Source organism: Ascaphus truei, chromosome 1, assembly GCF_040206685.1.
Source record: "Ascaphus truei isolate aAscTru1 chromosome 1, aAscTru1.hap1, whole genome shotgun sequence".
In the NCBI taxonomy this organism is placed as follows: domain Eukaryota; kingdom Metazoa; phylum Chordata; class Amphibia; order Anura; family Ascaphidae; genus Ascaphus; species Ascaphus truei.
Window position 1 is genome coordinate 551,170,126 of NC_134483.1, and position 144,179 is coordinate 551,314,304.

At 41.8% G+C, this 144,179-nt stretch overlaps 1 protein-coding gene and 1 long non-coding RNA gene across 3 annotated transcripts; both read right to left on the reverse strand.

The window, feature by feature from the left end:
* Positions 1 to 2,719: 2,719 nt before the first annotated feature.
* LOC142467914 (uncharacterized) lies at positions 2,720 to 117,720 on the reverse strand. 2 transcript variants are annotated; one of them, XM_075573888.1, is made up of 2 exons: positions 117,651 to 117,720; positions 2,720 to 5,889 (listed from the first exon to the last, which is right to left on the reverse strand). In XM_075573888.1, exon 2 carries the CDS (start codon positions 5,866 to 5,868, stop codon positions 4,561 to 4,563), a length of 1,308 nt encoding a protein of 435 aa, XP_075430003.1. In that variant the 5' UTR covers positions 5,869 to 5,889; positions 117,651 to 117,720; the 3' UTR covers positions 2,720 to 4,560. The 2 variants fall into 2 exon arrangements, with proteins under 2 accessions (XP_075430003.1, XP_075430013.1); XM_075573898.1 differs by lacking the exon at positions 117,651 to 117,720 and adding an exon at positions 69,334 to 69,593.
* Positions 117,721 to 124,435: 6,715 nt separating this feature from the next.
* On the reverse strand, positions 124,436 to 129,872 carry LOC142467924 (uncharacterized). The gene is made up of 2 exons (XR_012788522.1): positions 129,789 to 129,872; positions 124,436 to 126,820 (listed from the first exon to the last, which is right to left on the reverse strand). It is a non-coding gene; the product is annotated as an uncharacterized LOC142467924 (long non-coding RNA).
* Between the last annotated feature and the right edge of the window lie 14,307 nt (positions 129,873 to 144,179).

Genomic DNA, 144,179 nt, shown 5'->3' on the forward strand with positions numbered 1-144,179 from the left:
CCATGTCTCTCTCACCCCCCTCCCCATGTAGTTCTTTCACCCCTCCTCATGTGGCACTTTTACCCCCCCTCCCCATGTCACACTCACTCTCACCCCCCTCCCCATCTCACTCTCACCCCCCCTTCTCACTCTCACCGCCATCTCACTCTCACCCCCCCTCATGTCACTCTCACCCCCCCTCATGTCATGCACACCCCTCCCCATGTCCCAGTCTCACACTCACTCCCCCATGTCACAGTCTCACACTCCCTCCCCATGTCCCAGTCTCACACTCACTCCCCCATGTCCCAGTCTCACACTCCCTCCCCATGTCCTAGTCTCACACTCACTCCCCCATGTCCCAGTCTCACACTCCCTCCCCATGTACCAGTCTCACCCCCCATGCCCCACTCTCACACTCCCTCCCCATGCCCCACTCTCACACTCCCTCCCCATGTCCCACTCTCCCCCCCCCCTACACATGTCTCAGTCTCACCCCCCCATGTCTCAGTCTCACTCCCCCCCATGTCCCAGTCTCACTCCCCCCCAATGTCCCAGTCTCACTCACCCCCCCAATGTCCCAGTCTCACTCACCCCCCCCCATGTCCAGTCTCACTCACCGCCCCCCCATGTCCAGTCTCACTCACCCCCTCTCCCCATGTCACACACGCTGATGCAGGAAGCAAGAAGGAGATGCTGCTGTGTAGCTGTGTAGCACAGCACCACCTAATGGCCAAAAGAAAAATTGCAGCTACAGACGGTGCGCCCCCTGTTTGCGCGCCCTCCTGTTTGCGCGCGCCCTCCTGTTTGCGCGCCCCCCAGTTTGCGCGCCCCCCAGTTTGCGCACCCCCCAGTTTGCGCACCCCCCAGTTTGCGCGCCCCCCAGTTTGCGCGCCCCCCTGTTTGCGCACCGCTGCTGTATATGACACACACACGTAATATTATATTATAATGCTTTATTTATATAGCGCTAAAAGTGTACTCAGCGCTTCACAAAGAATACAGTACAGGGAATTATAATAATAGCAGTTTAATAAACAGTTTATTTTAGAGAATTTTTGTGACCTACTGTAACAAATTGTTGTGTTTCCCTTTACACTGTAGGGCGACAACGCTTCTGGTTGACCAAATAAGTGAAGAGAATGATGAGAGGCGCGCCACACGGGTCAAGAACGCTCTGGAGAAAAGTCACAATTAAACCGCATCTGAGACCAGCATCAGGCAGATGAGACGCAAATTGGGATGGAAATATGGACGTGTAAGGTTAGTACTGGACAGTACAGGAGGTAAAAGTGTGGTTTCACTGTACAGTACCTCTAAAATTATTCCTTGTCATTACAGACCTTATCCTATGATAAGGGAAGCCAACAAGATCAAAAGAGTAGACCGGGCATGGATCGAAAGTGGCGAGACTTTTCAAGGATGTCGTCTTTACTGACGAGTCAACTGTATCGCTTGAGAGATTTGCCACCTTTGCATTCCAGAAAAAAGGGCGCCTATCTCTGAAGCCGCGTCCCAAGCACCCAGTGAAGCTGCATGTGTGGGGTGCCATCTCTAGACAAGGACCAGGATGCATCATTATCTTTGACGGTAAATTAATGCACAAAGTCACATGCTGTAGCCTTATGCACTGTACAAGTGTTCAGTATTTGTAGCACTTTTCGTTTCTTGTTACAAGAATCATGAATAAAGTATTTTTCCAAGAACAAATTGTGCCCGAGATTGTTGAATACATTACACGTGAATTCCCAGCTGGTCACCGGTTCTTCCAGGACAATGACCCGAAACACACCGCGTCTTCTGTGCATATTCTTGCCAGCGGTATCAACTGGGTTAAGACGCCACCGGAGTAAGTATGGTAATGGTTTCACATTGTTTTACACTGTTTATATCTCTTTAACTAATTCACCTTCTTTTCCCCCCTCCAATTCCAGATCGTCAGATTTGAATCCCATCGAATTGCTATGGCATCAGCTCAAGGATCGTATCAGAAAAGTGGTGAAACCGTCAAAAAAAGGATGAATTGGCAAAAGGCATACTGACCGTAGAGAGATGTAATAAATATATCTACTATATATTTCTGAAAGCATTGTATGTATGTATGTATGTTTCCCTGGTGTGTTCCCTGTCCCTAGCGGCAATCTCATTGGTCCCTTGCCCCGCCCGCCCCCGCCTGCCCCCACACACCTCTCATTGGCCTCACACACTCACACCACCCCCTTGGCCCGCCCCCCATACCTCTCATTGGCCTCACACACTCACACCACCCCCTTGGCCCGCCCCCTCACACACTAACACCACCCCCTCACACACTGAAACCACCCCCTTGGCCCGCCCCCCACACCTCTCATTGGCCTGACACACTCACACCACTGTTTCAAGGCCCCCTTGGCCCGCCCCCGCACACCTCACCACTGCCTCACTCTCCCAGCCCTTACTGAGCTTTGGGAACGCACCTAACTCTCACTGCTCTGGGAGACGACGCTTCACAGCTCTCATCTCTGAACACACTTAAACCCTCTCACCTCTCAACGCACTAAACCCTCACCGGCTGCTACCACCAAAAGGAATCAGGTACAGACTCTCTATATATATTGTGTAAGTACCTGAAAACCGCAGGACACAACACAACTCACCTTCAGCCTCATGCGACACACTGCTTCACCGGACAAACAAAGCCCTCCTGTCGGCACCAAATTAATTCATATACCGTGCAACACAACACTCCAAAAACACTCCGGTTACTTAGATTTTTATTGATCATTTTATATACATAAAGAAATATGGAAAACAAAACAGAAAACGGAAAAAAAAGGTGGGGGGAGTGCAATAATACAGATAAACTAGTTGGGGCACAATAAAGGGGAGGGAGATCAGGGAAGGGAGGGAAGGGACAGCATTTGTAACAATATTACACAGTAAACAACAATTTGAATACCATATGTATCACTCTGTTCCAAGTATTCTAATCTATGTATGGGGATATACCTGCATGATGGAACCAAGGAGCCCAAATCTCCGAGAATTGTGAGGTGGAACCGTTTAAATAGGCTGAGAGTTTTTCCATATTAATTGCTTTGCTTTTAAAAATTTTTTAAATACACGCATGCGCCTAAATGTGATGACACGCATATGCGTTTCAACAAGGTTCCAATGAGACATACACGCATGCGCCTAAATGTGATGACACGCATATGCGTTTCAACAAGGTTCCAATGAGACATACACGCATGCGCCTAAATGTGATGACACGCATATCCGTTTCAACAAGGTTCCAATGAGACATACACGCATGCGCTTTAAATAAAAACAGTATGAAAAGAAGAGCAGGCCTTTCAAAAGTATTGATTAATAAATAATACATAGAAATATGATGACACGCATATGCATTTCAACAAGGTTCCAATTAGAAATACTGTACACGCATGAGCGGAAAAAATATTTTACATTTGGAGAAGACGCGACATTGTATTTTTGTATGACTTATTTTCCCTTTATTATCCTGTATATAGTATGTGTCCTCATATTTTTAATCTGTGTATGGCTAAGGAACCTCAGACTATACAGTATGAACTCGGAACGTTAATCTCTGCTTCAAATATAAATCTTCAAATTACAATTACTGTACAGCACACACACACACACCGGGCGAAGTTTTAAAATAACGTCCGCTGCAGCTGTTTAGACTCTCTTCACAGTACTTAATTTGAATTGGATTATTCTAAAATCCTGACGTTTTATGTTTTACACATGTGCTTGGACTTACATCTTTATAAGAGGATCCCAGCAATTACACAGGGTCTTTGCTTAAAGAATGCACTGGAGTCCAACTCAACTCAGGCAATATATACAATACCGCAGGCATAAAGCCATTATGTTTATTAACCTATTATATGCAACTCATTTCTAATCTTTTAGAGACATTTAGCCCTAACGGGTGATTAACTCTCTGTGATTAGGTAGCCATTATCTTATAATGATTATTTAGTCTTATCGCTTATTTTTAACTTTAGTTAATAGTTTGTCCACTATATGTACCACCTTATTTTATTATTATTCCGTATTAAAGATTTGATTTTAGCATTTACAACCTATCATTGCTTACACAGGGCCTTTTGAATCTATCATACCGGGTTCTTTTTCTTGAGTTTAAAAATCTTTATGGTGATACATCTCTCGCATTATCTTTGCGCCAATAAAGATCTCCCATCAGGCCCTGGGTTATTATAAGAATCTGCAGAGCAGTCGTTGCTTTATTTAGAAAACACAATTTGCACCAGTTTTGCCCCGCATTGAATTCTCATCTGATTTAGGAAAGTTGTATATTAAAAGTGATGATTTAATAGATAACCCCTCATATATATAAATAAATGTGTCCTGCCATTTCTCAGAGTGAAGAGAAACACATTGTGATCAACCCAACAACAAGCTGAACTGATCCCTACAGAGTGAAGAGAAACACATTGTGATCAACCCAACAACAAGCTGAACTGATCCCTACAGAGTGAAGAGAAACACATTGTGATCAACCCAACAACAAGCTGAACTGATCCCTACAGAGTGAAGAGAAACACATTGTGATCAACCCAACAACAACCTGAACTGATCCCTACAAAGTGAAGCGGGATCTGGGCAAATGTTCCGAGCCACATGATCCACACTCCGAGCTAAGGACACATTGTATCGCAGGATTGTTTGGTCTTCAATGAGAGCCTCCTGGGTAAGTTCTGGCCGAGTGGCTTTCTTACAGTGGAAGAGAATAGCAGCATCGGGGGGTAGGTTTGTAGATTGTCCGTCCGCCTTTAAAGCAGAATGGACCGATGACTGAAACACCTTTCTGGGATCTACTATCATTTTGCGGTTATTGAAGGCATTTGGATCGTTAGGTTCTCTGTAGGTGTTATGCAAGATATTAACCCCGGAAATATTACTCCACATGTTCAATTCAGACCCTTTAATCGATGTTGGGAAAACATGATTTTCAACAAGGAAGATGCTGGTCTGTGGATATTGCTCTTGAAGACTGTTCATCAGGGATTTCCAGTCCCGGTGTTTCACTGGGAGAATAATTTCATCGATGTCATTGAGGAGAACAAACTTACTTCTGTACATGTTTCTATAGATACAATCATTTAAAGTTGCTGTTTGTGCATAATAGCCAATTTCACTGTTGGGATCTAAGGAATAATGCCATTTATCAGATGTCCGCAGGTATCGGTCTATTGGCCATGATATGACTTCCATGAATCCTTCTTTAACGTAATATTGTAAGACTTTATCCACAGTCTCGTGGCAGCTGTTCCTGTAGATGGTGACTCTGTGTGCTCCGAGCAGTTTATACATCTCAATGCTTTGGATCAGCTGTAAAACATTCTTATAATTTCCATAGAGAGTAGAAATACAGACCGTGAAATTTGCCGAGAACGACTCGGGAGCTCGGTTTCTGATTTCAAACACTGGACTCTGCTCAACATCTCCGGAACTGGACCAATGGACCGACACATAATTATAATCACAGTCAGCCGGTTCTGTGCACAGGAGATCCGCTGTCCCATAAGGAAACCCAAATCGGTCTGAATGAAGTTCTATTGCTGCTCTAACAGGAACATGCTCCTTATGTTCACAGTGAAACCGGCAGTAAAGCTCCCCCACTTCATGGTGAATTATTGCAAGTACTCGGATCACTTTGGTTCCCCTGGAGTCATAATACGGGGACAGGATTAAGGTTCTGTTATCTCCCAGGGGTGTTAAGGAACCCTCAGCAATGTAACTTATATCCCTTCTGCTTTCAGTTTCTTTTCCTTTGAATTCATGGAAATAGAATGATGTCAGAAAAGAGGAAACAATTGCAAAACACAGGAAGAAGATGTATCTTACGCAGGACAGCATGTTTCCATCAGATGCACAGATCTGCAAAGAGAAAAGAAAGTATTAGGGCTGAGATATATCAATCGGTGATTCGGCACAATTTCGTTATTACCGCCATAACGTGCAATGTATTTTGCACGGGATACATAAAACGGTTACCTCAAAACAATCATTTATTTATCATTTGACATTGAAAATTACTGGACACAATTAATGACGGGAAAGTTTGTATACGTGGGATAAATAAAAATGCGAGGGCGGTGATAACTCAATTCTGCAAATTATTATCACCTGCTTCAGACAGGCGTTACCTGTAAGGAATCAGGGACCGCATCCTCCGAGGCACACTCCCTTCTTACCTGATGCCTCGCGCAACTCCGCTGTCCTTACAGCGCGCGCGCGCTCACGCAGGAGCTTTGTGGACATCACAGAGTCTGGCCCTGCCCCCTGATTGCAGCGCGCATCAGCGTTGCGCGGTGCACACATGTGACGCGTGTGAACCTCTCCCCAGCTGCGTGTCAACTACCCTCATCATGCCCACCTGTCTCCTGCATCTCTCCACCTATCCTTGCCTCCGCTGAGGCCGCCCCTCCACTCCGCCCTTCTCTCTCATTGGTCCTGCTCACCCATATATGCTCAGCTGTGCCACTTGCACTTTGGCTGAGCACAGTTCTAGTAGCGTTGTTCTCCCACTTCCTGGTGTCTTGCCTTGCCTTGTTCCCATTGCCTTGCTTTCAGATTGATCTCCTGTGTACCGACCCGGCTTGTTCTTGGACTCCGCACTTCCTGCTTACCGACCCTGGCTTACCTCTGACCTTCCGCACCTCTCCAATCCTGACCACGGCTTACGGACTTCTACGATCCCACTGGCTCCAACCCCTGACCATGGCTATCGGACACTGACCATTCTACTGGCTCCTACCTCTGACCTCCGCAAGGATCAAGACTACTCTGCTCTCTCCAATCCTGACCTGGCTGCCTGACCATCCGCACTCCAGATGTGCTCCCGTGGCTGTGAGTGGCATTTATATCCATTCCCACCTCAGTACCGGGGTCCCGCTTTGTGTCCCGTCTTGTTTGTGGTGAGCACAGTGTTACAGTAAGCTCAGCCCCACAAACATGACCCACTAAGGTGGGTTGGGCCTTGTCCTCAGTTGGTGACAGATGCTCCCAACTAGAGACTCATGTTGCATCCCTTGCGCAATCCTTTGGGGCCCTTACTTTGCAACACCAATGGGCCAGTCCTCTGAGACCCACAACCCCTTTTTTGCCTTCACCAGACACCCATTTTTTGGCTGAACCCCATCTGCCTACTCCTAATCGTTACTCTGGTGACCCCCATGGGTTTCGGGGCTTCTGAATGTGCAATTCAATTTGAGTTAACCCATTCACGCTTCCTCTCTGCAAGATCTAAGGTGGTATACATTATGGCTCTACTTACCGGAGACGCCCTGGCATGGGCTTCCCCCATCTGGGAACAGAGACCAGAGCTGACACAGAACCTCGACCACTTCACTATGGAATTCAGACATGTTTTTGACACTCCAGGCCGTAAGTTGACTGCTGCATCTTCTCTATTTCACCTTTCCCAGTGTTCTCGCCCAGTTGCTGGTTACGCCCTGGAATTTCATACCATAGCAGCTGAAACAGGCTGGAACAATGAGGCTCTGTCGGCTGCCTTTTGGCAAGGTTTATCTGACTCTCTTAAAGATGAACTAGCTGCTCAAGAGCGCCCTGCTGACCTGGAGGAAATTATTGCTGTCTGCATTAGAGTGGACCAATGTCTTTAGAAGAGGAAGGCCGAACATTCTCGCTCTTGGCCGCTTCTGGCCAGATCACCGGCTTTTCATTTTTCCCTACAGATCCGTCGCCTCTTGATGGTCCGGAACCCATGCAGCTGGGAAGGCACCGGTTATCCTTCTCGGAGAGGCAGCGCAGACGTACCAAGTCACTCCGACCACCAAGTCCTTTCCTGCCCGCTCAAACCGGGAACGCCAACGCTCAATGAGTTATCGGGGAATCTCATTGGGCACTATCTCTCCTTCCCCTACATCCCCATCAGTCCGTCCTACTCGGATCATGCTTCCCATCGCCCTCAAAGGGGCCAACTTCCAGGTCACTACCTCCGCCTTTATTGATTTGGGTTCTGGGGGCAACTTTATTGACCATAGCTTTGCTCTAAAACATTCTAATCCTCTCATTCGTTGGATTGGAAGCCATACACGGACGTCCGCTTCAACCGTCCATCTCTCTGGAAACCAGGGTTTTTACCCTTCTTACTACGGATGGCCATCAGGAGGAGATTTCCCTGGATGTCATCCATACACCATCCGTTAAGGTCATTCTAGGACTGCCATGGTTACAACAACATAATCCGCAACTTGATTGGACTGATAAAGAACCCATCCAATGGAGTCTCAAATGCATCAAGACTTGCTTAAACCCTACTCAGCAGATCTGCAGTCTAACCACTCCCAAGGAGGATAAGAGTGGTCTACCCGAAGTTTATGCTGAATTCAAGGATGTGTTCGATAAGGACCGATCCGAAGTTCTTCCCCTTCATCGCCCTTTTCGACTGACCTATTGATTTCTTGCCAGTTTCCGTCTTACCCAGAGATAAATCTTACCCCCTGTCTCTGCCTGAGACGAAAGCCATGTCGGAGTATATTCAAGAGAATTTAAAGAAAGGTTTCATTCGCAGGGTTTTTGTTTGTTAAGAAAAAGGATGGTTCTAAATATTCAGGGCGTACTAATTGGCGAAATAAATGATAAAATCTCGCTGTTTGCCGATGATGTCATCCTAACTCTAACTCACCCCCAGACATCCCTTCCCAATCTACATAAAGAATTATCCGAATTCGGCAATATTTCAGGCTACAACATCAACAATGATAAATCTGAAGCCCTAACCCTAAATTTATCAGAGCCAGAAGCTAAGCTGCTCAAACTAAATTTTAACTATAGGTGGAGCTCTTCATACATTAAATACCTGGGAGTAAATGTATCTGGAAATTACCACTCATTATACCGATATAACTACCCAACCCTGCTTGGCAAAATTAAAAAAGATCTGGATAAATGGGAAGGTTACCAGATCTCATGGATTGGGAGAATAATTTCGGTAAAGATGAATGTACTCCCTAGATTGTTCTACTACTTCCAGACACTCCCGATCCATGTACCTGGCTCTGAACTAAAAAAACATCCAAAACAGAATGTTTAATTTTATTTGGCAAGGAAAAAGACCAGGGGTCAATAGGCCAGTCCTTTTGTCATCTAGAGGAAGAGGAGGCCTAGGAGTGCTGGACATTTTAAAATACTACCAAGTGGCTCAGCTGCGACAAGCAGTAGTGTGGAACGCAGACCCGGGCCAACATTGTTGGGTAGATATCGAATCCCAATACGCCAAGACGCCCTCTCTGCCAGCCTGCCTCTGGTCTATGGATAGAAGTGATACACTACCGACACACTTTATTAAAGTGTGGCCGGTTCCGCAAGCCGGGAGATTTCCCGGCTTGCTAGTGGCCGCCCCTCGGCATGCCGCGCGTCACCGACGCGCGGTCACGCGTCATCGGGAGCCTGCGCCCCCTGCACGCGCGTCCAGGGCTCCCCGAGGGAGCCCTGGTGTCCCGCGATCGCGGGACGGCGGCAGGGTTTCCGGGGGACCCGGCGGACCCGGCAGCGGTAGGGAGAGCTGCTTCGGCGCGCGCCCGTCACCCTCCGGCGCGCGCCAGGCTACTGCTGCGGCCAAGAACGGGCAAATGCTCGAATAAACTTGGCCGCAGCAGTATGACAGCGCATAAATTTGAGTTAGGTGCAATGAGACAAACTTGGGAAGTCTGGTCGAGATGTAAAACTAAGTTTAAACTCTCGTCCACTGGTTCACAGCTTACCCCGATTATAAACAACCCAAAATTTCCCCCAGGATGTGAACCAAAGCAGTTTGAACAATTCAGATTAAAGGGGATCAGGGTGGTCGCCGACCTTCTGAGCAATGGAAGATTGCTGAGCTTCCAAAATCTATGCACCAAATACGAGGCACTAGAACTGGGTACATTCAAATATCTCCAAATTCGGCACTTCCTTCAAAAAATGTCCGCAAAATTCGAATTTCCCCCTCTCACAAGCTTTGAGATGTTGTGCCAAGTTGGCACTCATCAAAAAGGTCTAATAACTAAAATATATGCTGCAATGGAGATAGCAGCGGGCCCCTCAGCACACGATTATATGCTCAAGTGAGCTGCGGAATTGAATATTGAAATAGATAGAGTTGATTGGGAAGATATTTGGGACGCTGCCTCAGGAACTTCCATATGTACCACAACAAAGGAAAAAATTTATAAAATCCAGTTCCACTTGTATTTTACCCAGCGAGATTAAAACAAATCTACTCCCTGGCCTCTGATCTATGCTGGAGAGGTTGTGGACAGAGAGGGGACATGGCCCACATCTGGTGGTCATGCCCAAGAATTCAGAATGATTGGCTCACAGTACAAAATTTAATAAAAGAGGTAACCGACCTCACCATTCCTCCTGACCCATTGACCTATCTACTCGGCAGGCCAATAGAGGAAATTGCCCGCCCAGTTAGGAAATTGATCTCCTTTATTTTAACAGCGACGAGATGTGCGGTGGTGTTCTCCTGGAGAAAGGTACTACCCCCTTCCAAGCAGATGATTAAAAGAAGGGTGAACGAGGTCATGTTGATGGAGAGATTAACAGCGTTCCTTTAGCGTAAGACTGAGGGCTACTATAAGGTCTGGGAGCCTTGGATTTGCCACTAACCCAACCTAAATACCCAATGAACTGGGAATCAAAGGAGAATATTAGAGTCCTCAGCTTGGTTAGACGGATTTCGACAACTGGGGGAGAAGTTCCTCCCCCCCCCTCCCCTACCCCCCACCCTGCCACCCCCCTTTTTCTCTCTCCCCTCTCTTTTTCTGACCTTATACTCACTGGCCCACGGTGTGTTCCAGAGGTCTTGCCTCTTTTGGCAATGCTTTATTTTGTATTAGGCTGCCACTGTTTATTATATGTCTGTAATCTTGAATCTTGCCAAATAAAAATGATGGGGGAAAAAAAAAAAAATGACGGTTCTCTTCGCTCTTGCGTAGACTATAGGGGGTTAAACAAGATCACCTTAAAGAACCGCTACCCACTTCCCCTTATCTCCAAGGTTTTTGATCGCCTTAAGGGAGCCACCATCTTTTCTAAGTTAGATTTGCGTGGTGCTTTTAATCTGGTACGGATAAGACAGGGCGACGAGTGGAAGACGGCCTTTAATACCAGAGACGGCCATTACGAGTATTTAGTCATGCTCTTTGGGCTGTGTAATGCCCCGGCCGTTTTTCAAGAATTTGTTAAGGAGATTTTCCGGGACCTCCTGAACCTTTTTGTTATCATCTACCTTGACGACATTCTAATCTTTTGTAAATCTCTTTCTGAACATATCAAACACACTAAACTGGTCTTATCTCGCCTTCGTGAAAGTCACCTTTATGCCAAATTGGAGAAATGCCAGCTTCATCAGACTTCTTCCACATTCCTAGGATACATTATCTCGGACTCTGGTTTTGCTATGGATCCTGCCAAGCTTAAGGCAGTTCTGGACTGGCCACAACCTACTTCTCTCAAAGCAATCCAGTGTTTTTTAGGATTCGCGAACTACTTTCGTAGATTCAGTCGAAATTTCTCCACCATGGTAGCCCCAATCACAGCCTTAATCAAGAAAGGGGCAGACGCTGCTTCCTGGTCACCTGCTGCGGTCCAGGCGTTCGACCTTCTCAAAAAGACTTTAGTCTCTGCACCTATCTTGGTCCATCCTGACCCCAAACTTCCCTTCACCTTGGAAGTAGATGCTTCCGATATTGGGGCCGGCGCCATATTATCTCAGAGACAGTCACCCCAAAGCAAGCTACATCCGTGTGCTTTTTTTTCTAAAAAAAATTCGTCAGCAGACGTCCCGCCACAAAAAGTTGGCAAGAGGCTGGGGAGAAGCGGCGAGGAGTCATTTTCCTGCCTGGGATTGATGCCGGGGGTCTCCGGAGCTGATAACCATTAATACCAGCACCGGAGACCCCCGGCATGCATCCGAGGCAGGAAAAAATGCATTTACAGCCACTTCATTACCTTAGCAGCTAACCGCTAAGGCAATGAAGGGGTTAACCACCCTTGCCAGGCTTGTAACGGGGCCTGTAACACTATTACTAAAAATACATTAAAGCAGCTTCATTACCTTAGCGGCTGTTAGATAAGGCAAAGAAGGGGTTAAAGCATAATAGCATGTTTATTGGGGACATCACCCGCACACTATTAATAAAAATGACATTAATAAAGCTTCCTTACCAAACTGTGTCACGCGAAACCTCTGAGCGGTGTGCAAACTGGGGCCCTGGGGGGATTATTCAGGGGGGGCACGGGCGGTCAGGGCCGCCAACAGTGGGTTGGCCGGGCCGTGCGCCACCCTCTCGACAAAACTGGTCACCACAGGGTGACAGGCGCGCGCTGGGGGAAAAAAAATAAATAAAAATCCCCCCACCTGATTGGTTGGCGTGCAGCCAATCTCTATCCGAGCTGCACAGTGAGGAGGGGCCTTTTCCTGCATGGAGCGAGTAAGGTAAGTGCAGCTCCATGCCCCCCCTAGCTCCGATTTGCCCCCCCCGGGTCCAATTGCCCCCCCCCTGGTCTGATTTGCCCCCGGTCTGATTTCACCCCCACTCTGATTTTTTGTGTGTGTGTGTCTGTGTCTGTGAGAGTGTAAAAGTGCGTGTGAGAGAGTGTATAAGTGTGTGTGTGTGTGTGTGTGTGTGTGTGTGTGTGTGTGTGTGTGTGTGTGTGTGTGTGTGTGTGTGTGTGTGTGTGTGTGTGTAAGAGTGTGTGTGATAGAGAGTGTAAGAGTTTGTGTGTGTGAGAGTGTGTAAGTGTGTGAGAGTGTGTAAGAGTGTGTGAGTGTAAGATTGTGTGAATGTGTGAATGAATACAGACACCAATCCACAGTCAGTCATAGTCACCCACCCACGCACCCCAGTGTCTGTCACCCACCCTCTCTCTCTCTCTGTCACCCTGTGTGTGTGTGTGTCTCTCTCTCTCTCTGTCACCCTCTCTCTCTGACACACTCTCTCTCTCTGTCACCCTCTCTCTCTCTGTCACTATCTCTCTCTGTCATCCCCTCTCTCTCTGTCACCCTCTCTCTGTCACCCACGCTCTCTCTCTGTCACCCACCCTCTCTCTCTGTCACCCTATCTCTCTCTCTGTCACTATTTCTCTCTGTCACCCTCTCTCTCTGTCACCCACCCTCTCTTTCTGTCACCCACCCTCTCTCTCTGTCACCCACACTCTCTCTCTGTCACCCACCCTCTCTCTCTGTCACCCTATCTCTCTCTCTGTCACTATCTCTCTCTCTCTCGCTGTCACTGTCTCTCTCTGTCACCCCCTCTCTCTCTCTCTCTGTCACCCTCTCTCTCTGTCACCCTCTCTCTCGCTCTCTCTCTCTCTCTCTCTCTCTCTCTCTCTCTCTCTCTCTCTCTCTCTCTCTCTCTCTGTCTCTCTCTCTCTTTCACCCTCTCTCTCTCTCTCCCCCCCCTCTCCTCTCTCCCCCCCTCTCTTTCTTTTTTCAAAAATGCATCCAAACATAAGTAAAAAAGCGTTAAAAATTCCTCTGCAGTTTTCTACTACATACATTTGTGAAGTATCGTTTTCAACGATGACAAACTTAAAGACACTGAAACGTGGAAGCTTAAAAATGCTTGATGACGAAATGCGAGTGTCTTTATCTAATATTCCACCAAATATTCAAAAGCTGTGTTCATCCCAACCTCATACATCTCATTAAAATGGTAAGTTGTTATTGACGTTATTCAATTTTTTTTTAATTCTTGCACATATTTACATATTGTTACTCATAAATGGCAACAATCTTGGAAATGTATGTTATTATCTTACAAATCATATATTTTTAAAAATATAAATGAAAGGTTTCCATGAGATATGTTGTGTCCCCATACATTTAGTTATTACAATTTATGTTTGTGTCCGTATCTCTTATTAGGGGTCAGTTTAACCTCCAGTTTGCTAGTAAAACTGAATTACTGTACTGTGTCGCAAAATGATGCATGTTTAAAAAGTGTGTCACCAACATGAAAAGTTTAGAAAGCTCTGCTATAGCGGCTATCCGCTACAGTAATGAATTATTGTTTATTGATATGTGTGTTTTGACACTGGTGTAGATGTGCGGGGGGTCTCCGGAGCAGAACCGTGTTGGTTTGAGGTCCGGGCACCCCCTGCTTCCCGAGATACAGGCCCCTTTATGTTTGTTTACATCCCACAGTCACGTGATCGGGACATTTAAAAGCAGAGGGATACTGGCACCTCATAACGGGGCCTGTATATATCGGGAAGCAGTGGGTCCTCGGACCTGAAACCAACGTGGTTCTGCTCCGGAAACCCCTGCACATCTACACTATGAATAAAATTTTAATTAAAAATATATTTTTTTACGGCGAGATTTGCGAAGAGAGATAGGCGGATCTCTCTCTGCTGCAGACAGATCTCGCCAGGGGATCCCTTCTCGGCAGGCAGACTGTCTCGCCACGGCTACTCGCCATGTTTGGAAATGTTGCTCTTGCAGGTATTCGGGCCTTCCTGCATACAGTGAGAGCAACTCACCAAAAACAAGTTAAAACTCCTGCCGAAAGTGCTTATTCGCTGTTTGCTGCATAGACCCCATAGTATCCGATCGAGGCTAACAATTCGTTTCCAAGTTTTGGCGATCTTTTTCCCAGGGGATGGGCATCTCTCTAAATTTTTCGTCCTGGTACCACCCTCAGCCCAACGGTCAGACAGAGAGGACAAATCAAACCCTGAAGCAGTACTTCAGGTGCTTTATTTCCGACGCCCAAGACAACTGGGTGGACCTTCTTCCCTGGCCGAATTCGCGCACAACTCTCCAAGGAATGAGTCAACTCAGGAATCCCCATTCTTTATTAACTATGAATTCCATCCTGCATGCCTTCCCATCACTTCCTCTTCATCTGGGGTCCCAGCGACCGACAACAGGATCAATTTTTTACAAGAATCCTGGAAAAGAATACAAAAGACTCTTGGAGAGGCGACTTGCAGACAAAAATCTCAGGTGGATCGTCATCGTCGCAAGGTACCAGAGTTTAAACCAGGAGACAGAGTGTGGCTTTCCTTGAGGAACATCAGGTTCAAGACACCCACTCTCAAATTGGCCCCAAGAATTTTGGGCCCATACACCATCCTGGAGAAAATTAATCCGGTTGCGTACCGTCTTCAGCTCCCCTCTTCTATGAGGATACCTTCTGTGTTTCATATATGAAAATATGGTCTGCTTTCCGCCTACGGTAGCAGGTCTACCCTGTGGACTAGACTGCCTCCCAGGAGCTGGACAGGATAGCTGGACAGGCGACTGGAGACAAGTGAATAATTCAGACACAAGATATCGTTCTCACTCACTGGTCTGCTTTAATGGGCATATGCATCAGTTCTTATAGCCCTTTTGGGTTGTTGTCACATAGTTACAATTCATTCAGGTTGCCAAGTTGCCATGTACACTTAACAGAAGTCAGTTGTCCTTAACAATGCCATATTCCTTTCAGTTATCCCCCAGCCCAGCTGTCGTTGCTATAGTTATCCTTAACAAAGCTATTTTCTGTCAGCTAACCCCCAGTTGCCGTGGCTATCGTACATTGCTGATAGGACAGTTTGAATATTTCAGGATTCTGGTCAAACAGGATATATGGGGCTTGATCTCAGCAGGGAGCAACTGTATTAGAAGTGACTTCTGGTCTGTGTTAAAACAGAGTTCCCATACTTTTTCCCTACAGCTATACACATTGTACCTGAGATGAAAAAAATTGAGCATATATTCTTAAACATATAAACATAGGACCCCTACCAAAATATACATTAACAATATCTCTTTTCTTAAGCATGTTTTTCAAAGTTCTCACTTCCCAGACACCTCTTCTACTCCTGCTCCAGTCATTGTACAAGGACAAGAAGAATACGAGGTACAATCTATTATTGATTCAAGAATTTCTAGAGGAGCGGTAGAGTATTTGGTGCATTTGTCGGCCCAGAAGAACGATCTTGGATACCCCATCACCAAATACATGCTCCCAACCTCATAAGGTGGTTTCATGCAAAGTACCCTCTCATGACTACCTGATTCAGGCCTGGACCGGATATTTTGATCTGGACTCTTTTCCTGAGGGGGTCTGATAGCGGATGGTGTAAAGGAGGCTGCTAGTTTGGTGGCTGCAGGCCACATCAGGGTTAGGCCTCTCCCTCTCTCGAGCGTACGAAACGAGATTGAGGGTAGCTCAGAATGCTGTCCGGTGTTGGCCTGTTGGGGCGTAGATGTGACCGGTGGGCCGGGTACAGTATGTCTGAGTATACCAAGGAGCAACTGGCACCGGATGGCTCAGGTAAGTTTATTACTGGGGGTACAGTTTCTGGGCATATTTCTTGCCCAGTGGCCAAGAGGACCTTACGCCAACAGTAGTCTATCATCATAGGCGTGGGCTATGATCTGGGCTGTGGCTAGACCCGGGGAGGTTCTCACTTGTTCCCGTACTGTGATCAATGACGTAAGGGCAGGCACATTTCCCACAGCTATGGCACATTGAGGGGGCATTTCGTGTTGTAAGGCCCACTCACGTACCTCTGTCTTGGATGGCACAAACATAGCGAAATTGGATGATACAATTTAAGTACTGGCAAGGGCACCCCAGGTCTGAGATCTCAGCAGCGCCTCCAAATGTAGCCCTCTTTGCCTCTGACTAGACGGGTCTACTGGTGCTATCTTTACCTTCTGGCTCACAGAGATCTGAGCCTCCGCTACTGGGAGCCTGGGGCAACAATATAAGGACGGGCAGCGCCTCCACTTACCCAGGATCCCCAATATGTGAGATTCCCCTGAACAAGAACAACAATAACAGCTCGCATATATATAACGAAATACTTTACTATATAGAATACCTGCACACACACACACACACACACACATATATATATATTTATATATATATATACAGTGGTTGACAAATCACCAAAAAATCTACTCGCCACACAAAAAAATCTACTCGCCACCTAGTACCAAACGTGTGCTGCTTGGGCCAATATTTACTCGCCCGGGGGTTAAATCCACTCGCCCGGGGCGAGCAAATGTATAGGTTTGTCGAACACTGTATATATATATTATACTATATTAGTGAAAGCACTGTATGCCTGTCTGGATGTCCTGCGTCCCTAGGGCAAATATCATTGGTCCCTTGGGCCGCCCGCCCCCGCACACCTCTCATTGGCCTGAGGTGGAGTGACGGGCCAAAGGGGAGACACACACACACACCTCCCCCCCAAAAAATAAGTACAACACTCCCCCCCCCTCTCACCCCTGTGGACTTGCCCCCCCCCCCCAACTGTCACCCCTCTGGCCCTCCTCAACGGCTGGCCGCCCTTGACCACCCACCCTCTCACCCCTTCTCCCTTCCCGGCGCTGGCCTGCAACAACAGAGCCACCCCCTAACGCCATTACGGCCCCTTTGCTACGCCCTTACCCCACGCGGCACTTTCCGCCGCGGGTCCTCTAAAAGGAGCACGCTGCCGGTGGGGAGGGGTGGTTTCGGGGAGCAGAGGTGTCTGGGGGCCAGAAGGGGTCTAGCAGTCACGTTCCCCGCTTCGGGTCCGGCGGCCACGCACGGTAGGCGGAGGTACAGCCACTGGTGTGCCACGTGGTGCTCCCGCAGGGGGAGCACAGGCACTTGCGTGCTCCGAGCGTTAGGCCCGCCCGGTCCCGAGGCGGGAAGTGGAGCGGCCAGCCATGCGGCACCCCCCCCCCCAACAACACCCTCTATCAGCACACGTACCCCACATCGCCACCGCCAGACAGCACAAACAGAACTCTATCACCACCCCCCCTGCCACCACTCTGCGGGACCTCACAAACAGCCCGCTCACCCCCCCCCCCCCTCTCTTTCTCCACCCCTCCCCTCTCTTTCTCCCCCCCTCCCCTCTCTTTCTCCCCCCCTCCCCTCTCTTTCTCCCCCCCTCCCCTCTCTTTCTCCCCCCCTCCCCTCTCTTTCTCCCCCCCTCCCCTCTCTTTCTCCCCCCCTCCCCTCTTTCTCCCCCCCTCCCCTCTTTCTCCCCCCCCTCCCCTCTTTCTCCCCCCCTCCCCTCTCTTTCTCCCCCCCCTCCCCTCTCTTTCTCCCCCCCTCTCTTTCCCCCCCTCCCCTCTCTTTCCCCCCCTCCCCTCTCTTCCCCCCTCTCTTTTCCCCCCACACCTCTTTTCCCCCCACACCAACCCACCTCTTTCCCCCCCACACCAACCCACCACTTTTCCCCCCACACCAACCCACCTCTTTTCCCCCCACACCAACCCACCTCTTCCCCCCCACACCACCCCACCTCTTCTCCCTCACCTCTTCCCCCCCCCCCACACCACCCCACCTAATTCCCCCCCCCATACCACCCCACCTCTTTTCCCTCCCCACACCACCCCACCTCTTTCCCACACCACCTCTTTCCCACACCACACCACCTCTTTCCCACACCACCCCACCCCACCTCTTCTCCCCCCCACACCACCCCACCTCTTCTCCCCCCCACACCACACCACACCACACCATCTCTTCTCCCCCCACACCACCCCACCTCACAATTTTTGAACAACAACTACATCATATCATTTCACGCATTTACATCCCGGGCAACGCCGGGTATATCAGCTAGTATATATATATATATATATATATATATATATATATATATATATATATACAGTATATACAGACGAGTATTCTAAAGCTTGCCTTAAACTTACCTTAAACTAGCCAGTTTGCATGCTGGGTACATGCTGGGTACATTTCAGTGACATTTCTGCAGACAGACTAATGACCCATCGGATTAACACATCGGGTCCCTGGCAGTCCCATTCAGTTTGAAAGGGACTGCCAGGGACAACCACTGTTAATCCGATGGGCCATTAGTCTGACTGCAGAAATGTCAGGGAAATGTTGCAGCATGTACCCAGCATGTACTCAGCATGTACCCAGCATGTACCCAGCATGTACCTGGGTCTTTTTGGAGATTGCCCCAGGTTTGTTTTAGAATAATCGTTGGCACTACAGTATAACCTTGATAAACCAGTGGCCCCTGCCACACATCATCTTGAGAAGTGTCCTCCCACCACCGTATATATCCCACACCGTGTCCAGTGTAACCGACCTGTCCCTTGGCCAATTAACCTCCCAAGTGTCCCCAAGGAACCCACCAGCCCCCAAGGCGGGATCAGCGCCTGTAAGGTACCGGTTTGTTGGTGCGCGTTAGAAATACCTGCCGGGCGTTCCAACATCTGGTCGCTGATTCTTCACAAAGGATCCGCAGATCCAGGGTGTCTCTCACGAGAAGTCCCACACCTCAGGAGATGCTTCCACGCACCGGGACTTCCAACAGCCTGAGCCCATCACTTATGATGACATGCTCCTCACCGTAGCGCTGAGTCCCTGACTAGCTCTACTCACTAATCAGGCAAAGTCCCTGTAAAATGGCTGTTCCCTGCAGCAACCACAAGATAGGGATGTCTCAGGGCCTGTACTGGGGCCTAGGGGGATACTGGCCTATGCAGTAGGTCACTGACGCCTGCACTCACACACCTCCTCTCCCCTTGCTCTCCAGCCTCCTCTCACTAGCGTGGTCCCAGCTGCACACTTCCCTATCCTGTAAGCCACAACCTCTCAACCCTATTGGCTCTCCAGGGACAGGTGACTACCCAGAGGCGCATGGGGATCGTAGTCCCAGCTGAGAGCCTCTTCCTCATTGGTCCGCTTCGTGCTCTTTCTACTGCGCATGCCCCAGTTCTCTGCAAGGACCGCCGCAGCTCTCGGGCCCCTGCGCATGCGCAAACCGAACAAACATGGCGGCGCCCTGCATCTGCAGTCACTGGGTGCCCCAGGCGACACGGCTGCCCACACAGCCCTCCCTGGCGCACGCAGAGTTGAGAAAGGGTCACCGGAACCTCAGGGCAACACATGTAATGTGTAATCATTATACCCTACCCCCTGTTATTCATGTACTGTGTAACCATTATACCATACCCCTGTTATTCATGTACTGTGTAACCATTATACCCTACCCCTGTTATTCATGTACTGTGTAATCATTATACCCTACCCCCTGTTATTCATGTACTGTGTAATCATTATACCCTACCCCCTGTTATACATGTACTGTGTAATCATTATACCTACCCCCTGTTATTCATGTACTGTGTAATCATTATACCTACCCCCTGTTATTCATGTACTGTGTAATCATTATACCCTACCCCCTGTTATAAATGTACTGTGTAATCATTATACACTACCCCCTGTTATTCATGTACTGTGTAATCATTATACCTACCCCCTGTTATTCATATACTGTGTAATCATTATACCATACCCCCTGTTATACATGTACTGTGTAATCATTATACCCTACCCCCTGTTATTCATGTACTGTGTGATCATTATACCCTACCCCCTGTTATACATGTACTGTGTAATCATTATACCTACCCCCTGTTATTCATGTACTGTGTAATCATTATACCCTACCCACTGTTATTCATGTACTGTGTAATCATTATACCCTACCCCCTGTTATTCATGTACTGTGTAATCATTATACCCTACCCCCTGTTATTCATGTACTGTGTAATCATTATACCTACCCCCTGTTATTCATGTACTGTGTAATCATTATACCTACCCCCTGTTATTCATGTACTGTGTAATCATTATACCCTACCCCCTGTTATACATGTACTGTGTAATCATTATACCCTACCCCCTGTTATTCATGTACTGTGTAACCATTATACCCTACCCCTGTTATTCATGTACTGTGTAATCATTATACCCTACCCCCTGTTATTCATGTACTGTGTAATCATTATACCTACCCCTGTTATTCATGTACTGTGTAATCATTATACCCTACCCCCTGTTATTCATGTACTGTGTAATCATTATCCCTACCTCTGTTATACATGTACTGTGTAATCATTATACCCTACCCCCTGTTATTCATGTACTGTGTAATCATTATACCCTACCCCCTGTTATTCATGTAATGTGTAATCATTATACCTACCCCCTGTTTTTCATGTACTGTGTAATCATTATACCCTACCCCCTGTTATTCATGTACTGTGCAATCATTATACCCTACCCCCTGTTATACATGTACTGTGTAATCATTATACCCTACCCCTGTTATTCATGTACTGTGTAATCATTATAACCTAACCCCTGTTATACATGTACTGTGTAATCATTATACCCTACCCCCTGTTATTCATGTACTGTGTAATCATTATACCCTACCCCCTGTTATACATGTGCTGTGTAATCATTACACCCTACCCCCTGTTATTCATGTGCTGTGTAATCATTATACCCTACCCCCTGTTATTCATGTACTGTGTAATCATTATACCCTACCCCCTGTTATTCATGTACCGTGCAATCATTAGACCCTACTCCCTGGTATTCATGTACTGTGTAATCATTAGACCCTACCCCCTGATATTCATGTACTGTGTAATCATTATACCCTACCCCCTGTTATTCATGTACTGTGTAATCATTATACCCTACCCCCTGTTATTCATATACCGTGTAATTATTATACCCTACCCCCTGTTATTCATGTACGTGTAATCATAATACCCTACCCCCTGTTATTCATGTACTGTGTAATCATTATACCCTACTCCCTGGTATTCATGTACTGTGTAATCATTAGACCCTACCCCCTGATATTCATGTACTGTGTAATCATTATACCCTACCCCCTGTTATTCATGTACTGTGTAATCATTATACCCTACCCCCTGTTATTCATATACCGTGTAATTATTATACCCTACCCCATGTTATTCATGTACCGTGTAATCATTATACCTACCCCCTGTTATACATGTACTGTGTAATCATTATACCCTACCCCCTGTTATTCATGTACCAAGTAATGAGTATACCCTACCCCCTATTATTCATGTACTGTGTAATCATTATACCTACCCCTGTTATTCATGTACTGTGTAATCATTATACCCTACCCCCTGTTATTCATGTACTGTGTAATCATTATACCCTACCCCCTGTTATTCATGTACTGTGTAATCATTATACCCTACCCCCCGTTATTCATGTAAAGTGTAATCATTATACCCTACCCCCTGTTATACATGTACTGTGTAATTATTATACCTACCCCCTGTTATACATGTACTGTGTAATCATTATAGCCTACCCTCAGTTATTCATGTACTGTGTAATCATTATACCCTACCCCCTGTTATACATGTACTGTGTAATCATTATACCCTACCCCCTGTTATACATGTACTGTGTAATCATTATACCCTACCCCCTGTTATTCATGTACTGTGTAATCATTATACCCTACCCCCTGTAATTCATGTACTGTGTAATCATTATACCCTGCCCCCTGTTTTTCATGTACCGTGTAATCATTATACCCTGCCCCCTGTTTTTCATGTACCGTGTAATCATTATACCTACCCCCTGTTATACATGTAGTGTGTAATCATTATACCCTACCCCCTGTTATTCATGTACCATGTAATGAGTATACCCTACCCCCTATTATTCATGTACTGTGTAATCATTATACCTACCCCTGTTATTCATGTACTGTGTAATCATTATACCCTACCCCCTGTTATTCATGTACTGTGTAATCATTATACCCTACCCCCTGTTATTCATGTACTGTGTAATCATTATACCCTACCCCCCGTTATTCATGTAAAGTGTAATCATTATACCCTACCCCCTGTTATACATGTACTGTGTAATTATTATACCTACCCCCTGTTATACATGTACTGTGTAATCATTATACCCTACCCTCAGTTATTCATGTACTGTGTAATCATTATACCCTACCCCCTGTTATACATGTACTGTGTAATCATTATACCCTACCCCCTGTTATACATGTACTGTGTAATCATTATACCCTACCCCCTGTTATTCATGTACTGTGTAATCATTATACCCTACCCCCTGTAATTCATGTACTGTGTAATCATTATACCCTGCCCCCTGTTTTTCATGTACCGTGTAATCATTATACCCTAACCCGTGTTATACATGTACAGTGTAATCATTATACCCTACCCTTGTCATACATGTACTGTGTAATCATTATACCCTACTCCCTGTTATACATGTACTGTGTAATCATTATACCCTACCTCCTGTTATTCATGTACTGTGTAAATATTATACCCTACCCCCTGTTATACATGTACTGTGTAATCATTATCCCTACCCCCTGATATACATGTACCGTGCAATCATTATACCCTACCCCCTGTTATTCATGTACTGTGTAATCATTATACCCTACCCCGTTATTCATGTACCGTGCAATCATTAGACCCTACCCCCTGTTATTCATGTACTGTGTAATCATTATACCCTACCCCCTGATATTCATGTACCGTGTAATCATTATACCCTACCCCCTGTTATTCATGTACCGTGTAATCATTATACCCTACCCCCTGTTATTCATGTACTGTGTAATCATTATACCCTACCTCCTGTTATACATGTACTGTGTAGTCATTATACCTACCCCCTGTTATTCATGTACTGTGTAATCATTATACCCTACCCCCTGTTATTCATGTACTGTGTAATCATTATACCCTATCCCCTTTTCTTCATATACCGTGTAATCATTATACCCTACCCCCTGTTATTCATGTACTGTGTAATCATTATACCCTACCCCCTGTTATTCATGTACCGTGTAATTATTATACCCTACTCCCTGTTATTCATGTACCGTGTAATCATTATACCCTACCCCCTGTTATTCATATACTGTGTAATCATTATACCCTACCCCCTGTTATTCATATACTGTGTAATCATTATACCCTACCCCCTGTTATTCATATACTGTGTAATCTTTATACCATACCCCCTGTTATTCATATACTGTGTAATCATTATACCTACCCCCTGTTATTCATATACTGTGTAATCTTTATACCCTACCCCCTGTTATTCATGTACCGTGTAATCATTATACTCTACCCCCTGTTATTCATGTACCGTGTAATCATTATACCCTACCCCCTGTTATTCATGTACTGTGTAATCATTATACCCTACCCCCTGTAATTCATGTACTGTGTTATCATTATACCCTACACCCTGTTATTCATGTACTGTGTAATCATTATACCCTACCCCCTGTTATTCATGTACTGTGTAATCATTATACCCTACCCCCTGTTATTCATGTACTGTGTAATCATTATACCCTACCCCCTGTTATTCATGTACTGTGTAATCATTATACCTACCCCTGTTATACATGTACCGTGTAATCATTAAACCCTACCCCCTGTTATTCATGTACCGTGTAATTATTATACCTACCCCTGTTATTCATGTACCGTGTAATCATTATACCCTACCCCCTGTAATACATGTACTGTGTAATTATTATACACTACCCCCTGTTATTCATGTACCGTGTAATCATTATACCTACTCCCTGTTATTCATGTACTGTGTAATCATTATACCTACCCCCTGTTATTCATGTACCGTGTAATCATTATACCTACCCCTGTTATTCATGTACCGTGTAATCATTATACCCTACCCCCTGTTATTCATGTACCGTGTAATCATTATACCTTACCCCGTTATTCATGTACTGTGTAATAATTATACCCTACCCCCTGTTATTCATGTACTGTGTAACCATTATACCCTACCCCTGTTATTCATGTACTGTGTAACCATTATAACCTACCCCTGTTATTCATATACTGTGTAATCATTATACCCTACCCCCTGTTATTCATGTACTGTGTAATCATTATACCTACCCCTGTTATTCATGTACTGTGTAATCATTATACCCTACCCCCTGTTATTCATGTACTGTGTAACCATTATACCCTACCCCCTGTTATTCATGTACTGTGTAATCATTATCCCTACCTCTGTTATACATGTACTGTGTAATCATTATACCCTACCCCCTGTTATTCATGTAATGTGTAATCATTATACCTACCCCCTGTTTTTCATGTACTGTGTAATCATTATACCCTACCCCCTGTTATTCATGTACTGTGCAATCATTATACCCTACCCCCTGTTATACATGTACTGTGTAATCATTATACCCTACCCCTGTTATTCATGTACTGTGTAATCATTATACCCTACCCCCTGTTATACATGTACTGTGTAATCATTATACCCTACCCCCTGTTATTCATGTACTGTGTAATCATTATACCCTACCCCCTGTTATTCATGTACCGTGTAATTATTATACCTTCCCCTGTTATTCATGTACCGTGTAATCATTATACCCTACCCCCTGTAATACATGTACTGTGTAATTATTATACACTACCCCCTGTTATTCATGTACCGTGTAATCATTATACCTACTCCCTGTTATTCATGTACTGTGTAATCATTATACCTACCCCCTGTTATTCATGTACCGTGTAATCATTATACCTACCCCTGTTATTCATGTACCGTGTAATCATTATACCCTACCCCCTGTTATTCATGTACCGTGTAATCATTATACCCTACCCCGTTATTCATGTACTGTGTAATAATTATACCCTACCCCCTGTTATTCATGTACTGTGTAACCATTATACCCTACCCCTGTTATTCATGTACTGTGTAATCATTATACCCTACCCCCTGTTATTCATGTACTGTGTAATCATTATACCTACCCCTGTTATTCATGTACTGTGTAATCATTATACCCTACCCCCTGTTATTCATGTACTGTGTAACCATTATACCCTACCCCCTGTTATTCATGTACTGTGTAATCATTATCCCTACCTCTGTTATACATGTACTGTGTAATCATTATACCCTACCCCCTGTTATTCATGTAATGTGTAATCATTATACCTACCCCCTGTTTTTCATGTACTGTGTAATCATTATACCCTACCCCCTGTTATTCATGTACTGTGCAATCATTATACCCTACCCCCTGTTATACATGTACTGTGTAATCATTATACCCTACCCCTGTTATTCATGTACTGTGTAATCATTATACCCTACCCCCTGTTATACATGTACTGTGTAATCATTATACCCCTACCCAATGTTATTCATGTACTGTGTAATCATTATAACCTACCCCCTGTTATACATGTACTGTGTAATCATTATACCCTACCCCTGTTATTCATGTACTGTGTAATCATTATACCTACCCCCTGTTATTCATGTACTGTGCAATCATTATACCCTACCCCCTGTTATTCATGTACTGTGTAATCATTATACCCTACCCCCTGTTATTCATGTGCTGTGTAATCATTATACCCTACCCCCTGTTATTCATGTACTGTGTAATCATTATACCCTACCCCCTGTTATTCATGTACTGTGTAATCATTATACCTACCACTGTTATAAATATACCGTGTAATCATTGTACCCTACCCCCTGTTATTCATATACTGTGTAATCATTATACCCTACCCTCTGTTATTCATGTACTGTGTAATCATTATACCCTACCCCCTGTTATTCATATACTGTGTAATCATTATACCCTACCCCCTGTTATTCATGTACCGTGTAATTATTATACCCTACCCCCTGTAATACATGTACTGTGTAATTATTATACACTACCCCCTGTTATTCATGTACCGTGTAATCATTATACCTACTCCCTGTTATTCATGTACTGTGTAATCATTATACCTACCCCCTGTTATTCATGTACCGTGTAATCATTATACCTACCCCTGTTATTCATGTACCGTGTAATCATTATACCCTACCCCGTTATTCATGTACTGTGTAATAATTATACCCTACCCCCTGTTATTCATGTACTGTGTAACCATTATACCCTACCCCTGTTATTCAAGTACTGTGTAATCATTATACCCTACCCCCTGTTATTCATGTACTGTGTAATCATTATACCTACCCCTGTTATTCATATACTGTGTAATCATTATACCCTACCCCCTGTTATTCATGTACTGTGTAACCATTATACCCTAACCCCTGTTATTCATGTACTGTGTAATCATTATCCCTACCTCTGTTATACATGTACTGTGTAATCATTATACCCTACCCCCTGTTATACATGTAATGTGTAATCATTATACCTACCCCCTGTTTTTCATATACTGTGTAATCATTATACCCTACCCCCTGTTATTCATGTACTGTGCAATCATTATACCCTACCCCCTGTTATACATGTACTGTGTAATCATTATACCCTACCCCTGTTATTCATGTACTGTGTAATCATTATACCCTACCCCCTGTTATACATGTACTGTGTAATCATTATACCCTACCCCCTGTTATTCATGTACTGTGCAATCATTATACCCTACCCCCTGTTATTCATGTACTGTGTAATCATTATACCCTACCCCCTGTTATACATGTACTGTGTAATCATTACACCCTACCCCCTGTTATTCATGTGCTGTGTAATCATTATACCCTACCCACTGTTATTCATGTACTGTGTAATCATTATACCCTACCCCCTGTTATACATGTACCGTGTAATCATTATACCCTACCCCCTGTTATACATGTACTGTGTAATCATTATACCCTACCCCCTGTTAATCATGTACCGTGCAATCATTAGACCCTACCCCCTGTTATTCATGTACTGTGTAATCATTATACCCTACTTCCTGTTATTCATGTACTGTGTAATAATTATACCCTACCCCCTGTTATTCATGTACTGTGTAACCATTATACCCTACCCCTGTTATTCATGTACTGTGTAACCATTATAACCTACCCCTGTTATTCATATACTGTGTAATCATTATACCCTACCCCCTGTTATTCATGTACTGTGTAATCATTATACCTACCCCTGTTATTCATGTACTGTGTAATCATTATACCCTACCCCCTGTTATTCATGTACTGTGTAACCATTATACCCTACCCCCTGTTATTCATGTACTGTGTAATCATTATCCCTACCTCTGTTATACATGTACTGTGTAATCATTATACCCTACCCCCTGTTATTCATGTAATGTGTAATCATTATACCTACCCCCTGTTTTTCATGTACTGTGTAATCATTATACCCTACCCCCTGTTATTCATGTACTGTGCAATCATTATACCCTACCCCCTGTTATACATGTACTGTGTAATCATTATACCCTACCCCTGTTATTCATGTACTGTGTAATCATTATACCCTACCCCCTGTTATACATGTACTGTGTAATCATTATACCCTACCCCCTGTTATTCATGTACTGTGTAATCATTATACCCTACCCCCTGTTATTCATGTACCGTGTAATTATTATACCTACCCCTGTTATTCATGTACCGTGTAATCATTATACCCTACCCCCTGTAATACATGTACTGTGTAATTATTATACACTACCCCCTGTTATTCATGTACCGTGTAATCATTATACCTACTCCCTGTTATTCATGTACTGTGTAATCATTATACCTACCCCCTGTTATTCATGTACCGTGTAATCATTATACCTACCCCTGTTATTCATGTACCGTGTAATCATTATACCCTACCCCCTGTTATTCATGTACCGTGTAATCATTATACCCTACCCCGTTATTCATGTACTGTGTAATAATTATACCCTACCCCCTGTTATTCATGTACTGTGTAACCATTATACCCTACCCCTGTTATTCATGTACTGTGTAATCATTATACCCTACCCCCTGTTATTCATGTACTGTGTAATCATTATACCTACCCCTGTTATTCATGTACTGTGTAATCATTATACCCTACCCCCTGTTATTCATGTACTGTGTAACCATTATACCCTACCCCCTGTTATTCATGTACTGTGTAATCATTATCCCTACCTCTGTTATACATGTACTGTGTAATCATTATACCCTACCCCCTGTTATTCATGTAATGTGTAATCATTATACCTACCCCCTGTTTTTCATGTACTGTGTAATCATTATACCCTACCCCCTGTTATTCATGTACTGTGCAATCATTATACCCTACCCCCTGTTATACATGTACTGTGTAATCATTATACCCTACCCCTGTTATTCATGTACTGTGTAATCATTATACCCTACCCCCTGTTATACATGTACTGTGTAATCATTATACCCCTACCCAATGTTATTCATGTACTGTGTAATCATTATAACCTACCCCCTGTTATACATGTACTGTGTAATCATTATACCCTACCCCTGTTATTCATGTACTGTGTAATCATTATACCTACCCCCTGTTATTCATGTACTGTGCAATCATTATACCCTACCCCCTGTTATTCATGTACTGTGTAATCATTATACCCTACCCCCTGTTATTCATGTGCTGTGTAATCATTATACCCTACCCCCTGTTATTCATGTACTGTGTAATCATTATACCTACCACTGTTATAAATATACCGTGTAATCATTGTACCCTACCCCCTGTTATTCATATACTGTGTAATCATTATACCCTACCCTCTGTTATTCATGTACTGTGTAATCATTATACCCTACCCCCTGTTATTCATATACTGTGTAATCATTATACCCTACCCCCTGTTATTCATGTACTGTGTAATCATTATACCCTACCCCCTGTTATACATGTACTGTGTAATCATTATACCCTACCCCCTGTTATTCATGTACTGTGCAATCATTATACCCTACCCCCTGTTATTCATGTACTGTGTAATCATTATACCCTACCCCCTGTTATACATGTACTGTGTAATCATTACACCCTACCCCCTGTTATTCATGTGCTGTGTAAGCATTATACCCTACCCACTGTTATTCATGTACTGTGTAATCATTATACCCTACCCCCTGTTATACATGTACCGTGTAATCATTATACCCTACCCCCTGTTATACATGTACTGTGTAATCATTATACCCTACCCCCTGTTATTCATGTACCGTGCAATCATTAGACCCTACCCCCTGTTATTCATGTACTGTGTAATCATTATACCCTACTTCCTGTTATTCATGTACTGTGTAATCATTAGACCCTACCCCCTGATATTCATGTACTGTGTAATCATTATACCCTACCCCCTGTTATTCATGTACTGTGTAATCATTATACCCTACCCCCTGTTATTCATATACCGTGTAATTATTATACCCTACCCCCTGTTATTCATGTACCGTGTAATCATTATACCTACCCCCTGTTATACATGTACTGTGTAATCATTATACCCTACCCCCTGTTATTCATGTACCGTGTAATGATTATACCCTACCCCCTATTATTCATGTACTGTGTAATCATTATACCTACCCCTGTTATTCATGTACTGTGTAATCATTATACCCTACCCCCTGTTATTCATGTACTGTGTAATCATTATACCCTACCCCCTGTTATTCATGTACTGTGTAATCATTATACCCTACCCCCCGTTATTCATGTAAAGTGTAATCATTATACCCTACCCCCTGTTATACATGTACTGTGTAATTAATATACCTACCCCCTGTTATACATGTACTGTGTAATCATTATACCCTACCCTCAGTTATTCATGTACTGTGTAATCATTATACCCTACCCCCTGTTATACATGTACTGTGTAATCATTATACCCTACCCCCTGTTATACATGTACTGTGTAATCATTATACCCTACCCCCTGTTATTCATGTACTGTGTAATCATTATACCCTACCCCCTGTAATTCATGTACTGTGTAATCATTATACCCTGCCCCCTGTTATTCATGTACCGTGTAATCATTATACCCTAACCCGTGTTATACATGTACAGTGTAATCATTATACCCTACCCTTGTCATACATGTACTGTGTAATCATTATACCCTACTCCCTGTTATACATGTACTGTGTAATCATTATACCCTACCCCCTGTTATTCATGTACTGTGTAAATATTATACCCTACCCCCTGTTATACATGTACTGTGTAATCATTATCCCTACCCCCTGATATACATGTACCGTGCAATCATTATACCCTACCCCCTGTTATTCATGTACTGTGTAATCATTATACCCTACCCCGTTATTCATGTACCGTGCAATCATTAGACCCTACCCCCTGTTATTCATGTACTGTGTAATCATTATACCCTACCCCCTGATATTCATGTACTGTGTAATCATTATACCCTACCCCCTGTTATTCATGTACCGTGTAATCATTATACCCTACCCCCTGTTATTCATGTACTGTGTAATCATTATACCCTACCTCCTTTTATACATGTACTGTGTAGTCATTATACCTACCCCCTGTTATTCATGTACTGTGTAATCATTATACCCTACCCCCTGTTATTCATGTACTGTGTAATCATTATACCCTATCCCCTTTTCTTCATATACCGTGTAATCATTATACCCTACCCCCTGTTATTCATGTACTGTGTAATCATTATACCCTACCCCCTGTTATTCATGTACCGTGTAATCATTATACCCTACCCCCTGTTATTCATGTACCGTGTAATCATTATACCCTACCCCCTGTTATTCATATACTGTGTAATCATTATACCCTACCCCCTGTTATTCTTATACTGTGTAATCATTATACCCTACCCCCTGTTATTCATATACTGTGTAATCTTTATACCCTACCCCCTGTTATTCATATACTGTGTAATCATTATACCCTACCCCCTGTTATTCATATACTGTGTAATCTTTATACCCTACCCCCTGTTATTCATGTACCGTGTAATCATTATACTCTACCCCCTGTTATTCATGTACCGTGTATTCATTATACCCTACCCCCTGTTATTCATGTACTGTGTAATCATTATACCCTACCCCCTGTAATTCATGTACTGTGTTATCATTATACCCTACCCCCTGTTATTCATGTACTGTGTAATCATTATACCCTACCCCCTGTTATTCATGTACTCTGTAATCATTATACCCTACCCCCTGTTATTCATGTAATGTGTAATCATTATACCCTACCCCCTGTTATACATGTACTGTGTAATCATTATACCCTACCCCTGTTATTCATGTACTGTGTAATCATTATACCTACCCCCTGTTATTCATGTACTGTGCAATCATTATACCCTACCCCCTGTTATTCATGTACTGTGTAATCATTATACCCTACCCCCTGTTATTCATGTGCTGTGTAATCATTATACCCTACCCCCTGTTATTCATGTACTGTGTAATCATTATACCTACCACTGTTATAAATATACCGTGTAATCATTGTACCCTACCCCCTGTTATTCATATACTGTGTAATCATTATACCCTACCCTCTGTTATTCATGTACTGTGTAATCATTATACCCTACCCCCTGTTATTCATATACTGTGTAATCATTATACCCTACCCCCTGTTATTCATGTACTGTGTAATCATTATACCCTACCCCCTGTTATACATGTACTGTGTAATCATTATACCCTACCCCCTGTTATTCATGTACTGTGCAATCATTATACCCTACCCCCTGTTATTCATGTACTGTGTAATCATTATACCCTACCCCCTGTTATACATGTACTGTGTAATCATTACACCCTACCCCCTGTTATTCATGTGCTGTGTAAGCATTATACCCTACCCACTGTTATTCATGTACTGTGTAATCATTATACCCTACCCCCTGTTATACATGTACCGTGTAATCATTATACCCTACCCCCTGTTATACATGTACTGTGTAATCATTATACCCTACCCCCTGTTATTCATGTACCGTGCAATCATTAGACCCTACCCCCTGTTATTCATGTACTGTGTAATCATTATACCCTACTTCCTGTTATTCATGTACTGTGTAATCATTAGACCCTACCCCCTGATATTCATGTACTGTGTAATCATTATACCCTACCCCCTGTTATTCATGTACTGTGTAATCATTATACCCTACCCCCTGTTATTCATATACCGTGTAATTATTATACCCTACCCCCTGTTATTCATGTACCGTGTAATCATTATACCTACCCCCTGTTATACATGTACTGTGTAATCATTATACCCTACCCCCTGTTATTCATGTACCGTGTAATGATTATACCCTACCCCCTATTATTCATGTACTGTGTAATCATTATACCTACCCCTGTTATTCATGTACTGTGTAATCATTATACCCTACCCCCTGTTATTCATGTACTGTGTAATCATTATACCCTACCCCCTTTTATTCATGTACTGTGTAATCATTATACCCTACCCCCCGTTATTCATGTAAAGTGTAATCATTATACCCTACCCCCTGTTATACATGTACTGTGTAATTAATATACCTACCCCCTGTTATACATGTACTGTGTAATCATTATACCCTACCCTCAGTTATTCATGTACTGTGTAATCATTATACCCTACCCCCTGTTATACATGTACTGTGTAATCATTATACCCTACCCCCTGTTATACATGTACTGTGTAATCATTATACCCTACCCCCTGTTATTCATGTACTGTGTAATCATTATACCCTACCCCCTGTAATTCATGTACTGTGTAATCATTATACCCTGCCCCCTGTTATTCATGTACCGTGTAATCATTATACCCTAACCCGTGTTATACATGTACAGTGTAATCATTATACCCTACCCTTGTCATACATGTACTGTGTAATCATTATACCCTACTCCCTGTTATACATGTACTGTGTAATCATTATACCCTACCCCCTGTTATTCATGTACTGTGTAAATATTATACCCTACCCCCTGTTATACATGTACTGTGTAATCATTATCCCTACCCCCTGATATACATGTACCGTGCAATCATTATACCCTACCCCCTGTTATTCATGTACTGTGTAATCATTATACCCTACCCCGTTATTCATGTACCGTGCAATCATTAGACCCTACCCCCTGTTATTCATGTACTGTGTAATCATTATACCCTACCCCCTGATATTCATGTACTGTGTAATCATTATACCCTACCCCCTGTTATTCATGTACCGTGTAATCATTATACCCTACCCCCTGTTATTCATGTACTGTGTAATCATTATACCCTACCTCCTTTTATACATGTACTGTGTAGTCATTATACCTACCCCCTGTTATTCATGTACTGTGTAATCATTATACCCTACCCCCTGTTATTCATGTACTGTGTAATCATTATACCCTATCCCCTTTTCTTCATATACCGTGTAATCATTATACCCTACCCCCTGTTATTCATGTACTGTGTAATCATTATACCCTACCCCCTGTTATTCATGTACCGTGTAATCATTATACCCTACCCCCTGTTATTCATGTACCGTGTAATCATTATACCCTACCCCCTGTTATTCATATACTGTGTAATCATTATACCCTACCCCCTGTTATTCTTATACTGTGTAATCATTATACCCTACCCCCTGTTATTCATATACTGTGTAATCTTTATACCCTACCCCCTGTTATTCATATACTGTGTAATCATTATACCCTACCCCCTGTTATTCATATACTGTGTAATCTTTATACCCTACCCCCTGTTATTCATGTACCGTGTAATCATTATACTCTACCCCCTGTTATTCATGTACCGTGTATTCATTATACCCTACCCCCTGTTATTCATGTACTGTGTAATCATTATACCCTACCCCCTGTAATTCATGTACTGTGTTATCATTATACCCTACCCCCTGTTATTCATGTACTGTGTAATCATTATACCCTACCCCCTGTTATTCATGTACTCTGTAATCATTATACCCTACCCCCTGTTATTCATGTAATGTGTAATCATTATACCCTACCCCCTGTTATTCATGTACTGTGTAATCATTATACCTACCACTGTTATAAATATACCGTGTAATCATTGTACCCTACCCCCTGTTATTCATATACTGTGTAATCATTATACCCTACCCTCTGTTATTCATGTACTGTGTAATCATTATACCCTACCCCCTGTTATTCATATACTGTGTAATCATTATACCCTACCCCCTGTTATTCATGTACCGTGTAATCATTAAACCCTACCCCCTGTTATTCATGTACCGTGTAATTATTATACCTACCCCTGTTATTCATGTACCGTGTAATCATTACACCCTACCCCCTGTTATTCATGTACTGAGTAATCATTATACCCTATCCCCTTTTCTTCATATACCGTGTAATCATTATACCCTACCCCCTGTTATTCATGTACTGTGTAATCATTATACCCTACCCCCTGTTATTCATGTACCGTGTAATCATTATACCCTACCCCCTGTTATTCATGTACCGTGTAATCATTATACCCTACCCCCTGTTATTCATATACTGTGTAATCATTATACCCTACCCCCTGTTATTCATATACTGTGTAATCATTATACCCTACCCCCTGTTATTCATATACTGTGTAATCATTATACCCTACCCCCTGTTATTCATATACTGTGTAATCTTTATACCATACCCCCTGTTATTCATATACTGTGTAATCATTATACCCTACCCCCTGTTATTCATATACTGTGTAATCTTTATACCCTACCCCCTGTTATTCATGTACCGTGTAATCATTATACTCTACCCCCTGTTATTCATGTACCGTGTAATCATTATACCCTACCCCCTGTTATTCATGTACTGTGTAATCATTATACCCTACCCCCTGTAATTCATGTACTGTGTTATCATTATACCCTACCCCCTGTTATTCATGTACTCTGTAATCATTATACCCTACCCCCTGTTATTCATGTACTGTGTAATCATTATACCCTACCCCCTGTTATTCATGTACTGTGTAATCATTATACCCTACCCCCTGTTATTCATGTACTGTGTAATCATTATACCTACCACTGTTATAAATATACCGTGTAATCATTGTACCCTACCCTCTGTTATTCATGTACTGTGTAATCATTATACCCTACCCCCTGTTATTCATATACTGTGTAATCATTAAACCCTACCCCCTGTTATTCATGTACCGTGTAATTATTATACCTACCCCTGTTATTCATGTACCGTGTAATCATTATACCCTACCCCCTGTAATACATGTACTGTGTAATTATTATACACTACCCCCTGTTATTCATGTACCGTGTAATCATTATACCTACTCCCTGTTATTCATGTACCGTGTAATCATTATACCTACCCCTGTTATTCATGTACCGTGTAATCATTATACCCTACCCCCTGTTATTCGTGTACCGTGTAATCATTATACCCTACCCCGTTATTCATGTACTGTGCAATAATTATACCCTACCCCCTGTTATACATGTACTGTGTAATTATTATACCCTACCCCCTGTTATTCATGTACCGTGTAATCATTATACCTACTCCCTGTTATTCATGTACTGTGTAATTATTATACCTACCCCCTGTTATTCATGTACCGTGTAATCATGATACCCTACCCCTGTTATTCATGTACCAAATAATCATTATACCCTACCCCCTGTTATTCATGTACTGTGTAATCATTATACCCTACCCCCTGTTATTCATATACTGTGTAATCATTATACCCTACCCCCTGTTATTCACGTACTGTGTAACCATTATACCCTACCCCCTGTTTTTCATGTACTGTGTAATCATTATACCCTACCCCCTGTTATTCATGTACCATGTAATCATTATACCCTACCCCCTGTTATACATGTACCGTGTAATCATTATACCCTACCCCTGTTATACATGTACTGTGTAACCATTATACCTACCCCCTGTTATTCATGTACTGTGTAATCATTATACCCTACCCCCTGTTATTCAAGTACTGTGCAATCATTATACCTACCCCCTGTTATTCATGTACTGTGTAATCATTATACACTACCCCCCGTTATTCATGTACTGTGTAGTCATTATACCCTACCCCCTGTTATTTATGTACTGTGTAATCATTATACCCTACCCCCTGTTATTCATGTACTGTGTAACCATTATACCCCTACCCCCTGTTATTCATGTACTGTGTTATCATTATACCCTAGCCCCTGTTATTCATGTACTGTGTAATCATTATACCCTACCCCCCGTTATTCATGTACCGTGTAATCATTATACCTACCCCTGTTATTCATGTACCTTGTAATCATTATACCCTACCCCCTGTTATACATGTACTGTGTAATCATTATACCCTACCCCCTGTTATTCATGTACCGTGTAATCATTATACTCTACCCCCTGTTATTCATGTACCGTGTAATCATTATACCCTACCCCCTGTTATTCATGTACTGTGTAATCATTATACCCTACCCCCTGTAATTCATGTACTGTGTTATCATTATACCCTACCCCCTGTTATTCATGTACTCTGTAATCATTATACCCTACCCCCTGTTATTCATGTACTGTGTAATCATTATACCCTACCCCCTGTTATTCATGTACTGTGTAATCATTATACCCTACCCCCTATTATTCATGTACTGTGTAATCATTATACCTACCACTGTTATAAATATACCGTGTAATCATTGTACCCTACCCCCTGTTATTCATATACTGTGTAATCATTATACCCTACCCTCTGTTATTCATGTACTGTGTAATCATTATACCCTACCCCCTGTTATTCATATACTGTGTAATCATTATACCCTACCCCCTGTTATTCATGTACCGTGTAATCATTAAACCCTACCCCCTGTTATTCATGTACCGTGTAATTATTATACCTACCCCTGTTATTCATGTACCGTGTAATCATTATACCCTACCCCCTGTAATACATGTACTGTGTAATTATTATACACTACCCCCTGTTATTCATGTACCGTGTAATCATTATACCTACTCCCTGTTATTCATGTACCGTGTAATCATTATACCTACCCCTGTTATTCATGTACCGTGTAATCATTATACCCTACCCCCTGTTATTCGTGTACCGTGTAATCATTATACCTACTCCCCGTTATTCATGTACTGTGCAATAATTATACCCTACCCCCTGTTATACATGTACTGTGTAATTATTATACCCTACCCCCTGTTATTCATGTACCGTGTAATCATTATACCTACTCCCTGTTATTCATGTACTGTGTAATTATTATACCTACCCCCTGTTATTCATGTACCGTGTAATCATGATACCCTACCCCTGTTATTCATGTACCAAATAATCATTATACCCTACCCCCTGTTATTCATGTACTGTGTAATCATTATACCCTACCCCCTGTTATTCATATACTGTGTAATCATTATACCCTACCCCCTGTTATTCACGTACTGTGTAACCATTATACCCTACCCCCTGTTTTTCATGTACTGTGTAATCATTATACCCTACCCCCTGTTATTCATGTACCGTGTAATCATTATACCCTACCCCCTGTTATACATGTACCGTGTAATCATTATACCCTACCCCTGTTATACATGTACTGTGTAACCATTATACCTACCCCCTGTTATTCATGTACTGTGTAATCATTATACCCTACCCCCTGTTATTCAAGTACTGTGCAATCATTATACCTACCCCCTGTTATTCATGTACTGTGTAATCATTATACCCTACCCCCCGTTATTCATGTACTGTGTAGTCATTATACCCTACCCCCTGTTATTTATTTACTGTGTAATCATTATACCCTACCCCCTGTTATTCATGTACTGTGTAACCATTATACCCCTACCCCCTGTTATTCATGTACTGTGTTATCATTATACCCTAGCCCCTGTTATTCATGTACTGTGTAATCATTATACCCTACCCCCCGTTATTCATGTACCGTGTAATCATTATACCTACCCCTGTTATTCATGTACCTTGTAATCATTATACCCTACCCCCTGTTATACATGTACTGTGTAATCATTATACCCTACCCCCTGTTATTCATGTACCGTGTAATCATTATACCCTACCCCCTGTTATACATGTACTGTGTAATCATTATACCCTACCCCGTTATACATGTACTATGTAATCATTATAACCTACCCCCTGTTTTTCATGTACCGTGTAATCATTATACTCTACCCCCTGTTATTCATGTACCGTGTAATCATTATACCCTACCCCCTGTTATTCATGTACTGTGTAATCATTATACCCTACCCCCTGTAATTCATGTACTGTGTTATCATTATACCCTTCCCCCTGTTATTCATGTACTCTGTAATCATTATACCCTACCCCCTGTTATTCATGTACTGTGTAATCATTATACCCTACCCCCTGTTATTCATGTACTGTGTAATCATTATACCCTACCCCCTGTTATTCATGTACTGTGTAATCATTATACCTACCACTGTTATAAATATACCGTGTAATCATTGTACCCTACCCTCTGTTATTCATGTACTGTGTAATCATTATACCCTACTCCCTGTTATTCATATACTGTGTAATCATTAAACCCTACCCCCTGTTATTCATGTACCGTGTAATTATTATACCTACCCCTGTTATTCATGTACCGTGTAATCATTATACCCTACCCCCTGTAATACATGTACTGTGTAATTATTATACACTACCCCCTGTTATTCATGTACCGTGTAATCATTATACCTACTCCCTGTTATTCATGTACCGTGTAATCATTATACCTACCCCTGTTATTCATGTACCGTGTAATCATTATACCCTACCCCCTGTTATTCGTGTACCGTGTAATCATTATACCCTACCCCGTTATTCATGTACTGTGCAATAATTATACCCTACCCCCTGTTATACATGTACTGTGTAATTATTATACCCTACCCCCTGTTATTCATGTACCGTGTAATCATTATACCTACTCCCTGTTATTCATGTACTGTGTAATTATTATACCTACCCCCTGTTATTCATGTACCGTGTAATCATGATACCCTACCCCTGTTATTCATGTACCAAATAATCATTATACCCTACCCCCTGTTATTCATGTACTGTGTAATCATTATACCCTACCCCCTGTTATTCATATACTGTGTAATCATTATACCCTACCCCCTGTTATTCACGTACTGTGTAACCATTATACCCTACCCCCTGTTTTTCATGTACTGTGTAATCATTATACCCTACCCCCTGTTATTCATGTACCGTGTAATCATTATACCCTACCCCCTGTTATACATGTACCGTGTAATCATTATACCCTACCCCTGTTATACATGTACTGTGTAACCATTATACCTACCCCCTGTTATTCATGTACTGTGTAATCATTATACCCTACCCCCTGTTATTCAAGTACTGTGCAATCATTATACCTACCCCCTGTTATTCATGTACTGTGTAATCATTATACACTACCCCCCGTTATTCATGTACTGTGTAGTCATTATACCCTACCCCCTGTTATTTATGTACTGTGTAATCATTATACCCTACCCCCTGTTATTCATGTACTGTGTAACCATTATACCCCTACCCCCTGTTATTCATGTACTGTGTTATCATTATACCCTAGCCCCTGTTATTCATGTACTGTGTAATCATTATACCCTACCCCCCGTTATTCATGTACCGTGTAATCATTATACCTACCCCTGTTATTCATGTACCTTGTAATCATTATACCCTACCCCCTGTTATACATGTACTGTGTAATCATTATACCCTACCCCCTGTTATTCATGTACCGTGTAATCATTATACCTACCCCTGTTATTCATGTACCTTGTAATCATTATACCCTACCCCCTGTTATACATGTACTGTGTAATCATTATACCCTACCCCCTGTTATTCATGTACCGTGTAATCATTATACCCTACCCCCTGTTATACATGTACTGTGTAATCATTATACCCTACCCCGTTATACATGTACTATGTAATCATTATAACCTACCCCCTGTTTTTCATGTACCGTGTAATCATTATACTCTACCCCCTGTTATTCATGTACCGTGTAATCATTATACCCTACCCCCTGTTATTCATGTACTGTGTAATCATTATACCCTACCCCCTGTAATTCATGTACTGTGTTATCATTATACCCTACCCCCTGTTATTCATGTACTCTGTAATCATTATACCCTACCCCCTGTTATTCATGTACTGTGTAATCATTATACCCTACCCCCTGTTATTCATGTACTGTGTAATCATTATACCCTACCCCCTGTTATTCATGTACTGTGTAATCATTATACCTACCACTGTTATAAATATACCGTGTAATCATTGTACCCTACCCTCTGTTATTCATGTACTGTGTAATCATTATACCCTACCCCCTGTTATTCATATACTGTGTAATCATTAAACCCTACCCCCTGTTATTCATGTACCGTGTAATTATTATACCTACCCCTGTTATTCATGTACCGTGTAATCATTATACCCTACCCCCTGTAATACATGTACTGTGTAATTATTATACACTACCCCCTGTTATTCATGTACCGTGTAATCATTATACCTACTCCCTGTTATTCATGTACCGTGTAATCATTATACCTACCCCTGTTATTCATGTACCGTGTAATCATTATACCCTACCCCCTGTTATTCGTGTACCGTGTAATCATTATACCCTACCCCGTTATTCATGTACTGTGCAATAATTATACCCTACCCCCTGTTATACATGTACTGTGTAATTATTATACCCTACCCCCTGTTATTCATGTACCGTGTAATCATTATACCTACTCCCTGTTATTCATGTACTGTGTAATTATTATACCTACCCCCTGTTATTCATGTACCGTGTAATCATGATACCCTACCCCTGTTATTCATGTACCAAATAATCATTATACCCTACCCCCTGTTATTCATGTACTGTGTAATCATTATACCCTACCCCCTGTTATTCATATACTGTGTAATCATTATACCCTACCCCCTGTTATTCACGTACTGTGTAACCATTATACCCTACCCCCTGTTTTTCATGTACTGTGTAATCATTATACCCTACCCCCTGTTATTCATGTACCGTGTAATCATTATACCCTACCCCCTGTTATACATGTACCGTGTAATCATTATACCCTACCCCTGTTATACATGTACTGTGTAACCATTATACCTACCCCCTGTTATTCATGTACTGTGTAATCATTATACCCTACCCCCTGTTATTCAAGTACTGTGCAATCATTATACCTACCCCCTGTTATTCATGTACTGTGTAATCATTATACACTACCCCCCGTTATTCATGTACTGTGTAGTCATTATACCCTACCCCCTGTTATTTATGTACTGTGTAATCATTATACCCTACCCCCTGTTATTCATGTACTGTGTAACCATTATACCCCTACCCCCTGTTATTCATGTACTGTGTTATCATTATACCCTAGCCCCTGTTATTCATGTACTGTGTAATCATTATACCCTACCCCCCGTTATTCATGTACCGTGTAATCATTATACCTACCCCTGTTATTCATGTACCTTGTAATCATTATACCCTACCCCCTGTTATACATGTACTGTGTAATCATTATACCCTACCCCCTGTTATTCATGTACCGTGTAATCATTATACTCTACCCCCTGTTATTCATGTACCGTGTAATCATTATACCCTACCCCCTGTTATTCATGTACTGTGTAATCATTATACCCTACCCCATGTAATTCATGTACTGTGTTATCATTATACCCTACCCCCTGTTATTCATGTACTCTGTAATCATTATACCCTACCCCCTGTTATTCATGTACTGTGTAATCATTATACCCTACCCCCTGTTATTCATGTACTGTGTAATCATTATACCCTACCCCCTATTATTCATGTACTGTGTAATCATTATACCTACCACTGTTATAAATATACCGTGTAATCATTGTACCCTACCCCCTGTTATTCATATACTGTGTAATCATTATACCCTACCCTCTGTTATTCATGTACTGTGTAATCATTATACCCTACCCCCTGTTATTCATATACTGTGTAATCATTATACCCTACCCCCTGTTATTCATGTACCGTGTAATCATTAAACCCTACCCCCTGTTATTCATGTACCGTGTAATTATTATACCTACCCCTGTTATTCATGTACCGTGTAATCATTATACCCTACCCCCTGTAATACATGTACTGTGTAATTATTATACACTACCCCCTGTTATTCATGTACCGTGTAATCATTATACCTACCCCTGTTATTCATGTACCTTGTAATCATTATACCCTACCCCCTGTTATACATGTACTGTGTAATCATTATACCCTACCCCCTGTTATTCATGTACCGTGTAATCATTATACTCTACCCCCTGTTATTCATGTACCGTGTAATCATTATACCCTACCCCCTGTTATTCATGTACTGTGTAATCATTATACCCTACCCCCTGTAATTCATGTACTGTGTTATCATTATACCCTACCCCCTGTTATTCATGTACTCTGTAATCATTATACCCTACCCCCTGTTATTCATGTACTGTGTAATCATTATACCCTACCCCCTGTTATTCATGTACTGTGTAATCATTATACCCTACCCCCTATTATTCATGTACTGTGTAATCATTATACCTACCACTGTTATAAATATACCGTGTAATCATTGTACCCTACCCCCTGTTATTCATATACTGTGTAATCATTATACCCTACCCTCTGTTATTCATGTACTGTGTAATCATTATACCCTACCCCCTGTTATTCATATACTGTGTAATCATTATACCCTACCCCCTGTTATTCATGTACCGTGTAATCATTAAACCCTACCCCCTGTTATTCATGTACCGTGTAATTATTATACCTACCCCTGTTATTCATGTACCGTGTAATCATTATACCCTACCCCCTGTAATACATGTACTGTGTAATTATTATACACTACCCCCTGTTATTCATGTACCGTGTAATCATTATACCTACTCCCTGTTATTCATGTACCGTGTAATCATTATACCTACCCCTGTTATTCATGTACCGTGTAATCATTATACCCTACCCCCTGTTATTCGTGTACCGTGTAATCATTATACCCTACCCCGTTATTCATGTACTGTGCAATAATTATACCCTACCCCCTGTTATACATGTACTGTGTAATTATTATACCCTACCCCCTGTTATTCATGTACCGTGTAATCATTATACCTACTCCCTGTTATTCATGTACTGTGTAATCATTATACCCTACTCCCTGTTATTCATGTACTGTGTAATCATTATACCCTACTCCCTGTTATTCATGTACTGTGTAATTATTATACCTACCCCCTGTTATTCATGTACCGTGTAATCATGATACCCTACCCCTGTTATTCATGTACCAAATAATCATTATACCCTACCCCCTGTTATTCATGTACTGTGTAATCATTATACCCTACCCCCTGTTATTCATATACTGTGTAATCATTATACCCTACCCCCTGTTATTCACGTACTGTGTAACCATTATACCCTACCCCCTGTTTTTCATGTACTGTGTAATCATTATACCCTACCCCCTGTTATTCATGTACCGTGTAATCATTATACCCTACCCCCTGTTATACATGTACCGTGTAATCATTATACCCTACCCCTGTTATACATGTACTGTGTAACCATTATACCTACCCCCTGTTATTCATGTACTGTGTAATCATTATACCCTACCCCCTGTTATTCAAGTACTGTGCAATCATTATACCTACCCCCTGTTATTCATGTACTGTGTAATCATTATACCCTACCCCCCGTTATTCATGTACTGTGTAGTCATTATACCCTACCCCCTGTTATTTATTTACTGTGTAATCATTATACCCTACCCCCTGTTATTCATGTACTGTGTAACCATTATACCCCTACCCCCTGTTATTCATGTACTGTGTTATCATTATACCCTAGCCCCTGTTATTCATGTACTGTGTAATCATTATACCCTACCCCCCGTTATTCATGTACCGTGTAATCATTATACCTACCCCTGTTATTCATGTACCTTGTAATCATTATACCCTACCCCCTGTTATACATGTACTGTGTAATCATTATACCCTACCCCCTGTTATTCATGTACCGTGTAATCATTATACCCTACCCCCTGTTATACATGTACTGTGTAATCATTATACCCTACCCCGTTATACATGTACTATGTAATCATTATAACCTACCCCCTGTTTTTCATGTACCGTGTAATCATTATACCCTACCCCCTGTTATACATGTACTATGTAATCATTATACCCTACACCCTGTTATTCATGTACTGTGTAATCATTATACCCTACCCCCCGTTATTCATGTACTGTGTAATCATTATACCTACCCCCTGTTATTCATGTACTGTGTAATCATTATACCCTACCCCCTGTTATTCATGTACTGTGTAACCATTATACCTACCCACTGTTATTTATGTACTGTGTAATCATTATACCCTACCCCTTGTTATTCATGTACCGTGTAATCATTATACCTCCCCCTGTTATTCATGTACTGTGTAATCATTATACCCTACCCCTTGTTATTCATGTACTGTGTAATCATTATACCTACCCCCTGTTATTCATGTACTGTGTAATCATTATACCCTACCCCTTGTTATTCATGTACTGTGTAATCATTGTACCCTACCCCCGTTATTCTTGTACTGTGTAATCATTATACATACCCCCTGTTATTTATGTACTGTGTAATCATTATACCCTACCCCCTGTTATACATGTACTGTGTAATCATTATACCCTACCCCCTGTTATACATGTACTGTGTAATCATTATACCCTACCCCCTGTTATTCATATACTGTGCAATCATTGTACCCAACCCCCTGTTATTCATGTACTGTGTAACAATTATACCCTACCCCCTGTTATTCATGTACTGTGTAATCATTATACCCTACCCCCTGTTATTCATGTACTGTGTAACCATTATACCCTACCCCCTGTTATTCATATACTGTGTAATCATTATACCCTACCCCTTGTTATTCATGTACTGTGTAATCATTATACCCTACCCCCTGTTATTCATGTACTGTGTAATCATTATACCTACCCCCTGTTATACATGTTCTGTGTAATCATTATTCCCTACCCCCTGTTATACATGTACTGTGTAATCATTATACCTACCCCCTGTTATACATGTACTGTGTAATCATTATACCCTACCCCCTGTTATACATGTACTGTGTAATCATTATACCCTACCCCCTGTTATTCATATACTGTGCAATCATTGTACCCAACCCCCTGTTATTCATGTACTGTGTAACAATTATACCCTACCCCCTGTTATTCATGTACTGTGTAATCATTATACCCTACCCCCTGTTATTCATGTACTGTGTAATCATTATACCCTACCCCCTGTTATTCATGTAATGTGTAATCATTATACCCTACCCCCCGTTATTCATGTACTGTGTAATCATTATACCCTACCCCCTGTTATACATGTACTGTGTAATCATTATACCCTACCCCCTGTTATTCATGTACTGTGTAACCATTAAACCCTACCCCTGTTATTCATGTACTGTGTAATCATTATACCCTACCCCCTGTTATTCATGTACTGTGTAATCATTATACCTACCCCTGTTATTCATGTACTGTGTAATCATTATACCCTACCCCCTGTTATTCATGTACTGTGTAACCATTATACCCTACCCCCTGTTATTCATGTACTGTGTAATCATTATCCCTACCTCTGTTATACATGTACTGTGTAATCATTATACCCTACCCCCTGTTATTCATGTAATGTGTAATCATTATACCTACCCCCTGTTTTTCATGTACTGTGTAATCATTATACCCTACCCCCTGTTATTCATGTACTGTGCAATCATTACACACTACCCCCTGTTATACATGTACTGTGTAATCATTATACCCTACCCCTGTTATTCATGTACTGTGTAATCATTATCCCTACCTCTGTTATACATGTACTGTGTAATCATTATACCCTACCCCCTGTTATTCATGTAATGTGTAATCATTATACCTACCCCCTGTTTTTCATGTACTGTGTAATCATTATACCCTACCCCCTGTTATTCATGTACTGTGCAATCATTATACCCTACCCCCTGTTATACATGTACTGTGTAATCATTATACCCTACCCCTGTTATTCATGTACTGTGTAATCATTATACCCTACCCCCTGTTATACATGTACTGTGTAATCATTATACCCTACCCCCTGTTATTCATGTACTGTGCAATCATTATACCCTACCCCCTGTTATTCGTGTACTGTGTAATCATTATATCCTACCCCCTGTTATACATGTACTGTGTAATCATTACACCCTACCCCCTGTTATTCATGTGCTGTGTAATCATTATACCCTACCCCCTGTTATTCATGTACTGTGTAATCATTATACCCTACCCCCTGTTATACATGTACCGTGTAATCATTATACCCTACCCCCTGTTATACATGTACTGTGTAATCATTATACCCTACCCCCTGTTATTCATGTACCGTGCAATCATTATACCCTACCCCCTGTTATTCATGTACTGTGTAATCATTATACCCTACTCCTTGTTATTCATGTATTGTGTAATCATTAGACCCTACCCCCTGTTATTCATGTACTGTGTAATCATTATACCCTACCCCCTGTTATTCATGTACTGTGTAATCATTATACCCTACCCCCTGTTATTCATATACCGTGTAATGATTATACCCTACCCCCTGTTATTCATGTACCGTGTAATCATTATACCCTACCCCCTGTTATTCATGTACCGTGTAATGATTATACCCTACCCCCTGTTATTCATGTACTGTGTAATCATTATACCTACCCCTGTTATTCATGTACTGTGTAATCATTATACCTACCCCCTTTTATACATGTTCTGTGTAATCATTATTCCCTACCCCCTGTTATACATGTACTGTGTAATCATTATACCCTACCCCCTGTTATACATGTACTGTGTAATCATTATACCTACCCCCTGTTATTCATGTACTGTGTAATCATTATACCCTACTCCCTGTTATTCATGTACTGTGTAATCATTATACCTACCCCCTGTTATACATGTACTGTGTAATCATTATACCCTACCCCCTGTTATACATGTACTGTGTAATCATTATACCCTACCCCCTGTTATTCATATACTGTGTAATCATTATACCCTACCCCCTGTTATTCATGTACTGTGTAATCATTATACCCTACCCCCTGTTATTCATGTACTGTGTAATCATTATACCCTACCCCCTGTTATTCATGTACTGTGTAATCATTATACCCTACCCCCCGTTATTCATGTACTGTGTAATCATTATACCCTACCCCCTGTTATACATGTACTGTGTAATCATTATACCCTACCCCCTGTTATTCATGTACTGTGTAACCATTAAACCCTACCCCTGTTATTCATGTACTGTGTAATCATTATACCCTACCCCCTGTTATTCATGTACTGTGTAATCATTATACCTACCCCTGTTATTCATGTACTGTGTAATCATTATACCCTACCCCCTGTTATTCATGTACTGTGTAATCATTATCCCTACCTCTGTTATACATGTACAGTACTGTGTAATCATTATACCCTACCCCCTGTTATTCAAATAATGTGTAATCATTATACCTACCCCCTGTTTTTCATGTACTGTGTAATCATTATACCCTACCCCCTGTTATTCATGTACTGTGCAATCATTATACCCTACCCCCTGTTATACATGTACTGTGTAATCATTATACCCTACCCCTGTTATTCATGTACTGTGTAATCATTATACCCTACCCCCTGTTATACATGTACTGTGTAATCATTATACCCTACCCCCTGTTATTCATGTACTGTGCAATCATTATACCCTACCCCCTGTTATTCGTGTACTGTGTAATCATTATATCCTACCCCCTGTTATACATGTACTGTGTAATCATTACACCCTACCCCCTGTTATTCATGTGCTGTGTAATCATTATACCCTACCCCCTGTTATTCATGTACTGTGTAATCATTATACCCTACCCCCTGTTATACATGTACCGTGTAATCATTATACCCTACCCCCTGTTATACATGTACTGTGTAATCATTATACCCTACCCCCTGTTATTCATGTGCCGTGCAATCATTATACCCTACCCCCTGTTATTCATGTACTGTGTAATAATTATACCCTACTCCCTGTTATTCATGTACTGTGTAATCATTAGACCCTACCCCCTGATATTCATGTACTGTGTAATCATTATACCCTACCCCCTGTTATTCATGTACTGTGTAATCATTATACCCTACCCCCTGTTATTCATATACCGTGTAATGATTATACCCTACCCCATGTTATTCATGTACCGTGTAATCATTATACCCTACCCCCTGTTATACATGTACTGTGTAATCATTATACCCTACCCCTGTTATTCATGTACTGTGTAATCATTATACCCTACCCCCTGTTATACATGTACTGTGTAATCATTATACCCTACCCCCTGTTATACATGTACTGTGTAATCATTATACCTACCCCCTGTTATTCATGTACTGTGTAATCATTATACCCTACTCCCTGTTATTCATGTACTGTGTAATCATTATACCTACCCCCTGTTATACATGTACTGTGTAATCATTATACCCTACCCCCTGTTATACATGTACTGTGTAATCATTATACCCTACCCCCTGTTATTCATATACTGTGTAATCATTATACCCTACCCCCTGTTATTCATGTACTGTGTAATCATTATACCCTACCCCCTGTTATTCATGTACTGTGTAATCATTATACCCTACCCCCTGTTATTCATGTACTGTGTAATCATTATACCCTACCCCCCGTTATTCATGTACTGTGTAATCATTATACCCTACCCCCTGTTATACATGTACTGTGTAATCATTATACCCTACCCCCTGTTATTCATGTACTGTGTAACCATTAAACCCTACCCCTGTTATTCATGTACTGTGTAATCATTATACCCTACCCCCTGTTATTCATGTACTGTGTAATCATTATACCTACCCCTGTTATTCATGTACTGTGTAATCATTATACCCTACCCCCTGTTATTCATGTACTGTGTAATCATTATCCCTACCTCTGTTATACATGTACAGTACTGTGTAATCATTATACCCTACCCCCTGTTATTCAAATAATGTGTAATCATTATACCTACCCCCTGTTTTTCATGTACTGTGTAATCATTATACCCTACCCCCTGTTATTCATGTACTGTGCAATCATTATACCCTACCCCCTGTTATACATGTACTGTGTAATCATTATACCCTACCCCTGTTATTCATGTACTGTGTAATCATTATACCCTACCCCCTGTTATACATGTACTGTGTAATCATTATACCCTACCCCCTGTTATTCATGTACTGTGCAATCATTATACCCTACCCCCTGTTATTCGTGTACTGTGTAATCATTATATCCTACCCCCTGTTATACATGTACTGTGTAATCATTACACCCTACCCCCTGTTATTCATGTGCTGTGTAATCATTATACCCTACCCCCTGTTATTCATGTACTGTGTAATCATTATACCCTACCCCCTGTTATACATGTACCGTGTAATCATTATACCCTACCCCCTGTTATACATGTACTGTGTAATCATTATACCCTACCCCCTGTTATTCATGTGCCGTGCAATCATTATACCCTACCCCCTGTTATTCATGTACTGTGTAATAATTATACCCTACTCCCTGTTATTCATGTACTGTGTAATCATTAGACCCTACCCCCTGATATTCATGTACTGTGTAATCATTATACCCTACCCCCTGTTATTCATGTACTGTGTAATCATTATACCCTACCCCCTGTTATTCATATACCGTGTAATGATTATACCCTACCCCATGTTATTCATGTACCGTGTAATCATTATACCCTACCCCCTGTTATTCATGTACCGTGTAATCATTATACCCTACCCCCTGTTATTCATGTACTGTGTAATCATTATACCTACCCCTGTTATTCATGTACTGTGTAATCATTATACCCTACCCCCTGTTATTCATGTACTGTGTAATCATTATACCCTACCCCCTGTTATTCATGTACTGTGTAATCATTATACCCTACCCCTTGTTATTCATGTACCGTGTAATCATTATACCTCCCCCTGTTATTCATGTACTGTGTAATCATTATACCCTACCCCTTGTTATTCATGTACTGTGTAATCATTATACCTACCCCCTGTTATTCATGTACTGTGTAATCATTATACCCTACCCCTTGTTATTCATGTACTGTGTAATCATTGTACCCTACCCCCGTTATTCTTGTACTGTGTAATCATTATACATACCCCCTGTTATTTATGTACTGTGTAATCATTATACCCTACCCCCTGTTATACATGTACTGTGTAATCATTATACCCTACCCCCTGTTATACATGTACTGTGTAATCATTATACCCTACCCCCTGTTATTCATATACTGTGCAATCATTGTACCCAACCCCCTGTTATTCATGTACTGTGTAACAATTATACCCTACCCCCTGTTATTCATGTACTGTGTAATCATTATACCCTACCCCCTGTTATTCATGTACTGTGTAACCATTATACCCTACCCCCTGTTATTCATATACTGTGTAATCATTATACCCTACCCCTTGTTATTCATGTACTGTGTAATCATTATACCCTACCCCCTGTTATTCATGTACTGTGTAATCATTATACCTACCCCCTGTTATACATGTTCTGTGTAATCATTATTCCCTACCCCCTGTTATACATGTACTGTGTAATCATTATACCTACCCCCTGTTATACATGTACTGTGTAATCATTATACCCTACCCCCTGTTATACATGTACTGTGTAATCATTATACCCTACCCCCTGTTATTCATATACTGTGCAATCATTGTACCCAACCCCCTGTTATTCATGTACTGTGTAACAATTATACCCTACCCCCTGTTATTCATGTACTGTGTAATCATTATACCCTACCCCCTGTTATTCATGTACTGTGTAATCATTATACCCTACCCCCTGTTATTCATGTAATGTGTAATCATTATACCCTACCCCCCGTTATTCATGTACTGTGTAATCATTATACCCTACCCCCTATTATACATGTACTGTGTAATCATTATACCCTACCCCCTGTTATTCATGTACTGTGTAACCATTAAACCCTACCCCTGTTATTCATGTACTGTGTAATCATTATACCCTACCCCCTGTTATTCATGTACTGTGTAATCATTATACCTACCCCTGTTATTCATGTACTGTGTAATCATTATACCCTACCCCCTGTTATTCATGTACTGTGTAACCATTATACCCTACCCCCTGTTATTCATGTACTGTGTAATCATTATCCCTACCTCTGTTATACATGTACTGTGTAATCATTATACCCTACCCCCTGTTATTCATGTAATGTGTAATCATTATACCTACCCCCTGTTTTTCATGTACTGTGTAATCATTATACCCTACCCCCTGTTATTCATGTACTGTGCAATCATTACACACTACCCCCTGTTATACATGTACTGTGTAATCATTATACCCTACCCCTGTTATTCATGTACTGTGTAATCATTATCCCTACCTCTGTTATACATGTACTGTGTAATCATTATACCCTACCCCCTGTTATTCATGTAATGTGTAATCATTATACCTACCCCCTGTTTTTCATGTACTGTGTAATCATTATACCCTACCCCCTGTTATTCATGTACTGTGCAATCATTATACCCTACCCCCTGTTATACATGTACTGTGTAATCATTATACCCTACCCCTGTTATTCATGTACTGTGTAATCATTATACCCTACCCCCTGTTATACATGTACTGTGTAATCATTATACCCTACCCCCTGTTATTCATGTACTGTGCAATCATTATACCCTACCCCCTGTTATTCGTGTACTGTGTAATCATTATATCCTACCCCCTGTTATACATGTACTGTGTAATCATTACACCCTACCCCCTGTTATTCATGTGCTGTGTAATCATTATACCCTACCCCCTGTTATTCATGTACTGTGTAATCATTATACCCTACCCCCTGTTATACATGTACCGTGTAATCATTATACCCTACCCCCTGTTATACATGTACTGTGTAATCATTATACCCTACCCCCTGTTATTCATGTACCGTGCAATCATTATACCCTACCCCCTGTTATTCATGTACTGTGTAATCATTATACCCTACTCCTTGTTATTCATGTATTGTGTAATCATTAGACCCTACCCCCTGTTATTCATGTACTGTGTAATCATTATACCCTACCCCCTGTTATTCATGTACTGTGTAATCATTATACCCTACCCCCTGTTATTCATATACCGTGTAATGATTATACCCTACCCCCTGTTATTCATGTACCGTGTAATCATTATACCCTACCCCCTGTTATTCATGTACCGTGTAATGATTATACCCTACCCCCTGTTATTCATGTACTGTGTAATCATTATACCTACCCCTGTTATTCATGTACTGTGTAATCATTATACCTACCCCCTTTTATACATGTTCTGTGTAATCATTATTCCCTACCCCCTGTTATACATGTACTGTGTAATCATTATACCCTACCCCCTGTTATACATGTACTGTGTAATCATTATACCTACCCCCTGTTATTCATGTACTGTGTAATCATTATACCCTACTCCCTGTTATTCATGTACTGTGTAATCATTATACCTACCCCCTGTTATACATGTACTGTGTAATCATTATACCCTACCCCCTGTTATACATGTACTGTGTAATCATTATACCCTACCCCCTGTTATTCATATACTGTGTAATCATTATACCCTACCCCCTGTTATTCATGTACTGTGTAATCATTATACCCTACCCCCTGTTATTCATGTACTGTGTAATCATTATACCCTACCCCCTGTTATTCATGTACTGTGTAATCATTATACCCTACCCCCCGTTATTCATGTACTGTGTAATCATTATACCCTACCCCCTGTTATACATGTACTGTGTAATCATTATACCCTACCCCCTGTTATTCATGTACTGTGTAACCATTAAACCCTACCCCTGTTATTCATGTACTGTGTAATCATTATACCCTACCCCCTGTTATTCATGTACTGTGTAATCATTATACCTACCCCTGTTATTCATGTACTGTGTAATCATTATACCCTACCCCCTGTTATTCATGTACTGTGTAATCATTATCCCTACCTCTGTTATACATGTACAGTACTGTGTAATCATTATACCCTACCCCCTGTTATTCAAATAATGTGTAATCATTATACCTACCCCCTGTTTTTCATGTACTGTGTAATCATTATACCCTACCCCCTGTTATTCATGTACTGTGCAATCATTATACCCTACCCCCTGTTATACATGTACTGTGTAATCATTATACCCTACCCCTGTTATTCATGTACTGTGTAATCATTATACCCTACCCCCTGTTATACATGTACTGTGTAATCATTATACCCTACCCCCTGTTATTCATGTACTGTGCAATCATTATACCCTACCCCCTGTTATTCGTGTACTGTGTAATCATTATATCCTACCCCCTGTTATACATGTACTGTGTAATCATTACACCCTACCCCCTGTTATTCATGTGCTGTGTAATCATTATACCCTACCCCCTGTTATTCATGTACTGTGTAATCATTATACCCTACCCCCTGTTATACATGTACCGTGTAATCATTATACCCTACCCCCTGTTATACATGTACTGTGTAATCATTATACCCTACCCCCTGTTATTCATGTGCCGTGCAATCATTATACCCTACCCCCTGTTATTCATGTACTGTGTAATAATTATACCCTACTCCCTGTTATTCATGTACTGTGTAATCATTAGACCCTACCCCCTGATATTCATGTACTGTGTAATCATTATACCCTACCCCCTGTTATTCATGTACTGTGTAATCATTATACCCTACCCCCTGTTATTCATATACCGTGTAATGATTATACCCTACCCCATGTTATTCATGTACCGTGTAATCATTATACCCTACCCCCTGTTATTCATGTACCGTGTAATCATTATACCCTACCCCCTGTTATTCATGTACTGTGTAATCATTATACCTACCCCTGTTATTCATGTACTGTGTAATCATTATACCTACCCCCTGTTATTCATGTACTGTGTAATCATTATACCCTACTCCCTGTTATTCATGTACTGTGTAATCATTATACCTACCCCCTGTTATACATGTACTGTGTAATCATTATACCCTACCCCCTGTTATACATGTACTGTGTAATCATTATACCCTACCCCCTGTTATTCATATACTGTGCAATCATTGTACCCAACCCCCTGTTATTCATGTACTGTGTAACAATTATACCCTACCCCCTGTTATTCATGTACTGTGTAATCATTATACCCTACCCCCTGTTATTCATGTACTGTGTAATCATTATACCCTACCCCCTGTTATTCATGTAATGTGTAATCATTATACCCTACCCCCCGTTATTCATGTACTGTGTAATCATTATACCCTACCCCCTGTTATACATGTACTGTGTAATCATTATACCCTACCCCCTGTTATTCATGTACCGTGTAATCATTATACCCTACCCCCTGTTATACATGTACTGTGTAATTATTATACCTACCCCTGTTATTCATGTACCGTGTAACCATTATACCCTACCCCTGTTATTCATGTACTGTGTAACCATTAAACCCTACCCCTGTTATTCATGTACTGTGTAATCATTATACCCTACCCCCTGTTATTCATGTACTGTGTAATCATTATACCTACCCCTGTTATTCATGTACTGTGTAATCATTATACCCTACCCCCTGTTATTCATGTACTGTGTAACCATTATACCCTACCCCCTGTTATTCATGTACTGTGTAATCATTATCCCTACCTCTGTTATACATGTACTGTGTAATCATTATACCCTACCCCCTGTTATTCATGTAATGTGTAATCATTATACCTACCCCCTGTTTTTCATGTACTGTGTAATCATTATACCCTACCCCCTGTTATTCATGTACTGTGCAATCATTACACACTACCCCCTGTTATACATGTACTGTGTAATCATTATACCCTACCCCTGTTATTCATGTACTGTGTAATCATTATCCCTACCTCTGTTATACATGTACTGTGTAATCATTATACCCTACCCCCTGTTATTCATGTAATGTGTAATCATTATACCTACCCCCTGTTTTTCATGTACTGTGTAATCATTATACCCTACCCCCTGTTATTCATGTACTGTGCAATCATTATACCCTACCCCCTGTTATACATGTACTGTGTAATCATTATACCCTACCCCTGTTATTCATGTACTGTGTAATCATTATACCCTACCCCCTGTTATACATGTACTGTGTAATCATTATACCCTACCCCCTGTTATTCATGTACTGTGCAATCATTATACCCTACCCCCTGTTATTCGTGTACTGTGTAATCATTATATCCTACCCCCTGTTATACATGTACTGTGTAATCATTACACCCTACCCCCTGTTATTCATGTGCTGTGTAATCATTATACCCTACCCCCTGTTATTCATGTACTGTGTAATCATTATACCCTACCCCCTGTTATACATGTACCGTGTAATCATTATACCCTACCCCCTGTTATACATGTACTGTGTAATCATTATACCCTACCCCCTGTTATTCATGTACCGTGCAATCATTATACCCTACCCCCTGTTATTCATGTACTGTGTAATCATTATACCCTACTCCTTGTTATTCATGTATTGTGTAATCATTAGACCCTACCCCCTGTTATTCATGTACTGTGTAATCATTATACCCTACCCCCTGTTATTCATGTACTGTGTAATCATTATACCCTACCCCCTGTTATTCATATACCGTGTAATGATTATACCCTACCCCCTGTTATTCATGTACCGTGTAATCATTATACCCTACCCCCTGTTATTCATGTACCGTGTAATGATTATACCCTACCCCCTGTTATTCATGTACTGTGTAATCATTATACCTACCCCTGTTATTCATGTACTGTGTAATCATTATACCTACCCCCTTTTATACATGTTCTGTGTAATCATTATTCCCTACCCCCTGTTATACATGTACTGTGTAATCATTATACCCTACCCCCTGTTATACATGTACTGTGTAATCATTATACCTACCCCCTGTTATTCATGTACTGTGTAATCATTATACCCTACTCCCTGTTATTCATGTACTGTGTAATCATTATACCTACCCCCTGTTATACATGTACTGTGTAATCATTATACCCTACCCCCTGTTATACATGTACTGTGTAATCATTATACCCTACCCCCTGTTATTCATATACTGTGTAATCATTATACCCTACCCCCTGTTATTCATGTACTGTGTAATCATTATACCCTACCCCCTGTTATTCATATACTGTGCAATCATTGTACCCAACCCCCTGTTATTCATGTACTGTGTAACAATTATACCCTACCCCCTGTTATTCATGTACTGTGTAATCATTATACCCTACCCCCTGTTATTCATGTACTGTGTAATCATTATACCCTACCCCCTGTTATTCATGTAATGTGTAATCATTATACCCTACCCCCCGTTATTCATGTACTGTGTAATCATTATACCCTACCCCCTGTTATACATGTACTGTGTAATCATTATACCCTACCCCCTGTTATTCATGTACTGTGTAACCATTAAACCCTACCCCTGTTATTCATGTACTGTGTAATCATTATACCCTACCCCCTGTTATTCATGTACTGTGTAATCATTATACCTACCCCTGTTATTCATGTACTGTGTAATCATTATACCCTACCCCCTGTTATTCATGTACTGTGTAACCATTATACCCTACCCCCTGTTATTCATGTACTGTGTAATCATTATCCCTACCTCTGTTATACATGTACTGTGTAATCATTATACCCTACCCCCTGTTATTCATGTAATGTGTAATCATTATACCTACCCCCTGTTTTTCATGTACTGTGTAATCATTATACCCTACCCCCTGTTATTCATGTACTGTGCAATCATTACACACTACCCCCTGTTATACATGTACTGTGTAATCATTATACCCTACCCCTGTTATTCATGTACTGTGTAATCATTATCCCTACCTCTGTTATACATGTACTGTGTAATCATTATACCCTACCCCCTGTTATTCATGTAATGTGTAATCATTATACCTACCCCCTGTTTTTCATGTACTGTGTAATCATTATACCCTACCCCCTGTTATTCATGTACTGTGCAATCATTATACCCTACCCCCTGTTATACATGTACTGTGTAATCATTATACCCTACCCCTGTTATTCATGTACTGTGTAATCATTATACCCTACCCCCTGTTATACATGTACTGTGTAATCATTATACCCTACCCCCTGTTATTCATGTACTGTGCAATCATTATACCCTACCCCCTGTTATTCGTGTACTGTGTAATCATTATATCCTACCCCCTGTTATACATGTACTGTGTAATCATTACACCCTACCCCCTGTTATTCATGTGCTGTGTAATCATTATACCCTACCCCCTGTTATTCATGTACTGTGTAATCATTATACCCTACCCCCTGTTATACATGTACCGTGTAATCATTATACCCTACCCCCTGTTATACATGTACTGTGTAATCATTATACCCTACCCCCTGTTATTCATGTACCGTGCAATCATTATACCCTACCCCCTGTTATTCATGTACTGTGTAATCATTATACCCTACTCCTTGTTATTCATGTATTGTGTAATCATTAGACCCTACCCCCTGTTATTCATGTACTGTGTAATCATTATACCCTACCCCCTGTTATTCATGTACTGTGTAATCATTATACCCTACCCCCTGTTATTCATATACCGTGTAATGATTATACCCTACCCCCTGTTATTCATGTACCGTGTAATCATTATACCCTACCCCCTGTTATTCATGTACCGTGTAATGATTATACCCTACCCCCTGTTATTCATGTACTGTGTAATCATTATACCTACCCCTGTTATTCATGTACTGTGTAATCATTATACCTACCCCCTTTTATACATGTTCTGTGTAATCATTATTCCCTACCCCCTGTTATACATGTACTGTGTAATCATTATACCCTACCCCCTGTTATACATGTACTGTGTAATCATTATACCTACCCCCTGTTATTCATGTACTGTGTAATCATTATACCCTACTCCCTGTTATTCATGTACTGTGTAATCATTATACCTACCCCCTGTTATACATGTACTGTGTAATCATTATACCCTACCCCCTGTTATACATGTACTGTGTAATCATTATACCCTACCCCCTGTTATTCATATACTGTGTAATCATTATACCCTACCCCCTGTTATTCATGTACTGTGTAATCATTATACCCTACCCCCTGTTATTCATGTACTGTGTAATCATTATACCCTACCCCCTGTTATTCATGTACTGTGTAATCATTATACCCTACCCCCCGTTATTCATGTACTGTGTAATCATTATACCCTACCCCCTGTTATACATGTACTGTGTAATCATTATACCCTACCCCCTGTTATTCATGTACTGTGTAACCATTAAACCCTACCCCTGTTATTCATGTACTGTGTAATCATTATACCCTACCCCCTGTTATTCATGTACTGTGTAATCATTATACCTACCCCTGTTATTCATGTACTGTGTAATCATTATACCCTACCCCCTGTTATTCATGTACTGTGTAATCATTATCCCTACCTCTGTTATACATGTACAGTACTGTGTAATCATTATACCCTACCCCCTGTTATTCAAATAATGTGTAATCATTATACCTACCCCCTGTTTTTCATGTACTGTGTAATCATTATACCCTACCCCCTGTTATTCATGTACTGTGCAATCATTATACCCTACCCCCTGTTATACATGTACTGTGTAATCATTATACCCTACCCCTGTTATTCATGTACTGTGTAATCATTATACCCTACCCCCTGTTATACATGTACTGTGTAATCATTATACCCTACCCCCTGTTATTCATGTACTGTGCAATCATTATACCCTACCCCCTGTTATTCGTGTACTGTGTAATCATTATATCCTACCCCCTGTTATACATGTACTGTGTAATCATTACACCCTACCCCCTGTTATTCATGTGCTGTGTAATCATTATACCCTACCCCCTGTTATTCATGTACTGTGTAATCATTATACCCTACCCCCTGTTATACATGTACCGTGTAATCATTATACCCTACCCCCTGTTATACATGTACTGTGTAATCATTATACCCTACCCCCTGTTATTCATGTGCCGTGCAATCATTATACCCTACCCCCTGTTATTCATGTACTGTGTAATAATTATACCCTACTCCCTGTTATTCATGTACTGTGTAATCATTAGACCCTACCCCCTGATATTCATGTACTGTGTAATCATTATACCCTACCCCCTGTTATTCATGTACTGTGTAATCATTATACCCTACCCCCTGTTATTCATATACCGTGTAATGATTATACCCTACCCCATGTTATTCATGTACCGTGTAATCATTATACCCTACCCCCTGTTATTCATGTACCGTGTAATCATTATACCCTACCCCCTGTTATTCATGTACTGTGTAATCATTATACCTACCCCTGTTATTCATGTACTGTGTAATCATTATACCTACCCCCTGTTATTCATGTACTGTGTAATCATTATACCCTACTCCCTGTTATTCATGTACTGTGTAATCATTATACCTACCCCCTGTTATACATGTACTGTGTAATCATTATACCCTACCCCCTGTTATACATGTACTGTGTAATCATTATACCCTACCCCCTGTTATTCATATACTGTGCAATCATTGTACCCAACCCCCTGTTATTCATGTACTGTGTAACAATTATACCCTACCCCCTGTTATTCATGTACTGTGTAATCATTATACCCTACCCCCTGTTATTCATGTACTGTGTAATCATTATACCCTACCCCCTGTTATTCATGTAATGTGTAATCATTATACCCTACCCCCCGTTATTCATGTACTGTGTAATCATTATACCCTACCCCCTGTTATACATGTACTGTGTAATCATTATACCCTACCCCCTGTTATTCATGTACTGTGTAACCATTAAACCCTACCCCTGTTATTCATGTACTGTGTAATCATTATACCCTACCCCCTGTTATTCATGTACTGTGTAATCATTATACCTACCCCTGTTATTCATGTACTGTGTAATCATTATACCCTACCCCCTGTTATTCATGTACTGTGTAACCATTATACCCTACCCCCTGTTATTCATGTACTGTGTAATCATTATCCCTACCTCTGTTATACATGTACTGTGTAATCATTATACCCTACCCCCTGTTATTCATGTAATGTGTAATCATTATACCTACCCCCTGTTTTTCATGTACTGTGTAATCATTATACCCTACCCCCTGTTATTCATGTACTGTGCAATCATTACACACTACCCCCTGTTATACATGTACTGTGTAATCATTATACCCTACCCCTGTTATTCATGTACTGTGTAATCATTATCCCTACCTCTGTTATACATGTACTGTGTAATCATTATACCCTACCCCCTGTTATTCATGTAATGTGTAATCATTATACCTACCCCCTGTTTTTCATGTACTGTGTAATCATTATACCCTACCCCCTGTTATTCATGTACTGTGCAATCATTATACCCTACCCCCTGTTATACATGTACTGTGTAATCATTATACCCTACCCCTGTTATTCATGTACTGTGTAATCATTATACCCTACCCCCTGTTATACATGTACTGTGTAATCATTATACCCTACCCCCTGTTATTCATGTACTGTGCAATCATTATACCCTACCCCCTGTTATACATGTACTGTGTAATCATTACACCCTACCCCCTGTTATTCATGTGCTGTGTAATCATTATACCCTACCCCCTGTTATTCATGTACTGTGTAATCATTATACCCTACCCCCTGTTATACATGTACCGTGTAATCATTATACCCTACCCCCTGTTATACATGTACTGTGTAATCATTATACCCTACCCCCTGTTATTCATGTACCGTGCAATCATTATACCCTACCCCCTGTTATTCATGTACTGTGTAATCATTATACCCTACTCCTTGTTATTCATGTATTGTGTAATCATTATACCCTACCCCCTGTTATTCATGTACTGTGTAATCATTATACCCTACCCCCTGTTATTCATGTACTGTGTAATCATTATACCCTACCCCCTGTTATTCATATACCGTGTAATGATTATACCCTACCCCCTGTTATTCATGTACCGTGTAATCATTATACCCTACCCCCTGTTATTCATGTACCGTGTAATGATTATACCCTACCCCCTGTTATTCATGTACTGTGTAATCATTATACCTACCCCTGTTATTCATGTACTGTGTAATCATTATACCTACCCCCTTTTATACATGTTCTGTGTAATCATTATTCCCTACCCCCTGTTATACATGTACTGTGTAATCATTATACCCTACCCCCTGTTATACATGTACTGTGTAATCATTATACCTACCCCCTGTTATTCATGTACTGTGTAATCATTATACCCTACTCCCTGTTATTCATGTACTGTGTAATCATTATACCTACCCCCTGTTATACATGTACTGTGTAATCATTATACCCTACCCCCTGTTATACATGTACTGTGTAATCATTATACCCTACCCCCTGTTATTCATATACTGTGTAATCATTATACCCTACCCCCTGTTATTCATGTACTGTGTAATCATTATACCCTACCCCCTGTTATTCATGTACTGTGTAATCATTATACCCTACCCCCTGTTATTCATGTACTGTGTAATCATTATACCCTACCCCCCGTTATTCATGTACTGTGTAATCATTATACCCTACCCCCTGTTATACATGTACTGTGTAATCATTATACCCTACCCCCTGTTATTCATGTACTGTGTAACCATTAAACCCTACCCCTGTTATTCATGTACTGTGTAATCATTATACCCTACCCCCTGTTATTCATGTACTGTGTAATCATTATACCTACCCCTGTTATTCATGTACTGTGTAATCATTATACCCTACCCCCTGTTATTCATGTACTGTGTAATCATTATCCCTACCTCTGTTATACATGTACAGTACTGTGTAATCATTATACCCTACCCCCTGTTATTCAAATAATGTGTAATCATTATACCTACCCCCTGTTTTTCATGTACTGTGTAATCATTATACCCTACCCCCTGTTATTCATGTACTGTGCAATCATTATACCCTACCCCCTGTTATACATGTACTGTGTAATCATTATACCCTACCCCTGTTATTCATGTACTGTGTAATCATTATACCCTACCCCCTGTTATACATGTACTGTGTAATCATTATACCCTACCCCCTGTTATTCATGTACTGTGCAATCATTATACCCTACCCCCTGTTATTCGTGTACTGTGTAATCATTATATCCTACCCCCTGTTATACATGTACTGTGTAATCATTACACCCTACCCCCTGTTATTCATGTGCTGTGTAATCATTATACCCTACCCCCTGTTATTCATGTACTGTGTAATCATTATACCCTACCCCCTGTTATACATGTACCGTGTAATCATTATACCCTACCCCCTGTTATACATGTACTGTGTAATCATTATACCCTACCCCCTGTTATTCATGTGCCGTGCAATCATTATACCCTACCCCCTGTTATTCATGTACTGTGTAATAATTATACCCTACTCCCTGTTATTCATGTACTGTGTAATCATTAGACCCTACCCCCTGATATTCATGTACTGTGTAATCATTATACCCTACCCCCTGTTATTCATGTACTGTGTAATCATTATACCCTACCCCCTGTTATTCATATACCGTGTAATGATTATACCCTACCCCATGTTATTCATGTACCGTGTAATCATTATACCCTACCCCCTGTTATTCATGTACCGTGTAATCATTATACCCTACCCCCTGTTATTCATGTACTGTGTAATCATTATACCTACCCCTGTTATTCATGTACTGTGTAATCATTATACCCTACCCCCTGTTATTCATGTACTGTGTAATCATTATACCCTACCCCCTGTTATTCATGTACTGTGTAATCATTATACCCTACCCCCCGTTATTCATGTAAAGTGTAATCATTATACCCTACCCCCTGTTATACATGTACTGTGTAATTATTATACCTACCCCCTGTTATACATGTACTGTGTAATCATTATACCCTACCCCTGTTATTCATGTACTGTGTAATCATTATACCCTACCCTCTGTTATTCATGAACTGTGTTATCATTATACCCTACCCCCTGTTATACATGTACTGTGTAATGAATATACCCTACCCCCTGTTATACATGTACTGTGTAATCATTATACCCTACCCCCTGTTATTCATGTACTGTGTAATCATTATAACCTACCCCCTGTTATTCATGTACTGTGTAATCATTATACCCTGCCCCCTGTTATTCATGTACCGTGTAATCATTATACCCTAACCCGTGTTATACATGTACAGTGTAATCATTATACCCTACCCTTGTCATACATGTACTGTGTAATCATTATACCCTACTCCCTGTTATACATGTACTGTGTAATCATTATACACTACCCCCTGTTATTCATGTACTGTGTAAATATTATACCCTACCCCCTGTTATACATGTACTGTGTAATCCTTATCCCTACCCCCTGATATACATGTACCGTGCAATCATTATACCCTACCCCCTGTTATTCATGTACTGTGTAATCATTATACCCTACCCCCTGTTATTCATGTACCGTGCAATCATTAGACCCTACCCCCTGTTATTCATGTACTGTGTAATCATTATACCCTACCCCCTGTTATTCATGTACTGTGTTATCATTATACCCTACCCCCTGATATTCATGTACTGTGTAATCATTATACCCTACCCCCTGTTATTCATGTACCGTGTAATCATTATACCCTACCCCCTGTTATTCATGTACTGTGTAATCATTATACCCTACCTCCTGTTATACATGTACTGTGTAATCATTATACCTACCCCCTGTTATTCATGTACTGTGTAATCATTATACCCTATCCCCTTTTTTTCATATACCGTGTAATCATTATACCCTACCCCCTGTTATTCATGTACCGTGTAATCATTATACCATACCCCCTGTTATTCATGTACCGTGTAATCATTATACCATACCCCCTGTTATTCATGTACCGTGTAATCATTATACCCTACCCCTGTTATTCATGTACTGTGCAATCATTATACCCTACCCCCTGTTATTCATGTACTGTGTAATCATTATACCCTATCCCCTTTTTTTCATATACCGTGTAATCATTATACCCTACCCCCTGTTATTCATGTACCGTGTAATCATTATACCATACCCCCTGTTATTCATGTACCGTGTAATCATTATACCATACCCCCTGTTATTCATGTACCGTGTAATCATTATACCTACCTAGGGTGACCACCCGTCCCCCTTTTGCCGGTACAGTCCCGGTTTTTCGGGAGCTGTACCGGTTTTCTGTGTGTACCGGAAATGTCCCGGATTTTCCTCAATGTGTCCCCATTGTTTGTTTTTTTGTCGCCGGCGGTGCGCGAGTGATTAGCTGCGGTGCACTGTGCGCTGTGCGCGAGTCTGCGGCGACGGCGGCGCGGAGGAGGAGACGGCAGCAGCCCGGCTGGTAAGTATTTTTTTTTTAATGCCTCCCTCCCCCCCCCCGGCAGTTTCGTACCTTGTTGGCCAATCCCCAGCATCCCGGCATTAAGCCCCGCCCCCCGGCATCATCCTTCACCAAGGACTGGCATGTGGAATGGATGGAAGGAAGGGTGCCTGGGGGCGGGGCTTCCGCTTCCTGCGGCAGAGCACACGTGGTGTGTGTCTCTGCCTGCGGCTCCTGGCTCTTCTGCGCGGTGTTTCCCCCCCTCTGCCCGCCCGGGGGGATAGGAGGTGGGTTTTTTATCCTTTGCCTCCTGTCCTGGCGCTTCCCCCCCCTGTCCCCTTGGTTCGGGAGATGGGCGCGGGGGCTGGCAGTGGTGGCTGCGCGGTGTTCCCACATTCTGCCCCGGGAACCCGTGGCTGCCCTCCGGGGGAGGGGGGGCGGCAGTTTACCTTTGTGTCCCGGCGCTCCTATCCCCCCCCCCCCCCAGGTGCGGGAGATGGGCGCGGGGGTGGGTGCAGGGGGAGGCCGAGAGCCACCTGCTCATGGCTGCCTCTGTCTGCACTCCATTGTGTGTGTGTGTGTGTGTGTGTGTACCACTATCTGTGTGTGTGTGTACCAGTGTCTGTGTATGTGTGTACCAGTGTCTGTATGTGTACCAGTGTCTGTATGTGTACCAGTGTCTGTATGTGTACCAGTGTCTGTGTCTGTATGTGTACCTGTGTGTGTGTGTACCAGTGTGTGTGTGTACCAGTGTGTATGTACCAGTGTGTATGTACCAGTGTGTGTGTGTGTGTGTGTGTGTACCAGTGTGTGTGTGTGTGTGTGTACCAGTGTGTGTGTGTGTGTGTGTGTGTGTGTACCAGTGTGTGTGTGTACCAGTGTGAGTGTGTGTGTGTGTGTACCAGTGTGTGTGTGTGTGTGTGTGTGTGTGTACCAGTGTGTGTGTGTGTGTACCAGTGTGTGTGTGTGTGTGTGTGTGTGTACCAGTGTGTGTGTGTGTGTGTGTGTGTGTGTGTGTGTGTGTGTACCAGTGTGTGTGTGTGTGTGTGTGTGTGTGTGTGTGTACCAGTGTGTGTGTGTACCAGTGTGTGTGTGTGTGTGTGTGTGTGTGTGTGTGTGTGTGTGTATACCAGTGTGTGTGTGTGTACCAGTGTGTGTGTGTACCTGTGTGTGTGTGTGTGTGTGTTTGTGTGTGTGTGTGTGTGTGTGTACCAGTGTGTGTGTGTGTGTGTACCAGTGTGTGTGTGTACCAGTGTGTGTACCAGTGTGTGTGTGTGTGTGTGTGTGTGTGTGTGTGTGTGTGTGTACCAGTGTGTGTGTACCAGTGTGTGTGTGTGTGTACCAGTGTGTGTGTGTGTGTGTACCAGTGTGTGTGTGTGTGTGTGTGTGTGTGTGTGTGTACCAGTGTGTGTGTGTGTACCAGTGTGTGTGTGTGTGTACCAGTGTGTGTGTGTGTGTACCAGTGTGTGTGTGTACCAGTGTGTGTGTGTACCAGTGTGTGTGTACCAGTGTGAGTGTGTGTGTGTGTGTGTGTGTGTACCAGTGTGTGTGTGTGTGTACCAGTGTGTGTGTGTGTACCAGTGTGTGTGTGTGTGTGTGTGTGTGTGTGTGTACCAGTGTGTGTGTGTGTGTGTGTACCAGTGTGTGTGTACCAGTGTGTGTGTGTACCAGTGTGTGTGTGTGTGTGTGTATACCAGTGTGTGTGTGTGTGTGTGTGTGTGTGTACCAGTGTGTGTGTGTGTGTGTGTGTGTACCAGTGTGTGTGTGTGTGTGTGTGTGTGTGTGTGTGTGTGTGTGTGTGTGTGTGTGTGTGTGTGTGTGTGTACCAGTGTGTGTGTGTGTGTGTGTGTGTGTGTGTGTACCTGTGTGTGTACCAGTGTGTGTGTGTGTGTACCAGTGTGTGTGTACCAGTGTGTGTGTACCAGTGTGTGTACCAGTGTGTGTGTGTGTGTGTGTGTGTGTACCAGTGTGTGTGTGTGTGTACCAGTGTGTGTGTGTGTGTACCAGTGTGTGTGTGTGTGTGTGTGTACCAGTGTGTGTGTGTGTACCAGTGTGTGTGTGTGTGTACCAGTGTGTGTGTACCAGTGTGTGTGCCAGTGTGTGTGTGCCAGTGTGTGTACCCGTGTCTGTGTCTCCCTCTCTCTCCCTCTCTCTCTCTGTCCCTCTGTCCCTCTCACCCTCTGTCCCTCTCACCCTCTGTCCCTCTCACCCTCTGTCCCTCTCACCCTCTGTCTCTCTCACCCTCTGTCTCTCTCGCCCTCTGTCTCTCTCACCCTCTGTCTCTCTCACCCTCTGTCTTTCTCACCCTCTGTCTCTCTCACCCTCTGTCTCTCTCACCCTCTGTCTCTCTCACCCTCTGTCTCTCTTGCTGTCTCTCTCACCCTCTCGCTGTCTCTCTCACCCACTCGCTGTCTCTCTCACCCACTCGCTGTCTCTCTCACCCACTCTCTGTCTCTCTCACCCACTCTCTGTCTCTCTCACCCACTCTCTGTCTCTCTCACCCACTCTCTGTCTCTCTCAACCACTCTCTGTCTCTCTCACCCACTCTCTGTCTCTCACCCACTCTCTCTCTCACCCACTCTCTGTCTCTCACCCACTCTCTGTCTCTCTCACCCACTCTCTGTCTCTCTCACCCTCTCTCTCTGTTTCTCTCACCCTCTCTCTCTGTCTCTCTCACCCTCTCTCTCTGTCTCCATCACCCTCTCTCTCTGTCTCTCTCTCTGTCTCTCTCTGTCTCTCTCTCTGTCTCTCTCTCTGTCTCTCTCTCTGTCCCTCTCACCCTCTGTCCCTCTCACCCTCTGTCCCTCTCACCCTCTGTCCCTCTCACCCTCTGTCCCTCTCACCCTCTGTCCCTCTCACCCTCTGTCCCTCTCACCCTCTGTCCCTCTCACCCTCTGTCCCTCTCACCCTCTGTCCCTCTCACCCTCTGTCCCTCTCACCCTCTGTCCCTCTCACCCTCTGTCTCTCTCACCCTCTGTCTCTCTCACCCTCTGTCTCTCTCACCCTCTGTCTCTCTCACCCTCTGTCTCTCTCACCCTCTGTCTCTCTCACCCTCTCGCTGTCTCTCTCACCCACTCGCTGTCTCTCTCACCCACTCGCTGTCTCTCTCACCCACTCTCTGTCTCTCTCACCCACTCTCTGTCTCTCTCACCCTGTCTCTTTGTCTCTCTCACCCTGTCTCTCTGTCTCTCTCACCCTCTCTCTCTGTCTCTCTCACCCTCTCTCTCTGTCTCTCTCACCCTCTCTCTCTGTCTCTCTCACCCTCTCTCTCTGTCTCTCTCACCCTCTCTCTCTGTCTCTCTCACCCTCTCTCTCTGTCTCTCTCACCCTCTCTCTCTGTCTCTCTCACCCTCTCTCTCTGTCTCTCTCACCCTCTCTCTCTGTCTCTCTCACCCTCTCTCTCTGTCTCTCTCTCTCTCTCTCTCTGTCTCTCTCTCTCCCTCTCTCCCTCTCTCTCTCTCCCTCTCAATCTCAATCTCCCTCTCTCTCTCCCTCTCTCTCTCCGTCTCTCTCTCCCTCTCTCTCTCCGTCTCTCTCTCTGTCTCTCTCTCTGTCTCACCCTCTCTCTCACCCTTTCTCTCTCTGTCTCTTTCTCTCTGTCTCTCTCACCCTCCCTGTCTTATCTTAACTGCCGTATACCTACACCGAAGTAACCTACCCTTCTTTATTCCAGATCTGACTCAAGTTTCACACGGGAGACCTCGGAAGACAGGTAGGGAACACCTCCCCTCCAGTATAGTACCTTGAGGGACAGCGGATCAGGTAAGATCTAGATCAGGTAAGATTTAGAAATTGTGAAGAGGGGGCATCCAGACACTGGTTAAGGGGTTCAGAATCATTCACATCTGGGTTTTTTTTGTTCGATTAGTGAGGTCAACACACACACACACAACTATGTAACAAGGACTAATGGTCGTAAGTATAAGTGTACTACAATAAATAAACTGTTATGTAAAAAAAAAAAAAATGTCCCGGTTTTTCATTTTCAAAATCTGGTCACCCTATACCTACCCCCTGTTATTCATGTACTGTGTAATCATTATACCTACCCCCTGTTATTCATGTACCGTGTAATCATTATACCCTACCCCCTGTTATTCATGTACTGTGTAATCGTTATGCCCTACCCCCTGTTATTCATATACTGTGTAATAATTATACCCTAACCCCTGTTATTCATGTACCGTGTAATCATTGTACCCTACCCACAGTTATTCATGTACCGTGTAATCATTATACCCTACCCCCTGTTATTCATATACTGTGTAATCATTATACCCTACCCCCTGTTATTCATGTACCGTGTAATCATTATACCCTACCCCCTGTTATTCATATACTGTGTAATCATTATACCCTACCCCCTGTTATTCATGTACCGTGTAATCATTATACCCTACCCCCTGTTATTCATATACTGTGTAATCATTATACCCTACCCCCTGTTATTCATATACTGTGTAATCATTATACCTACCCCCTGTTATTCATATACTGTGTAATCTTTATACCATACCCCCTGTTATTCATATACTGTGTAATCATTATACCCTACCCCCTGTTATTCATATACTGTGTAATCTTTATACCCTACACCCTGTTATTCATGTACCGTGTAATCATTATACTCTACCCCCTGTTATTCATGTACCGTGTAATCATTATACCCTACCCCCTGTTATTCATGTACTGTGTAATCATTATACCCTACCCCCTGTAATTCATGTACTATGTTATCATTATACCCTACCCCCTGTTATTCATGTACTGTGTAATCATTATACCCTACCCCCTGTTATTCATGTACTGTGTAATCATTATACCCTACCCCCTGTTATTCATGTACTGTGTAATCATTATACCCTACCCCCTGTTATTCATGTACTGTGTAATCATTATACCTACCCCTGTTATAAATATACCGTGTAATCATTGTACCCTACCCCCTGTTATTCATATACTGTGTAATCATTATACCCTACTCTCTGTTATTCATGTACTGTGTAATTATTATACCCTACCCCCTGTTATTCATATACTGTGTAATCATTATACCCTACCCCCTGTTATTCATGTACCGTGTAATCATTAAACCCTACCCCCTGTTATTCATGTACCGTGTAATTATTATACCTACCACTGTTATTCATGTACCGTGTAATCATTATACCCTACCCCCTGTTATACATGTACTGTGTAATTATTATACCCTACCCCCTGTTATTCATGTACCGTGTAATCATTATACCTACTCCCTGTTATTCATGTACTGTGTAATCATTATACTTACCCCCTGTTATTCATGTACCGTGTAATCATTATACCTACCCCTGTTATTCATGTACCGTGTAATCATTATACCCTACCCCCTGTTATTCATGTACCGTGTAATCATTATACCCTACCCCGTTATTCATGTACTGTGTAATAATTATACCCTACCCCCTGTTATACATGTACTGTGTAATTATTATACCCTACCCCCTGTTATTCATGTACCGTGTAATCATTATACCTACTCCCTGTTATTCATGTACTGTGTAATCATTATACCTACCCCCTGTTATTCATGTACCGTGTAATCATTATACCCTACCCCTGTTATTCATGTACCATGTAATCATTATACCCTACCCCCTGTTATTCATGTACTGTGTAATCATTATACCCTACCCCCTGTTATTCATATACTGTGTAATCATTATACCCTACCCCCTGTTATTCATGTACTGTGTAACCATTATACCCTACCCCCTGTTTTTCATGTACTGTGTAATCATTATACCCTACCCCCTGTTATTCATGTACTGTGTAACCATTATACCCTACCCCCTGTTATTCATGTACTGTGTAATCATTATACCCTACCCCCTGTTATTCATGTACTGTGCAATCATTATACCTACCCCCTGTTATTCATGTACTGTGTAATCATTATACCCTACCCCCCGTTATTCATGTACTGTGTAATCATTATACCCTACCCCCTGTTATTTATGTACTGTGTAATCATTATACCCTACCCCCTGTTATTCATGTACTGTGTAACCATTATACCCCTACCCAATGTTATTCATGTACTGTGTAATCATTATACCCTAGCCCCTGTTATTCATGTACTGTGTAATCATTGTACCCTACCCCCCGTTATTCATGTACCGTGTAATCATTATACCTACCCCTGTTATTCATGTACCTTGTAATCATTATACCCTACCCCCTGTTATACATGTACTGTGTAATCATTATACCCTACCCCCTGTTATTCATGTACCGTGTAATCATTATACCCTACCCCCTGTTATACATGTACTATGTAATCATTATACCCTACCCCCTGTTTTTCATGTACCGTGTAATCATTATACCCTACCCCCTGTTATACATGTACTATGTAATCATTATACCCTACCCCCTGTTATTCATGTACTGTGTAATCATTATACCCTACCCCCTGTTATACATGTACTGTGTAATCATTATACCTACCCCCTGTTATTCATGTACTGTGTAATCATTATACCCTACCCCCTGTTATTCATGTACTGTGTAACCATTATACCTACCCCCTGTTATTTATGTACTGTGTAATCATTATACCCTACCCCTTGTTATTCATGTACCGTGTAATCATTATACCTCCCCCTGTTATTCATGTACTGTGTAATCATTATACCCTACCCCTTGTTATTCATGTACTGTGTAATCATTATACCTACCCCCTGTTATTCATATACTGTGTAATCATTATACCCTACCCCCTGTTATTCATGTACTGTGTAACCATTATACCCTACCCCCTGTTTTTCATGTACTGTGTAATCATTATACCCTACCCCCTGTTATTCATGTACTGTGTAACCATTATACCCTACCCCCTGTTATTCATGTACTGTGTAATCATTATACCCTACCCCCTGTTATTCATGTACTGTGTAACCATTATACCCTACCCCCTGTTATTCATGTACTTTGTAATCATTATACCCTACCCCCTGTTATTCATGTACTGTGTAATCATTATACCTACCCCCTGTTATACATGTTCTGTGTAATCATTATTCCCTACCCCCTGTTATACATGTACTGTGTAATCATTTTACCCTACCCCCTGTTATACATGTACTGTGTAATCATTATACCTACCCTCTGTTATTCATGTACTGTGTAATCATTATACCCTACCCCCTGTTATACATGTACTGTGTAATCATTTTACCCTACCCCCTGTTATACATGTACTGTGTAATCATTATACCTACCCTCTGTTATTCATGTACTGTGTAATCATTATACCCTACTCCCTGTTATTCATGTACTGTGTAATCATTATACCTACCCCCTGTTATACCTGTACTGTGTAATCATTATACCCTTCCCCCTGTTATACATGTACTGTGTAATCATTATACCCTACCCCCTGTTATACATGTACTGTGTAATCATTATACCCTACCCCCTGTTATACATGTACCGTGTAATCATCATACTCTACCCCGTTATTCATATACTGTGTAATCATTATACCCTACTTCGTGTTATACATGTACTGTGTAATCATTATACCCTATCCCCTGTTATTCATGTACTGTGTAATCATTATACCCTACCCCCTGTTATTCATATACTGTGTAATCATTATACCTATCCCCTGTTATTCATGTACTGTGTAATCATTATACCTATCCCCTGTTATTCATGTACTGTGTAATCATTATACCCTACCCCCTGTTATACATGTACTGTGTAATCATTATACCCTACCCCCTGTTATACATGTACTGTGTAATCATTATACCCTACCCCCTGTTATTCATGTACCGTGTAATCATTATACCCTACCCCCTGTTATTCATGTACCGTGTAATCATCATACCCTACCCCCTGTTATACATGTACTGTGTAATCATTATACCTACCCCCTGTTATACATGTACTGTGTAATCATTATACCTACCCCCTGTTATTCATGTACTGTGTAATCATTATACCTACCCCCTGTTATTCATGTACTGTGTAATCATTATACCTACCCCCTGTTATTCATATACTGTGCAATCATTGTACCCAACCCCTGTTATTCAAGTACTGTGTATACAGTAGCTAGGTTCCCCCCTGGGTTTCCCTTTCCTTCCCCTCACCCCCAGATCTGCTGTGGAAGGGTGCCGGAATTGCCGGTAGCAGGAGCTGTGTGTGCATCCGAAGGGGCTGGAGAGGCGAGCCGGTCATCGGAAACTCACTGCGCACCCGGCTAGCAGGAGATGCCATCTTTAGTTGCACAAGCATTCGCTGACGGAACCAGAGGTGCGGCTGCCAATGCAGTGCTTTGTGCATGTGCAGAGTGCAGGAGCAGCGGCCATTGCTCAGATAGGGACTACAAGCCCCATAATGCAATAGGGACAAGGCACGACGTGTTGCACAATAGCCAATAGGGCTGCCCAATTCCACTGCACAGGACTGGATACATTTGGCGCGCTTGCACCACCTTAGTCAGTCGGAGCTGGGACAAGGAAGGGATCGGTTGTGTGTGTAGGTGTCTGTGGCAACTGCACTAGGCCAGATATCCCCTGTTAGGCCCCAGCTAGGCCCCGACTCCCCTCAGCTTGTGATTGCTGCAGTGACAGGCCCATAGATAGGGACTCTGCTCTGTAGGTTCATAGTGAGGGATACAGACAGGAGCAGCTGCATCCTGTTCATAGGTGGCCTGAGGTCCAGAACCAGACCATCAGAGACTATCATCAGTTTGGGACCCTCCAGCTGGATACCACCAACCCATAGAGGCAGACTCATCGCTGACATCGCTGGATCAGTGAATCCTATCTTCTACAGCGCGCCCGGGTGTGGGCACACCCGGCAGGTACCCTACAAAGTGCATCAACTCACCCTTACACATTAGTGGGCAGCACTGTACCATACATTGGGTTGGGGGATTGACCTTGTGGACACCAGGTTGTTTGGGTGCATAAGGGCCCCTTGGTACTTTGGGGAACGGTGACTCCATTGAGAGGGGGCAGAGTATTGGAAGCTATGGCCGTGCGAGGCCTGGTGGGTAGGCTTTAACTCTAGTATGCCCCTGAGGAAGTGAGGTACTCTCATGAAACGCGTAGGGTTGTGGGTAACTAGAGACTGCTGATTGCCAATCTAGAGATCGGGACTCTCACTTGGAGTCTGGTGTATGAGTCTGCCTATCCGCTGTTGCGCGCGCAGCACAGACACTGCTGGGTTGCACGTAGCATTGAGCTACTACCCCTCCATACGTGCGCGCACCGGTGTGCGTAGGAGTGCACGGCCTGCACGCGGGACGTCGCGCGAAGGTGAAACATCAGCGGTGAATTTCGTCTCAGCAGTGGGCCACACAGTCGGGGAACGGTCTATTACCGGTGGGGATCCCAACCCCAAAGCGGATACCATCTGTAGAGACATCAGCTGCTGTGCCTATATCCAATTGACTTCTTGTGAGTAGGGCTTCAATTTTGCCCACCCGGACAGCAGTCTCTGATACCTATATGTGTATGTCACTTTTTATTAAACCAGTTTTATAGAAGGCCATTTGCAGGTGTTTAATGTTAGTATAGTTGTTTTAATTTTATTGTGTTGTATGTTTTGTCTTTTAGTTTATAGTATTGAGTTTCCTATACAGTAATACAATATGATTGGTTTTTGGTTTTTCATTTCCATGTGGTGAGACAACCATCAAGAACCTTCAGAGGATTTATAGTCACTACAGGACTGGTTCATAACTATGGTCAGGACTATCACTGTTTCATAGAGTGTGTGAGGCGCCGGATTTCTCTTTTTTCTTTAACTCTATTAGCTACATATAGTAAAACTGTTCTGCTTTACCAAGTATGCATTCTTTATGTGTCCTGTAACGGGGGAAATTCTATACGCTAGGATCCCATACAGGTGGAGGCGCTACTGAACATCACTCAGGTGCATCCCAGGTTCCCAGCAGCAGAGGCTCAGATCTCCTGGGCACCATCAGGTATTGCACCACATCCACACAACTTAGCCACACATCTCCCAGGGGGTTGGGGAAAGTGCGCTACATTTGGAGGCGCTGCTGAGATCTCAGACCTGGGGTGCCCTACTCAGCAGTTTAATTAATAAAGATCTGAACACCATGTTTGTACCATCTAAACAAAAAGTCCACGACTGGGCTTTGGGGCTACACGTGAGTCCCCGCCACGTGCTCATTGTGGGAGCTATTCCCAGCACTACACCCGCGCACGAACTTTGCCAGAATCACTGCCAACTTCCTGGTCTAGCAAAAGCACAGGTATTAGGGAGAAAGTTTGACACTACACAACGGTGGACAATATTCCTAGTTGCTGCCGGCCATGACCTATGCGAAGAAGGGGCTCCAAAGGCCCTGTATTTACCGGACGCCCCAGCCACAGGCTACCCAGTGATATACCCAGCTCTAGCCACCTTACCCATGACCTCTCTACCTTGGGACTCTCCATTGGCAGCCCCTATCGGGCCGAACTCTTACGCACCCTGTGTCCCTTCCAGAGGCGCAACACTTCGGGTGTAAGTTCACCCATAACCCCGGATGGCTTTCATTTCCCACGCTACCCTAGAGACACCCCATAGAACTTCCTCTCAGTCTGAAGCTTGTATCTTTCCTGGGAACTGGGGATCTCCAGTCCTGTCCGCTAGCACCCCCATCAGGGACAAGCTGCCCCTCCCCATGGTCACCTTCGCCTCAGACGTGGCCTCAGAGACACCTATCGCTAGCGGGTCGCAGAGTAACTTCACGCCAGTGCCTAGGCTGGGTCCAGTCGATTATAGTCATCTGTCTATGGGACCCTCTCACCTGGGAGTGACTCTACCTCAACTGGTGAAAACAGTGACTCAATCATCCCAGTCCCAACAATACTGTAAACTGAAGGTTTTGTCAGGGATCTGACTTACGCCCATCGGCGAGGCAGAGTTCGAAGAATGGATGGATGAAGCGGAACAAGTGCTTCCTGAGTGAACTTGCTCCAACGCGGTAAAGCGGGAGTGAATCATCGAGTGCCTACGGCCGCCGGCCGCCCATATGGTACAGTTCTATCGGGATGATCACCCTGAAACTGATTCCCAAGCATTCATACACGCCCTCACCAAAGCCAACGGAACCCCGGACGATGCCATCTCCCTAATGGCTAAGTTCCATGCTCCTTCCCAAGCAGAAGGAGAGGAGGTATCGGAATTCCTCCGACGGATCCAATTGTCTCTATGGGACTTGGTGAAGGAAAAGGTGGTACGAAATTCAGAGGCCGACAGGTTTAGGACCAGCTCTTATGGGGAGCATTGTCCATGCACCCGGTAGCGATCCGAGTCAGCTGTTGTCTTGCTCCAGGGCAGCCTATTTCATTTGAAGACTTAATGGATAGGGTTCAAGCATAAGAGACCATCTTGATGGCCAGGCTTCCACAGAAGGTTCGTGGCTCAACTACAGACAAGAAATCTGCGACCCCCTCGAAGAAGACCAGAAGATTTCCGCCAGAAAATGGCCAAGGAGGCTCTCCAAGCCGAAGATGATCTTTCTGCCAAGGTACTTAATGCCAACCCCTGCACCTCGGGACGAGTGTCCCCTACCTACTGTACCGAGGCCGACTTCTGTGGCATCACCTGCTTCCACTGTGGCCAGAAGGGTCGCGTATCACGGAATTGTCCAAAGAAAACGAAAACTCCAACTTAGAATTTTCTCCCCAATGTGATGATGATATGCGGGGTTCGTAGCTCTCACAGGCGTCTCTGTAGATTTTTTCTTCTTCTTTACTTTTGCAGATTCTGAACTATCAGTAGCACTGGGCACACATTCCTTCTCATCAGTGATACTGGATGTGCACCTGCCAAGAAAAACCTCTGTACCTTCCTTGGGTCCCCAGCGCACTGCTTGCTGCTGCAGTTCCTTGGCTCGTTGAAAAAAATATTTCTCTGGCTGCTGCCCTTTTTCTGGGGCAACGTACAGTAGGGGCCATCCTTATCGTCCGAATAAGGCAAGTGGCTGGGCTCTTTACACCAAGAACACATTTTCTTCCCCATTCTTGCAGAGTAAACTTTAACAAGTCCTGTTGGATGAAACGTGTTGGTGTGTTTCCTACACCTTCATTGCTTAGCTGATTGTGCAATTAACACAATTTTACTACATCTGGAGTTGCCCTATCTATTTTTGATCCACTGGTGCGGATGCTGTGCTCCTTTCCTTCTACATATCCCATTCTTGCAGAGTCTGTATTTCACTTCAGCTGGGCAGCCATTTTAAATTCCCAGGGTTTTTTTTCTTCACAAGTGGTGGGGTAGACTCCGGTCACAGCATCAGTACCTTGTGTGGGTCATCGTCTGTCGCAGTCCTCCCAGTCCCACTGTGGCATTGTGGCTTTCTTCAGTGCAGTGTAGATTTCCTGCCTGGATGTGTATCCCTTTAATTCTGGTCCCTGCTGCATGTGATTCCTTGCGTTGTTGCTCTGGTCATTGCAGGAACTATGCAGGCAAAAGCACAAACATTTTCACAGGCAATCTCTGGGGCCCTTTTAACTTCAAGTGCCACCTCTTATCCCAACTTCTGACACCAAATGTAAGAGATGTGTGTAGAGGTATACAATGGAGACCAATTTTAAGGTGAAATTAAAATAAGACACCTTGAGAAAGTCCTTTACGGACGAAACGCGTAGGTGCGTTCCTACCATTGTTTTTCTTTTTAACTGACCAATAAATTACTATATTTATAACTTATCCCTATCTGGAGTTACCCTCATTTTTTGGCGCTATACTAGCTGGAAGCTGCTGGGAAACGCTGCTGTGCTCCTCTTCACCCTTTGCTGCTTGTGTCTACCTTCAGAGGACAGCACGCTGGAATTGATCCACCAACCAAGGACACCATAAAGGAAGGTAAAGGGCTATAGCCCATTTTATTTTTATCATCCATTGCTGGACTTACTTGAGTTATTCCTCGGGGTTGAGTATACTGTTATTAGGAGACCTATTTTGGGGTACCCGCGTGGGGACCACCAGGCCTCTAGTTTCTCACCCTGGGATGTCATGCCAATATACTCTATGTCCTGGAGTCTGGATCTACTATTGGAAATGGAATTAATTGATAATTAATGAGCTATTCATGGTGATGCACCAATACACTGTTCTATTCATGAAATTAAAATAAGGCTTTATTGCACCTGTTCCTTTAAACACAGCAAACACAAACATCAAAGAAAAACCTACTCCACTTTGGAGAAATCACTACACATTTTACTTCAGCCCTATCTAGCTGGGTGGGTAGCTAAGCTGCTTACCACCCCAAACACACATATACTGTACTGTATATATACAGTATATATCACAGACACACAGAATACAGCTTGCACGCCTATATAGAAAGGTTACCCAAAGCTGTCATATATATGCTATTGTATCAATAGACAGCTGTGCTCCAAGGAGAATTATTCTATAAAGACAACGAAAAAAGTATCCAAAGAGGAGCACACGGGTGTACCAAAAATAAATAAACAATATATTAATTAAGTAAAAACAAGGGAGATAGGTTAAAACACCCAAAAATCCAAAAAGAAAGTCTTATCTGTAGCTGGGGTTTCTGTAGGGGAAAGCCTCTCTGTTCTCCTGGGTCAGCATCCTTGTGTGCTATGGCACTCTCTGTGTCCAGGTGTAGAGGTCTTGTCCCCTTGTCTTGCTGGCAGCATACAGTCCTTCTCTGTGCATCAAGACATCTTATTATCCTTGGTTAATCCCAGGTGTGGGCTAAGGAATCTCTTCTTCCTGTTTCTCAGAACAGGCCTTTTCTAACACAGTCTTAATCAGCCAGGTGGAATCTGGTTGATTGCCTGTTCAATTAACCAGCCCATTGCTGGATTTAGAGACAGTTTCTCTCAACAGTGATAAGTCCCTGTTACACAGCCCAAAAACACAAAGGTGTGAAACGAGGAAGCCATTCAGGAGGAATCATAATATGGTGCAAGGAGGAGCTTCAAAGACAAATAAAATCAATAAAAAGAGGAGATACCCACATGTGGCTACAAATAAAAGGCTCCATGTCCAGCCATGAATATGACACATACGTATGTGCAGCACACATCCCACGCTCCGAATTCCCATACTACAATCCAGACATCTTCGAGATCCTCCAGACAGAGGCAATCCACTTTCAGACCCTGGGTAAAGTGCTGATATGTGGAGACCTCAACGCCAAAACAGGCAGAGAACAGGACTACATATCTACAGAGGGAAATAACTACATATTTGGAAATGACACCTGCTGTCATAGCTCTGTGACATGACAAAGAACCAGCTACGACAATGTAACAAACAAGAACGGTAAAGAGCTCCTAAACCTGTGTCGCGGTCTGGGACTGTACATTATCAATGGACGGACAAGAGGAGACTCTTTGGGTAGATACACATACAGCTCTGTGCTGGGCAGCAGCGTAGTGGATTACGCAATCACTGATATAGACCCACAAGCCATCAGTGCTTTCATAGTAATATGGAAATTTGGACTATGAGGGTCTATTTTGCTGATAGAGGGGGGCCATAATTGCTTGTAATGTAATAACTACATGTGGTGAATGGTTTAAATGTATCTGTATACATGTCAGGTTCACTAATGGTTCTGCTCTCAGTTAAAAAAAAACTGTCACTAGGCAGTTTACAATCAACAACAAGGTTGGTCAATCTTCCATAGTATAAAAAACAGATATCGAATTGCAGAGGAAATACAATTCAGCCTTTTAATATAGAATTCTTGAGAAAAAACAAGTCAGATTTTTAATATCGAATTGCTAAGGAATGACAAGTCAATTTTTGTAATCTGCTTGGTAATGCAACATGTGATGTATAGAAAACTGTATAAAAACCGAAGAAAGAAAGAGTGCCTCCCTTCAGAATCAGCCTGAAGTCTTGCATGACAAATTGATTCTCCCTGCGTGTTTGTATTGCAAGTATCAATAGCTTACTCTTTCTTTCAAAGAACCTGGACTCCAGTTATTGATGATCAGCCTGAATCTGAGGGTCCATAACAGTGGTATCCGAAGTGGGATCCAACTCCTCGGCTCACTGGACCAAAGTTCTGCTCGTGGACGATCTTGGACACTCAATCAGCCGGCTATTATAGGTACAGGCGCCATTTCATAAATGCCTTTAGTTGAACCGATTGAGTGTCTATGTTCTAGATGGGTAATTCCTCTTGTCAGATCCTGAGTGACCGAAATCCAGACTTAGTAAGTTATTGATATAATGTGATTGTTTATGGTTGTGAGCTTAACGTAAAGATTCTGCAGTGAATAAGATAATAATGGGGAATTATGTGAATAAGGGTCCTTCATCGGACAAAAAGTAGGATATTCCAAAAGGATCCCCCTTGTTTATAATGATACAAGATCAGGGGCCAGGAATTTTTAGATTTTGTGCGAGTTGGGGTATACTGACCAGGAATAGTTAATTCCCCTGGCCTTCCGAGTGAACCTGGCATATATACCCATTCTACAACATCTTCAAACCTGTCTTAGTGACAAGGGAAGAAAAATGACAGGTCAAGAATGACATGTATTTTCTCTTTGTTATGAAAAAGCTTTATTAAAGAAACAAGAGTCTCTTAAAGCCTCTTGGAATCATAATATAAAAGTACATCTTTAAAGTAGCTTTAAAGAAATGAATGTATTAATATGGAAGTATTCAGATGAATTAGAATAAGAATTACACCTTTTCCCCCCCAGCAAGCATGTAGGTAAGCACTGCACTTCTGTTTAATGTAGATTTTTTTGTATCAATGACAAGGTCTATTTTTTTAGGATCATGTGTAATTATTTGGCTATAAATTAGAAGAGTATAATTTCTAATTGTCTTATAATTTCTATGTTCTGCGCTAACAAAGAAAAAAAAGGGGAAACATCCTTTTCAATATTTTTATTTTTTTGTTTTCTTTTTGTTTTAGAAAGATCATAGTGAATAGTGTGAAGGGATAATTATTATGTGTCATGGAGCAAAGGGTTTGTGTGTCACTCTGATAGTTTATTAGTGTATTGTTTTAAAAGTAATTGTGAAATTTGAAAAAGATTTTTTTTACACCCTGACTCAAGAATAGTTTTGTAATTACATTGTAATTCTATATCTCACTAACATGTTTTTACAGTAGCACAGGTGTTGTTATTCCTGGGCGGGGGAGATACTGGGTTCCAATATGTAAATGATCTATTGATACAAATACAATATGAAATAGGATATAAGGAAGTTTTAAATACAGTTTTTTATATACTGTGATAGAGGAGCCATGACTTAAACGAAATATATCTAATTTGATACACTCCCTATAGTAGGACAAAATGTACAGAAAATTTCATGGATATAGGTCCTACAAGTTGAACGACAGGTGGGAGAACGTCAGCTGTTTCACACTGATACGATACAGGCTTTGCATAATGCTTTTCTTCCTAGTACTGACTGGGCAAAAATTAACACTATGCTTCAAAATACTAATGAATCAGTAGAAGATTTTGTGTAGTTAAAGCGGTCACAGCCCATGGAGCCATTCTCAATCCTGATATCAAGGCCTCTGCCCTAACTGTTACTGCGTTTGTAAAAGGTCTAAAAGACAAAATTAAAGCTTCTGTGGAACGAACCTGCATTGGTTATGAAATAAAACAGTTAGCAGAAGACATTTAGCATGCTAAGTATTTTGAGCGAAAAGAGGAAGAAGCCGCAGCATGTAAAAATGTTAAGCTTTTTAAAGCACAGCCCCTTTTATTCTCAGGATAAGAAAGGGGGGAGCGGGGGAGAACACAATAGTGTAATCCTATAAGGAATCAGAATAAATAGAAGTGGTAGTGCACTCACAATTAGTAAGATCAAAAAGGCATTTCGGTTAATCAGTGTCACGGTAGCTTATGACAGGCTGTAATTTACACCAAAAATATATATAAATATATATATACCTGGGTTTGAACTGGGACGAGACTTAGATATGATAAAATGTAATTTATTCCTTGATAAAGGTGAAAACACATACAAACACACAAAAATACGTCGCTGCACCAAACAAACAGACATAGAAACACAAATTACCTGGTGCAAGGGGGAAAACAACAGGAACCACACAAATAATCAAAAGATTATACACAGACCCCTGTAGTTGCACTCAAGGTAAATGACACGATAATTGTAATGTCAATGAAGGTATATGGCTATGAATAGCCAAATCCTAGTATAGGATGCACAGTCAAAAGAGGTCGCACTACTACTAATAAAATAACAAAACTTTAATAATCTATGCTATAAAAACCGACGAAACACAATAAAAAATGCATACAAGTGCATTGATAAAATCCCCAGATGTGTAGGGTAACGGTACTTATTGAACAAAATGTGTTCCAATTAGCTGTAGTGTAATCAAAACGCTATATAGCAGGCTGCAGACTAGAGTATATAGGTATTATTATCATAATAGGTAATGCAGTATAGGGATACACCTAATAAGGCCTCTATAAGTACACGCAGTGTGTGGTGGTGGTGATGGGTTATTATCCTCTCTAGACCAAATCGATAAGGTCACAGCTGTTATGGGATCCCCAAATAAACCCCAACTCAAACAGCGTATCCCTAGCTAAACCAAATCCTGCCGTAGGGTAAATAACACAAGCAGCGGGAGCAAAAGGAGGGGACCCGCGGTATATAAATGCATCCAACAATGAAAAATACACCTCAGCACAGTATGTACTGCTACATGTGCTTCATGATGGAGATATAACCAGATGAAATACAGTCACGGTGCATAAAGGGTACATAGAACTGCCCGCATGGATCGTAGAGCATACATTTAAGACACACCACTAGGGAGAAGTAATTTGTCTTTGTGGTGTGTGAGTCAAAGCGGGTCCCTGTAAAGCACAATACGACCTGATAAATATGAGTCTCCTACAGCCTGTAAGCTCCGTATTCAGTTGGGAGCTGCCGTTACTCCAAAGACACAGTTCGCGCATGCGTCAACGTAATGACGTCACGGCGTTTCCCCGACGTACGTTTCGCGCGTCATCACGCGCTTTCTCAAGGGGGAGGAATGAGTAGCGTGAATAATCGGGTAGTGAGACCTATTTTATACCCTCCTTGAAGGGGAGGGACAGGAGGCGTATGCCTAATAAATTTAAAGAGGCATAACAAGCACATATGTAGTCATCACATATACATAAAGGAATCGGGAGAGGGGGGGCATGGAAGGGAGGGAGGGGGGGGGAAGGCCTATTAAGAAAAACCTGAGGTGGGACTAGAGGGTGACACAGTCACTAGGGATGGAGATACAGGGCATCTAATGAACATGTCATGCCAAAGTCAAAACACTAGTGTAGTAAGGTGGCTGGAGAGGCATGTAAACGATGCATACAGGGGGTAGATGGTGGTAAAGACAAATAATAATGGTAGAAAATGTGTTATATGTCAGAGGTGTAGGAATGTGCTACACTAGGCGGAGCCGCCTAAAAAGTCAAAACGACTCCTTCTACGCTAAAAATTAAATATCTATATACCAGGATCCCTCTAACCCTGTGGAAGGAATGAGGAGAAAATGAAGCCTTCATTAAGGCCGTGGGGTGCCAGTGTGTTGAGACAGTGGATCCAACGGCATTCATGTTGGCGTAGCTTGATGTCCCAGTTGCCCTTGCGTGGGCCCCAGGGTATATGTGATATACCAATAAACTTCAGATAGGAAGAGTCCACCAGAATGTGCATCATTCACATGCCTCGCCACTGGCGTGTCCGCCTTGTTTCGCACCGACCCAAGGTGCTCTAGAACCCGAACCTTAAATGCCCTATGGGTTTCACCAATGTACTGTTTACCACATGTACAATGGATAAGGTACACCACACCTGTGGTAAGACAGTTAATAAGGTCTTTTATGGTGTAAACATGTGTGCCTGTGGAGTCTGTGAAGGTCTTGGTTACTTGGACTGAAGAGCACGCCTTACAACGTCCACAAGTGTATGTGCCCTTGGGTTTATAATCCAATCAGGTGCGAGAGGGTTTGGGTTGGAAATGGCTCTTGACAAGGCGGTCGCGTAAGTTAGCCGCTCGACGACTGACCATAGTAGGTTTAGTTTGTAAGATTTTAGCTAAATCTTCATCCTGAAGCAATATATGCCAGTGTCTGTTCATGATGCTACGTATAGTCGACCACTGTGAACAGTAGGTGCCAACAAATGTAATTGTCTGTGTATCCATATCATTATCATTAGCCCGAGGGTGATCAATAAGGAGACTCGGTCTAGGTGTCACGAGTGACCTGTGATATGCTTTCTTAACTGATGTCCTAGAATATCCTCTGTCTAGAAACCGTTGTGTGAGGTCTTGTGCTTGAGTTTTAAATTCAGCGGTGGTTGTACAATTACGTCTAAGGCGTAAGAACTGCCCGGTAGGGATATTGGAAATAAGATGTCTGGGGTGATGGCTGTCTGCAGCCTGCTATATAGCGTTTTGATTACACTACAGCTAATTGGAACACATTTTGTTCAATAAGTACCGTTACCCTACACATCTGGGGATTTTATCAATGCACTTGTATGCATTTTTTATTGTGTTTCGTCGGTTTTTATAGCATAGATTATTAAAAGTTTTGTTATTTTATTAGTAGTAGTGCGACCTCTTTTGACTGTGCATCCTATACTAGGATTTGGCTATTCATAGCCATATACCTTCATTGACATTATAATTATCGTGTCATTTACCTTGAGTGCAACTACAGGGGTCTGTGTATAATCTTTTGATTATTTGTGTGGTTCCTGTTGTTTTCCCCCTTGCACCAGGTAATTTGTGTTTCTATGTCTGTTTGTTTGGTGCAGCGACGTATTTTTGTGTGTTTGTATACAGTTCTGAGGTTTTCACCTCTTTCCGTACGCCAGCTCCCAAGGAATCTTCCCCCTTCCCTATCCTTACCACCCACCTGTGACATAGTCCCTATTGTCTATTTGCACCATGTCGGGCTTCCTTGCCACCAAACAAGACTTTGGGGCCTGGACTCAAGAAGCAGCCTGTCTTTTCTCTAAATCATCAACAGCTTTACCTGCTATACCAACCGAAACAGATGATATAAAGAAATTTTTCTTTAATCTGGAACATCATATGAGTACCCAGGCAAAAATCTGGTGGGAGATTACAAGCTTAACTAACTATGCCTTGTCAGATATTGTCCCTAGAGGGTTGCGAGTATATCTAGCTCCTTCCCACCGTATTGAAGATACTAAATTCATTAAAGATTGGGAAGGTACCCACCTCAAATGTTCAAGCGAATTAATTGCGCTACTTATATCTTATGAAACCAATAGGCTGGACAAAACCAATAAAGAAATTGACACTTTATTAGCCGAGGTAGATATATGGCACGAACATTCAGACTTCGTTAACTTTGAAAAACGCCTAAAGGGCCAAATTGATAAACTTACAGCTGATATCAAGGCAAGGAAGTCTCGCAAATACAATAGAGACACTATAGACTATGATACAAACAATGTCTTCACATTTAAAAAGAAACGGGATAAAACTAATAGGAACACAACTAAAAATATTGACTCAACAACTGACTGTGAAACGTCAGCTAGTGTTGCTGAATCAGAATCACATGCAAGTAGGGAATCTATACATCAAAGGTTTACCCCAATTCCATCTACCTCAAATGCACCCCCTAACCAGACTGTTTTAGATCTTTCTGGCCCAGACTATATCCCCCCAGGACACGAAAGACCAGGAGGGGGAGAGGCATTGCAACTAAGAGACAGAATTGTCTGGGGTTACAAGGACCAGGGACTGAGGAGACCGTACAAACGCGGACGATATTACCGACGCAGGTAATCAATCTCTCCTCGATGACACTTACCGATGATCATCTGAAAGTCCTCTCCAGAGGGTTAACCTTTTGCCCTACTCATCAGACTGATGTTTTCGAGAACATTAAGGACCTCAACCTTTTTGCCCGAAAATTATCACTCCATGTCTTCTTCAAACGAAGACAGAGAATGATGAATACAAATACACCATGTGAAAATTTTGATACACAAGATCATGCATTACTACAGATATTACATGAGTTCGAGGATGAGAATACTAGAAACCCTGGTGAGGGGCCCTTTACTAAATTACGCAACAAGTCGCGGTTTACTCCACCATTACAGGGCTGTACTAACGTGGATGTTTTTACTCAATTGGTATCTAGCGATCTCCAAAAAATGACAAAAGGTTCAAATAAGTTTAATTTGAATTACAGGGAGTATACGGCCCTGCAAAATCTGGAGAAGAATGACAGCATTACTATCAAACCATCTGATAAAGGTGGGAATGTTGTCATTCTGGACACTACCTCATATGTGAATGAATGTATGAGACTTTTGTCTGATCGACACTGCTATAAGATACTACCGAATGACCCGACTGCTAACTTTCAAACTGAACTGGCTGAGATTTTACAACATGCTATTGAAAATAAGGTTATCACTAAAAATGAAATGGAATTTATATCCATCAAATATCCCCCTTTGTCCACATTTTACCACCTACCAAAGGTACACAAGGGGGTCTGCCCACCACCAGGCAGGCCGATAGTGTCAGGCGTGGGTAACCTCACCTCTCACGCCAGTATTTATCTTGACACTTTCCTACGCCCCTTTGTAGAAACCCTTCCCTCGTACCTTAAAGATACGAAGGCAGCCCTTTTGAGGCTAGAGGATATTACTGTGGACAAAAACACCTTACTTGTGGTGATTGACGTTGAGAGCTTATATACAAGCATTCCCCATTCAACAGGGTTACAAGCTGTCCAACACTTTCTCCGGGCAAGAGATACTCATTCAAAGGTACATAATGAATTTGTCTTAGAACTGCTAAAATTTGTGTTGACCAGGAATTTCTTTTTATTCAATCAAAAAATATACCATCAAATCCAAGGTACCGCCATGGGCACCACATGTGCTCCCACCTACGCTAACCTGTATCTGGGCTGGTGGGAGGAAACAGTGGTGTTCATGGAAGATTACTCTCGATATACCGACCATATACTGTAGATCTTTGGTTACGGTATATCGATGATGTGCTCCTACTTTGGAGCGGTACCAAAGAACTCCTGGTGGAATTCATTGACAAACTGAATGACAACATATAATCTCAGATTTACCTTTGAAATTCAAACAGAGAGTATCAATTTCCTTGATATCACCATCAATAAACAACGTGATGGTAAACTTGAGACTACAATATATCGTAAACCAACAGCGACGAATAGTCTCTTGGCAGCAGACAGCCATCACCCCAGACATCTTATTTCCAATATCCCTACCGGGCAGTTCTTACGCCTTAGACGTAATTGTACAACCACCGCTGAATTTAAAACTCAAGCACAAGACCTCACAAAACGGTTTCTAGACAGAGGATATTCTAGGACATCAGTTAAAAAAGCATATCACAGGTCACTCGTGACACCTAGACCGAGTCTCCTTATTGATCACCCTCGGGCTAATGATAATGATATGGATACACAGACAATTACATTTGTTGGCACCTACTGTTCACAGTGGTCGACTATACGTAGCATCATGAACAGACACTGGCATATATTGCTTCAGGATGAAGATTTAGCTAAAATCTTACAAACTAAACCTACTATGGTCAGTCGTCGAGCAGCTAACTTACGCAACCGCCTTGTCAAGAGCCATTTCCAACCCAAACCCTCTCGCACCTGGTTGGATCATAAACCCAAGGGCACATACACTTGTGGACGTTGTAAGGCGTGCTCTTCAGTCCAAATAACCAAGACCTTCACAGACTCCACAGGCACACATGTTTACACCATAAAAGACTTTATTAACTGTCTTACCACAGGTGTGGTGTACCTTATCCATTGTACATGTGGTAAACAGTACATTGGTGAAACCCATAGGGCATTTAAGGTTCGGGTTCTAGAGCACCTTGGGTCGGTGCGAAACAAGGCGGACACGCCAGTGGCGAGGCATGTGAATGATGCACATTCTGGGGACTCTACCTATCTGAAGTTTATTGGTATATCACATATATCACATGGGCCTGGGGCCCACGCAAGGGCAACTGGGACATCAAGCTACGCCAACATGAATGCCGTTGGATCCACTGTCTCAACACACTGGCACCCCACGGCCTTAATGAAGGCTTCATTTTCTCCTCATTCCTTCCACAGGGTTAGAGGGATCCTGGTATATAGATATTTAATTTTTAGCGTAGAAGGAGTCGTTTTGACTTTTTAGGCGGCTCCGCCTAGTGTAGTACATTCCTACACCTCTGACATATAACACATTTTCTACCATTATTATTTGTCTTTACCACCATCTACCCCCTGTATGCATCGTTTACATGCCTCTCCAGCCACCTTACTACACTAGTGTTTTGACTTTGGCATGACATGTTCATTAGATGCCCTGTATCTCCATCCCTAGTGACTGTGTCACCCTCTAGTCCCACCTCAGGTTTTTCTTAATAGGCCTTTTTTCCCCCCCTCCCCTTCATCCTCTGTGCCCCCTCCCCCCCCTCCTCCCTTCCATGCCCCCCCTCTCCCGATTCCTTTATGTATATGTGATGACTACATATGTGCTTGTTATGCCTCTTTAAATTTATGAGGCATACGCCTCCTGTCCCTCCCCTTCAAGGAGGGTATAAAATAGGTCTCACTACCCGATCATTCACGCTACTCATTCCTCCCCCTTGAGAAAGCGCGTGATGACGCGCGAAACGTACGTCGGGGAAACGCCGTGACGTCATTACGTTGACGCATGCGCGAACTGTGTCTTTGGAGTAACGGCAGCTCCCAACTGAATACGGAGCTTACAGGCTGCAGGAGACTCCCATTTATCAGGTCGTATTGTGCTTTACAGGGACCCGCTTTGACTCACACACCACAGAGACAAATTACTACTCCCTAGTGGTGTGTCTTAAATGTATGCTCTACGATCCATGCGGGCAGTTCTATGTATCCTTTATGCACCATGACTGTATTTCATCTGGTTATATCTCCATCATGAAGCACATGTAGCAGTACATACTGTGCTGAGGTGTATTTTTCATTGTTGGATGCATTTATATACCGCGGGTCCCCTCCTTTTGCTCCCGCTGCTTGTGTTATTTACCCTACGGCAGGATTTGGTTTAGCTAGGGATACGCTGTTTGAGTTGGGTTTTTTTTTGGGATCCCCTTACAGCTGTGACCTTATCGATTTGGTCTAGAGAGGATATTAACCCATCACCACCACCACACATTGCGTGTACTTATAGAGGCCTTATTAGGTGTATCCCTATACTGCATTACCTATTATGATGATAATACCTATATGCTCTAGTCTGCAGCCTGCTATATAGCGTTTTGATTACACTACAGCTAATTGGAACACATTTTGTTCAATAAGTACCGTTACCCTACACATCTGGGGATTTTATCAATGCACTTGTATGCATTTTTTATTGTGTTTCGTCGGTTTTTATAGCATAGATTATTAAAGTTTTGTTATTTTATTAGTAAGTAGTGCGACCTCTTTTGACTGTGCATCCTATACTAGGATTTGGCTATTCATTGCCATATACCTTCATTGACATTACAATTATCGTGTCATTTACCTTGAGTGCAACTACAGGGGTCTGTGTATAATCTTTTGATTATTTGTGTGGTTCCTAAAGGTGAACACAACAGATTATACAAATAACAGCAAAATATAGACACTTACTTAAAGATTATGATAAGAAAGCCATCAGGATTACAGACTGGGCCATTTCTTCCATATTTCAGCTGACATCACAGCAAGACAGGCAGGTCATACAGCAATACCTGCATCATCCCAAGACCTTGCATAAAGACACAGGCCTGATGACATGCAGACATGAAGATCATGAAGACAATGGGTAAAGGAAGGCTCTGACTTGTATATCATTTTAACCCTTCCCTCCCAATCACGGCGCCGAGCCGTCTAGAAAAAGTCCCTTTGAAGCTCTTGAAGCTGATTTTGGACTTCCAGGGTTCAGTGTAAAATGTCACACTTAAACTGGTTAGTTCCTTTGGTCAGTTGGGCCAAGCATAAACAATTAGCAATTTAGCCTTTGATGACCAGGCTATGTAAATTCTAGCCGTCCTGCTTATTACCATAGCAGGGGGGTTGCAGTTTCTCAGAACTCAACCAAAATTCCATATTTACTGCAAATAACTTCATAGCTTCAGTTCAGTAATTCCTTACAGGCAGGTGAGATATATTAATACATTCCATCACACCTGGCGCTCCCAGAGAGACCAAACATTACAGTGTAATATTAAAATTAAGAGAGATATTAATATCTGGCCCTTTGTAGCTGTTAGGGATAAAGTGATTAGACTTCCCAGGTGGGGCTAAATCCCACGAATACACATATGTAACTCTTAGCATGTTCAGCCAAGGACATCTCATAATATTCATATATTTAATAAGGTCACTCATTCTGATTTCCTGCTTGGGGCCCCACCCTTGCCCCCATCAATAAACCCTTTGAAACAGGCTTTTGGCTTCCATTGTAAGTGTGAAGAACAAACATTCAGTTTCCTTGTTCCTGCCTCCCGCATAAACAATTAGGTAATTACCCTTTGATCAGGGCTATGTAAATTCTAGCAAGCTGTCCTGCTTGCATTACAAAGGGGGGCAGGCAGAGACAATTAGCATTCTGCCTGTACATTTCAAAAACTACAACAGGAAGGTACTTTATCAAAAATATATGTTCCCGTTATGACAAAGTTATATTTTTAATAGGGGTGTCCGTGGGGGGTTTACGCTGAGGCTGCGTACCAACCATCAGGGTGCTGGCTCACTCCGTTCCCAAATTACCAGTTTTCAGGGAACCGTTTATTCAGCACTGCATATAATATTAACCCCTTAAGTCCCAGTGGGTGTGTTATGCAGACACTGATTAAACCAGACATTACAATGGAACAGGGGAAAATACATTTACATGTTATAACAAGGGTTAAATCACATTTCTGGACCTCAGCCCAGTTAACCCCTTGTCTCCCTGGTGAGGTTAGAGGGTGGCCAATTGGGGGGTAACCCCGTTAATCCTGGGCCAAACCCTCATGATCATCACAATCAGTTTAACCAGACTATTGTTGTAGAGTGTCCGATGTAAGGATGCTTCTGATGGTGTGTATGGTCTCTGACGACAGGATACTCCCAATATCTTGCAGACTCATGGATGGCAGGATATTTATGAGAGAAAAAACACACAAATAGTGTAACACTGTATAAATTAATAGTGATCTATAACCATATAGTATATCCACTCACATTGTGTATTTTAATAATACGCTTTTAGGTTGTTAAAGTAACCAACTTATGACGTCTTCTGGAATCACAGGATATTCCCGGCAAAGGAGGAAAAGGATGCAGGAGAAGGTATAAAAAACTTCATGGATGAATAAAAAGGGAGCACTTACAGAGCTGTATATACAAACAGCCAAAAGGGAGTCCAAAACAACTGCGTCCCCATTCTCAGTACAACCCAGTGATGGCCATACACTGGGGGATACCACACTGAGGGGGTACAGAGTTTCAGACAGCTCTTCAGGGTCTATATAGTCCAGCAATTGGCTCCAATGTGCCTCAATGCATTTCGTCCTGTTGGACTTCTTCAGGGGGCTTTCCAAAACGGTAAGGCCTTTTCAGAGGGTCGTTCATCAGATCACCGGCTAATCGCCCGTTTTGTGAATTTTACTGTGACAGATAATGAAGGCTTTCTGATACCGTGATAGCAACGCTCATACAAACGGTGATTTAAATGGCATGGTGATTTCTTTTATGAACCTTTAGTGCATAGGCCCCTAAATGTGTTGTGACAAACGGCTTACTCCGGGGCTCCGCCGTGTGTCCGGGACTATTAGAACGCGGTCTTTTAGGGTAGGTTAAATGATGAGGCGTCACGTGCTGTTCCTTTAAACAGGCTATGCCTGGTTTATTCAGTCCCAGGCACTGAGACTGCCACAGTGCATACAACAGAAACACAAGCAAAACACAAACCTGCTCACCTGAGCAATAACTTAACTTAGGTTTTCCCTGTCTCAGGGTTGGAGTGGCTTTTCCACTTCCAACAACAAAAATAAGGAATTTTGCAGTTTTAGAAAAAAGGAACAGAATGATTTAACCTGTTTGGGGAGAGGCTTTTCCCCTCTCTGCTTCCAGCAGCCTTCCTGCCTCCAGGCTCTTGGGGAGAGGGAAGAGGAACCAGGAAATCAGTCTTAAATACCTGATTTCTAACTAGCAGGACAGGTGACAGAAATCAGGCAGCAGACAAACTCTGGTCTGGATCCCTCATCCCTCAGTTCCAGCACTTGCCAAATTGTGGGATGGAGTGCATGTATTATGAGGCTGCACTTTCCAGCCTAAACAGGATAGAAACTGTTCAGTATCCTGGGAGCCCTATATATGGAATTTATTACCATCCCCTGGTTTCTGTCACATATCCTACCCCCCAGCTCAGACCTCGAGGGATGAGCGACCATGGATATTAGGGAGTGCATCCTTGACAACCCGTCAGCATTGCCATGTTTGTGCCCTGACCTGTGTTCCACAGAAAATGTAAAGGGTTGTAGACTTAGGAACCACCTGATCACTCTAGCATTCTTCTCACTGTTTTGACACATCCAGGTGAGGGGTGCATGATCTGTGACCAACCGGAATTTTCTCCCCAACAGGTAGTATTTGAGCGTCTCTACAGCCCACTTTATTGCGAGACACTCTTTCTCGACTATGGAGTAATTTTTCTCCTGGGGATTTAGTTTCCTACTTAAATAAAGGATGGGGTGCTCCTCACCTTGAGACTCCTGGGAGAGTACAGCCCTCAGCCCTACCTCAGATGCGTCGGTTTGGACTAAGAACTCTTTAGAGAAGTCAGGTGTGATTTTTAGGAGTTTACATAACTCTTTTGTTACTTGGGACATAAATGGTGTTCCCTGGTCAGTTAAGATCTCTTTAGGAATTCCGACCCGGTTAAACTGGACTATTAACTCTTTTGCTATGTTTTTAGCAGAGGTTATGCCTCCGGATATCGGGTGGCATAATCTAATATTACCAATATATGCTGATGTCCCCTAGCTGACTTTATTAGGGGTCCTACTAGATCCATAGCAATCCGGTTAAATGGTACATCTATTATGGCAAGGGGTACCAATGGACTACGATACGCTTTGAACGGTGCGGTGATCTGACATTCTGGGCATGAGGAGCAATAATTTGTCATTTCTGCCAGAACCCCAGGCCAATAGAAGCTTCGGAGAACTTTTCTTTTGTCTTTTCCACCCCTAGGTGTGTCCCCAATGGGTGACTATGTGCGAGGTGTAATACTACATTACGGAATGTCCGTGGTACCAACAATTGTTTAGTTGTAACTGATTTCCTTTTATCAACCCGATATACTAGGTCATTCTCTACCTCGAAGTAGGGGAAGGCAAGTGACCTATCTGGTTGGCCAGGAGTACTATTCTGGTCCCGTATAATCCCCCTTGCTTCTGCTAATGTGGGGTCTTCCCACTGGGCCTTCCTAAAACTCCCAGGACTGACCTCTAGGTCAGCGAAGGTCTTATCCTGTTCTTGGGTGGTAAGCGCCTGTTCAACATCTTGATTTGGGGTATTCTTTACCAAGGTAGCCATGGGAAAGGGAATTTACAGCACTCTTCCTCTTTCCACTTTTTATTTGGGCCCTCGTCAACCTCCATTTCTGAAAAAGGGAAAGGATGTGTTTCTTCTGTTACTTCGTTATGGTCCGCTATTGAACTCTGGGCGCTATTCTGAGAGGAGGACCAGATATTTAGAAAATGGGGAAAGTCGGTCCCTATTAACACATCATGTGCCAATTTGGGTACTATACCCACTTTGAAATCTAAAGAACCAAACTCTGTTTCAATAAGAACATCAACAGTGGAATATTCATGATTATCCCCATGTATACAACAAATTGCCACTCTTTGTGACCTGTTTACCTGTTTTTTTCCCGATGGGCAACAGGTATTCGGACACTAGTGTAACCATACTCCCAGAGTCAAGTAGTGCCCGAACCCTCTTACCATTTACCTTTACAAATGCCCAGAGATGGTAATTCAAGGGGTCCTCTGGGCTAGGGCCCATACATTAAGACCACAACGAATAAGGTTCAACGCTGTTGCATTGCATTGGTTCAGTATTTAGTGGGCAGACTTTCGTGGTGTGACCCCTCTCATAACAATTTACACATTTAGGTACATAGTCTGTGTCCCACTTAGAGCCCTTTTTTGGCTCTCCATGTTGGCTGTTGCCCTTAGTATGCGAGCCACTGTTGCTGGTGCTGTGTAAAGGCGGTCGTTGCTCTTCAGCCCCCCTTAACCCTGGTACCCTTTTACCGTCTCTGGAAGAGTCCTGGAACCTTGGGTAGTGGGGATAATCCCTGACTGTGGGTTGCAGGTGCTCTTCTGCTGCATTGTACCTTTCTACGAGGGCCACCAGCTCGTCTGCATTGTGGGGGTCACTCTGACTGACCCAACGGCGTAGGGCAGAGGGAAGTTTCCTCAAGAACTGGTCCATGACCAACCGTTCCACGATGTGGCTTGCTGAGTTGATCTCGGGTTGTAGCCACTTCCGAGCGAGGTGGATGAGGTCATACATCTGGGATCGGTGGCTTTATCCAACGTGAAGGACCATGCATGCGTGAAACCTTTGGGCGCGAACGGCCGTGGGTACGCCGAGGCGGGCGAGGATCTCGAACTTCAATTTTGCATAGATGTTAGCTTCGGCTGGCTCTAGATCGAATAAGCCTTCTGGGGTTCGCCGCTTAGGAAGGGTGCGATTAGACCAGCCCACTCAGCTTCTGGCCAACCCTCTCTCTGTGCCGTGCATTCAAACGTGAGAAGATAGGTTTCAACATCATCCGAGGGCCCCATCTTCTGAAGGTAGTGGCTTGCCCTGATCATTTTCGGTACTGGGGCTGCCTCTGCCAGTGGAGTCTTAATGATAAATTAACAACCAGGGTAAGGAGGGGAAAGGGACGGGGGAAGGGAAATGGGAAGTGAAGATACCCTCGCTACTGCCCGTGACTAGGTGCTGTACCAAACAAGGAGAAAAAGAACCCCTATAATTGGAGCACACTGTGGCTAATGATACTGATGTGAGAGTAAAGTATATGATAATATCCCAATCCATTATACACTTATTACAGCACATTTGTGTCTTTATTAGAGTCTCAATGATATGTGAAATATAGTTGGTGGGTGGTCACAGCCTCAGGAACTCAGCCAGATACAAAATGAATAAAAGCAATTTTATTGCACTGTAGTGCTGCGCATCACATCACAGAGAACACCTCTGACGCGTTTCGTTCCGTTCAGGAACTTTATCAAAGAGTACAAAGATCTCTCACACTGGAGTGTTATATACATAGTTCCCTAACATGATTGGTCAATACAAAATGCAAAACAGATAATGTCAATTAGCAATCAGTACTTGACAATAACGAGGGTGCTACGTAAACACCGCAGTGTCTAAATTGGAACAAACCCCAACTAACCGTGCTAACATATAGACAGTACGACAATGACGTATAAATTTAAAACAAAGATCTGTGAGTAGCAGCATATATAATAACAAAAGCAACATCCTTGAAAAATTGTATGAAAGAACACAAGGATAGAGCATATATATGGAGGAGTAACCACAGGGACATATGTCAAGGAGACCTATAAAACGTGTTCGTGGCTAAATGTATATTAAATGATATGCATAAAGCAATCATTAATGTATATGTAGAAAATAATTCATAGCTTAACGTTCATAAAGTGGTATGTAAAAAACAATAATAATGCATATAAATAATGCAGATGATTTATACAATAATAAATTCTTGGAAAAGAAAAGGGAATAGATCATCTCTGTTTGATAATTATTTAACTCCTTAGAGTATATGTGAGGTGAATTGGTATACACACTCCCAAGACTCCCCATGTAATCAACCCTGCAGGAAGTGTTTCAGCTCCCATTCAACATTGATCCCATAGGGATGGAGAGTGTTGAGAGTGTGTATCCAATACATCTCCCTTTGATTTAATACATTTTCCCTATTTCCACCTCTGGGATGACATGGAACATGTTCTATAGCATAGAAAGAAAAACTGGTAATATTGCCTAACGGGCATGATGAAAAGTGTCTGGACACCGGGTGGTTAGTGTCTCTCTTTTTAATTAACCTGACGTGTTCCGCAATTCTGGTTTTCAGAGGTCTTATCGTGCGGCCCACGTACTGAAGTCCACAGGCACAGTTCAAAACATAAACAACATGTGTAATATTACAATTTAAAAAGGATTTCAAATAATACTTCTTATAATCGTTATTGTACAGAATGAACCTTTTTTGAACTGCGTACCTACACATTGAGCACTTCCCACATCGAAAAAATCCCTTGGGGATGCTATTAATGCTAGAAGCATTGGATCCAGAAATGAACATGCTCGGGGACAAGTGAGCAGCTAGTGTCTTTGCTTTGCGATATGAAAATTTGGGGCCACTCTCCACTATGTCTCTAATATCTTTGTCAAGAGACAATGTATGCCAATGTTTGGCAATGATATTACAGATCTGTTGTGACTGTGAATTGAATGTGCTAATGAACATGGGACTGTTTGTACTTGTTGAAAATTTGGATGGATCTCGCAACTTGTTGAATGAATATTTTTTGGGCTTTCTGCAAATGAGAGTGTTTCTAGCCATATTATCTGCTTTATTAAATGCAGACTCAATATCAACAGCAGAGTACCCTCTCTCCAAGAATCTTTCGGACATCTCCTTGGCCCTTTGAATGAAAACATCATTGTCCGAACAGATTCTCTTTAACCTGACGAATTGGGCCCCTGGGATGTTTCTAATCAAGGAGCGCGGATGGCAACTATGCGCATTAAGTAGTGTGTTTCTGGAATTCTCTTTCCTGTAAATATCTGTTTGTATATTCATGTCACTGTCAACATACAGGAGTAAATCAAGAAAATGAATATTATTAATATTGTGTTGGTACGTGAATTCAAGATTATAATTATTAGTGCTGATGTGTTCAATAAAAGAAAAAAGTGAAACTTCGTCACCCTTCCAAATGAATATCAAATCGTCGATGTATCTCCTAAAATAAACAATATTGTGACGAAATGGGTTGTGATCGTGATATATAAATTGTGATTCCCAAAACCCCATAAATAAATTAGCATATGACGGTGCAAAACTCGTGCCCATAGCAGTACCTAGTGTTTGTAAATAAAAGTGTTTATCAAATAAGAAATAATTGTGAGTGAGTAAAAAGGATATAGATTCTAATAAAAACGTGCAGTGTAATATAGATAAAGTGGATAAATCAAGAAAGTGTTTAATGGCAGCAAGGCCGTGATGGTGCTCAATAATCGAGTACAGGGAGGTCACATCCATGGTGACCCACCTGTACTCCTTGTGCCAAGTGACCTCCTGTATGCTGGCAATGAAATCAGTAGTATCTCTTATAAAAGAAGGTAAATTGAATACTAGTTGTTGTAAGAACCTGTCCACATACCGCGATAATCCATCTCCCAAAGATCCAATGCTCGCTATAATTGGACGACCAGGAGGGTCGACCAGCGATTTATGGATCTTTGGGAGATGGTGAAATCTCGGAATCACGGGATGTGGACAGGAAAGAAAGTCACATTCCCTTTTATTAATAACATTAAGAATTTTTCCCATGTCCAGTAGCTCAAACAATTCAAGTTGGTATTGAGATGTAGGATTGCTCCTAAGAAGTTTATATGTATTACTGTCCCTTAGCTGTCTCATTGCTTCTGTGAAGTATTGATCTTTTGATAAAATAACGAGAGCCCCGCCCTTATCTGCACTTTTAAGTACTATGTCATGGTGTTTTTTAATGCATTCAATCTCTTGGATTTCTGTGTATGTCAGATTACCATTGGCAACTTTAGAGCAGGAAAACCCCCTTGATAATATGCGTAGGTCGCGTTCGACCAAGTGTTCAAATGTGGTAATTGATGGACCCCTATTGAAACTAGGGCAAAATAGAGATTTTGGGCGAAAGCGCGAATCCTGATTGCCAAAAAAAGTTTGGGAGTGTGTCATAAGGGGTTCGCCTTGCAGTTCCAATAGGGAGTCCATATCGGAAAGGACACAGACTTCTTGGAATTTTAAAGTATGTGTATCTGTGGTGGTGGTAAGATTGGCTTCTACAATGTTATTGTCTGTGCTAGCTGTATTTGCAAAACCATCTTTAGCAGCAAACATTTTCTTCAAAGCTAGCTTGCGTGTGAACCTTTGCAAATCAATAATGGTTTCAAATAGTTTGAATTTTTGACTTGGCGCAAATCCAAGGCCTTTATTGAAGAGGGACAGTTGATCTAGGGTTAGTTCCACACCGGAAATATTAATGACATTGTTGGGCACTCCTAGTCGTATTTCTTGCATTTCGTTCTGCCTCGCCCCCCCTCGTTTCCTCTTTGATCTGCGCGTTCTCCCCGGCTTTTTGTACCCATCTCTAAAAAAGCCGAGGAGGGTTGCCCAGATGATCTGTTGGCTTTAGATGAAGAGCAAGAGGGTGTGACATTGCTATCATAATTTGTCACCTCACGGTCTCTAGATTGTTCTTTTGATTTATCAAAAGAGACCGAATGAAACCTAGGTTCGGGGTCTGAGTAATCAGACTCAAAACTGGATGTTTCAACGCGTTTATTTTTAAGAATAGATTTGTTTGGGGCATTTGCTGTCCCTCGTTTAGGATTTTGACTCCTTCCCCTTGGCGTACTGGAGCTCATAGTCTCCCGTACAACAACCGGTTTTTGCCAGCAATACACCTGATTTTTAGTGTAATCAATCCTATCCCTTTCAAATTTTTGTTGTTTCTTTTCACTGATGGTATTTTCTGATATTTCAATATTTGATGACAGTGTCTTATCGTTCTTAATAAATTGCTCCCTTCTGCTGAATGGTTGCAATTTAGTCTGAAGGATTTTAATATCTGCCATTAAGATGGATTTTTCTTTATTTTTTTGCTGGATAATGAGCTCCATCAGCTTATTGGAGCAGGAGTCAAGTGCATCAACCCAATCTAATTCGAACTGTTTGTTCATGAAACCAAAAGATGGGACTTTTTTGATGCGCAATCCCCTTGGAATACGATTGCATTTTATGTAATTCTCAAGGGAAGTGATGTCCCACCATAATCTAATATTTTCGGTTAAAAGTTTTTCAAGTTTAACGAAATGGTGGGTCAGATCCGAGGGTTCATCGCAAATTATTTCTGATACACCATCAAATAAATGAGTTGCTTTCCTTAACCTTTTAGTATTATCACCACAGATATGAACAAAAGTGCTATATTGATCTTCTATCAAGACATTGTCATCCCCACTGGATTCCTCCATAATGAATAATTAAATAAGCTAATTCCAAGGTTGGAAAAATAATTAGTAAAATATGGGTGAGTTCCTGTAATATACAAATCAGAGTATATACAATACTGATAAAAGGATATGCATATATGTATATAAACACCAGTCCGTTCTGAAAGAGAAGGATGTAGATAACCAAATAAATAGTAACAATAAATTGTTCATGTGGATATGAGCTACGAGGGCAAAATAAAGTCAATTGGTATCACGGTTAGTTGGGGTTTGTTCCAATTTAGACACTGCGGTGTTTACGTAGCACCCTCGTTATTGTCAAGTACTGATTGCTAATTGACATTATCTGTTTTGCATTTTGTATTGACCAATCATGTTAGGGAACTATGTATATAACACTCCAGTGTGAGAGATCTTTGTACTCTTTGATAAAGTTCCTGAACGGAACGAAACGCGTCAGAGGTGTTCTCTGTGATGTGATGTGCAGCACTACAGTGCAATAAAATTGCTTTTATTCATTTTGTATCCGGCTGAGTTCCTGAGGCTGTGACCACCCACCAACTATATTTCACATTCTTGCAACCATCGGTGTGGAGCACGCAGGCTACTACGCGGAGCTGGGAGCTGACCCTCAAGATTTCCCTCCCCCTGGTGAGCAGACTCCTATCTTCAATTCCGCCTGCTCACGGAGACACAGGATTGCTGAGACGCAGCGTTTTTCTCCACACGTCCGTCGCATAGCCGTCGGCCCTCTGTGATGATGTCAGACGCCAGCGTGACGCCCGAGGAGACGGGACCAGCCAGGCACAGGCGTTGAAGAGACCGGGTCGGGTAAGGGCAGCAGGCATCTCCAGCGTGAGTACTCGAGAGGGGTAGCCTGCGGTTGCCCCTTCTCTGGTCTCGGATTTCCCCTGTGCACTAGCCCCCCACCCAGGTTGCACCTGATATCGTTATCTGCCGGAGCCTGGCTGTTGTTTCCCCTCTGTGCAGGATATTTATGCTTGCCTAGTAGCCATTCGTTTTGCATACACATCAGAGATTTTCTACCAAAACCAGTCCTATTGTGGACACTTGGAGCACCGGACATTTGGGGTTCATTCTCCCATATACTACCAAGAGTCTTAATGATAGCCTCTCTCAGGACCTCAAGTTCCTGCTGTAAGCCCTGGGCGAAACGTTGTTGGTCCTCTCTCAGCAAGCGGTTTGTCTCTTGCTGGTTTGCATTCGTGATTTCTCAGGGTTGGAGTGGCTTTTCCACTTCCAACAACAAAAATAAGGAACTTTGCAGTTTTAGAAAAAAGGAACAGAATGATTTAACCTGTTTGGGGAGAGGCTTTTCCCCTCTCTGCTTCCAGCAGCCTTCCTGCCTCCAGGCTCTTGGGGAGAGGGAAGAGGAACAAGGAAATCAGTCTTAAATACCTGATTTCTAACTAGCAGGACAGGTGACAGAAATCAGGCAGCAGACAAACTCTGGTCTGGATCCCTCATCCCTCAGTTCCAGCACTTGCCAAACTGTGGGGTGGAGTGCATGTATTATGAGGCTGCACTTTCCAGCCTAAACAGGATAGAAACTGTTCAGTATCCTGGGAGCCCTATATATGGAATTTATCACCATACCCTGGTTTCTGTCACAGTGTATATACAATAGGAAACAGTGAAGATAAGTGAACATAGTATAATAGAACCCATAAAACGCTACATATTACAATGACTCACAAACATATAACACACATAAAAAACAGAAGTGTCACAAAAATAAAGCTTATTTCCAACCATCTATTATAATAAATCTTCCAGTATGCATATAAATAGTAGGAACCGAAGCTGACGGAGGTATACAGGCACAGGTCCATCATAGTCGCTACATGATCATGGAACATTTATGGTTCAATTGTTCATTGAGGCCACCTCCAATACTAGTCCGTAATTGAAATATCCAGTAAGCTTCTCTCCTTAAGAGAGCAGTATCTCTATCTAAGGCACCATTTACTGGTGGTACAATCTCAATACCAATGACCCTCATAGCTGATATGGGATGTTTATGTTGTACGCAATAGAGCAATCCGCAACGGCATCTGAGGAAGTACACTACATGTGTGGATTTACAAGTAATTCTTTGTTTCATTTTGATGCTCTCACCAGTACATAGATGACAGAACGTATCCCCAATACATACACTATTGCATATAGAGCAATTGCAACACCTGAAATTCCCAGGTTTACCTTGACTCAAAAAGTGTGTTGTTTGATAGTATTTTTTATCACCAGGTTTAATGTGTGTCAGAAATATTCCTCCTCCGTTTACAAGCTAACATGAGGGGTTCTCAACGTAAATCAGATACAAGATGGTCATGTTGCAAGATATGCCAATGTTTTCTCATAGTAGAATTTATTTCCTCTAGTACTGTATACAATTGTGTGAAAAATAAAGTACACCCTCTTTGAATTCTATGTTTTTACAAATCAGGACATAATAATAATCACCTGTTCCTTAGCAGGGCTTAAAATTAGGTAAATACAACCTCAGATGAACAACAGCACCTGACATATTACACCGTGTCATGATTGATTTAATTTGTTTATTTATTTGTTTAGGTATAGGGTTCTGAACTCTATAAGAATTCCTGCAGCCCATCGGGAATCAGTTCCTTCTAAGATTCACCTAAGAAACATCTGGGATTAACAAGATTCATGCAAGAATCCAGTGCCGTCTTAACGCATGGGCACGCTGGGCAGTTGTCTGGGGGCCCCACGAGCATAGGGGCCCCGCGCTAATCTATGCACAGACCAGAATTTAACACTCATTTTCCGATCACCCGCCTCAACATTCAAATTAGTTAGTTAAAAAATTGAGTAGACAAAAACTCAACATATAAAACAAACCAACATATAATAACAAAAACTGGAACAGGGGTAAGATGGAAACGTGCGTCAGGTGGGAGGCGGGGAAGTGACATATATATCTGTACATAACAGTGGACACGGTGTGGGGTGCACGTGGTGACGGGGAAGTGACATTTCTCTATAGGAGAGTGGCCGAGCCACTGGTAGACGTTGCTGCATGTCAGTCAGTTCAATGCTATATCATATGTGTGTTATTACTTATAGTTATAAGATAAGGATCTACTTCTGCGTATCAGTAAACGGTTACCAAACTGATGTGTGTTACTATTGTTCTTGCCTAGGGGAATCTCACTCACTGGGGATCCTGGGTAAGTGGAGGCGCTGCCAAACGTATTATTATTGCCCCAGGCTCCCAGTTAGCGGAGGCCCAGATCTCGCTGAGCCAGCTGGTGTGGGCAGTACCAGTAGTCACTCTAGAGCAGCAGGAAAGAGGGATACATGTTTTTTTATTATCACTTATGAGTTTATGATTAGAGAAGTTTGTATAACATTAATTACTTCTTATTATTGGTTACATTTTGTTTCTATAGACTTAGACACATTGAATACTGGTTGCTTATTTATATAGCACAACAGTTTGGCCATACCACTCACCTAATTCAATTCAATCATTGGGTTAAACTGGTGCATGTAGGGAAGGAATATAACATGAATCAAAACAAGAAAGGTGATGAAAGAATCACCCAAAGATCCCTATTTACTGCACTCATATATAGTGATTTGGACTAAATTGTCCAGAATATATAATTCTCAAATGGTAAATAGGTACAGACTACATGTTGTAACCGCTCCCATCACTGTAAGAGGGCAGATACTAATAAAAGCCATCTAGTGGGCCAAAAATAATAAAACTTTTTTATATTTGAACGTCGACAAAAGAACTGTGAATATACTGTATATATACAGTCCTGGGGGTAAAAAAACATCCCCAATTAAAAAAGTGTGTGGCTGCTAGTCATATATTGAACTCATATATACTAATAATATCGGTATCAATAACCACAATTATATATGTATCTTAGCAGACCCAAGATCGTCTATACCTGTGATGACATAATGTAAAACAAAGTCACCTGACAGTATAAATGATGTAAATATGGATATACAAATCCATCTAGTATCCTCAGCGATTGTATTGAATAGTATACATATGGATCCAATTCTATTCAATTCGGACACAGTCTCAATTAGTCAGCCTTGAGTGTTAAATATCCAACACACATCCAGATATTCTATTGTGCAGCATTCAGCTCGCGGCCGTTATTCGAACATTTCTCGGAGCTGTTTTCGTAAAGTCTGCTGTATTCCACGCGTGATTCACTCATTATTCTCAGCGAACGCTAGCATTAGTGCGGCCAATCACACCTGTTTTTAGCGTCGTTGATTTCTTTCAATTACCTGGATTATGATTTCTTTGGGTGCTGTTCTTCACGTATCTGCCAGGTGGCAAAATGAATCCCTTTTGCACTATCCAGTGCATAGCACAGTTACTGTACGTGTCAATTTGTAGGTGTTTAAAAAAACAGATAAAAAGAGAGTCCACCACAGTGATCTATTGTAAAATTACCTTGGTCGCTGAAGATGCTGAAGACGTTATCGCTCGACAGGTTTAGTACACAGTAGGCCCACATTTAACACCTGAAGCTCGTGTCCATGTCCGCCAAACAATTCAGATAGGGGCACAGTGCATTAAAGGTGACACAAATTGCATAGCTTCCCACACGCTGATCTCTATCTGAACGAGCTCTTGTACAGATACTGTATTGTGCATTTTTCCATCTGCATCCATGGATCAACCCCGATTGTACAGATTCAGGAACCTGCTTTCTTCTGCTGTGCCGACCACGAGAAAGCAAAAATCGGAAGCTGTTTCCAAGCCAAAGGTGTCTAAAGAAAAGGTTCCGAAGGCTCCCAAGGCAAAGAAGTCGGGCCCTTTGTACGTGAAGAAGAAAATGGTCAAAATCGACCATGATCAAGTTCATTGGCCGGGCCCCAGAAGTGCCCCTGCACCCACCGAAGCCGAATTTGATGTTCTGGACTTTTCACTGACATCAACCAGCCATTCCAATGTTCGTCCCGGAGTCCCCTGCTCACCTCCGCCAGAACCCAACCACGCCAATGTTCATCCCGGAGTCCCTTGCTCATCTCCTCCAGCACCCAGCCACGCCGATGTCCATCTGAATGACACCAGCACTCTTTACCCAAGATCCAGCTCTGTCGCCCGCATGCTGGATGTTTTTAGTGGTATCGAAATGACTGACCACTCCATTGAGCAATACAGGGGCAGAATGGAGGCACGGATGGATTGTCTTTTGGAGCGCATGGAGAATATGGATAGGTGCATGGGTGTTTGTCTGGCACAGTCTCACTTCCCGGGGCTTCCAGTTCTGTCTGTGTCTGCCTGTTTCTCTCACACACCTCTCCTAGCTCACATCGCTGGCACAGTCTCATCTCCCGGGGCCTCCAGTTCTGTCTGTCTCTCTCACACACCTCTCCTAGCTCATATCACTGGCACAGTCTCATCTCCCGGGCCTCCAGTTCTGTCTGTCTCTCTCACACACCTCTCCTAGCTCACATCGCTGGCACAGTCTCACCTCCCGGGGCTTCCAGTTCTGTCTGTGTCTGCCTGTGTCTCTCACACACCTCTCCTAGCTCACATCACTGGCACAGTTTCATCTCCCGGGGCTTCCAGTTCTGTCTGTGTCTGCCTGTCTCTCTCACACACCTCTCCTAGCTCACATCGCTGGCACAGTCTCATCTCCCGGGGCTTCCAGTTCTGTCTGTGACTGCCTGTGTCTCTCACACACCTCTCCTAGCTCCCATCGCTGGCACAGTCTCATCTCCCGGGGCTTCCAGTTCTGTCTGTGTCTGCCTGTTTCTATTTCCAGGCTGTGGGCACTTATTCTGTACTGGCTCAAGGTCTGTCTCTGCTTTGGGTTATTTACCTTCAGTAGGTGCCAAAGTGTATTCTCTCTGTAGGCTGTGTTAGGTCTAGAGCTTCTTTGGACGCTGGATATCATTTTCCCACATAGTCACATAATGCATCTTCATTTCGCGGGCGATTGAGTTGATTTGTTTTTTCGGCAGGCTGTTGATCTGAGTGGGGTTTTGTTCTTGGAGTGGGAGGACCAGTTGTTTGATGGCACAGGGTTTAGTGAGGAGGTCCTGGTTTCTCATTGCTCTGTAGCTGTAAGACTGTGGATGGCTGTTTAGGTGAGCCCAGAATGTCAGTGCTCTCTTCTGTACCGTGAGCAGTAGAGGAAAGCGGTCTAGCTCAGCCCGGCATGCATTGTTTCATGTTCTCCTGTGTACTTGTGAGTGAGTGTGGCGGGAGAGGGTTATCCAGGCCAATAATAAAGGTATTGTGCCCCGCTGGTTAACCCTAAACCCGGTTGGGACTGAAGGGGTTAAAATGTATTATCCCCATAATACCATGTTTTCCCCTACACTACCATTATTGTTCCTGTTTTGCAGAATGGTGGGGCTGAAAGGGGTTAAAATGTATTATCACCATAATATCATGTTTCCCACTACACTATCTTTATTGTCCCTGTTTTGCAGCTAAGAAGCTAGCTGCAGTTACACTGAATGAATGAAAATGTGCTAACTGTATTTGTGACCCAAGGGCGAGCTTCTAGCGCTGAACCAAGCGCTAAGTGAAGAAGCGTGCCTATGAATCGGTGGCCGCTTTGAGGATGGGTATCACTTCCTAAGTCGTAGACCTCTAAACCGCAAAGTCAATTGGATAAGTGGTTTGGGTTTAGCTGAAGTTCCGTCTTGTCAAAATGTATCCAGCGGTCTTGTTATCCACTTAAGCTGAATCGTTGGCGTATGTCTGCGGTTACCGATCAAAGCCAGCACGGATACATTGTATGCCGGCTTGTAACCCAGACCAATTATAGGTCAGACCGCAAACCACATCACAGAGCCCCTTCAATTAAATGGATAACTTGCACTAAGAAAGAGCTAGCACTCTAATTTTTGGAGTGCAGTCAGTTACACATGTACCATGAACATACATATGAATGTTATATTTGTTACACATGCAGAACATACATTTATAAACATACTGTATTTCAATGGTGTTTTAAATGCTAAGGCAGGAAACCCTTCCTGCTAGTCCGGCAATGAATCCTTTAACATGCCCATATGTTATGGATGAATGAGCTGAGGGATTTTTCATCTCTGGACTTCAAAGGGCACACTGCTAATGTGGTGCCCCAGTGTCTAAGAGAAGTCCGGAGTTGAAAAGCCTCAGAGATCCTAGGTGTAGGGTGGCCGGGATATTGTTAAGTACCAGATGCTGGTGTGAAGTATGGGCACTTCACACTTGGTAGTCAAACCCCAGACTTACTGTCGCCAGGTAAGAGGTTTGGCCCGGAATGCTAAGTAGCTCAGGTGTGAGGTTAGCACATGCGCTGTGCAAACCGGGAAGCAGACAGAGGCAACCCACTTTCAGACCCTGGGTAAAGTGCTGATATGTGGAGACCTGACACCAGAACAGGTAGAGAACATGACTACATATCTTCAGATGGAAATAACCACAGCTTTGGAAATGACACTTGTCATAGCTCTGTGACACGCCAAAGAACCAGCTACGACAACGTAACAAACAAGAATGGTAAAAAGCTCGAAAACCTGTGTCGCGGTCTGGGATTGTACATTATCAATGGACAGACAAGAGGAGACTCTTTGGGTAGATACACATACAGCTCTGTGCTGGGCAGCAGCGTAGTGGATTATGCAATCACTGATATAGACCCACAAGCCATCAGTGCTTTCATAGTCACACCAGCATCACCCCTATCAGATCACAATCACACCCTGCTCTTTATTAAGAGACCAGACCAACCAAGCACACCACAAAGACCCCTCTCCAACCTCTGTAGCCTGAAAGCCACCTACAAATGGACAAAACAGAGCCTCACGACATACACAGAAACATCAACAGCTCAGAAGTCGGAAACCTACTCCAAAGCTTCCAGGACACAAACTACGAGCAGAACAAACTCAGAGTAAACCTGGCAGTAAGAAATCTCAACACAATATTCCATCTACAGTAATAACAAGAAAATCAAACCTGAAAAAAACTAGCTCTAACAGATCCACAACAAACACCAAATTCAAAGAAAAATGGTTTGATAAGGAATGCAACACCGTTAGAAATAGCCTGCGAACAATATCAAACCAAAAACACAGAGACCCAAACAATACAGAACTACGAATGAGGTACCACCAACACCTAAAGCACTACAGGCACACCCTAAGGAAGAAAAAACAAAACCACATTGCCAAAAAATGAGAAAGAATTGAAGAAGCATTAGATGAAAATACTTTATGGCAAACCTGGAAACATCTGGATACAAAGCAGAATAACAGACACCTGGCCATTCAGAATAGCAACATCTGGAAAAACTACTTAGAGGACCTTTACCAAGAAATCCCAGAAGAAAACCTGACGCAAGAACAAAAACAAATCCTCAAACATCACTGGAGAACACTATAAAAGATAACCAAAACCCCTGGACATACCAATCACAATCCAGAAAATAAAATAAAAAATAAAACTAATAAAACCCAAGAAAGCCAGCGGACCAGATGGCATTCTACAAGAGATGCTGAAGTATAGCAATCCATCTATACAAGAAGCAATACTGAAAATGTTCAACCTGGTCCTCACTACTGGCTACTTCCCTGAACTGTAGAACGAAGGACTGATGACCCCTATCCACAAGAAAGGAGACAGACTGGACCCATCCAATTACAGAGGAATCTGTATCAGCAGCACCCTGTGGAAACTGTTCAACAGCATCTTGAACAGCAGAATCCTCACCTTCCTGACAGAGCAGAGTGTACTGAGTAAGAGCCAGACAAGCTTCCTGCCAAACCACTGCACCACGGATCACATCTATACCCTACACAGCCTGATCAATAAGCACGTCCACAACACCAACAAGGGCAAAATCTTTGCTTCCTTTGTGGACTTTAAAATGGCCTTCGACTCCATCTGGCATCCAGGCCTATTGCTGAAAATACTAGAGAGCGGAATAGGGGGGAGAACGTACGACACGATGATGACGAGTTCAACTATCAACAACACTATTACACCACCTCTTACTCCCTTCAAAAATAGCTCTACCTTTTATCCAAGGACTGTCAAAGGTAACTATATAAATACCTTCACAGACATGGTGATTGGAGATCTAGAATCTCTGGGGGAAAATTTCAAAAGTAGGAAACACAATCTAACCAGAGATGAGAAAGGAGCGGTCCGATCCTTAGCAGAAAATAGTGACATTGTAATTAAAGCAGCTGATAAAGGGGGGGGGGAGGCTTAGTAATAATGGACACCTGTTACTATAAGGAAGAAGCTAATAGGATTCTTAGTGATAACATCACATATAGAAAACTAGATAGAAATCCAACAGATCAGTTTAAGCAAGAGTTATCGATCATAGTCAACAGAGGATTTGGAGATGAAGTAATCACCAAAAGAGAGCTAGAATTCTTGATTGTAGATGAACCAAGACTACCGGTTTTTTTATTTCATCCCCAAAATCCATAAAGATCCTATCAGGCCCCCGGGGAGACCAATCATCTCGGGGATTGGTTCCCTTACATCTAACCTTTCTCAGTTTCTAGATCACATCCTGCAGAGGTATGTCATACAGATCCCTTCATATCTTAGACATACCATGCACGTGTTAAATATACTTAAATAACTCACCTGGCACGAAAATCTAATCTGGGTGACATGTGACGTGGTATCTCTATATACTATCATTGATCATGAAGCGGGGCTTAAAGCAATTCAGTTAACATTGGAGAGGATACCAATGTAGATGAGAAACTGAAAACTTTTGTTTTGGATCAAGTACATTCTCGGACAAAATTATTTCTGTCATGAGGGAGAGTTCTTCCTCCAGATGAGCGGCACCGCAATGGGAACCAGGTTTGCACCAAATTATGCAAACATATTCATGGATATGTGAGAGCGGGACCACATTTGGAGTGGCAACCCGTTCGGTGCAAACCTGGTAATCTGGAAAAGATTCATTGATGATGTGCTGTGCGTCTGGAGAGGCACTTCGGAGGAACTAGCCGTTTTCCAAACACACCTAAATAACAATCCTTATAATATTAGGTTCACTTCCAATAGTGATCCAGTGTCCATCAATTTTCTTGACCTTACCCTATATATAGAAAATGGCATAATGCATACTAAGACCTATCACAAAGAGGTAGACACCAACACGTACCTCCTAGAATCCAGCCATCACCACCCTAAGTGGGTCAATAATATCCCTCAGGGACAGGCATTAAGAATAAAAAGAAATTATTCTCAGAAGCACATATATGACCAACAAGTATCCGAACTAAGGAATAAATTCTTGGAACGTGATTACAATAGGACAAAGGTGAATAAAGCCATTGCGAGGGTCAATGATATAGATAGGGCCACATTAATAAATATGGATAAAAAGGGTAAAAAAGATAAAGACGAAGCATTTATACCATTCATTACAAGGTATAAAAGTATGGCCCCAGAAATATTAAGAACCTTCAAAAAACATTGGGGAATTCTCCAACGAGACCCCATTTATAAATCTTTTTTATCTCCAAATCCACAGATCGTGTATAAGAAAGCTAAAAACTTAAAGGCATCATTGGCACCCAGTTGTCCTATAGGGTCTAAACAATGTAGCAACACGTGGTTAGCCAATATAAAGAGATATTTTCTATGCGGTAAATGCATTGGATGCAACTATAGTATTAAATGTGACAAATTCCAATCAACAGTCACGAACAAAGTATATGATATTAGTACATTCATTAGTTGCAAAAGTAAATGTTGTGTTTATCTACTACAATGTCCATGTGGACTTCAATACGTGGGGAGGACGGGAAGGCCCCTCAAACGTAGATTGGCTGAAGATGTATATAATATAAAAAGAGGATTGCAAACTCATAGTGTTTCAAATCATTTTAAAATAGTTCATAATCAAAACCCTGCAGGACTCATATGTAAGGGAATAGAGTGCTTTAAAGCCAATTGGAGGGGAGGTGACAGACTCAATAATTTGTCCAGAAGAGAAAGCTTCTGGATGTATACATTAAAAACTGTGTCACCTAAAGGTCTCAATAAAGAATTTGACCTAGCCTAATTTTTGAGGGAGTAACCATGTCTCATTTAATTACCTCCATTAGGTTTTTGCACAATCATTCAAATACATGAGTCAGAACACAATTGATTTCAACATTTCTCTTAATCCCAGGGATTATAATCATTCCCTTGAAACATGCTAAAACAATGGTAATATAGATCAGGCAGAGTTATTCTTAGAGTGTTTTTAGAGTGTTTTATTACATTTTGTCTTGTTAATATTTTGTATTGCACTTTGGAGGGTCAACACCCCTAAGGGTATAAATAGAGACCATCTGCATTAGCTCCTCATTCCTTTGAGAAAGTGAAGTCCCCACGTCACAAAACGCGTTAGGGGGAGGAGTTACAGGATCCGCCGACAGAGGAGTCTCCAGTCACGAGGGCCACACACAAAGTGTGACGTCAGCAGGACCAGCACCGGAACATACCACGGGCAGTGGCAGGAGTTTACACGGGAGCCTACACACCGGATCCCAGTGCAGAGGGTCGGTACTAATGCTCAGGGGGTTGCGGCACTAAGGGGACTCCATTACAAGTAGCGGACGGCATCCTAATGTTGTTTTATATGCAGCATTCACATGTGAGTGTTCTTTTGGCTGTTGTAGCCATTTTTTAATAAAATTGTTGTACTATCTGCACTATCTCTGCTGTACTCTCTCCTCTTCTGCGTCAAATGTCACCGGTCATCTGAGAAAATCTAAGGTGAAGGAGATTGAACAACTGCACGTGGGATTCGTGACAGCTGAGGAGAAGAAGAGGTTAAAGCACAGATTCTCTCAACCACACTTGACAAGAAACATCTTGTAAGTAGACATTCTGTGTCAAGTTCAGTTCAGACCTTCCGGTCCAGGCATACTGCGCTATGTTGTGCTTTTTCTAACCCATAATAGGGGGATCATTGAGAAGCAGACTGGTCAAGAAAATTGTCATCATCCCACATCAAGGAATTGGACAATATAAGAACTGTATACCACATGGACTGTGTCTTTTTCAGCACCATGTATCCTTCATATCCATTACCATTAGCCATAGACAAGTTGTGGAGATAATTTGTATTGTGGGAAACCTCGGCAGCTCCAATTCACATTATTATCACTACTTGTTTAATTGTATGTATTAACACTGTATTAGTTTAACACTTACAGCACATTCATAGGTCCAAGCGCTGACGGGTTCAGGGTGTTTTAGTTAGTTTTTCACATACGATCAAAAGTATGTACTCTGAAAACAAAGGCTGCGTGAAAGTAAATAACAAAAGGACAGACTTCTTCCATCAAGGCCGTGGAGTTAGACAGGGCTGCAGCCTGAGTCCCACACTGTTTAACATCTACATCAATGAGCTCGCAGCAGCCCTAGAATCCTCCTCAGCACCTGGGCTCAACTTGGCTGGAACAGAGATTAAGGGGGATAATTTGTTAAACAAATCTTAAATTATTAAACAAGTCTCTCTAAACATTATGCTCTGCATCATAATGGGGATCCATCCTCCTTGCTTTTTAAGTGTATCAAATATGTCCCTAGAAATAGAAGGGGCGGTGATAGGGTAAAATAATTATCCATACAAGAGACCTTCTGGATACATAAGTTGAGAACTTTGTATCCGGGGGGTCTAAATGAGGACATTGACATTTGGTCCCTGTACTGATGATTCATTTTGATCATTGTGATCTTCTGTCTTAGCTAGGGATGAACTCCCTCTGCAATTCATTTGTGCCTTTTTTAGAATAATATTGTCATTTGTTCTTTTTTATATATAATTATTTTTTAAGTATCATGCTTCGTGCTTCTTTTTCAAGGTCTATTTGTCATTTTCATCATTTTTTCCATGCTTAGTTGATTTTATACAGGCAGTTTATTTCTGTGCATTTATATGTTTAACACTTTCTTTCTCTTTTATTTTAGAGCCGTTTTTTCATATATGTACTATTGTATTGTTGTCTGTTTGATTAAAGTTTATATTGTTGTCAATGTTGCTCATAGCAACCGTATGTTGTGATACTTGGGGTTATTGACTCCTCCCCGCTTTCTCTGTATTGGCTGGAGGACCCGATTGGTGGGTCAATCAGATGATACCGTGAGGTATTTCAATGTCGTATGCTTTAACCTTTCACTATTCCCTGATGAAGAAACCGTAAGGTTTCGAAACTCGTTGGAAAGGTTCTATGTGCTATTTTCTATTGAACTTTTCACCCCACTATTGCGGGCTCACTCGGCTACTGGAGAAAAGATCGCGACGCAAGCTGCGGTGTCGCTTCCCAGTGATGTCACAAACCCGGAAGTGCAGGATCGGAGGGCTATGAGCGTGTATCCAGCCGCTGTAAGAACTTACCTGATACAACGATACTATCCGTGTCTATCACGAGTTTGCTGGACTTTCCTCCTAGAGGAGTGGGACTATCCAGGATCCCTATACTCTGGCTTGGGACCGAGAGATCTAGAGACGGGGAACTGCTTGTACCACCACTGATGACATCCTATCTGGCGATCTGTCTGGTGCATGGGTAACATTAACCCCTGACATGCCTGTTTATTTTCTTTTTGATGTACGCACAATACTTATCTTTACTGTTTGTTATTAATATATCTTTTAATGCACTATGAGCGTTGTGCGCTGTGTTTTTGTGTATTCTGTCTCTGTGGGGTGCATACTTGTTGGCAACAGGAGGGCCTGAGTCTCCCGCGATGACATGGGGGATAACAGGAACAGGTTACTGGGGTGGATGCCTTCGTTCTGATTCAATGATGCAGTGCCTCCATCTATAGTAAGCCCCAGGAATGCGGGGTGGAATCCTTACCACAGAACTTCCCTTCCTCATCGATGAGAGATTCCAGTCTCACACAAGGATTATCTTTAAAAACAGCAGTTTCTTTATTCTCCAGGGCAGCAGCAGCAGCCGACAGGTACAGTTATTACACAGTCCATTAACTGTTCTCCCTTGTGATGGTCCTGCCTCCACTCTGGACCGAAGGCATCCAGAGTGGGGCTAGCTCTTCCCTCACCCCCTAAGCAGGGTGAGAGGTACTTGGTTTCACCTTACTAACTATAGTTAGATCAGCTCTAATCATGAGCTGATCACTCCTCTCCTCCTAACTCACTATCACTACAACACTTCACACTTGTGCACTAAATAGGAAGTGACACTGCTTTATGTAAACTCCAGTAGGCACCGCCCCTGCATCTCTTGATTGGACACAGGGTCACGTGACCTACCTTCACTCACACAACCCGTTGTCATAAGCGGGGGAAACCCATGTCAACTCCTGGCAATCTTCCCTTAGCAGAGTTTACACACAGGAGGAGGATAGAACTATAGCCCCATTTCTTACCAGGGCTACATATATGTACATTTTAATAATAGTGTACATGTGCAGGGGGTTTCCTGAGCTGAACCGCATTGGTTTCACCCGCGAGGACTCCCTACTTCATGAGATACAGGCCCCGTTATGGGGTGCTGGTACCCCCTGTGCTTTTAAATCTCCCGCGTCACGTGACCGGGGGATTTTAATTCTGCAGGGGATACCAGCACCCCATAACTTACCCTCTCCCGCTACCCACCCAGGAGGCCTAACCGCCCTCCCCAGGCAACTACCCCACCCTCCACCCATTCATTGGTACAGTGGGTACATCATGCCCATATAATATGGGTCTGATTTACCAGTTGTTAAATGTCCTTAAATTTGCTTTTTCTATAGATTCACGTCAGCATAACAGAATTTTGCACACAAAAACAAAACGTTTATTTTGAAAAGAATTACTTGCATACACAAATAGTAAGAACGACGATGGTGATGTTTCAAATAGATTATGATATTCTTAAGAATAGTTGCACATAGTAACCTTCTTTCTGTTAATATTCTCTCCAGATATAAACATGTCTTTTCTCCTTTTCATGGTATTATCACGCTTCGGCCTGGTGGTCTCCTGCTTTCCTCCTAGCTCCCTCCTTTGGCCATTCTTCTCAAGCTTACTAAGCTCACTGAAGAACTTTTTATTCAAAAAGACCCACCCAGTCAGCCATTTTAACCTTTAAAATATTATATCCAAACATGGTATTATTATATTATATGAACAAGCCTGTGCTGTTGAAAAATCCTGGTAATTGACAAAAAGATACTCAGCTATAGACATCCATGTTCCAGTCCTTATAGAGCTCAGGGAAGGAGTAATACCATCTAGAGCAGGGGGGCGCAAACTTTTTTCCCTGCGCTCCCCTACCGGCGGTCCCCTCACTCCCGCGCCCCTCCTAACCCCCACTTACCTGCGCTCCGGCGTCATGACGTCACGTTGCCATAGCAACGCGACGTCACATGACCTCGCGACGTCATTTTGCCGTCACGTTGCCATGGCGACGCAGGAAGGAAGCCGCCGGAGCCTAGGTAAGTAAAGGTTTACAGAGGACCTCTGTAAACCCCGCGCCCCCCCGCCGGCAGTCTCGCGTCCCCCCTGGGGGTTGCGCCCCCCAGTTTGCGCACCGCTGATCTAGAGTCTCAGTGAGAAGTCTAATGTCCAGGAAATACTCCAAGAAGATAATCACTAGCAACATAAATCAGGGGGCTTCCTGCCATGGGGGACACAGTGTAATTTTTTCAGATGCTTCTCAGCATTAACATAGATGCTGAGTTGGGCTGCGGACTTATTTACATCTGTCTCCCTTATTGCTCTAAACTACAGTGTTTGTTGACACCTCAGCATGCTTTAGTAGTGTACATTTTTGGACTATTACACACAGGGTTTGAGTGTTATATTTATTATCCTTTCTCCCTCCCCTGTTACTCCCCCTTGGTTGTTATTTTTCTTTGTGTGTGCTGTTTTACTAGCACTCATAAGTTTATTTCATCTTATGTATCTCTCCTTAGCTGTTTGATTTCATTTTGATATAGATAGCTCTGTGTTTGATTTCTCCTCTCATGCAGCTAGGATTCTGTGGGGATGTTTGTGCATTTTTTACTGTTCTGAATCACTACGCATATCAGGATTGTTAGTTACTAGTTCTGTTCAGTACTGTGCATTTAGTGCTCAGATTGTCTTTTTCTCTTGTCATGCTTGTGTTATTTTCTCTAGCATATTTCAGGTTACCATCAGTGTATGTTTTTAAATGTTAGTGAGTTCTTCTGTTACTGTATTAAAATCATAGACATTTTTTCAAGTTGACTTTGGTTCCCGGTTTGTTTGTTTCTGATTTCTATATCTTACTTTAGGCATATTTAGGGGGCTGTTATAAGGGATCTTGGTAGTCTTTTTTTTGTGTGTCCATATATTATTGCCATCCCTTAGCACCACCAGTTCTTATTTATATTATTTTCTTTGGTATGTGTTATAGTTTCATTTACTAATTTGCAACCTGTATACTTTTGTGTGTGTTATATATATATGAAAAAGAGAAGAGAGAGCGCACGCCCCATAGTGGGGCATGCGCTCTCTCTTCTATTTTTCCCATAGGTAATCTTTGGATGTGGTTCATCCTCTCTGAGAGCTGCCGGAGATCCCCCCCACACTAGTATTCATTGTTCAACTATTGAAAGACTTTCATCAAAGGACTGGTTTATCACTTCCTTCCACTTTTTTTATTGTATTTCAATTGATGTGTTGTATAGTTTAATAGTTCACTTATTGAGCACATATTATTAGAGCATATTTATATATTTCTTTCTATAGGTATTATTCCTTTTTTATGTCACCCACAATTGTTTAACACATCATATTGGCGCTACTATATATTTCTCTCTCTCTCTCTCTCTCTCTCTCTCTCTCTCTCTCTCTCTCTCTCTCTCTCTCTCTCTCTCTCTCTCTCTCTCTCTCTCTCTCTCTCTCTCTCTCTCTCTCTCTCTCTCTCTCTCTCTCTATATATATATATATATATATATATATATATATAATCAGACAAATATGCTGCATTCTAATGGCATTCTGACTTTGATATCAGATTCATTTATTACAATATAATTATTGCTAAATTGGATTTCTTACACCAGTATAGCAATAAATGGTGAAGTAATCAAAAAACAGGCCCAAAATAAAACACATTACATAGCAAACTAAACACATAGCAAATGTAAAGAAAACAATTGATTGGCACAGTAATAAAATGGGCATGATTTAACACTATGCCAGTTCATGTTCAACCTAAAAATAAACAATAAAAAAAAATATCCAACGCATTGAAAACAATCACCAAATAAACAACAATAAGCAAGTAAACACAACATTACCACTATTCAATTAAGCAGTATTGGTCTTATACGCCATTTATCTCACTTAAAAGCAGTTATCACTGCTTAGTGCATAGCCCCCTGAGTCTCTACTGTACACAGACGACCTGCTCTTGCTGTCTCCAACAGAACAAGGTCTCCAACAGAAACTGGCAATACTAGAAAAATTCAGCCAGACCTGGGAACTCTCTGTGAACCTAGAAAAAAACAGAATAATGGTATTCCAGAAAAAAATCTAAAAAACATCTAACCATATCGCAATTCACACTGGACGACAATGCACTGGAACAGACAGCGAGCTACACATACCTTGGTCTAACAATCAGCTCATCAGGGAAATTCAGCCTGGCCATAAATACACTGAAGGAGAAGCCCGGAGACCATTTTATGCAATAAGGAAACAGATGTACCACCTCAAACCACCAATAAGAATCTGGGAGAAAATATTCAACAGTATCATCACACCCATCCTTCTGTATGGCAGCGAGGTGTGGGGCCCTGTAACATACCCAGACTCCACAAAATGGGATACCCGCCAATCCAAATACTGCACCTAGAATTCTGCTAACACCTTTGTACAGAATATCGCCTTATCCTGGGGCTTGTTATGATTCACTGTATATATTATTATCACATGCGTTGTTGTTCAGTAGCATCATTAATGTTATTGTTTTTCATCGTAAGTAATAGATGTTCTTGCCAGTTGGTATTTCCTACAACCATGCTATTTTAGCATAATTTGTCATACAATTGCTACATTAAAAATATTGCGATTCTATGACTTATCAAGTCTGAATATATTTTTCTACACCTGGAATGCAGTTGTGATAGGGATCTAGTGTAAGCTCTTGAATTGATACTTTATGTATTATAGGTTCTCTCTGTCCCTATGCACCGGTGTATATGTTGAAAACAATACAAACCGGCGCCTAAAACATCCAAAGACAGTCTGAGTAATGTCCAAATAGAAAGAAGTGCAAAGAACTGCTTCAACTCTTGTACTTTCAGGGATATTAGTGGATCCACGGCCAGATGTCACGTGATATGTGGAAATCAAGCAAAAAAAAAATCATAGTGCAAACTGCTACTCGGACAAACATGCAACACAAACGCTACACAAACAACAAATACACAACAATTACCATACAAAAGCAAAACCGCCACTATACCGTGTAATTATTATACCCTTCCCCCTGTTATACATGTACTGTGTAATCATTATACCTACCCCCTGTTATTCATGTACTGTGTAATCATTATACCCTACCCCCTGTTATACATGTACTGTGTAATCATTATACCCTACCCCCTGTTATACATGTACTGTGTAATCATTATACCCTACCCCCTGTTATTCATGTACTGTGTAATCATTATACCCTACCCCCTGTTATTCATGTACTGTGTAATCATTATACCCTACCCCCTGTTATACATGTACTGTGTAATCATTATACCCTACCCCCTGTTATTCATGTACTGTGTAATCATTATACCCTACCCCCTGTTATTCATGTACTGTGTAATCATTATACTTACCACCTGTTATTAATGTACTGTGTAATCATTATACCCCTACCCCCTGTTATTCATGTACTGTGTAATCATTATACCTACTCCCTGTTATACATGTACTGTGTAATCATTGTACCCTACCACCTGTTATTCATGTACTGTGTAATCATTATACCCTACCCCCTGTTATTCATGTACTGTGTAATCATTATACCCTTCCCCCTGTTATTCATGTACTGTGTAATCATTATACCTACCCCCTTTTATACATGTTCTGTGTAATCATTATACCTACCCCCTGTTATACATGTACTGTGTAATCATTATACCTACCCACTGTTATACATGTACTGTGTAATCATTATACCTACCCCCTGTTATACATGTACTGTGTAATCATTATACCCTACCCCCTGTTATACATGTACTGTGTAATCATTATACCCTTCCCCCTGTTATACATGTACTGTGTAATCATTATACCCTTCCCCCTGTTATACATGTACCGTGTAATCATTATACCCTACCCCCTGTTATTCATGTACCGTGTAATCATTATACCCTACCCCCTGTTATACATGTACTGTGTAATTATTATACCCTACCCCCTGTTATACATGTACTGTGTAATCATTATACCATACCCCCTGTTATTCATGTACTGTGTAATCATTATACCCTACCCCTGTTATTCATGTACTGTGTAATCATTATACCCTACCCCCTGTTATTCATGTACTGTGTAATCATTATACCAATCCCCTGTTATACATGTACCGTGTAATCATTATACCTACCCCCTGTTATTCATGTACTGTGTAATCATTATACCCTTCCCCCTGTTATACATGTACTGTGTAATCATTATACCTACCCCCTGTTATACATGTACCGTGTAATCATTATACCCTTCCCCCTGTTATTCATATACTGTGTAATCATTATACCTACCCCCTGTTATTCATGTACTGTGTAATCATTATACCATACCCCCTGTTATTCATATACTGTGTAATCATTATACCTACCCCCTGTTATTCATGTACTGTGTAATCATTATACCCTACCCCCTGTTATACATATACTGTGTAATCATTATACCCTACCCCCTGTTATACATGTACTGTGTAATCATTATACCTACCCCCTGTTATTCATGTACCTTGTAATCATTATACCTACCCCCTGTTATACATGTACTGTGTAATCATTATACCCTACCCCCTGTTATACATGTACTGTGTAATCATTATACCCTACCCCCTGTTATTCATGTACTGTGTAATCATTATACCTACCCCCTGTTATTCATGTACTGTGTAATCATTATATCCTACCCCCTGTTATACATGTACTGTGTAATCATTATACCCTACCCCCTGTTATTCATGTACTGTGTAATCATTATACCTACCCCCTGTTATTCATGTACTGTGTAATCATTATACCTACCCCCTGTTATACATGTACTGTGTAATCATTATACCCTTCCCCCTGTTATACATGTACCGTGTAATCATTATACCCTACCCCCTGTTATTCATGTACCGTGTAATTATTATACCTACCCCCTGTTATACATGTACTGTGTAATCATTCTACCTACCCCCTGTTATTCATGTACTGTGTAATCATTATACCCTACCCCCTGTTATTCATGTACTGTGTAATCATTATACCCTACCCCCTGTTATTCATGTACTGTGTAATCATTATACCTATCCCCTGTTATACATGTACCGTGTAATCATTATACCCTACCCCCTGTTATTCATGTACTGTGTAATCATTATACCCTAACCCTGTTATTCATGTACCGTGTAATCATTATACCCTACCCCCTGTTATTCATGTACTGTGTAATCATTATACCTTACCCCCTGTTATTCATGTACTGTGTAATCATTATACCTATCCCCTGTTATACATGTACTGTGTAATCATTATACCCTACCCCATTATACATGTACTGTGTAATCATTATACCTACCCCCTGTTATTCATGTACTGTGTAATCATTATACCTATCCCCTGTTATACATGTACCGTGTAATCATTATACCCTACCCCCTGTTATTCATGTACTGTGTAATCATTATACCCTACCCCCTGTTATTCATGTACTGTGTAATCATTATACCTATCCCCTGTTATACATGTACTGTGTAATCATTATACCCTACCCCATTATACATGTACCGTGTAATCATTATACCTACCCCCTGTTATACATGTACTGTGTAATCATTATGCCCTTCCCCCGTTATACATGTACCGTGTAATCATTATACCCTACCCCATGTTATTCATGTACCGTGTAATTATTATACCCTACCCCCTGTTATACATGTACTGTGTAATCATTATACCCTACCCCCTGTTATTCATGTACTGTGTAATCATTATACCCTACCCCCTGTTATTCATGTACTGTGTAATCATTATACACTACCCTTGTTATTCATGTACTGTGTAATCATTATACCCTACCCCCTGTTATTCATGTACTGTGTAATCATTATACCTATCCCCTGTTATACATGTACCGTGTAATCATTATACCCTACCTCCTGTTATACATGTACTGTGTAATCATTATACCCTTCCCCCTGTTATACATGTACTGTGTAATCATTATACCCTACCCCTGTTATATACATGTACTGTGTAATCATTATACCTACCCCCTGTTATTCATGTACCGTGTAATCATTATACCCTACCCCCTGTTATTCATATACTGTGTAATCATTATACCTACCCCCTGTTATTCATGTACCGGGTAATCATTATACCTACCCCCTGTTATTCATGTACTGTGTAATCATTATACCCTACCCCTGTTACTCATGTACTGTGTAATCATTATACCCTACCCCCTGTTATTCATGTACTGTGTAATCATTATACCCTACCCCCTGTTATTCATATACTGTGTAATCATTATACCTACCCCCTGTTATTCATGTACTGTGTAATCATTATACCCTTCCCCCTGTTATACATGTACTGTGTAATCATTATACCTACCCCCTGTTATACATGTACCGTGTAATCATTATACCCTTCCCCCTGACATTCATATACTGTGTAATCATTATACCTACCCCCTGTTATTCATGTACTGTGTAATCATTATACCCTACCCCCTGTTATTCATATACTGTGTAATCATTATACCTACCCCCTGTTATTCATGTACTGTGTAATCATTATACCCTACCCCCTGTTATATATGTACTGTGTAATCATTATACCCTACCCCCTGTTATACATATACTGTGTAATCATTATACCCTACCCCCTGTTATACATGTACTGTGTAATCATTATACCTACCCCCTGTTATTCATGTACTCTGTAATCATTATACCCTACCCCCTGTTATACATGTACTGTGTAACCATTATACCCTACCCCCTGTTATTCATATACTGTGTAATCATTATACCCTACCCCATGTTATTCATGTACCGTGTAATTATTATACCCTACCCCCTGTTATACATGTACTGTGTAATCATTATACCTACCCCCTGTTATACATGTAATGTGTAATCATTATACACTACCCTTGTTATTCATGTACTGTGTAATCATTATACCCTACCCCCTGTTATTCATGTACTGTGTAATCATTATACACTACCCTTGTTATTCATGTACTGTGTAATCATTATACCCTACCCCCTGTTATTCATGTACTGTGTAATCATTATACCTATCCCCTGTTATACATGTACCGTGTAATCATTATACCCTACCTCCTGTTATACATGTACTGTGTAATCATTATACCCTTCCCCCTGTTATACATGTACTGTGTAATCATTATACCCTACCCCTGTTATATACATGTACTGTGTAATCATTATACCTACCCCCTGTTATTCATGTACCGTGTAATCATTATACCCTACCCCCTGTTATTCATATACTGTGTAATCATTATACCTACCCCCTGTTATTCATGTACCGTGTAATCATTATACCTACCCCCTGTTATTCATGTACTGTGTAATCATTATACCCTACCCCTGTTACTCATGTACTGTGTAATCATTATACCCTACCCCCTGTTATTCATGTACTGTGTAATCATTATACCCTACCCCCTGTTATTCATATACTGTGTAATCATTATACCTACCCCCTGTTATTCATGTACTGTGTAATCATTATACCCTTCCCCCTGTTATACATGTACAGTGTAATCATTATACCTACCCCCTTTTATACATGTACCGTGTAATCATTATACACTTCCCCCTGTTATTCATATACTGTGTAATCATTATACCTGCCCCCTGTTATTCATGTACTGTGTAATCATTATACCCTACCCCCTGTTATTCATATACTGTGTAATCATTATACCTACCCCCTGTTATTCATGTACTGTGTAATCATTATACCCTACCCCCTGTTATACATATACTGTGTAATCATTATACCCTACCCCCTGTTATACATGTACTGTGTAATCATTATACCTACCCCCTGTTATTCATGTACCTTGTAATCATTATACCCTTCCCCCTGTTATACATGTACTGTGTAATCATTATACCCTACCCCCTGTTATACATATACTGTGTAATCATTATACCTACCCCCTTTTATACATGTACCGTGTAATCATTATACCCTACCCCCTGTTATACATGTACTGTGTAATCATTATACCCTACCCCCTGTTATACATGCACTGTGTAATCATTATACCATACCCCCTGTTATTCATGTACTGTGTAATCATTATACCTACCCCCTGTTATTCATGTACCGTGTAATCATTATACCCTACTCCCCTGTTATACATGTACCGTGTAATCATTATACCCTTCCCCCTGTTATACATGTACTGTGTAATCATTATACCCAACCCCCTGTTATACATGTACTGTGTAATCATTATACCCAACCCCCTGTTATACATGTACTCTGTAATCATTATACCCTACTCCCTGTTATACATGTACTGTGTAACCATTATACCCTACCCCCTGTTATTCATATACTGTGTAATCATTATACCTACCCCCTGTTATTCATGTACTGTGTAATCATTATACCCTACCCCCTGTTATACATATACTGTGTAATCATTATACCCTGACCCCTGTTATACATGTACTGTGTAATCATTATACCTACCCCCTGTTATACATGTACCGTGTAATCATTATACCCTTCCCCCTGTTATACATGTACTGTGTAATCATTATACCCTCCCCCTGTTATTCATGTACTGTGTAATCATTATACCCTTCCCCCTGTTATTCATGTACTGTGTAATCATTATACCCTACCCCCTGTTATTCATGTACCGTGTAATCATTATACCCTACCCCCTGTGAAAGGAAAATCCATTATTTCCTCCCCTGGCTTCAGCACCGAGAGGAACTTTTCCCCTGCCAGGTACACTGAAGCCTTGTGACTGGATACTACACCATCTGCACCCGTTTGCAGCAGACTCCCCCGGAGAAGTTTTTCACGCCCTGCAACTGTTATCTCCGGTCTTCGGTGAACTTTTCAGGCCTGGGAGACGAACAAAATGAAACGTAACGCACGCCAGGTTTCAAATCCTTTGTCTCAATTTATTACTCATAGGGTAATGATTTTTATACAGAAAGAAAAAAAATATTAGTTAGAGGCGTAACATAGGCGTATCATAGGCGTGACATAGGCGTATACTAGGTGTGTCTTGGGCGTAGCTTTAATTAGAGGCGTGATTTAGGGGCAGGACATATTAGTGGCGTGACTTTTGAGACGTGTCCCTTTTCAATACAAGCAATGTTCTGAATACATAGCTTATTCATTGTCTGTTATCAAAATAGACCTTGAGTCTTAGCAACTTTATTTCACTACCTTGCTTCTTGCAGAGAACCATTCTATTATATTCTACTAAAACACCAGGAAATTGACCTCACAAAAGTATCTAGTAATATTCTGGCCAGGGAGAATGAAATGCAATTTAGCAGAGAAACTGAGTGCATTCAGGAATTATATTTCAGCAAAAGGCTGACTACAGAATCTTAACTAGTTATGACCAGACAAAATGGAAGCTTAACATGACTGCAGACTCTGGCCTGACATACTGGTCCTAACAATCCCTCCTTTTTGTTCTCTAAAAGAACAAATACCCTTACTAGATACGCTTCTCTATGACTATGGCCTTATGGGGACCAATAGTATCATAGACTCTGTTCATGGCCACATATGAATTATTAGTTGCATACATGGCGTGAGATGAAACTGAAGGTTTCCTTGAGACAAATGAAAGTATTGCACACTTAGTACAGTGAAAAATAACAAAAATTGCTGCGATTATACTAATCACTACAATAAAACCATAGAGAATTTTCATACCTAATTCTCCGAGAAAGTGGGAAGGATGAATCCCAGATAACAAAGGGCAGTGTGATTGCAGGGTACAATCTTAGTGGCCCACATGCCACACAACCAATAGAGATATATATATATATATATATATATATCATTAAATATTTCTATAGATTAGAAAATAGCTTACATTTCAATATGTCACATAATTTAAGGGTCAGCTATTGGTGAGAATTGGTGGGGGTTAATTTCTGCCAAGAGCGACTGCACAAACATTCTTCTTGCACACATCTTTCATACTGCATTTACTCAGAATGGCAAAACGGACCAAGATGGCTGCTATGGTCACAATGGCTGACGTGATCCTTTCCTTGTGGTTGACTCACTTCCCTTTGTGACCTCCCACCTTCCTCATATCCAGTCTTCTCAGTCCCCCCATATCCTTAAGAGACAGTCTATTTAAAGAACAGAACAGTTAACCATTTCATAGTCCTGATGGACCAAGATGTCCAAGTTGTGCATAACTGCATTCCTTTCTTTTCCGGCCATTATATCAGCCCAGTTGATTTCTTCTTTGGTCTCTTCTTCTGGGGGACTGGCGACATCATCACCGCAGAGAGGCATAGCGTCGGTGGGGGTTGCAACGCACTTCTGGATCAGAGTTTTGCTGTACTTAATACATAGAGAGCAATGAGTAGGACAAACACACACATACAAAAACATTTGCTAGCTTCGCTCAAAGCAAATCATTCCAACCACCAAGTCCCCATGGTCCCTAAATCCTGGATAAATACACAACATTGCGCTTTAACTAGGGCGCATACATGCCCCTCCTTTTGAGGCTAAAATATAGTCCAGAGCTATTTTTATTCTGCGGGGTCATTAATTTAAACTAAACCTATTCTTGGTTAAGTGAGTAAATGTCTGTGGCTGTATGATTTAGGATATCCCTGTAAACCTGTCATACAGTAACTCAACTCCTACATTTGGGAATACATTCCCTGAAACTTATTCTTCCCATAGACTACTTTTTAGCACTTGTGTATTGGGTGCATCTCTTCTGTTTCTAACTCTACCTGTGAGCAATTAACATAACCGTGTGTTTGACTGATAAAGCATTCTCCCACCGGGATATCATTCTGCAGGGAGATTCTATTAACCTAGAAATCCAAACAAAATAAACAAAATTAAACAAATAATACCTTATACTATTTTGTCATCCTTATGGGACGCCACTTACACAAACATAATGGAGCATACATTGTAACAGAAAAATAATAAAAACCTGTAAAAATAAAAAGTTCAAAGTTCATGTGTTGAGGCCTGGACATTTTTGCCTATAACCTTTCTCCCTTGATTAGTGGTCAGAGAGTATTGTGTCCATCAAAACACTTATTTGCAGGTGCTATGTCTTTGTCTTTATTTGCTGTTTGTGCTTAGGCTGGCACCATTTTGACGTGCTTGATGTGTATCCATGATGATAAGAAATTTTTACTGCAATGCTGGTGATGAGTAGCATCTAAATGGCCTTTTCATCTGGGATGAAGAGCGTGCTTGCGTAGAAAATGCTTGACCATTAACCCGTCTTGCGTAGGTGCACTTTCAGCTTTAATCTGTGCCTAGAAAGACTCAAAAATATATATTAGTTGCATGCAATACTTATTAATTGTTTTATTACCAATAACATGGTCCTTAATTCGTTACTTTGAACTACTGATGGTCATAACTCATCCCATAAATGTCTCATAGGGAGAGAATTTATACCTAGAAATAAGTTCTTGTATTAATATGGTTACTACTATTATTAGCATCCACAATATTAAACAGAGATATTCCCTATTAACGCTCCTCAAATTTTAAATTAAGCAACCAATATGGACTTGACTTTGCTACAATTCAAGTTCCTAAAACTTGGTACCTCAGCCTTTGCCAAACCAATTGCTTCCATAATCAACTCTATCCTGTCTGCAGGCCATATCCCTAAGACCTGGAAAACTGCTAGAGTTGTCCCAATCTACAAAAATGGGGACAAAAACACTGTCTCAAATTACAAATCAATCTCTCTTCTCCCAATACACACTTACTCTCATTCATACCTAACTGCCATCTGCCAATTTCTCTGATGCAAATGGTGTCAACCTTTTAGTCATTTAATACTAACTAACCTTAAAACTCGCCCCACACATCAAGCATCTCAACAGCCTGCACTCATGGCTATTGTCCCACACCCACAGTCACTCCTGGCTTTCACCTCAAGCACTCCACTGTAACTATTCTGCTAAAAAAAAAAATGTGAAATGCCCTGTATATAATGTATACCCTGTTCACTTATGCAATTACACTTGCAATACAATATCCCCTGTCCTTTAACTCTATTTCCAGGACATACCCAAAAACAAATAAATGGTTACAAAATGATAAATTTGGCAGATATTATATATCCCTCAACATAGGGACGGCTTGCTACCTGCTTTGCTGTGACATCTGCAAAGGTATTATTATTATTTACCAGGGGCCTGTCAGCTCTTGGAGTTAACATTGTTATAATAAATTCTGAACCTATGTATGTATCTCCCCTCTTCTGTTCATATATTATCTATATATGTGAACAAAAATACAAAAATACAAAAATAGTTATGAAAACAGGTTGCTTTGATATACTGTATAGCAAAATAAACTGGTAAATAGATTTGTATGTGTTGTGACTATAAAAATATTTACTGCTTGTGTTAAAAGAAAAAGCCTGCAGTAGGTCTTTTAACAACTGTGGCATTTACAATATATATAAAAAAAAAATCCTGAAATCCTGAGCAAAAGATTTCCTTTTAAAATAGACAAATAATGTTGAACTCTTTGCAAAGTGCTGAGCACACGGCCAGCATTAACTTTAAAAGACACTCTGACTTTAAAAAGGAAAAAATAATTTTCAAAGCGCTTTTTTTTTTTTTTTTTCTTCTGGGAAAACAGCCAGAAATTTCACAGTACAGATACTGTAGCAGACAATGGGTTTCACTGTCTAATTCATATTAACTGCTGGATTAATCCTCACGCAGGGGATTGTAACATTAGTTTTAATGTTAAATATGAAGCTTTCCACCCTGTCCTAAAACTGCATTTTGTATGGTCTTTCAAAAATTAAATAACGGGAATATTTCAAATTACTTATAAACACCAAGTCTATGCCAACAAGAGCATGCAACATTCTTTCATTCATTCACCTGAATGCCTTCTGCAAGAAATCTCATATTCCTGCAAACTTCCATCAATACAATTGCTATCCCGTTTTAACTATGTCCTCTCTTAAACTAAACAAAATATCTTCAAACATGCAACAGTTATACCATGACTAAAAAAACAGCAAGCTTGACCCTACCTGTCTTGTATGGCTTCTACACTGCTTATTTAACGGAGACAATTCTCGCTAAAATAACTGACCTCCATGCTTCTAAAGACAGATATCACCACACTCCCCTCACACCACTCAACCTCCCCGCAGCATCTGCCACCACGGACACCCTCCTTTTGAAGCGCTATGTACATTAATGGCGTTATATACATATATAATACAATATATTAATTCAAACAGTGCTTATGAGCTCTTACCAGCATTTTAAACAAAAACAAACCAGACATATCTTAATCCTGTAGAAATAAAATTGAAATGTGTTATCTTACTGCTTTACGGAAAAGAAGACAGTTCTACATTACCATTTTACTCATGAATAAACTGCTTAAGCACAGAGCTAGTTAATTTTAATGTGAATGCTTCACATTCTTTAAACTGTAAGGGAGAGGCTGTGCCCCTCCTTTTATTAAGATAGAAATACCACACACGAAAAGAAATGTGTCCGGTTTAAAAAGTATCCGCCTGGCCAGGACGAATAAACCTTTCAAACTATAACCAGGGACTGAGCTGAATATACTCCCCTTCCGTTGTGAGGTATTTCTCTCTATATTCGGTGTACACCTTTTTTTTTTTTTTTTTTTTTTTTTTAAACCTTTTAAAATTTAGATTTCATCATGAGCAACTAATATTCATATTTTTTGTACAGATGATAATCAGCATGACTTTCACACAAGAAATCATTCAGGAAAAATTTTATCAGGGTTACAAACAAACTCTTTTACATAAGGTAGCGGTGTTTTTTTTTTTTTTTTTACAGAGACTTTCACTCTGAGCCCCCACGGGCAAAGCAGCACTTCCCTGCTTCTGACTGACTGATAGTGGCACACACTCTACCAATGACCAAAACCACCACAATTAAAACAGACACCATTATTCTGAGCTATTCTCCCTGATTGATTTCTGGGACCAGCATAAGATCTCCGTCTATTCTGTCCTCTGCCTTGTAAATACATTGCCTTATTTTCATGCCGAGAACAACCTTCTGCATATTCGACAAACGGGTAATGACTAGCTGTCTGAGCAACAAATTCCTCAGGAATCAGACCAGATTTACACTCGCATTTAAAAATTGTACATTCCTAGGCTTCCGTCCAGAGTCATTCTTACTCATGCAAGCACCCATTAGTAGCTTAAAGAAAAACAGCTTAATTATGACAAATAATTGCAATATTTATACTTACACAATATACAATGGTCGTTCAGCTAGATCAGAGATAACAGTCCAGTCGTGCACAGAATTTACTGGACTCTAACCAAAAATTCTGTTAAAAAAGGGACTCAAACCCAATTCTTCAGTCACAATTTAGGTCTATTAAATTCCCAGAGGGGGTGAAGCATCATATATAAAAATTTACATATATACTCACAAACTCTGTGAACTTCCCACTTCTAGACGCCAAAACTGAAAGGAAAGTATTATATTCTACAAATGCACCAGTGCATTCAGGAATTATATTTCAGCAAAAGGCTGACTACAGAATCTTAACTAGTTATGACCAGACAAAATGGAAGCTTAACATGACTGCAGACTCTGGCCTGACATACTGGTCCTAACACCCTGTTATTCATGTACTGTGTAATCATTATACCCTACCCCCTGTTATTCATGTACTGTGTAATCATTATACCCTACCCCCAGTTATTCATGTACTGTGTAATCATTATACCCTTCCCCCTGTTATTCATGTACTGTGTAATCATTATACCCTACCCCCTGTTATTCATGTACCGTGTAATCATTATACCCTACCCCCTGTTATTCATGTACTGTGTAATCATTTTACCTACCCCCTGTTATACATGTACTGTGTAATCATTATACCCTACCCCCTGTTATTCATATACTGTGTAATCATTATACCTACCCCCTGTTATTCATGTACTGTGTAATCATTATACCCTTCCCCCTGTTATACATGTACTGTGTAATCATTATACCTACCCCCTGTTATACATGTACCGTGTAATCATTATACCCTACCCCCTGTTATACATGTACTGTGTAATCATTATACCTACCCCGTTATTCATGTACTGTGTAATCATTATACCTACCCCCTGTTATTCATGTACTGTGTAATCATTATACCCTACCCCCTGTTATTCATGTACTGTGTAATCATTTTACCTACCCCCTGTTATACATGTACTGTGTAATCATTATACCCTACCCCCTGTTATTCATATACTTTGTAATCATTATACCTACCCCCTGTTATTCATGTACTGTGTAATCATTATACCCTCCCCCCTGTTATACATGTACTGTGTAATCATTATACCTACCCCCTGTTATTCATATACTGTGTAATCATTATACCTACCCCCTGTTATTCATGTACTGTGTAATCATTATACCTACCCCCTGTTATACATGTACTGTGTAACCATTATACCCTACCCCCGGTTATTCATGTACTGTGTAATCATTATACCCTACCCCCTGTTATTCATATACTGTGTAATCATTATACCTACCCCCTGTTATTCATGTACTGTGTAATCATTATACCTACCCCCTGTTATTCATGTACTGTGTAATCATTATACCTACCCCCTGTTATACATGTACTGTGTAATCATTATACACTACCCCCTGTTATACATGTACTGTGTAATCATTATACCCTACCCCCTGTTATACATGTACTGTGTAATCATTATACCTACCCCTGTTATTCATGTACTGTGTAACCATTATACCCCTACCCCCTGTTATTCAGGTACTGTGTAATCAGTATACCCTACCCCCTGTTATTCATATACTGTGTAATCATTATACCTACCCCCTGTTATTCATGTACTGTGTAATCATTATACCTACCCCCTGTTATTCATGTACTGTGTAATCATTATACCCTACCCCCTGTTATACATATACTGTGTAATCATTATACCCTACCCCCTTTTATACATATACTGTGTAATCATTATACCTACCCCCTGTTATTCATGTACTGTGTAATCATTATACCCTCCCCCCTGTTATACATGTACTGTGTAATCATTATACCTACCCCCTGTTATACATGTACCGTGTAATCATTATACCCTTCCCCCTGTTATTCATATACTGTGTAATCATTATACCTACCCCCTGTTATTCATGTACTGTGTAATCATTATACCTACCCCCTGTTATACATGTACTGTGTAACCATTATACCCTACCCCCGGTTATTCATGTACTGTGTAATCATTATACCCTACCCCCTGTTATTCATATACTGTGTAATCATTATACCTACCCCCTGTTATTCATGTACTGTGTAATCATTATACCTACCCCCTGTTATTCATGTACTGTGTAATCATTATACCTACCCCCTGTTTTTACATGTACTGTGTAATCATTATACACTACCCCCTGTTATACATGTACTGTGTAATCATTATACCCTACCCCCTGTTATACATGTACTGTGTAATCATTATACCTACCCCTGTTATTCATGTACTGTGTAACCATTATACCCCTACCCCCTTTTATTCAGGTACTGTGTAATCATTATACCCTACCCCCTGTTATTCATATACTGTGTAATCATTATACCTACCCCCTGTTATTCATGTACTGTGTAATCATTATACCCTACCCCCTGTTATACATGTACTGTGTAATCATTATACCCTACCCCCTGTTATACATGTACTGTGTAATCATTATACCCTACCCCCTGTTATACATGTACTGTGTAATCATTATACCTACCCCCTGTTATTCATGTACTGTGTAATCATTATACCTACCCCCTGTTATTCATGTACTGTGTAATCATTATACCCTACCCCCTGTTATACATGTACTGTGTAATCATTTTACCTACCCCCTGTTATACATGTACTGTGTAATCATTATACCCTACCCCCTGTTATTCATATACTGTGTAATCATTATACCTACCCCCTGTTATTCATGTACTGTGTAATCATTATACCCTCCCCCCTGTTATACATGTACTGTGTAATCATTATACCTACCCCCTGTTATTCATATACTGTGTAATCATTATACCTACCCCCTGTTATTCATGTACTGTGTAATCATTATACCTACCCCCTGTTATACATGTACTGTGTAACCATTATACCCTACCCCCGGTTATTCATGTACTGTGTAATCATTATACCCTACCCCCTGTTATTCATATACTGTGTAATCATTATACCTACCCCCTGTTATTCATGTACTGTGTAATCATTATACCTACCCCCTGTTATTCATGTACTGTGTAATCATTATACCTACCCCCTGTTATACATGTACTGTGTAATCATTATACACTACCCCCTGTTATACATGTACTGTGTAATCATTATACCCTACCCCCTGTTATACATGTACTGTGTAATCATTATACCTACCCCTGTTATTCATGTACTGTGTAACCATTATACCCCTACCCCCTGTTATTCAGGTACTGTGTAATCAGTATACCCTACCCCCTGTTATTCATATACTGTGTAATCATTATACCTACCCCCTGTTATTCATGTACTGTGTAATCATTATACCTACCCCCTGTTATTCATGTACTGTGTAATCATTATACCCTACCCCCTGTTATACATATACTGTGTAATCATTATACCCTACCCCCTTTTATACATATACTGTGTAATCATTATACCTACCCCCTGTTATTCATGTACTGTGTAATCATTATACCCTCCCCCCTGTTATACATGTACTGTGTAATCATTATACCTACCCCCTGTTATACATGTACCGTGTAATCATTATACCCTTCCCCCTGTTATTCATATACTGTGTAATCATTATACCTACCCCCTGTTATTCATGTACTGTGTAATCATTATACCTACCCCCTGTTATACATGTACTGTGTAACCATTATACCCTACCCCCGGTTATTCATGTACTGTGTAATCATTATACCCTACCCCCTGTTATTCATATACTGTGTAATCATTATACCTACCCCCTGTTATTCATGTACTGTGTAATCATTATACCTACCCCCTGTTATTCATGTACTGTGTAATCATTATACCTACCCCCTGTTATACATGTACTGTGTAATCATTATACACTACCCCCTGTTATACATGTACTGTGTAATCATTATACCCTACCCCCTGTTATACATGTACTGTGTAATCATTATACCTACCCCTGTTATTCATGTACTGTGTAACCATTATACCCCTACCCCCTTTTATTCAGGTACTGTGTAATCATTATACCCTACCCCCTGTTATTCATATACTGTGTAATCATTATACCTACCCCCTGTTATTCATGTACTGTGTAATCATTATACCCTACCCCCTGTTATACATGTACTGTGTAATCATTATACCCTACCCCCTGTTATACATGTACTGTGTAATCATTATACCCTACCCCCTGTTATACATGTACTGTGTAATCATTATACCTACCCCCTGTTATTCATGTACTGTGTAATCATTATACCTACCCCCTGTTATTCATGTACTGTGTAATCATTATACCCTACCCCCTGTTATACATATACTGTGTAATCATTATACCCTACCCCCTTTTATACATGTACTGTGTAATCATTATACCTACCCCCTGTTATTCATGTACTGTGTAATCATTATACCCTTCCCCCTGTTATACATGTACTGTGTAATCATTATACCTACCCCCTGTTATACATATACTGTGTAATCATTATACCCTACCCCCTGTTATACATGTACTGTGTAATCATTATACCTACCCCCTGTTATACATGTACTGTGTAATCATTATACCTACCCCCTGTTATTCATGTACTGTGTAATCATTATACCCTACCCCCTGTTATTCATGTACCGTGTAATCATTATACCCTACTCCCCTGTTATACATGTACCGTGTAATCATTATACCCTTCCCCCTGTTATACATGTACTGTGTAATCATTATACCCTACCCCCTGTTATACATATACTGTGTAATCATTACACCTACCCCCTGTTATACATGTACCGTGTAATCATTATACCCTACCCCCTGTTATACATGTACTGTGTAATCATTATTTATTTATTTATTTATTTATAAAATATTTTACCAGGAAGTATAATACATTGAGAGTTACCTCTCGTTTTCAAGTATGTCCTGGGCACAGAGTAAAACAAAATAATACATGTTTACAAATACAGTTACATAAATGAACAAGGTATACATTATATACAAGACATTGCATGCACAGTTAAAGAAAATATATATTATGAGCGTATGAAACAGTTACAGACCAGATTAAAGTGTGAGACAGCCTTAGATTTGAAAGAATTTAAGCTGGTGGTGAATATGAGAGTCTCTGGTAGGTTGTTCCAGTTTTGGGGTGCACGGAAGGAGAAGGAGGAACGTCCGGATACTTTGTTGAGCCTTGGGACCATGAACAGTCTTTTGAAGTCTGATCTCAGGTGATAGGTGCTGCATGTGGTAGGGGTGAGGAGCTTGTTCAGGTAGCTGGGTAGCTTGCCCAGAAAGTATTTGAGGGTGAGACAGGAAAGGTGAACTTTGCGCCTAGACTCGAGTGATGACCAATCTAGTTCTTTGAGCATTTCGCAGTGATGTGTGTTGTAGTTGCATTGGAGAACAAAACGACAAATTGAATTGTAGAGGGTGTCAAGTTTGCTAAGGTGGGTTTGAGGAGCCGAGCCATATACTATGTCTCCATAGTCAATAATTGGCATTAGCATCTGCTGTGCAATACGCTTTCTGACCAGGAGACTTAGGGAGGATTTGTTCCTGTAAAGTACCCCTAGTTTGGCATAGGTCTTGGTTGTCAGGGTATCAATGTGCATCCCGAATGTTAAGTGGGAGTCAAATCATAAGCCCAGGTATTTAAAACTAGTGACAGGTGTTAGGGTGGTTTTAGCGTTGGTTCTAATCAGGAGCTCAGTCACTGGAAGCTTTACAAATTTAGTCTTGGTCCAAATACCATTGTTACCGTCTTGTCAGTGTTTAAAAACAGTTTGTTTTGGGAAATCCAGTTTTCGAGTCTCAAAAATTCAGACTGAAGTATGTGTTGAAGGTCAGAGAGGCTTTGGCTGTGTGCATACAGGATTGTGTCATCTGCATACATGTGTATTGAGGCTTCCTTACAAGCTGTGGGAAGATCATTAATGAACACTGAGAAGAGTAGGGGCCCCAGAACAGAGCCTATATTATTATACCCTACCCCCTGTTATACATGCACTGTGTAATCATTATACCATACCCCCTGTTATTCATGTACTGTGTAATCATTATACCTACCCCCTCTTATTCACGTACTGTGTAATCATTATACCCTACTACCCTGTTATTCATGTACTGTGTAACCATTATACACTACCCCCTGTTATTCATGTACTGTGTAATCATTATACCCTACCCCTGTTATTCATGTACTGTGTAACCATTATTCATGTACTGTGTAATCATTATACCCTACCCCCTGTTATACATGTACTGTGTAATCATTATACCTACCCCCTGTTATACATGTACTGTGTAATCATTATACCTACCCCTGTTATACATGTACTGTGTAATCATTATACCTACCCCCTGTTATTCATGTACTGTGTAATCATTATATCTACCCCGTTATTCATGTACTGTGTAATCATTATACCTACCTCCTGTTATTCATGTACCGTGTAATCATTATACCTACCTCCTGTTATACATGTACTGTGTAATCATTATACCCTACCCCCTGTTATACATGTACTGTGTAATCATTATACCCTACCCCCTGTTATTCATGTACTGTGTAATCATTATACCCTACCCCCTGTTATACATGTACTGTGTAATCATTATATCTTCCCACTGTTATACATGTACTGTATAATCATTATACCCTACCCCCTGTTATACATGTACTGTGTAATCATTATACCCTACCCCCTGTTATACATTTACTGTGTAATCATTATACCCTACCCCATGTTATTCATGTACTGTGTAATCATTATACCTACCCCCTGTTATTCATGTACTGTGTAATCATTATACCCTACCCCCTGTTATACATGCACTGTGTAATCATTATACCCTACCCCATGTTATTCATGTACTGTGTAATCATTATACCCTACCCCCTGTTATTCATGTACTGTGTAACCATTATACACTACCCCCTGTTATACATGTACTGTGTAATCATTATACCCTACCCCATGTTATTCATGTACTATGTAATGATTATACCCTACCCCCTGTTATTCATGTACTGTGTAATCATTATACCCTACTCCCCTGGTATTCATGTACTATGCAATCATTATACCTACCCCTGTTATTCATGTACTGTGAAATCATTATACCTACCCCCTGTTATTCATGTACCGTGTAATCATTATACCCTACCCCCTGTTATACATGTACTGTGTAATCATTATACCCTACCCCTGTTATTCATGTACTGTGTAATCATTATACCCTACCCCCTGTTATACATGTACTGTGTAATCATTATACCCTACCCCATTATTCATGTACTGTGTAATCATTATACCCTACCCCCTGTTATACATGTACCGTGTAATCATTATACCCTACCCCCTGTTATTCATGTACTGTGTAATCATTATACCCTACCCCCTGTTATTCATGTACTGTGTAATCATTATACCCTACCCCCTGTTATTCATGTACTGTGTAATCATTATACCTTCCCCATGTTATACATGTAATCATTATACCTACCCCTTGTTATTCATGTATTGTTTAATCATTATACCCTACCCCGTTATTCATGTACCGTGTAATCATTATACCCTACCCCCTGTTATTCATGTACTGTGTAATCATTATACCCTACCCCCTGTTATTCATGTACTTTGTAATCATTATACCTACCCCCTGTTATTCATGTACTGTGTAATCATTATACCCTACCCCCTGTTATTCATGTACTGTGCAATCATTATACCCTACCCCCTGTTATACATGTACTGTGTAACATTATACCCTACCCCCTGTTATTCATGTACTGTGTAATCATTATACCTACCCCCTGTTATTCATGTACTGTGTAATCATTATACCCTACCCCGTTATTCATGTACCGTGTAATCATTATACCCTACCCCCCGTTATTCATGTACCGTGTAATCATTATACCCTACCCCCTGTCATTCATGTACTGTGTAATCATTATACCCTACCCCCTGTTATTCATGTACTTTGAAATCATTATACCCTACCCCCTGTTATACATGTGTAACGTCTGGACCCCCCTTGTCTGACCCACCCAATCTCACATTGGCCCGTGTGGTCTAACCGGTCCCCATTACAAGGTCGTGTGTGGTGGTGCACCTGCAAGTAACAGGACTCCTGAGTCTCCCGCTTGGTGTTATAAGAGGATATCATCAGGACAGGTAGCTGAGGTAGTGGGTACGAGTCCAACTTACTTCACGTGCAGCGCCTCCACCTCATCAGGGTCTATGCTTCCGCAGGGAGATGGTCCTGGTGAGGAACTCCTTCTTGGTGGTGACCGCCACTGCAGAGTAATCTCACACTCACACAGTGGGGGTATCTTTGAACAAGGCATCTTTATTATAGACTTGGATGTAGCAGACTGCCCCATGCAGCTGCCGGCTCTAGCCGCACATCTCTCTGTGCTGTCCCTTTGCCAGGTACGCCCTCCCGTATTGAAGTGGGATTCCCTTTCTCCTAGGGAGATCACCGCTGTGCCAGGTCCCTGGACACAGTGTGGCTTAGACAGACTTGATTAGTCACTCTGCTACCGCTAGTTACAGCACTAGGGTCACAAAAGTATTCCTCCAATCCCTTATGCAGGAAGATACATTCTACCAGATGCTTCTCTGCCCACCTTGCAACAACACTAACTGACAGTGTTGTGCCCTTTATACCTCAGGGGGCAGGCGCATCTCTGATGTCACTATCCAGGGACTCAGAGCATACAGCCACTCCCTTCCTTACAAAGGGCACCACACCAGGGTGTGAGGGAAAACCTCCATAACTACTGTTGGCAGGCCTGTACTTACCAGGACTTACTGCCAACAGGGAAGATGTATGCAGTCATTATTATGCATGGCTACACATGTACTGTGTAATCATTATACCCTACCCCCTGTTATTCATGTACTTTGTAATCATTATACCCTACCCCCTGTTATTCATGTACTGTGTAATCATTATACCTACCCCCTGTTATACATGTTCTGTGTAATCATTATACCCTACCCCGTTATACATGTACTGTGTAACCATTATACCTCCCCCTGTTATTCATGTACTGTGTAATCATTATACCCTACCCCCTGTTATTCATGTACTGTGTAATCATTATACCCTACCCCCTGTTATTCATGTACTGTGTAATCATTATACCTACCCCCTGTTATTCATGTACTGTGTAATCATTATACCCTACCCCCTGTTATTCATGTACTGTGTAATCATTATACACTATCCCCTGTTATTCATGTACTGTGTAATCATTATACCTACCCCCTGTTATTCACGTACTGTGTAATCATTATACCTACCCCCTGTTATGCATGTACTTTGTAATCATTATACCCTACCCCCTGTTATTCATGTACCGTGTAATCATTATACCTACCCCCTGTTATTCACATACTGTGTAATCATTATACCCTACCCCCTGTTATTCATGTACTTTGTAATCATTATACCCTACCCCCTGTTATTCACGTACTGTGTAATCATTATACCCTACCCCCTGTTATACATGTACTGTGTAATCATTATACCCTAACCCTATTATTCATGTACTTTGTAATCATTATACCCTACCCCGTTATTCACGTACTGTGTAATCATTATACCCTACCCCCTGTTATTCACGTACTGTGTAATCATTATACCTACCCCCTGTTATGCATGTACTTTGTAATCATTATACCCTACCCCCTGTTATTCATGTACCGTGTAATCATTATACCTACCCCCTGTTATTCACATACTGTGTAATCATTATACCCTACCCCCTGTTATTCATGTACTTTGTAATCATTATACCCTACCCCCTGTTATTCACGTACTGTGTAATCATTATACCCTACCCCCTGTTATACATGTACTGTGTAATCATTATACCCTAACCCTATTATTCATGTACTTTGTAATCATTATACCCTACCCCGTTATTCACGTACTGTGTAATCATTATACCCTACCCCCTGTTATTCATGTACTGTGTAATCATTATACCTTACCCCCTGTTATACATGTACTGTGTAATCATTATACCCTACCCCCTGTTATTCATGTACCGTGTAATCATCATACCCTACCCCCTGTTATTCACGTACTGTGTAATCATTATACCCTACCCCCTGTTATTCATGTACTTTGTAGTCATCATACCCTACCCCCTGTTATACATGTACTGTGTAATCATTATACCCTTCCCCCTGTTATTCATGTACTGTTTAATCATTATACCCCACCCCGTTATTCATGTACCGTGTAATCATTATACCCTACCCCGTTATTCATGTACTTTGTAATCATTATACCCTACCCCCTGTTATTCACGTACTGTGTAATCATTATACCCTACCCCCTGTTATTCATGTACTGTGTAATCATTATACCCTACCCCGTTATTCATGTACGGTGTAATCATTATACCTACCCCCTGTTATACATGTACTGTGTAATCATTATACCCTACCCCCTGTTATACATGTACTGTGTAATCATTATACCTTACCCCCTGTTATTCACGTACTGTGTAATCATTATACCCTACCCCCTGTTATTCATGTACCGTGTAATCATTATACCCTACCCCCTGTTATACATGTACTGTGTAATCATTACACCCTCCCTCTGTTATACATGTACTGTGTAATCATTATACCCTACCCCCTGTTATTCATGTACCGTGTAATCATCATACCCTACCCCCTGTTATACATGTACTGTGTAATCATTATACCTACCCCCTGTTATTCAAGTACCGTGTAATCATTATACCCTACCTCCTGTTATTAATGTACCGTGTAATCATTATACCCTACCCCATGTTATACATGTACTGTGTAATCATTATACCTACCCCCTGTTATTCAAGTACCGTGTAATCATTATACCCTACCTCCTGTTATTAATGTACCGTGTAATCATTATACCCTACCCCATGTTATACATGTACTGTGTAATCATTATACCCTACTCCCCTGTTATTCATGTACTATGCAATCATTATACTTACCCCTGTTGTTCATATACTGTGAAATAATTATACCCTACCCCTGTTATTCATGTACTGTGTAATCATTATACCCTACCCCCTGTTATTCATGTACCGTGTAATCATTATACCCTACCCCCTGTTATTCATGTACTGTGTAATCATTATACCCTACCCCGTGTTATTCATGTACTGTGTAATCATTATACCCTACCCCGTGTTATACATGTACTGTGTAATCATTATACCCTACCCCCTGTTATTCATGTACTGTGCGTAACGGTTTTCCCCAACCCCCAATCTCATACATTGCCCGGTAACGTAACCAGTCCCCCATCTACACATCTGGCACGTAGTCTAACCAGTCTCACTACTGTAGTGCCGCACAGGGCTCCTGAGTCCTGACCCGCTTGATGATATTAGGGGATGTCATCCAGACAGGCAGCTGAGGTAGTGTGTGCGAGTCCATCTTACTTCATGTGCAGCGCCTCCACCTCATCAGGATCTATGCTTCCGCAGGGAGATGGTCCTGGTGAGGAACTCCTTCTTGGTGGTGCCATCCACTGCTGAGTAACTTCACACTCACACAGTGGAGGTATATTCGAACAGGGCATCTTTATTGATGGTTGGTATGGGCAAGCTGCCCCTCACAGATAACAGCTCAGCCACTCATCTCTTTGTAGCACTCTCTTAGGAAGGTCCCTTCTCTAATAGATCTGCTTTCCACCTCTACTCTTAAAGAGATTCCCCAGCTTCTCTGGCTGCTGTAAGCTCCTCTCTTGAGCTGCTTTGTCTCTCTCAGCTCCTCTAACTCTGCTGCGTATGCTCACTGACTCACAGCTAGCAGGAGACACTGCAACAATGTTGCAGACCTTCACGTGCCTCTCAGTGAACAGAGCAGCACAACAACAGGAAACTGAACTCCTAACTTTAGGCAGTGCTGTGTCTTATATCACCCCCCAGAGAACAAACATGCTCTGTATCACTAAGTGGGAACACACTGCATGTTGTCACTTCCTTTGGGGGACATATGACACCTCACCAGGATGTGAGGGCAAACCTCATGATTGATTGTTGCTGGCACTCCTGCACACTTACCAGGGTTAGTGCCAACATGAGAAAGAGATATGTACACCAATCCTAGACATGGCTACATTCTCCCCCTGGTGGAATCCCAACGTCCTCGCTTGGAACCTAAATTTGCGGAACCTTCCTTCAGGTAGCACTGCAAAACATAACAACACATTATTACATATCTTTTCTCAAAACATTATAACAGATACATCCTAACGTAGATGTGTAACACCCAGAATTATTCCCTTCTGTAGAACCCATGACTGGTACCCCCATACCCTCTCAAGGTGGCTTGCGCACAGCATGGTCCACTGGGCTTAGAGTATCAATGCGGTAACACTCTGGGTGACATACTGGACACCCACAATCAGCCCATAATCCTGGCATGGATGCTAATGGACTGAAAGGATCATGCTCATAAACCTCCCTAATGCATCTCCTGTGGACGTAGACTATCCCCTCTTGACTACGCCACTTCTCGTCTAACCCGCCAGGATCCCAATCTTCTTCCCCTGATCCTTCCTCCTCATCAGTGCCATATCCCCTATCCTCATCAAAGGAACCCACAATCCCTGGCTTAGGATTTGACCCAAGGCTATTAGGCCTACACCTTACACCAACAGTACTATTACTATCATCAGTGCAGTATAACACTCTTTGCATAACCATTTTCCTCCCCGATCCCTCATCGGAAGTAAAGCAGTCATCCCAGTCCAGATTTCCCCCAGTCCATTCTTCAAATGTGACTCGGGACTCCCCAGACAACCCTTGGCTAGACTGGGACCCGTAGGAAAAAGTGACAGGGGCAGGGGTTTTAACTATGGCCGGGGGTTGGGCATGGGGAAACACTGCCGGCATACGCGGGGCTACGACCCGCAACTTCTCGCTACCTGGCCCAGTACCATCGGACTGGCACTCCGGTTCATCCGTGTCCGGGTTCTCAGGCTTCCGCAGGGCCTGCTGTCTCTTCTCGGACCCAGGCAACCTGGTACAGCTGCTTGGCCGAGAGGACACGGCCATCTCGCTGGACTCGCCGCCATCTTGCGTTGGGTTCCCAACCGGAACCTCTTCCTCCAGAACGACATCCGCCACCGGAAGTGATGGTTCTGCTCTCCGCTCCGTTCGGGCCTGGGCTAGGCCTTTCTCCGCCGTTGCCACCACCGGAGCCTGTGGAGGGTATGGAGGTATCTCACCACTCCGTCGGCTCGGGATGGGTTCCTCTCCACCGTCTGTTCCGCCAGTCACCACGTCCGTGGGACTCCGCCTCTCAGGTTGTTTCTGCACCGGCAACACGAGACTCCGCTCTGCCGCGACACAGGTAAGTGCCGGTTCTTTCACCGCACCGCTGTAGTGGTCCGCCGGTTGGCGCATCACCACCGACGAGACTTCCACCTCTTCCTCGGAGGATATCACGATCGGATCCTCCGCAAGGTAGTCACCGGGTTCTTCTGCGATACAACCAGTGGTTGCTGGTACGAAGCTGGAGTGCTCCGGTACCTCTACTGCGGTCGCGCTCTTCTCCGCCGTTGGTTCTTTCTGTTCTGTAGCCTGCAGCAGCACAGGCTCTAGGAACTGTGCCCCACAGCAGGCACACTTGGGACCCCAGGTCGGTTTGTCACCTGGGAATTCACACTGGTCACAAGCACATCTTATGCACCCCTCTCCATCCACCCAGGCCAGCCGGTATTTTATGGGTAACCTAACATGGTTAAAGTCCATACCACCAGTCAGGTTCAATTTCTTTTGTAGACACGGGCACACCAGAAAGGATATTTTCCCCCCTTTGTATCGCCAGGCTCCATACAATTGCGGGTGTGCTTCTCTGCATTCTGTACTGTCTTTAGTATGAACAGCGGTTGCTGATCGCTGTTCACTGCGCTTGCTCCCCCTGGTGGACTGTAAAGGAGGGGCATGCTCTATAAGGGAGTGGTTCTGGCTCTGCGCTGAGTCACTCACATCACCGGGGAGGGGCTCTGAGTCCGTCAAAGTCCCTGAGGGCGCGGCTTCAGCTTTCGCGCCAAACTTCCCCGCAGGGTGGGGTTTTTCCTTTGGCGCCAATCCCGGCCAACTTTCTGCAATCTTAGCATTTGCAGCATTTTCTGCAACTGGCCCACGCGGTCTCCCAGGGAAGCGGGAACCGCCATTTTGATTCGCACCATCAGTCTCTTTGAATGTTGAGGTAGCATTTAACCGTTGGCATGCCGACTGACATTCAATTTCCACAGGCTCTCCACACATCACTACAATGTCCTCCTCAGTATCCTCGGGGGTATTGCCCCTAGACCCCAGACAGGACAGAAACGGCGCAGCCACAGCTTTAGCACCACTCCA

Bases quoted from the DNA above. Each gene is read 5' to 3' on its own strand.
- LOC142467914 (XM_075573888.1), bottom strand. From the start codon at position 5,868: ATGCTGTCCTGCGTAAGATACATCTTCTTCCTGTGTTTTGCAATTGTT.